Here is a 121,896-nt window from a genome sequence, read left to right as displayed (position 1 = left end):
AACATTAAGGGGCCCAATTTTTGAACTGCTCTCCTGACTAAAATATGGGGTTCATGTTTCGTCAAAAAATGTAGGTTCATTAAGAGAAAGTACGTTTTTGTACTTTCGTTTGATTGATTTCGTAGCTTAAAATATCATTTGAATAAATTAATTAGAATATTTGAAGTCATCCCCTCAAAGCCCTAGAACGTGAAGATCCGATTATTAGATCGAAAATTGTTCAGGTTGGTCCGATTTTTATTTTGAGCAAGAAAACAAAACCCATTCTAAAGTCTGAAACAAATTTTATTTACTGTCACAAAAGCTATTCAAGCATTCATTTAATATATATATTTTTTTTATACAGTATAGATTATTCAGTTTGTAATTATTTATACGATGAGAATTTAACGTTTAAAAATTCGTAATAGAAATGTTTTAGCTCTGACATGAAGCTTCTGACAAAGATGAAGAAGGATACCAATCACTGTATCGAAAAAATCGCACAAAGCGATTAAAGATATTCCAAGCCATATTCCTATGTAGCCTCCTATGTTACTCCATAACTCCACACTCTAAAAAATACATAGAAATATATACTTTTCATACGCTGAGTCTTTTAGGTAGAACTGGTCTAAAACTTACGTGTTTACCTTTTGACAGAGAATTTTTTCTCACACCAAATGACCGAATTGGCTTTTATGTTTGGAATTTTATAGTTTTTTTAAAACACAATAGTAATAAAGAAAAATAAATACTCATCATTTTAAGACACCAGAATTTATATTTTGAAATAAATGGTAAAATTTCATTCTATACCATTTTAGTAAGTTTTATATTTTATTAGACATAATTTTAAATAATGTAAGCTTTATACGAAATTTGAGTTTATTTTAGTATATAATTAAGTTTAGTACAAAATTTAATACAATACAAAATGTGAGAGAAATTAATCGAATAGTTCTTTAGAATACGAATTTCAAAATGACGATTTTTTTGAAATTTCATTTCTTTGGATCCAGTTGACTAATTTAGCTCAAATTTTGTATTTTGCCGTATAAATTTGCTTTCTTTAAACTGATGTAAATACTTTTATATCTTACAGTACAAAAATGCTTCTACTGTTATTGAATATAATAATAAAAAATAATAAATGATTATTTAAAATTAATCTTGTGTCGAATTAACTATAGATAAATGAATTTCATAAATCTGTGCAAAACTGCTTCAATTTGCTGGAAATTTTTCGAGATGTGGCGAAATTGCCTAAAAGTAGATTTCAGCAGCAAAGTATCAACCGCTCCTATAACGACACTATCGGGACTATATTTCCCAGATGGAAGATAACCCCTAAAGTTTAGAAGCAAGAAATCCGTATCTGCTGAGAAAAAGGTTTTGTTTATCTTTTGACAGATAATTTAATTTTTTCTTGCACCAAATGACCATATTGGCTTTGAACCTTGCAATGCTATAGTTTTTTTTAAACACAATGGTAATCGAAAATAATAACTCAGCATTTTAAGAAATATCTCAGCATTTTAAGACACCAGAATTTAAATTTTGAAATAAAGGGTAAAATTTTATTCCATACCATTTTAGTATGTTTCATATTTTATTATACATAATTTTTAAGAATGTAAGTTTTATACAAAATTTGAGTTTATTTTGGTACACAATTAAGTTTATTACATAATTTAACGCAATATAAAGTATGAGTGAAATTAAGAGAAATTAAATATATATATACGAGGGTCACCCAGAAAGTAAGTTTCCCGATTTTTTTAAAAAAAAGATCTCACACTTTCAGGAACATATTTATTGGCAGCAAGTAGAATAATGTTTCAGCTATTTTTCAACATGGTCACCACCAGAATTGAGACACTTGTCGAATCGTGGGATCAACTTTTGTATCCCTATGTCGTAGTACTCTGCTGCCTGTGAATGGAACCAACGTGTGGCAGACGTCTACCGTTACTGTGAAACATTGTGGAAATTATGACGTGCCATTCAAAACAAGAGTCGTGGAATGTTTACTGAAGGTGTTGTGCTCCTCCATGACAATGCTTGTCCACATACGGCACGACACACAGCAGCTGTTTTGACGGATTTGACTGGGAGTTGTTTGATCATTCACCCTACAGCCCTGATATTGCCCCCTGCGATTTTCATGTTTTCTTGCACCTCAAGAAATTCTTGTCCTCCGGTAAACATTTTGGCAACGACGAAAAGCTGAAGACGTCTGTTACACGTTGGTTCCATTCACAGGTGGCAGAGGGATACAAAAGTTGATCCCACGTTACGACAAGTTTCTCAATTCTGGTGGTGACTATGTTGAAAAATAGTTGAAACATTGCTGTACTTGTTGCTAACAAATATGTTCCTGAAAGTGCGAGTTCTTTTTTTTTATAAATTAAGGAAACTTACTTTCTGGATGCGCCTCATATATATATTAGTAAAATATTAGTTAGTGTTATCAATAAAAATATTTACCTCAAATTTCGGTCTATAAGAATATGTTGTAGTCGGCATATCATTCAAATTAATAATCACAGTTATATTATGACTGAAAAAAAAGACTCATTAGTTTTTTGTAAAAAAAATATAAAGTTAAACAATATGAGAAAAAAATTGAGGTCGATGGGTTAGAAAACATTAAGTTATTTTGGACGCAAACCACTTTTAATGTTAACTACAAAAAGAAAACTCACAATTATAATAATTTTAGATTAAAAAATGTAATATTTAACATTATGTGTAAAAAATGTCATGTCAAGAAATGTTGTTTTTGGGTTATAAATTTTTTTTAAACCATTTTTGATTTAAAAAAAAAACTGCTTTTTTATTTTTTTTAATAACCGAAAACGAAAGCGTAGCAAAACATTAAAAAAGCGTGACTCTTAATATTTTAAGGAAATAAAAGTAAAGCAGAAATTCCCTGTAAAAGTTGATAATAAAGTAAAAGCAAATATTTCTCTGTAAGAAATCATAAAACTTTGCAAAAATAATTCTTCAAATCCTTTCTTTCTAAAAAATAAAAATAATTGGGTCATAAATGAAAATGATGTCAACATTCTTAACACTCTTATGAATATGAGTTTCATATGAGGATATAAACATTTTTTTTCTTCATTAGCGTAATTCTTCTTAGCACATCGACTGTAAATTGCAGGTAGACTCAAAAAAGATTTCCAAAGTTTAAAGACTCCAAAAAGTTCTTGGATACCAATAAAAAGTAGAATTTCCTTACACCTTAGATTTGTAAAATAACACAACGATTTGAAAATTCCTTCCTTTTAATCATAAAAAATTAATTAATTTTAATCATAAATAATTTAATCATAAATTAAAATCATAAATCTATTGTAATAAATTGAAAAATTTGTTAAGTAACATAAACTGTTGGTTTGAATAATTATTATAATAATATAATAATGCTTTTAAATCATGCTTAGATAATACTAAATAATTTAAAATCAACGATATTTGAAACAAAACAAAGAACCTTATACTAAAAGGCAAAACTGATGGAAAAAACGTACTTATTCAAAGGGAAACTAGAAAAAAAAATTCTTACTTTAACGATGCCAATAATGATTAATTAAGTTTGGAAATAAACTCGAATTACAATTAAAATAAAGGTTGCACTAAATATGAAAATTAACGCATCAAGAGTAATTACTATTTATTTAGGGGTAAAAAATCACCAAATTATTATTGGCGCTAACAATGCTTAATTAATTTTGATAATATGTTCTAATTAAAAAGAAGCTGTGCACTAAGCAGTATCATCCATGGAGAAATGTTACCAATTCGTTTAGGGGAAACAAGATATAGTTATACTATTTTTGACCATAATAATAATTAATATATTTCTGTAATAGGTACTTATTGAATTGAAAGAAATAAACTGTATACTGCGTAGAAAATGTAATAGAAAGGTGATACTAATTCCTTTAGGTGAAATGTAAAAAATATCACCACACCATTATTTTCGCCAATGATACTTAATTTTGGTAATATTCAGCTGTAGTAATTTGGTAATTGGTACATTTTAAATAGGTGTCAAATATACTAGTATAGGTACTACTTCATTTGGTATCTACTGAAATGAAACCAAAACTGTATTGTGCGGTCATAATATGGATAGCGTGAAAAGATATGTTTCCTCAAATTCAAGAGGAAGAAGAAAAAAGGAAAGGAGAATACTCCTGATTGTGGTAAGTATTGGCTATAATGAGTTTCTCCTCAAGAAACATGACAAATGATACCGTATCCATTATTTAGATGAACTATTAAAAACTTGTCTCACTTAAGAATAATTTGGTCAATAAGCACGAAAGAATTTATTTTAGCTTTATTAATTGTGTCGGTATGAGTCGTATGCACAATTGTTGCTTTTCTGTTGAAATTTTTTTCGTAAACTTCGTATTGTTCAGGGATGATTGTATTCCGGAGGTAGTGGAGAGTCGGGTAGCCCTGCGTACTTAAGGAGTATTGCTAATATTTCTGTATAATATTGAGTAATAATCAATATTTTTGTATGTTTCTATTGTTTTATCATCTAATTAAATAATGCAAAAGGAATAAACCAAAAAAAAAAAAGAATAGTTTAACTTAAAAAAATAGAAATTTAAAAAAGCATGTTTTTCAGCTCTTTTGAAAATGTGTCGGGTAGCCCCTCCCAGTTACAAAAATTATGTTTTTTAACTGTTTTTTTCAGGTGTAAATAAAAATGACCAATGTATTCACTATAAATAAACCTCATTTATCCTTTTTATCACAAATTTATTTTATTTATTACATATTTATATACTTTTAGTGAATTCTCTCATTTAATAACAACAATATTTGTTGTTAAAAATGCATATAACATTCAAATTTGAAGCAATAAAATAATAATTTTTGCAACCGTACATTTATCGACGAAATAAAATTGGGCGGCGATACCCGACATTCATGTGAGCGGGGCTACCCGAAATCCAATTTTTTTGTAAATTTGTAATTACTCGAACAATTTTTCACACATAAACTTCTTTCTTTGTGCAAATTAAACTTAAGACTACATACTTTAATGCTGCATAAATGGAAAAAATTATTTTTTTAATATTAAAATGAAGTTTAATCGAAACATTCAACCAATTTTTCTTAATTTCATGACTACTGAATTCAACATATTTTCAAAACTATTGTTCACCATGTTACCAGCTGCATAAATAGTTGAAGTCCCCCGCAGTGGATTGATCGTTAAGACACGGTTCCCAGCAGATCACCGAAGTCAAGCATCACTGGCTGCGGTCAGTGTGCGGGTGGGTGACCACTTAGATCAGTCTGCGTAGGGAACGAGGGTGTGCGGTATTGGTCCTCGTTAAACTGTGCTACCGTAAAGTGCTCGACTTCGCGCGCAGGTCGTCGGGCTACCGAAGCGGGGGTGCCATCCCCTCCGCAGAGGATCAAAATTGTAATGGCATGTCTTCGGATCATTCTCCGGGATGTTTCCCAAACCGTCGCCAATAGCCCATTGTGCAGCTCTAGTGCGACGTAAATTAACAACAACAACAACAATAAATACTTGAAACTTTGAAAATAATATTCTTTTAATATAACAATTAATGTCCGATGGCCCATTGGCTTGAAGAAATATTCTATACATATGAAATTGACAGTAGGAGGGGGTACCCGACACTCCCCTACCTCTAAACTCCGGGTTTCTCGTATCTTTCTCCTGGGTCTGAAAACTAGAAGTGGGGCATGCGATTTTTGCGCGAATATCGTAAAATTCCGCGTATTTCAAGACGATTGGTACGCGTATGAAAAACTTATAATCCGACAAAATTTTGAAGCTTTCTTTAAATCGAATTTATTTTTTCTTATAATCGAATTTAAACCGTTGACGAGACGTTTACTTACATTCTTATTTGAAGAATTGCGTATTTTGTGATTCTTCCGCCAATTTGATTCTTTTGGTTTGGCGGATTTAAGCTATTTTGAATTGTTTGGAATTGCTCCGGAATCTCATAATATTGCGATTCTTATTCACACGATTTAAAAATCGTACATTGCAAGTCATACTCACGTGGTTTAAAAGTCCAATATCGTGATTTATATTTACACGTTTTTAAAACCTAATATCACAATCCACATTCACGCAAGTTCAAAACCCAATGCAGTGATTCGTATTCACGCGTTTTTAAAATTTAATATTTCTATTCGCATTTACGCGTTTTAAAAATTCGATATCGCAAATTTTTTTTCGCGTTTTTAAAATCCAATATCACGCTATTTGAAAGAAGTAAGTTTTTTCTTGAATTAGTTATTCTGAAGGTGTATTCAGCATTAGTATCAAATTTAATTATAAATGTTAGTTTAAAAAGTTAGGTTAAATATGCATATATATCAACTGAGATCGATTTTTTTACATAAAAGTTCTTTCTATCGTTTTTCACTTTGTGCTTCAAACAGCGATTGATAAACAACGATATATTAATTATTAACCTTTTTAACCAACTTCGAAAAGCTGGTATTTAGTTAGTATATAATAAAAAGATGTAATATATCATAAACAATGACTACGTCATCCGAATTAATAAAATGCGGATTTCAAGAATGTTCTGGTTGGAGATTGAAAAAAGAAAAATCATCATTTTTTATAAGTTTGTCTTCAACGACATTATTCACGTTTTTAAGTGCTATTAATAGTTTTAAACTATTTATATATTCGGGGAAATTATTCTTTAGGAAATTATTCATTTTAAGATCCTGTGGTTTTTTAAATTCTTCGAATGAAAGTGTCACGTAAGCATAGTGACTCAATTCTGAATCAAATTCTGTTATCAAATATCGGCAGTTTGTGATGAAGTCATGGTTAGAAAATGTACCAGTTGGCGAATATCCACCCGACCATAAGAAAACTTTTTAATACAACTATTAAATATTCCTGAAAAAAATCTCTCTACTCAATCTTTCCTTTGTAGTCAGGTCCTAGAAAAATTCCCAAAACATGACAATTTTCTTAATTTTAAACACTAAATATTACATTTCTGATCTGTCTTACATTAAGTTTGATTTGTTGTTCTTCTGCTTGTTATCTTTCGAATGTTTATTACATTGGCCCTGAAAAAAAAAATATATAAATGAATTACCATCAATAAAAATTCCATTAAAAAGTTGAAAGTCAGAAAAAATTAATAAAATTTGGATAAATATAAAAAGAGTTTAATGCTTCTGAGCATTGTAAACTATTCTGCTACACTCACTCTGACCTCAGTAAACTATTCTCAATGCTTACGATGTCATTAGAAAGCGCTAAATTATATTATCATACAAATTGTTTGCTGAATTGAACCAGATTGTCGTATTTTTTTTGACGTGAGTACACAATATCATGATTCAACTAGGGTAGAATTATGGTTCAGTTCAATATCTTATTAAAACTGCAGCAACTTTTTTTAGGTTCGAGGCAGAACCGCTATTTCTGAATGTGATGTTGAAACATACATTTTAACTGTGTACTGCTTAATATATAGAATTCAAAAATAAAGAATTTAAAAAAATCATATAATAGCTTAAACTGTGCATAGAGCAAACCCTCAGACTTTGGATTTTGAGAGTACGTATATATATGTATATGTATACTTTGTACGTATATATGTATATATATAGTTTAAGGAATAAAATTTTGTACCAGATTTTGAAACTTAAATTATCCTCTTCCTAACAAATAAGATTGTAAAATCGGCAAAGAAAAAAAGATATTACCCTAAATAACTTTCGCTCTAATGATCGGATTTTCACGAACTAAGTGTCAATCTTAATGGTTTCTGGGGGTGACCTTAAATACGCTAATCAATTAGTGCTAACTATTAATTAAGTTATGAAATTAGACACAAAAACGTGCTTTCTCTGAATAAACATAGATATTTTTTTAAATATCTGGAATCCTGAACCTTGTAATTGGGGGAGGATAGACAAAATTTCGAAAAAAAAAACTGGTCGTAAATTGGGTTGCAGATTTATATATTTGGTGATTTGGTGATAGCCAACAGAAGTTGGCTCCGCAAATGAATATTTTAAAATTACGCATAAACTAATTCAAATGAGGAATACTTAATTTTACACCGTTGCGAAGCCAAGTTCTGATTGTAAAAAAAAATTGAAATAATGTTCTGTGATTGCTTGAAGAGGTTTAATTAATTATAGTTAATACAAAATATCTTGAAGTTTCTAGGCAATAGAAAACTTTTAAGCTGATTTCTGTACAAAAAGCAAGGATTTATTTTCTTTTTTTATCACCTTTGAAAAGAAAATTTGAATAGATGTATAAATTATTTATGATTTTCTAAGCTCCTAGAATTTGAATACATGAACTTTTAATCTGACATTATTTGGGTTTTTTATGTTGCTTTTACTTTATTTATACTAGGATTTCACATTGAAATCAAATTTGCATAATTTCTTATAACTAAATACAAAATTTTAGGGATAATCACTTTTACTGTTTTAATCAAATCTTCTAGGCAAGAAAGTTTGAGGAAACGAAAAAAAGTACCTGAAAAATAAAATGTAGATTATATAGTAATTCTAATGCACATTTACAAGGTTTTATATAATTTACGATATTTCGTTTTTCTATAACCGAAGGAATTGTTGAATGTCAAGTGGCATTTTAAAAACAGTGAAATATGCTACGTTTAAGAATAACATATTGAAATAATATGTTGCATATTGTATGAGTCATTGTTTAAAATATCACTTCATTCTGCCGGATATTTAGGTTACATGGCTTTCTAAGGATAAAGATGATTTGCAAATAGCATCCTGATATTTCGATACATTTTAAAACTTATTTTCGAAAATTCATCATAAACTGTCGCACAACATGCTCTTCAATTACGATAAGCTTCATTCATTACCAAATACCGCTTCTATGATTTCTTTGTTTTCTCATAAATATGTTTGATATGATGATACTCTCTTTTTAAACTGAATTCGTAAGATTCTTAAGATACTGAAATGGAGGCACAAAAACTTAAAAGATAAAATATTCAATTTCTGTAACTCAAAATATCTGATCGCAAAATTTCAATTTTAAAGTTAAAGATAACTTTTATAGTTACAATATGGATGCTTACGGCTCTCTTGCATTTTTAAAGATCACATGAATCCTGTTAAAATATTAAAATGCATATGCTTATTTTAACGAGCGTAAAATCCTTATCAAAGCAATGATCAAGACCCAATTGTAAAACAGTTAAATTGATGAAAAAAATTTCACTAGTTTCAAAATATATGAAGAGGGAAATAAAAGTTGACATGTTTCAAGCGTTCAAATGTAAGCACCCATTCTCAAGACTCGTCAGGTGTGAATGACTTGTGACTTTAGTTATTCGATTCTCAAAACATGTCTATTTTTACTATCATCAAATAATATTTATATCAATGAAGTTTTTATCTTTTTGATTCAGTTTCTTAGCGAAAACTTATCAATTTCTTACAGCGAGTAACAATTTATAGAAAACCTCTAAGTACCAATAAAAATGAAACAAAATAGTTTAGTATATTATCAGGTTGTAGCATCTAGGTGGTAGCATAAAGAAAAAGTAAAAAATATGAAGAAATAATTAGTTGGATAGTTCAATGAATCACAAACGGCCAGGTAATTAAAAATTTTATTTCACAATTAAGATGTTAGGACGACATTTAAAAAAACTGAGATATTTTAACACGCTTAAAAATTTTGGCTACATATTCGATAACTTTTTTTGTTCGGTGTATTTATACTATTTGTAGTAACACATAAAACATCAACACTATTTTAGATAGTCTATGTTGACGTCACTAGAAAAAAAAATCAACAATTTATCTCTATTTTTCGAAAAAATAGTATACTTGGTAAATAGTCAGCTGTTTTGCATCAAATAAATTCAAACAGCAGAATGTTTTTAATTTATTAACAAGATTTATTCCAGGCAAGTTTTCTTTTAATCAAAACTTGACAATAATTTAAAAGGGAATTTTAATTTAAATGAAAACCTAAATTAAAGTATTAAAAAAAATTATTAGTACATTAATGAAAAATTAATATGCGTGATATCGTAAAGAATATGATTTTTAAAAATGATAAAATTTAATTAAATAGTTGGTAAAACAGTTACGCGAAACACGCGCAGGTGATTAAAAATTTATTTTAAGATTAAGACGATATATAAGATGTTGAAAAATTTTAAGATGCTTAAAAATGTGAACTACGTATTCGTATCAATAATCATAAAGTGTATATTGAAGAAATTGATGAAGATATTATTCTAAATCTATGCATACGTATGTATATAATTGAAATTGCATCAATTATTGAAAAAAGAGGCTGAAAAATTAAATATAATCACATAAAAATGTAAGCAAAATTCTTATGTATAAGCATATTCTATCAGAAGCGTGCTTTTATAAAACTCGTCATTCGTTGAATAAAATGTTTTATTCAAATTTCTTTACTAAATTACCACTTAAATTTTAGACGACTAAAAAAGAGACATCATCGCATTTTAGAATAAAAAAAATAAATAAAAAAAAGAGGATTAGCAATTGGTTACTAGCGAAAAAAATATGAATGAAATTTTATGCTACCCGCCCGTAAGTCAAGTTCCTTGTAAGTTAACCACATTTTAGTATTAATTGCCCAATTTAAATATTTCTTCATTGTCACCAAATTATTTTTTTAAAAATAATTAATTTTAAATTTCTCAGCTTCTACTGAATTAAAAAAAGTTGAAACTTTAGATTTTTCAATAGAAAAATACGTAGATTAATATGGTATAAAAAAATTCATACCTCAGAATCCAAATTTTTTTCATCTCCAATTAAACTACATGATAGAAAATGATAAATAATAGTTAAAAATTATTTTTATACGAAATTATCTCAGGGTAAATGAGTTTTATAAGTGGGTGCAATTTTTTTTGAATTGCTTAATTAGTTTTGAAAATATGACTGAAAACGCAAAAAGTGAAATTAACAATAAGGGATCCGAACTTCGGGTCGCTCTCCTGACCAAACTTTCCCAGATTGTGGCTATCCCCTATATTTTGAAGGTTAAAAATCCAAATATGTATATATATATATATATATATATATATATATATATATATATATATATATATATATATATATATATATATATATATATATATATATATATATATATATATATATATATACATATATATATATATATATATATATATATATATATATATATATATATATATATATATATATATATATATATATATATATATATATATATATATATATATATATATATATATATATATATATATATATATATAATTATTCAGAGAAAGTACGTTTTTGTGTCCGATTTCGTAAATTAATTATTAGTTAGCACTAATTAATTAGCATATTTGAGGTCACCCCCAGGAACCATTAAGATTGACACTTAGTTCGTGAAAATCCGATCATTAGAACGAAAGTTATTCAGGGTGATTCCTTTTTTTAAGGACTGTACACCTTGAAAAATGTATAAAAAGAAAATTCCTAATATTATTATTTTTATTTTATAAAATCCTACATTTGTAATTCTGTTCTAATTAATATGGAAAACAATTACTGTAACTAGCAACAGTTACTGCAATTTAAAAAAAAACCTAATTACTCATTTTATTACATTAATGTTTATCAAACTATTTAAAACACTGCAGTAGTTGGTTTAAGATAAAATCAAATTTTGTAATAAAAACTCAAACTTGCCTCGTTTTGCACATCATCAACATCTTTAATTACTTGGTAGGATTCTTCGCTGAAAAGGAAACAAACGAAATTATATAATTTACAAACTCCAAGAATCTACCAAAAAATAAATAAAAATAAATAAATTTAAAATGAAATTACTATAATTTAATTTAAAAAAAAATATTTTTCGAATGTTTAGTCTGCTACATTTTTGACTGCTACCCAGAAAAAGTATATAACGAGAAAAAAATACTTAAATAATTAACTTCTAAAACTGTTCCAGTGGTCAATCACAGTAAGCAAAACAAATAAATGAAAAAAAGGTAACAACCTGATTAACTTTTTTCTAGGGTGGGGTGCATCCAGAATATGTAATATTCAGTAAAAATTCTTCAGTCAAAATAAGCAGTCGATTATTTTAGTCATTAAAAGTTAATTTCACTTTTTGCGTGTCATGTTATATCTTCAGAACAAATGAAACGAATTAAAAACTTTTTGAACACATTTATAAAACTCTTTTTTCCAGAGAAAATTCGATGTAATTTTTTTTAAAATTCATAATTATTTATTACTTTTTCACTATCTAATTCACTACAGTTAGTTCAGCTGAAGATGAATCTACACCCAAGTCAAAATTCTTGATGGACCCATCAAAATATTTTGATGGTTTATGCTGATTAAAATGCGATTCATGATGGTCGTCATCATTTGATGGTCACCATCATTCAAAATATTCCAGTATGAGTTCACGGATTTTATATGCCAACAAACTTCCATCATTCCATGATGGAAAATGTTACTTTAAAACTATGATTGTTAACCATCAAGAGAAGTTTAATTCTCATGGACCAACAATCCATGATGGTTCCAACTATATATTTCCAACATGTTTTAGTCAGAATTATTGTTAGTTCAGCAGGAATATCCATCAAAACAATTTTTTGTAAAGTTGGCCCATCAAAAATCAGTCCGAAATCTTACATTGGGGTGATGGTGGTTCATGATCTTTCCAACATTTGGTTTCTAAGAAACTATGATGGATATTTCTGATGGTTAAACATGAAGAAACAATCAAAACAAGTTGCTATTCTAATGTTGGACCATCATAAATCAGTCCAAATTCCTACGTTAGGGTGTTGGTTACTTATGTTGGTTACCATCAAAAAAATTTAATGGTTCATGATGGTTATCATCCAGCTTATGTTATTCCATCAATGGAAAACCATCAAAAATTTTGACTTGGGCAGTGACTTGCTTGATTTTGAAATATCTTTTCTGGCGTACATCCTGACTAATTGGTAGTGAGTCACGGTTTGGGATAAAAAGTGGCTCTATTGGAGCAACCAAAATGCTGAGAGTGGCTTATATTTTCTCTTTTATTTTTCTAGATTACGAAATGACAGCAAATTAGAAGGACTTGGTTTTGCTTGCTTCTGTGGAAACCATCTTTTAAACTGCAAGCGAAGAGAGGGGGGGGACTGTTACTAAGTAAATTTTTGGATTATTTTGTACTAATATCTGACTAGATGTGATCTATAGTTTTTGTGGAACAAACTGGCTGGCTGGAGAGGCAAGAAAATTAATGGTGATGATAATTGCTTGCATCCCTGATACGATCGAGGTCTTATCAAGTTTCGAGTGAATTGATCTAATTATGTAGCGTAATACAAATAATAGAAAGTGCATAATTTTTTTGTAAAGTGAATAAAAATAATTTTGTGAGTAAGATCTTTGTTTGAATTTATATATATATATATATATATATATATATATATATATATATATATATATATATATATATATATATATATATATATATATATATATATATATATATATATATATATATATATATATATATATATATATATATATATATATATATATATATATATATATATATATATATATATATATATATATATATATATATATACTCCAAACACTCGTTCACTCGATGAAAAGACGCTGTGAAGATGTCTTAAAAAATAAAGGTTATCCTACTAAGTATTGATTGTGTAAGTATCACTTTAAAAAAATGCAAATCTGAGATAGATCTTACTATTAGTTGCATAACTTTTTTTATAATACAGATATTGTATTACTGTATTTGTTATTAAATTCTACATTAAATTACCTTCAATTTGATATATAAACGTTTGTATTTAAGTGAAAATTAATATATTCTACAAGCACACAAAGTTGAAAAACATGAAACTTTCAAAAAATGTCCACACTTTTGGCCACTACTATTTAAACAAGGAAGCACTAACATTTCTTAATATAATTAATTAAAAAGAAAAAAACAGTTTATTAAAATTTTTGCAATTCTTCAAATGGATTTGAACACATTTGTGGTTTGTCCGATTAGTTGCAATTAGGTGTCATGGCAGATTCGGTGCCACAAATTTAAAATAAGTGAAGAAAAATCTGCGAATTCTAAATGAAAAAAATTCTTGAATTTGCTGTTGAGTTGATATTAAATGTTTGGAAAATTTAACTAATAAAACTTACTAACAAGCAGGTCCACAATTCTTTTTCGCACACTCTTCAATTTTTTGATTGAATTCGGTCGAATAAAATGCTTGATCTTTCTCTGTTTCAGCTGAGTTTAGCTGAGTTGAATAAAATGTTTGATTTTCCTCCTCTTCATCTGGGGGCGAATAAAAGGCATCAGAGTCCTCATCAACTGAGAAGACATAAACATCAGTGTAAGGCGACGATTCGTAATAGTTTTATCAGCAAAAAAATGTTTAAAAAAATATAATCTCTTATCATTGCTGCAGTTGAGCGTAGTTCACATCCTTCAAAAATAACTCCAACCTTCATTTTAAGAGCTTAGTGGAAGAACCGGCTAAGTGACACTTTAGTTAATTTGAGTAAATGAGCGCTAAAGTTTATACTTTACTCCTTTTTGATTTTTCATTCAATCTTTATGTTTTCAGTATGTTTTTTAAAGATATAACTTACAAAAATTTTTAGTGGTATAATTGTTTGATTCTAACTCTTTGTTAAGTAAATCAGGCATTCAGCTTTCTTTTTAAATTTAATTTTCAACTTCTTACCCTTGAATCCAGAAAACGAGAGAACATCTGTTCAAAGGAAAGAGTCACATTGACTTTCAAGACGAATTCTTTTAAGTGAAACTTATTAACATCTGCGGAAAATGTAGGTAAGAACAACGAAACCCTCTGATGGTTCACCCGATAACGATGCAGTTCTGATATGTTTCCAAATAAGTATAATTTGCATGAGCACAGCAATGACCGCTAACAGGGAGCAAAATAAAGTTCAACTACCTAACGCTGTCTTTCGTTCATATGTAGACTTAATCTGCCCCCGATGGGCCATGCCGATTTTCGTGTAAAAGTTGCGATTAGTTTTAGCATATTTATATATATATATATATATATATATATATATATATATATATATATATATATATATATATATATATATATATATATATATATATATATATATATATATATATATATATATATATATATATATATATATATATATATATATATATATATATATATATATATATATATATATATATATATATAATGTAGGGTAAACCAACCAGTGAAGGAACATTTCATATATATTGATTAAAAATAAGAATTTGAAAGTTTTTCTTTAGATTGATTGGTAACAATAACTTACTGCCAAACAATAGGAGGTCATCTAACAATATTTTGGATTACCTGGTCAAATAGACTTCTCTGGAAAATTTTTTGAATTTGTTATTATCTCTGCAACACCTTGTTTCGTTGAAAAAATTATAAGGTGAGTGTTTGTATTTATATGTTTGAAGTGGAATTAATTGCATGTAGTAGTTTTATTTTTCTCACTGTGAAAAAGAGAATTCAAAATATAGTTATTAAAGTTACGTTTTATTTTTTTTAAAGCACCATAGCATAATCAAGTACTGAAATAAAGGGGTGTTTATTCACTGGATCACCAAACGATGAAAAACCAGTGAAGGAACAAGTGTTCCTTTACTGGGTTTTTCTCCCAGTTAATGAAAATAAAAGAAATTTTTTAATTTTCTTGTACTTTTAGTCATATTATACATCAAAATTCTGCTTAAAAGACAAAAAACAACTTCTAACCAGTGAAGAAACAGGCATATTCCTTCAATGGGAATACTTCCAGTGAATGAACAGTAATGTGTGATGTATGATTTTACATGACTCTAGGATAAGTAATTCTGTTATATAGAGGACAACCGAAATTTTGCTAAAAATTGTATGAATAATTCCTGAAATAATTTCAGTTCAAAATGTTAATTTAATAGCTTAATTTATGAAAAAATAATAATTTATAATTATTAATGGGCTGTGTAGTTACATCAAATGTTAGGCAACTTAATAAACTATGTTTGCAAATCGAAAACTAATTAAATATAATCACAAAAATTTGAATAGAACATTTTTTCGCTGGCTTTTGCACCAAGAACTCCTAATAAGCTATCATTATAGGATAGCAACGTGATTATATTATTTATAAAAACTACTTTACAATGTTAGAATTTAGAAGCAAGCTCCTCAACAAAAAACAGAGTTAAACAGAAACGATACTCAATTTCTTCAGAAGCTTGAGAGGGAAATCCCTCAAGATATGTTGAAAATTTTTAACGCAGCATTGACTGAAGAGTCTAATATCGAAAATGTCCAAGAGCCTGTACTTTTTTCAATATGGAAGAAGTACGTATTAGAAGAAGACCACCTAGTTAAGTCAAACTTAGGAACTGAAGCTAGTATTGATAATGAATGCATCTTAGATATCGAATTTGAGACGAGTCCTCATGCTGATCCTCTCTTAGTAGAAAAAAGAAATGATTCTATAAGTAAAATCAGTACTTCTAAAGATCCTCTAGATATAAGTCAACAAGAGATGGATTTGTCTCAAACTTCAAGACACCTTTCCCCCGTTTTGAGAAAGGCATTCTAGAAATGTTGCTGAAAAATCAGAAGAAGTTTGGAAGATTCATTTACATTGGCCAAATATTGATGATAAAAAGAAAGGTCAAATAAGAAGAAAAACGAATAAATTACCTTTTGCACTAACTTCAGAGAAATGGCAAAAATTTCAAGAGGCTGAAAGATCTAAAAAATGTTAAAACAAGAGAACATGGAAAAGAAAAAGAAAGAAAAAATACTTAACAAAGAAAAAAAGCTTCAGGAAATAAGAGGAAAAAGAGTAAACAAAAAGGTGATAAAATAATAATGATAATAAACAGCATCGGATGACACAATGATTTAGATCTGACTGTCAAATTATAAGAAAGAATGATATTTTTTTTATTTATTTTGTATTTAACATCACTTTAATTTCTAGTTCATAATTTACAGAAGAAAGTTAGCATTTTACAAGTACTTGTATGTTATAATTCACAAATAGTCTTCTTTTTATATATTTGTATAGCTAAAAAATTCATAAAGAGCATTAAAAAATAACCAAAATTAAGTGTTCCTTCACTGGGCAATTTTGTGTTCCTTCACTGGTAAGAGCTGTTCCTTCACTGGGTCTTCTTACTACTTGTTATTTGAACCTCCAAAACTTTAAAACAATATTATGTAAGTTCTCTAAAATTTTCTTGCGTAGTTTGCAATTAGTAACAAATATGTTGACACTGTCATTTAACTGAAATTACGAATTTTGAAATTAATATGATTTTTTAGAAGGCAAGCGAGGCTTAAGTGTTCCTTCACTGGTTAGTTTACCCTATATATAGTAAAACCTTTTTTTGTGCGGTGGATAGGGACCGTATAAAAGAAATCGTACAAAAAAAATATTCGAAAATTTTATAAATTCTTACATATAATAACAACTCTGTACGATATACAACCTAAAATTTTTTTTATGCGATGGATAGGGACCGCATAAAAAAAGTCGGACTCAGAAAATACATCAATGATTCATGAAATAGATGAGAGAATGCTTTCAATTAAATTAAATAATTAAATTAGACCTAAAGAAATTTAAAAAATATTTAATTCTTCATTGTACATATACATGGAGAAGTTTTTAAATTATACATTAAATAGTTTGTTGCTATTCGTCGTAATCCAAAACGCGCATCTTCTTGTGATGAACTGAAAATCGCTTTCATCGCTTGAAGATAGGATTTCAATTGACTTATTTTTTGGTACCATAATGTCAGTGATCAGTTTTTGTGGAGACGGTCGACTGGTCAATTGCTTGTAAACGTCATGATAGTGAGACATGCATGATCTCAGCTCTTTTTGGAATTTTAAGCGTCTTTCCGCATTGGTATCTATTTTACGAAAATACGTTTCCAATTTTTTCGAAATATGGATCTCTGCATATATTTTATCTGCTGTAATAGATTCCGGTACTTCTTGTCCATTTAAGGGAGTACTTATGATTAAAAAATTAAATAAAAATCATAAAAACTACATATAAATATAAACAAAAGTAATTAATTTATTTACCTTTAATCTCACTACAAAATGAATCCTTAATCACATGAATCGTGTATAAAACTCTGAATACGAAGCGTATAGTATTTGAGATACGCGCAGACGCGAATTTACGAAATAAAAATAATGGTTTAATTTTAAAATACAAAGTATTTTAACACTGCAGACGATTTTTTACTGACTTACTTCAACTTGTTTAGCGTAGAATAAATTTTAAACCGAAGAGAAAATGGAGTTGATAATAAATGAACTAATGAAAATAAATAAACAGAGCATCGCGAAGTCCAGATACATCGTTGTCAAGGAGACTACGCAATTAGAGTTTGTCCACAACATGTATATGCACATTGATAGGAAACATTAAACTGGTGCTAACGCCGCTAAGATTCATATACCGCATAAAAATAAATCGCAAAAAAAAATCGCACAAAAATAAACTTGTACAAAACCAATCGCACAAAAACAAAATCGCATAAAAAAGGATCGCACAAAAACAGGTTTCACTGTATATATTATCTGCTTCCTCTCTATTATCTGCTGATAATAGAGAGGACCTTCGTCAGAAATAAGGTGAAAAAAGTATTTTTGTATTCCTAATTTAAAAGTATTTCCCTGTAATATTAGGTGGACAGGAAAGTAATGTTATTTCGGTGAATTTGATATTTCTTTTCAAGATTTTAATTTCATTTAAACTAAAATAATGATTGTTTCTTTATTATAACGTAATTCTATAATACTACCATATTGCGCTACAGTTTCTGGTAAATGTATTTGATTCGGAATCTTAATATGCTAACCGTTTTAGAATTTGTATTTCTTATATAAATTACAACGCCCGTGGGCTGAGTGGTAGCGCTTCGAGCTCCTGCGTCACAGGTTCGAAAATTGAGTACCAAGCATGCTTGGGAACTAAACAATGAGGGTTCCGCGTTCAGTAGATCACCTGACCGAAACATATGCTCCTGCACCCCAGAGCCCAAGGTCAAGAAAGCTGAGATGGGCACAGTAGGCCTTGGCCCTCTATGGGCTGTCACGCCACTGAGTTTAGTTTATATAAATTACATTAATATGCTGTGATAAATTACCGTCAAAAAGATTCGTTAAATGATTTAGGACTGACTGAGATCAGCTTCATGAACAATGCGAGCTGTGTTTATTATATGAACTTGTTTGATAAGCAAAAATATTAAATAGCTATAATGAACTCACCAAATTTGTTATCGCAATAAGCCTTTAATTTAAAAAAAAAACTATAACAAAGCAAATTTTTTTTGTTGACATTTCAATAGAGCTAGGAAAAAGATAAAGAAAAGACCAACTGTTACCATGGTTATCAAGGTAACTGGCCTCCGGGTTTTAATCTTATTTGTGGAAGTGAAAACAACTAAAATATGTTAATCAATAATCTTTTCATTTTTTCATTGGATACTTACAATTGAGCAAAGTAACAAGTTAATGATATGAAATGGTTCCAAGTTAAAGATACTAATTCTTAGTTATCAAAAATAAAACAACTGTATTCAAAAAATAATAAAAAATAGCTTAAATTCAAATTTTTTACGTACAGGTAGAAACATGCGGGCAGATAGCGCTTTCCATTGAATATCGTCTCATCTTATCATGAAGGCAACCAAATTCTTTTAAGCTAATATTTAATTGGCATTCGTTATAGCATTCCTAAAACACAAAAAGCTTGAATGAAATTCATTAAATTTAGAGAGAGATATTCTATCTGCATATTTGCTTAATAAAAGGATCTAAAAACTAGCTTATTAAATGCCATTAAATTAAAGATAGATATCATTACGCATTTCAGTTTACAATTTCTAAGCCTTTTCTGACGCAATCCTATGTCATAAAAAAGCAGGCATTCCAGATCAGATATTGTTAAATCTCCTAATGAGTGCATATTGTTTAATGAAAAAAATAGCTGAATACCCATTTTTTGTGAGGAAGGAACTAAAAAAAAATCAATTACACAGTAGTCAATAACACTACGAAATCATTTGCAAAACTTAAAGGCCTATAACGACACAGTTAATAAAGCAAATATATTATTTGCCTATTTGTTATTATTTGCTGTCCTTCCCTCTGGTTGTATTGTTTTCAAATGAAACAAAAAACGTTTTTTTTGTAGTTCATTTCATCACAATAACAATTAACCGTATTGAGAACTTAGTGTCACGATAACTAATGTTTATTGTTTTACTGCTTCACAACAATACACAAAATTAAATTAAATTATATCGCTGATTTATTCTACTAACGTCAAACTGTTTCTCTTGATTATTCAAAAAAAAAGAAGATATTTTTACTTGAAAAAAACACAAACTTTTATATAACATACCAACCAAAGCAAGATAATATTACGGCAAATGCTAAATAATGTTACTTTATATAGAATCTAACCTTATATAATGCAGAGTGTTAAATGTCATGCATCAAAATGTGTTATGTCGCCATGATAGTTCGCCAATTGGCGAGCGCTTCTTAATGTTTGTGTTTTTTTTAATTGCTTCGTTCGTTTCGTAGAGGATGCGCTATAGTGAGCATCCTCCTCAATAAATAATTTCGATATTAAAAATATATCGTTATTTCAAATTGTTTCGTTTGTTCTATGGTGAACGCACTTTATTAAAACCAATCGTTAAATTTACAGTCCATTTATATCGTCATAACATTTCTGGTCCGACTCACCGGAAACTTTGTATAATTTCGATGTCGTATCTTGGATTATTTTTAAACTACTTGACTGAGTAAGAACAAAATTTTGATTTCGTAATTATGGAAAAACTTAATAATAAAAAAGGGAGCATCAAAGCTCAACTAACTCGTCTTGAAACTTTGTTGAATAAACCAGATGATGAATATAATGAAATTGACTTGGACACAAAACTAAATAATATTGAAAAAATTAAATCATCCGTTTGCATATTACGTGACAACTACTGTGACACTGTAGAAAATGAAGCTGCAATGGATAAAGTCGAAGAAGATTTGTTGGATATCGATTCCAGAATAGAAACATTAGAGGTAAGAATTAAAAACCTCATTAAAATTTTTAAAACAACTTTTGCTATAAATAATACTAAAAATGATAAACAATCCTCTATGTCAAATTGCAGTAATTATCGTATTCCTGAAGTGCCTATTCCAACATTTTCAGGAAATTATTTAGAATTCGCAACATTCAAAAATCAATTTAATTGTGTAATTGGAAACAACAATAATTTATCAGATAGTGAAAAATTACATTATCTTCGTGCTTCGCTAAAAGGAGAAGCAAAACTTTTGGAAACAGAAGATGATACATTTCTATCTTTATTCCAAGCATTGGAAGAGAGATATGAAAATAAACGAATTATTGTTGATAACCATATTCAATCAATTCTTGAAATCGAAAAACTGTATAATGAATCGCCTAAAGATTTAAGAAAAATTGTTGATAACGTAAATAGAAATTTGAGAGCTTTAAAAAATCTAAAGTTTGAAAAAAACAATTTGTCTGATATTATTATTTTAAATGTTGTTTTGAAAAAACTAGATCGTGAAAGTCAGAGACAATTTGAGCTTTCCTTAGAAAATACCGAAGTACCAGAATTAGACAATTTATTAACTTTTGTTGAAAAAAGAAGTCAGGTTCTGGAAAACATTCACAGAAATAGTTTAATGAAAACAAAACAACCCCCTATTCAAGTTCGAAACAAAAGCTTCGTGTTAAATACGAAAAATAAAAAGTGTATTTTGTGTAATTTATCGCATCCAATATATTTTTGTGATTTGTTTAAAAAACTCCCTCCTAAAGAAAGGTATGATGTAGCTAAAAAGCATAATTTGTGTATTAATTGCTTAATGTCAGGTCATCATATAAGCAAATGCTCATCGAAATATTTATGCAATCAGTGTGGGAAAAAGCATAATAGTTTGTTGCATATTTCAAGGGAAATAAACACATCTGGCGCCTTGGCTAAACAGAATGTTATGTCTAGTCAATCATTGCAGGAGCCCCTCCCTAGTAAGATTTTCGATTCAACTGTTCATGGCACATTGCCAAACGAATGTGAAAGTGAAAACTACAATAAAGAAAAAGAATTATTGGCTTCGAATTCAAATTGTTTTTTAATGAAAGGCAAAACAATTTTATTAGCAACTGCAAATGTTTATGTTGAATCTATAAGTGGGGAAAGATTATATTTGAGAGCGATTCTTGACCTTGGAAGTCAATCAAGCTATTGCTCTACTTATTGTGCAAATGTATTAGGATTAAAGAAAGAAAAAATAAATCTTGCGGTTTCTGGAATTAATGGATTAGAAATGACCGTTAAGTCTAAATTAAAAACTACTATTTCAAATCATAGTTTTAGTTTTTTGAGATCTTTAGAACTTCTTATTGTTCCAAAAATTACTGATGTCACCCCGTCCAATTATATCGATGTTACCCATATTAATTGGCCTCAAAACATAAATTTAGCAGATCAATCATTTAATAGACCTGGAAAAATTGACCTATTGTTGGGTGCGGAAGTATTTTTCGAGATTTTGAAACCTAATAGAATACATCTTTCCGAACAAAAAATAATATTGCAGGACTCGGAATTCGGATACATAATTAGTGGGGCAATTGAAATGCCAAAAACTGAGAATCGAATTTATTGTGGGCTTTTAAAAGAAACCGAAAATCTTAATAAAACATTAGAAAAATTTTGGAAAATTGAAACAGTTGATGAGGGAATTGCTATCCAAGGAGACGAAGAAAAAATATGTGAGGAACATTTTGTCAAAAATCATACGAGAACGGATACAGGCCGTTATAAGGTTAAAATGCCAATGAGGGAAAAAAGTAATTCTCAACTAGGCAATTCGAAAAATAACGCTCTGAGGAGATTAAACTGGTTGTATAAACGTTTAGTGAAGGAACCAACTATGTTAGAACTCTATAAAAATTTTATGAACGAATATCAAAGCTTAGGTCACATGGAAGAAGTGATCGAATCTGAAGAGCCAAAAATGACCTACTACATTCCCCATCAAGGAGTGTACCGACCTGAGAAAAGCTCAACTCCTCTCCGAGTTGTGTTTGATGCCTCGTCGGCTACTTCAACTGGATATTCTTTGAACTCTCAACTTTTGAACGGCGGAATTGTCCAAGAAGAATTATTTTCCATTTTATGTCGTTTTCGAACTTATCGATTCGCATTTATAGCAGATATTAAGAAAATGTATCGACAAATTTTAGTGGATGGATCACAGCAAGATCTTTTGAGGATTTTATGGAAAAATAGTGCAGATGATCTTGTTAAAGTTTACAAACTGAAAACAGTCACATATGGGACAAGTTGTGCTCCGTTCCTGGCAACACGAACTTTGACGCAACTGGTCATTGACGAAGGTGAAAAATTCCCAATAGCAGCACCTGTCGTCATGTCCTGCTTCTACATGGATGATTGTTTGTCTGGATCAGAAACTTTGGATACTACGAGAGAATTACAAGCCCAACTTTCTCAAATGCTTGCTCGTTGTGGTATGGAGTTGCACAAATGGTGCTCCAATGATCCCCAACTTTTAGGTTATAACTCTGTGAATAGTGACTATTTGTTCGATCCTTCAAAAGAAGTAAAAGCTCTGGGACTTGTATGGAAACCTGAGGTTGATTGCTTTGCCTTCAAAATGACTGTCAACAATCCTGCTAAATATACGAAGAGAACTATTTTATCAGTTATTGCCAAAATTTTCGATCCCCTTGGACTCCTTGGACCTTTGATTACAAGGGCAAAGATCTTCATGCAAGCTCTTTGGCTTCTAAAGATTGATTGGAATGATTCACTTCCAATAAAGGAAGTTCGAGAATGGAACCAGTTTCTAGACTCACTGCGTAAAGTGAATTACTTAAACATCAACAGATTTGTACTAATGGAAAAAGTGAAAGTTGTAGAGCTTCATGGATTTGCCGATGCAAGTGAAAAAGCATACGGAGCAGCTATCTATGTAAGGTGCTTCGCATCGAATGGAGAAATTGCATCTAATCTCCTTTGTAGTAAATCCAGAGTTTCTCCCTTGAAGACAATTACAATTCCTAAATTGGAACTAAATGCTGCTGTGCTGTTGTCTAAACTCGTAACAAAGGTTGTCAAATGTTTAAAACTTGACATATCAGCTATTCACTTGTGGTCAGATTCTAGCATCGTATTGGCTTGGATACAACAGTCACCACACCTACTCAAGATGTTTGTTGCAAATCGAGTGAGCAAAATTCAAGAACTGACAAGTGACTTTCAATGGCATCATGTGTCTTCTGAAGATAATCCTGCTGATTTGGTGTCACGTGGTCTGGAACCTCAAAAACTTCAATCGGAAGTTCTCTGGTGGAATGGTCCATCCTTTTTGCAACAAGATTTAAATTTGACCATATGCAAAGAGACAATTTCTAATAACTCAAGTGAATATTTATCTGAACTAAAACCACAGCCGGACACTTCATTAGTGATAACTGATAATGAAAATTGTATTTCTAACCTAATTGAAAATTGCTCTAAGTATCTTAAATTAATTAGAATTTTCAGTTTCGTTCGCAGGTTCTTATTTAATTGCAGAAATCCAAGGGACAAATTGATTGGGTCCTTGTCGTCAGCAGAAATAAAAGGAGCAGAAAATCAAATCATAGGTTTTGTTCAAAAAGGTGAGTTTCGAGAAGAAATTAAATCGCTAGGTAAGGGACTTTCCGTATCTCCAAAAAGTAAGTTAAAGTTTTTAAATCCCTTTCTTGATAAAGATATTATTCGCGTAGGTGGTCGATTGGAACAATCGAATTTGAATTATGATTCCAAATTTCCTATAGTATTACCAGCAAAGCATAAATTGACTAGTTTGATTATGCAACATTATCATTTGAAATTTTTGCATGCAGGGCCACAAGCCTTATTGAATTTTGTTAGAGAAAAGTTTTGGCCTTTACAAGGTAGAAATTTAGCTAGAAAGATTTTTCATAGTTGTGTTGTTTGTTTTAAACAAAAACCTATAGTTGCTAATCAAATAATGGGAAATCTGCCCCCAGAACGAGTTAACCCTGGTGCAGTATTTAATAAAACAGGGATCGATTTCACGGGACCATTTTTAATTAAATATAAAAATCAACGCAAAGGAATCTATCACAAAATTTACATCGCGATATTTGTTTGCTTGGCCACTAAGGCTGTCCACTTAGAAATGGTAGATGATTTAACTTCAGATGCGCTAATAGCTTGTTTAAAAAGATTTTTCTCGCGTCGTGGAAAGTGTAGTGTTTTGATTAGTGACAACGCTACAAATATGGTAGGTGCTAATTTAGAACTAAAAAGGTTGTATAACTTAGTGGAAAAATCGAAAGATAAGTTAAATGACTATTGTTCAACGGAAGAAATAATTTGGAAGTTTATTCCGCCTAGAGCACCTAATTTTGGAGGTATCTGGGAAGCAGGTGTTAAATCTTTTAAATTTTATTTTAAAAGAGTAGTAGGAACAACCAAATTAACGTATGAGGAATTTTTAACTGTTAGTAATCAAATTGAATCAATATTGAACTCGCGACCACTCACTCCTTTATCAGCTGACCCTAGCGATCTTAATGTTCTAACTCCGGCACATTTTTTAATCGGTCGATCGATGACTGCCATAGCAGAGCCTGAAATAAATGTACCTTTAAATCGATTAAGTAGGTGGAAATTATTAACTAAGTTTGTTCAAGCAATTTGGAAGAACTGGAAGCGTGATTATTTAAATCATCTTCAACAGAGATACAAATGGAACTTTAAGAAAATTAATATTGTCCCAGGTAGCATGGCTATTTTAAAAGAAGACAATACACCTGTGTGTAATTGGCCTTTATGTCGGATAATAAGAGTTATTAAAGGTAGAGATAATAATGTACGTGTAGCTATAATTCGCACTTCAACAGGTACATATAAACGTGCGATATCTAAATTGTGTTTGCTGCCAATTGAATAATTTGATTTTGTTAATTGTTTGATTTATATATTTAAAAAAAAAAAAAAAAAAGAAATTTGTAATTATTTGTTATATTGTTGCGTATACTTGTATATTGTGAACTCGCATTGAATAATAATAATAATGTTTTAATTTTAAAAATATCAATTTGATTGAAATTCTAATTTCCTTTTGGATTTTGTTACTTGATGATCAATTGAATAACATAATTATTCAATGCGGGGGGAAATGTTAAATGTCATGTATCAAAATGTGTTATGTCGCCATGATAGTTCGCCAATTGGCGAGCGCTTCTTAATGTTTGTGTTTTTTTTAATTGCTTCGTTCGTTTCGTAGAGGATGCGCTATAGTGAGCATCCTCCTCAATAAATAATTTCGATATTAAAAATATATCGTTATTTCAAATTGTTTCGTTTGTTCTATGGTGAACGCACTTTATTAAAACCAATCGTTAAATTTACAGTCCATTTATATCGTCATAACACAGAGAAAACGACGATTTTTTGTATTTTTCTTATATTCGAAATGTACGCAAAATAACAATAGATTTTCCTAGTTTTCTGATGGTCGGAACAAAATAAATGCCTGATTTTACATAACTTTAGAAATATTACTTCGGCCTATGCTACCACGTTTTCGTTAATCATCGAGTTTTATCTTAGATAACTAATAAAAAAAATCATTTAATATGTGAAACACACTACTGTTTTGGTTCTAACTTATGTTCAAAAGTTAAGGATAATGGCAGCAAATAAAAGTTCAGAAACAAAACAAACGTAACTTATTCATAAAGCCCAGTAAACAAAAACAAAAGTAATAAAAAGATTAAAAAATAATCGAAAGAGATGGTGTATATATGATATCATTCATTAAAACTACGATTTTTGCATCTAAGGTTAATTTAAAAAAATATCTTCTTTAGAAAAGTTTAATTACATAATTGGTATGGTTAGTACATTGCATATCTCCCATGCAGTAAACTACAGTCCGTACAACGATTAGTCATGCTAAGTATTAAAATATAGGGCTTATTTATTCATGCTCTCCGAATTCTGGCACACATGAAGAAAGTGACAAACGGACTTCTGCTAAGCTCGTTGTTTCAGAATGACGCTTCGAAAATTTTGGCTCATCATGGTTCCGATTTTAAAATGCAGTTCTTTAGCTAAGCATAATTCCACCCCAAACGATCAATCCTGTACCACAGTAACGGTTACGCTTGGTGGTGGTGATGGGTAATCCATGTAAAATTCCAACGTGAATCAGACTACAAGGTAATCCTGGATTCCTCGGAAAACAAATCATTATAACCACCTCCAGACTGATTGCTGTGAACAATGAGTTGCCGAGAGTGAAACAGATATCATACAGTGTACATTCCATTCCAATATTTCTCTAACGTTTGAACACGGTTTGCCTTGATGTTGTGGTACCCGTGGTTGCTTGGATGCGGTGCTCTCATTTAGCTATAAATTTGACATTGACACTCAGTGGTGGCATGTGCTGTAACGTCTGCTGACATTTTCATCTTAATGAAACGCCAAGCCTAGAGATGAAATGCTGGGTAATTCCACGGACGCAATAACCGTCCACCGTGTCGTAACTATTTGGTTATGACACTGAATGCCTTACAGATAACTTGCGAACAAATTTACTTATTTGCAGCCTTTTCTTATAAACCTCTCTCTTACACTTTCGTCATTGTGACGTACTATCGATGTCATCTGGTGGTTCCCTGAAATTTGCCTAGTACTTTTGATGATCTGCGTGATAAATCTACTGAGGAAATTTTTACCTTTATATTCACTCTTCGAGAGATTCAAAATTATCCTAAATTATTGGTCAGGAATATAATCCAACCAAATTATATACCAAAGAATTTCCAAATGGCAGGAAAGTTGATGGTCTGGTAATGAAAGCCTCAGAAGTGAAAAAACTCTGCTTATAAATACGTTTAGCTTCTGCCCAATACGTTTAGCTTCTGCTTTGTGGTTTTTAATGCCCCCCTTTCCAACCAGCAAACCTGCTTGGTAAAACCAAGCCTGTGGTTTTACCAAGCAGGAACTGAGCAAGCAGGAACAGCAAAAACTGTGACCACGGCTTGGTAAAACCAAGCCGTGGTCACAGCCCGTTTTCAGAGCTGACTCATTCATAAATCTATTCCACAGATCGTACTTTCGTCCCGAACCTCCAATTCATAACCTCCAGATCTATTGATGTGCTATGGGAACATGGAAGACTTTTTGACAAGACAAATTTAACGTACACCAGTTACCATTTACCACACAAGCGAGGCTAGCGAGTCCATGGCTAGAGAGTATGGCCTATCAAGTTATCCCAGCCGTTTTAATAATTCTTTGTCTTAGTGAAAATTGTACAAATTCCTACGAATTACGATGATCATATATTATTTAAACAATCTTGTAGTTAGACACAGTATAGATGTTTTGTTGTACAATCTTAATATTTTTTGATGTAGTATCCTTGCTTCTTTAGAAAAACTGATACGTCTGCTGTTTGTTTCAATTGAAAATTTAGAATTTCTCTTGTAAACATGATCCATGTTTCGATAATTTGCTGTGAAAGAAGTCTTTTCAGGCCACAGTTGAAGGACATTCTAAACCTTATCCTTCTTTATGTGCCAGCTAATATACCATGGCAGTATAAAGAGGGAAATTGAAAAAATTACGTTATCTGTGTTTTTCTAGTGCACTTAAAAATTATAAAATTTTTTTTATTTTTATTTTCTTTTTTTTTATATCCTTAAAATAAACATCAGAAACTATAGCAAGCGGATAGCACAGTTGTAAGTGGATGTGGTGGTTCATTAGTCGCAAAAGTAAATGGCGATTACTTTGAAAAAAATTATACAATTCCTGTTTTTCAGGCTCATTGAGAAAACTGTAATTAGAAATCATAGAATTAATAATGATACTTTAATGTATTTCACTTTTTTAAACTATAAAATAATCATTATAAGCTATAGTATGACGATTGCACAGTTTTAAGTGACAGTGAAAAGCTTTTGAAAATGTTCACATTTATCAGTTCTATATATATATATATATATATATATACACCCAGTAAGCACACACCTCACGGCAAACGTAAGGCCATAAGCTGGCATTCTAGGTAGGATAACGGCAAAAGGCAAGTACAATAGGGTCCTTTATCGTTTGTTTTGAGGCATTTCAGGAAGAGGCGGAATAACTCCTCACTTATACAGGCCCGAAAAATAAAACCGCTGTTTGGCCTCTTACACTTAATTAGTTACAGGACCTTTACTGTATACCGTTAATTAAATGTAATGTTACAATTGATTAATAATGAATAGATGCAGAGTTGGTAAAAAATGTGCTTTTAACTCAAAACTTTGAAAAAAATCAGGAGAGAAAGGAAAAAAATTCATAAAACATTAACCGTATTTTTTGAGAGGAAAAAAAACAGTTTTTATTATTCTTTGAAAACTGCTAATTTTTTAAATAGAATATTAAAAACTAGAATTTTATTATTTTATTATAATCTAAATATACTTTCTGTGGCATTACCTATTATATTTTTTAAAAAAGTAATTTTAATAAAAAAATAATCATTTTAAATTTGATTACAATTTTTAAATAAATATATATAATTATTTTTTTTAAATTTTTTCTTTTTGAAATCATTTTCTGAAGTATAATTTTTAACTCGAAATATAATATATTTGTTACTTTCAAGAAAAATTGAATACATATTCCCTTAAAAATAAGAATAAATATTAATACTTATAACTAGAACAATGAAATTAACCAAATGAAATTAACATGAATTTTTTTCAGACTATGATTCTTTTTTTAAACATTCTTTAAAACAAAAATGAATTGGTAAGTTCAAAATTCATGTAAATAAAAAAATCCATTTATAGAAAATAAATAGAAAAAAATATTGTAAATTGCTTATATCCTCCTTGAAATTATAAATATCTTGAATTTAGAGCAAGGATTTTTAATGAAATATGCTTTTTTATTACATTAATTTACTAACTTTTATTACAATTTAAGTATTTTGTAATAATGAATGTATACCATTTAAAAAAGTAAACTTTTCATTTATATAAACTGCTTTTTATTTTTTTTATTTTAATGTTCATTTTAAACTTAATATCTTAGTTTAATCACTTACTTCTTAAAAACTGGATTCAAAATAGTTTAAATGGTCTTAGGAATTTTGAATTTTAAAAAAATCGTGTTTAAATTTTCTGATTGGTTATAGCAAACGTCTAGTCCAATAAAGTAAGTAACTTTTTTTTCTGTAAACTTTTAAGCAATACTTGAAGGTAATAATTGCTTAGGAAATTTTATTCTTCAAAATATGTTTTTAAATAATAAAAATACATTTGGATATTTTTATTAATTAAACTTCAAAATATTAAGCAAATAATTTTTTCTCTAAGCTGATAATACAGAATATAGATAAAAATAAAAATTATACTTTCAAAATGTTAATTATATTTATTTTTTATTCGCATAACAAAAATATTTTTTCATGCAGTATTATATTTATTTTTAAAATAGTTTATATACATTAAGGAAAAAAAACTGTTTTAAATGCAATACACAGATGGCGCTGTTTTTTTATTTTTTACTTTAGACGTGTTTTCGATTCCTGCCGATAGATGGCAGAAAATATAAAGTGTCGGGTCTTGTAGGGTTGCCTTTCTTTTAACTTTGATAGAATTTCGCCAATTTACACAAAATGACAGTCGGTACGGCTTCTGTCCTGGCTGAGGCATAACCCCCCGCGGACTCTGCGGAAACCATATCCCTCCCCCACCCAAGGACAACCCTCCAACAAAAGTTTCTGCTTACTAAAAAAAAGCAAATCTATCATTCATGTGTGGCAAGGGTCTGCACTATTTATTCTAGCATAAAATGTGACATAAATAAAAAAAATGTTCTACTGCATATTGCCTTTACCAATTAAATAGCGGAATAGTTATTTAAAACCAGAATTGCGTTATTGAGTTTTATTTTAAAACTCAATTCTTTTAATAGCAAATTAGACAAAATTAAACATTAAATTTCTCTGTTTCAATCTTTCTTTACACTTACATTCATCACATACTTCAATTCAAGTGTTAATCAAAATAGCATCGTATTTAAAGCTGGAAAAAATACAAAAGTTATAGCATGATTTAAAAAAAGTTACCGATTTTTTATTCTATGAAGTCGATATAAGATTTAAATAAAAATGCATTGTGTGAAAAATTACTCATTCTCCAATAATGTTCCCTAGTTGTAGAAAAATGAAAGAAACATGACAATACAAAATAATAAACGCACATTTATCCATTTTCAAACGTCATTTACAAAATGTTTCCTATACATGAGTTAAAAACATTGTTTTTTCTCACAAGGGGTTTTGGGATTAACAAATTTTAAAATTGTGCTGTGTTTTAAATCTTAGGAAACAATGGCTGAAATATGAAAATAACGGTAAGAGAACCGACATTTTATTTGTTTGCCCAATTAAACTGTTGGTATAATTTTAAATTTACGGTCAATTTGCAAATCAATATTTTAGAAAAGGCATAACTATTTAGACAAAATTGAATGATTATGTAATTAGAACTAAGTGGAGCTCTTTTAACTTTTAACCATAAACTGGCGAAAAATGAAATAGTATTTCATGCTGCCGAATCGACTTGGCAATTTTCATAGTACAAAACGAATCCAATTTTCATACCTATTTTTTAAAGAGTGCAGTTCTTTTAGAATTAATTTATTAAAATCCGGTTAAAGTTTGAGGTTAATTTAAAAAAAAATCAAAAACAGATCATAGTTCGTAAACATGAAAATATTTAAATATATTAAATGTTTCTCAGATTGTGACGATAATTTATACCTTGACTGCAGCAGATAAATTTTTATCAATTGATCAGCTTCTACAGTCCCTTTTTAGAGGCGATTTTAAATATTAATCATACGCTTACTGATAATAGTTGTTCGACACAATTTATTTTTATGTATCCTTGTTTTCTACATGGAGGCACCGTCACCTGTTCGCTACGCTCGATAATCCCTGTAGTTGATTCTCGTTCATCAAGTTTGAAATAATTGAAGATCAAGTACAAATCGTTTTCTTCTACTTTTTTAAATAAAAATTACGATTGGATTGCCAGCAGTTGTATTTTAAGGATTACTAAGTTTTGACAAATGAAAAATAAGGAAAAACGGTCTCGCCGAGAGTTATTACGCATTGAAGATGTTCTATGAAAAAAGCAGTTTATGCCCACGCGCAAAATCGTTTTTTTCTCTCTCAGAAGAGGCATTGGGTACAAACCTTTCTCAAGAATGTTCTTAAGTTTTTTTTTCCTGAAAAGTCGATTAAAATTTATTTGTTTAATATAAAATTATTATACTTTTATTTAAGTTCATTATATTAACTTGTTAATTTTAACAAAATAAAAAAGATAGCTGGATTTGAATAATAAATAACTGTGCTTAAAAATATTGCATTTAGAAAGGCAGAATGCGAGACACAATAAGAATTAATAAATTAGAAGTAATTTTTTCTTGTTAACAGATCATATAGGAAACAATTCTTATTTCTCTTTATTCTACATATATTTTCAAATATCGGTATGAAATGTCAAAGTTCTATATTTGGCAACACCTAATCTTTTTCTATATATATTTTTTTCTTTATTTTTATTATTTTTAATAAAGTCAAGAGGGATATTATGAAAATCGCGTAAATGAAAAATTTTTCCACAACAATCGATAAATATTTATTAGTTAAAGAAAAAATTAAAAAGAACCTTTTAAATTGTTATAACTTTCAAACAAATAAGAGTTTCTAAGAGGAAATAAAGACTATGTTACGGTTATAAACTAAATTTGGCTCTTTCAGCATACCAAATTTAACTTCTGCAACTGAATGCTTGCGGCCATAGAGCGGCCCACGTGTTATTTTTCTAACAAGTTTAAGAATAAAAATAATCTTGACTTAATTTTAGAATTATTTTTTAATTCCATTGAAATTTGCGTTCACATTACGCAGATATGTAGGAGATTGAAGTTTCTAAATCTAACAGTGTCTGATAAAGTGTAACGTTAAGTTGAAAACCCCAAAACAGTGGCGGTGTCAGGGACCTTTTCAGTCTTCTGACAGAGAAGGAAATTTATTAATATCTGCTCGTTTTACGTTAATTTAGCAATGCAGTTTATTTTTCCAACTTCATATAAAAAGAAAGTTTTAGGAATGATCAATGTTAATGTTATTATTCTAGGTTCTCATGCGTTCGCACTTCTCGATTAGACCAATTTAATCGAAAACTTCAACACTATTATCTTAAGTAAAGAATTCTAAGAGTCATGAAAAAAATCATGATAGCGTCTCGAAAATCAAAAAGCATCTCGAAATGTAATAATAAAAAATAAAGAAGACAATTTTTGAAATTCTTAGAATTCATTGTTTTACAGACTGATTTTTTTCTTTTTATTTTCACCAGAGCGTATTTTTAATAGTGTTATATTAAATTACTTTAAAGCATTTTATAATCTTTTTATAGTTAACTTATACACAACTATTGTTCTCCTTTTAGGCAGCAATTATTATATAAATATTAATACTGAAGAAAGAAAAGAATTTTGTATTGTTCTACGAAACGTATATTGGCTGGAATTAATTATCAATTTGGCCCATTGACTGACAAAAGGATAAAAATTAATTTAGACACCTTTTGTAATTTATGACGACCTTATAAAAGATCTATCCAAGAAAAAAAATGATCAATGGGTATCCAGTGATTGGAATAGTGCATTTACAATTCTCTCATGTTATTAAACTAATAGTATTCTTTGACTTTCATTAATCATTTTATTAACAAAATTGTAATTGTAAAGTATATTTTTTCTCTCTTAATAACACATACTTTTTTTAATTTTTTATTTTAATAATCTTTTTAATTTGGATTAATTCGGTTTTTAGAAAACAGTTCAAACCAATCTTTCAATAAAATTTTGTATCAATAATATCTGATATCTAGTAACTTATTCTTAGTTTATTTGCAGTTAAATATAATAAATTTCGCAATTATAGTAGGAATAACGAAGTTTACCTAATACGACATAGTTAAATTAAATTTTTACTCTTTATTTTGTAAAAAAAAATTTTTTTTTTGATATTCATATTTTTTGTAGAATATTTATTTTAAGGAACTTGTAATTCAACGTTGAGTAATTTACGCTGAGTAATTTTTTTGCCGTATTGACTTATTCATTCTTTATTTGACTTAGCTCAAATAAATATAATATCTCCCGAAATTGGTTATATGGGGTTTATATCAAATAAACCCCATATAATCAATTTCGAACAGTGCAGTAAACATATCTTAATAGAAAATTAAAGGATTTAAGTTTCCAACTCAGAATTTTAACACCTTAATCTTTACACTACTATAACAAACCTTAAATGAAAATATTGTTTCGAATTATTTTCGTTAAAACAAAAACAAAGTTTACTCACTGTCCCTTCCTTACACAGGGGGGTTGCTCTCCCAGGAGCGACACATCATAATAATTAATTATCGAATTAGTGCTGCTTTAAATAGTTTTCGATAAAATTATAATAATTTGAATTATTATTATTAATGATTGCACTAAAATTAGTAGTTTGTAATACAAGCACTTTTGTACGTTGTAAGAACTAGCGCTTTTTTTTTCTGCATATATTAAATGTAAAGTCAATATCAAAAAGAGAATCATAAGAATTTTAATGATCAATTTTATGCAATAGAATTTCAGGAATAAAAAGGAGTTTGTAAGTGTATTTGTGTGCCCTTCATGATATTAAAATATTTGTTAGTAAAAGAAGTAAAGACCTTTATTTTAGAATTAAGAAGTTAAAGTTTACTTTGAGGGGGGTGATGGAATGTAGCTGTTTGAAAAAGAGATCCTTTTCCTCTCTTTGTTAGTGTATGGTAACTTGAGAAGTTAACGATGTCCGGTTATGCGTTTCTCACATCCCACCCTGTTGGGGGTCAGAGTTCTTGAGGAACTTCAGACTTTTCCAATATTTTGTTATTTTTTTATGTTTTGAATCGATCTCCCCTATCATCAATTTCAGTTTTAATTTCTTTCCTTATATTGCTGATGATTATTATTATTTAACATTTTCATAAGACCACTATTATGTTCAATTGTTCGTAATAAGTTTTTCATTGAACTGTTTATTTTTTTCCTAAAAAAATAAATAAGCAAAAATATAGCAGAAAAACGCAAAATTCTCATATTTCGTAGATTGCGAAAAGCAATACACCGTAAAAGTCATTTACAGATCAAAATTGTGTTTCTAAAATGTATCTAACAAAAATCTTTCAACCATTTGTGGGAAATTAGAAAAGTAAATGAAAAATAAATATATAAATGAACTCTAATTTTTAAAAAAAATATTTTTTGATTTAATATCAAGGTCTTATTTGATTAGTAATATAACTTGTTAAAAATGGAGAGGGTCTCGCTTTTTATGCTTTATAAGTACAACAAAGCATCATAATTCTTTGCACTTTTTTGGATTTTTAAACTCCTTGTATCTGAACAGTCCAGAGCTTGTAAATGATTCAAATAAATCAAATTCATTCTCATTCATGTGTTTTAAAATTAACATTATTCAAATTAAAATTAACATTAAAATATTATAAAGCGAGAAATCAGTTACAACCTGTCATAATTCTAACAATTGATATAATAAATCGGTAACTTACTTAATTAACTATATTTCGTGGTTCGTGCAATAATGAAGAAAGCTAAAATATAAAAAGAAAACTGTAAAAGAAAAATTAACGGTAATTAAATTGTTAAATCTTCTTATTTCGCATCTTCATAAATTATTAAAATTCAATTCTCTCATCTGGACACAAATGCATTTAAAATTAGATCTTTTGAAATTCATGCATTTAAATTTTTTACTGTCTTAATATTTATGAGTTAACTCAGAAACTTCTAACCGTATTTCATTTCTTAAATTAGCAAAAAAGTTCAGAAGGAAAAAATAATTAATGTACTCTGTTTTTATTTAATTTTGAACCAATACAGAAAAATTTAAAATTAAAAATTCGTTAGGGCGTAGCCAACGGAGTTAAATTATTGCCGTATGCGCCATTGATAACTTCAATCTACGTTTTATTATCTGTATTTTATTTGTAGAGCAAAAACTGCAAGATTTAGAAAAATCAAATTACAATGGACTGTAGAGAAGTGTACAGGGATTACGATGGAATGAAGAAAATGTATGATCGATAATTTGTTTGAGAATTATTAACTCCTACACTCAGTGCCCAAGACAAAATTTATGATGGTACCATCAAAGGATTTTGATGGTTTATGTTGGTTTCAACAAGATTCTTGATGGTCCAACATGTGTTGATGGCCACCATCATACAACAATTTCCATCATGGTTTGTTGGTTTTTGATGGACCAACAAATTCCAACATAGCAAGATGGAAAATGTTGCTGTATTGCTATGATGGTAAACCATCAAGTAATGTTGGATTTTTCATGGACCAACAGTAACCATCATATTATGATGGATTATGTTGTATTCCCTTTATGATGGTCAACCAACATGGTATGTTTACTATTGATGGACCAACAACAGTCATCAAAATATGATGGAAATTGTTGGTTTACATTTATGATGGTCTACCAACAAGTTATGTATATTAATGTTGGCCCAACAATAACCATCATATTATGATGGAATATGTTGTATTCCCTTTATGATGGTCAACCAACATGGTATGTTTACTATTGATGAACCAACAACACCATCAAAATATGATGGAAATTGTTGGTTTATATTTATGATGGTCAACCAACATGTTATGTATGTTAATGTTGGCCCAACAATAACCATCATATTATAATGGAATGTGTTGTATTCCCTTTATGATGGTCAACCAACATGTAACGTTTATTATTGATGGACCAACAAAAGCCATCAAAATATGATGGAAATTGTTGGTTTATATTTATGATGGTCAACCAACATGTTATGTATGTTAATGTTGGCCCAACAATAACCATCATACTATGATGGAATATGTTGTATTCCCTTTATGATGGTCAACCAACATGTTATGTATGTTAATGTTGGCCCCACAACAACCATCATAGTATGATGGAATATGTTGTATTCCCTTTATGATGGTCAACCAACATGTTACGTTTATTATTGATGGACCAACAAGAGCCATCAAAATATGATGGAAATTGTTGGTTTATATTTATGATGGTCAACCAACAAGTTATGTATATTAATGTTGGCCCTACAATAACCATCATATTATGATGGAATATGTTGTATTTCCCTTATGATGGTAAACCAGCATGGTATGTTTACTAATGATGAACCAACAACAGCCATCGAAATATGATGGAAATGGTTGGTAAAAAATAGTTATTGCAAATAATAGCAATAAAACTGTTTATTACGATTTTAAAAAAATTAAGAAAGGTTCATTTATTTAAGTACCCAAATGCTCGATTAAAGAAGATAAAATTCTTATGCATATGTACACTACGCTCGAGCTTTTAATTAATAAACATAAAGTGAAATTACAAAGAAGGGAGAAAAAAAATGTATTGTAAATATTTTCATTAAGGTGAATTTGAGAAATATAGAACAATTAGGCCTTATATCAGGACTAATAAAGTTAAGAAATATTCATTCATAAAATTTTTATGTGCACGTGAACTGCTTGAGCTTTGTGTGTGACATTTTACTGAAAGGTTTAAAGTTGTTATTTAAATGACTAAATATGTGGTGAAAGTATTATTATGAAAGTTAAAAAATAAATGGTTATTGCTATTTAGAAACACAAAACAATGAGGCACACGTCGGGTTTAACTAAATTAAGAAAAATTTAAATAAGATAAAATTTTTATTCGCGTGAGTGATAGTCGAATATAGTCTTGTGATATTTTGCAATATGGTAGGAATTTGTGGTTTTAATTGCAAAAAATGTAGTAATATGTTGTTAAAGGTTAAAAATTAATAGTAACTGCAATTGATAACATTAATTTGAATTTTAATTTCAGAAAATAATAAGGCTTCATATCAATATTGATTGGATTAAAAAAGATTCATTCATATGGGTACACGACTGAGAAATTATGAGCACGTGTAGTATTTGAGCATCGTCTCGCGGCATTTCATTGAATGCTTAAAGGTTGTGGTTTAAATTATGAAACATGTGGTGAAATTATAACGAAGGGTTTAAAATAAATGGTTATTGCAATTCATAACATTATGGAGAATATTAGAAACACCAAACAAGAAGGCTACATATCAGGATTAATTAAATTAACAGAGATTCAAAGAAGATAAAGTTTTTATTCACACGTGCGGTATAGTCGAACGTATTTTTATGAAACTTCACGATAGGGTTGAAAGTTGTAATTTTAATAGCAAAAATCATAGTAATATATTGTTAAGGGTTTAAAATTTATATTAACTGCAATTAATATCTATAAGGTAAATTTAAATTCAGAAAAACAATAAGGATACATATTAGTAATAATATGATCAAAAAAGATTTATTCAGATGGGTATACGACTGCGAGATTAAATTATGAGCATGGTTTAAAATAAATGGTAATTGCAATTCAAAACATTATGGTGAATTTTAGAAACATTTTTAGAGACAGACAGTGAATTTTAGAAACAGATAATTTATAGGGGATATTTCCGTATAGTGATCTGTCGTGCCAACTGCAATTGCCAAGGTACCAAGTAGATTTTAAACTTGTTAATGTTTTTAAAAATAACACGTAGATGTTTGCCCGGGGATGGCTATGAGTTATACCTTTCGAGTTGGTCCCTTTCAGTAATGTTTTTTTTTGTTTCTCTCGGGACACTGCCCGGAAATTTCAAGACTTGGCGATTATACTTCCACAGATCATGGTACGGAAATCTCCATTTATTTTTATTCTTTACCTTCTTGTGTAAAAGTGCAATGTGAACTCGAAAAGTGAACTCGAGCTATAAATTGGCTGGGGACAAATCATGAATTCTATTATTATTTCATCTACCATCAGTATTCTCCCTAATCGTTTTTTGAAGGCTCTGCCTGAACTTTGATACCAATAAATCAACCCCTTTTTATAAAAAATAAACCGATATCTATTCAGATTCTATCTAACCGTTATCTATTCCCTAATTTATTCAGATTCAATTTTGATAACAATTAATTCTCTGTTTAAAATAATTAATAATTAAACATTGATAAAATTATCTGTCTTCAGAGGTCTGTCCAAGCCAAATTTATTACCGTTTAGCGGTACCTTCAACAATTCAACTTAAAGAAAAACGGTAGTTTCACACAATACTTTTTCTTAAAATTTTATTTTTGTGTCTCATACGAAATGATAAATCCATATTTTTATGTTGATTTTTTAATATAATTTTTTATTTTCACAAATTATGTCTAAATTTTCACGAAACAGGTACCTTTCAGAAAAATCTAGACAGTCCCTTGGTCTTTAACATAAACAGTGGGAATTAAAATAAATAAATAAATTTTTTATTGATGTTATCTAAAAGATATTTATAACATAGAAAATGATGGATAAAATAATTGTGATTAATGCTGTTGAAAGTCTTTTGAATTTAGTCTCTGGTGTAAGATCGTCATTCAGAAGCGAATACAATTGTCGTACGCAAACACTCGGTGCATATGGCAAAGTTCCAAAATCCTGAACCTCCGTCGCATGGAAAGACATATGTTTATGCGTCTGACTGAATCTCACGAGATAATCTCTTCTGAGATTGAGATTCGAAAGGGGTTTAGGTAGCCCAAAGTGTTGCAATAAGGCTTTGTGTCCCGAATCTTAGAATTAAGTCACTGAGCATGTAACTTTTGAGACTAAATTTTAAGACTGGTATCCTACAACACTAGTGATGCTCTAAACATTAATAAGCAATTTTGTTTTTCTCTCTCATTTTATTGTTATGATCTTCTGTTTTCCCAATCTTTCTTGATAGTTTGATGTGAGCTTTTTTGTTATCCACAATGCACACATCTATATTATGTAAAGCAGTTAAGGATAAAGTATCTAACAATTAAACTACTTTAATTAAACTACTATAAAACTACTTTAAATTCACTCCTGCTATTTTATCAATTGTATGAACGACAAATGTTCTGATAGCGATACCCATATTCACATTTTTGTTTATATTCTGTAAAGTAACTGAAAATTTACTACAATTTTAAGATTGTTTATTACCATTTTATTATCCTTATACAAGCATAATTTGCTGAAAATTGTTGTAAACATAAATATTTCTTTTAAAATGTTCATTCCATTCTAAACAAGGTATTTCCTATTTAGGGCAACAAAATGCAATTTATTTTTTTCTATTAATTGACTTTCTTTTCAGTTCATTACTTTGGATGAGTTAAAAGGAACATTTGAACGTAGAATCTGTTGATCATTAGGATTTAGTTTCCATTCATCTGTTTGAGAGGATGGGTAAGTTTTGTTAGTGCAAAAAACAATCATTTTCATTTTAAAATTTAGAATTAAGAAGTTTTTTTAAATTTTTCTTCAATTAAATGTGTAAATTTCTTTTTATAATGTCTAACTTTTATTTCATAATCTGGAGTGATTTCTGTATATCTAAAAATATCAAACTCGAAACTTTCTAAAATATACAAGATCCTGGAAAGCACTTTGTTTACAAAAATTTAAAAAAACCTGAAGTAATTAAGGTTTAAAAATAAGGTTTCCAATTTACTTGTCGCCATCGTACTTGTGAAACAAAATTTCGATATCTGACATAAGTATTAATTTGAGTTTTTGCATAGCATTAAGAGTTGTTATTTGGAAAATTTTCAAAAAATTGCAAATCACAGTCACATAGTGGTATGGGCCAGAGCTGTAGCATTACTAAAGCCTCATTTCATTTCTAATAATTTATAATGTTTTTGTTTCTCAGTATTCGAAATGATTTTTAAAATAAGATTTTTAAAAAATGTTGTGCGTTTTTTGTAGCATTAGAAACAAAAAGAAAATTCTGTTAAAGAAATTATAAGCTGAGTCAAACGCTTGACATTTCTTTTGGAAATAAATATTTTTAATGTGTCCTATTTTTTCTTACTGTTGTCACTACCATTGCTTTTAGTTTTTTTAAACTTATTTTGTCTTTTAAAATTTTCTTGAAAAAGTCGAATGAAGTGACAATTTTGTCACCAGATAATTAGTTGAATATTTTATATTTAGTTAACTGATCGTTTGCTTTTTTGTTAAAGTCTTCGTTTAGGACAACCTTATTATTTTATTACTAATAATTTTTGGAGCATTGAAGTCATTTTTCCGGCTTACTGTTCTGAACTTAAGAATTTGTATATCTTATTTCTAAGACTTCATAGTTTGTTTGCAAAAATTAACGAAATTAGTAAGAATTGCATCTCACATAATGGACATAATTATACAATGAAAACCTCTCAGGAGAGACCACTCTCTGATTCTCGGTAAAATGGACTTGGGAATGGAGGTTGGTTGTTCTTAGAGTTGTTACCTTCATCGACTCAAAGTTACGTGATTTTTCGCAAACAATTTTAATTATAGACTGTCATTCTCTTGGTATTGAAATGTTCCTTGTGTTGATGTCGTGAAAACTGGATGGGTGAATAAAATTTTATGTTAATAGAAATTATCCCTTCTAATATAATTATGTGTGAAACAAAATGTACCAACTATGTATGGTATAGTTATTTTAAATAAATAAGAAATTATGTTTTTAAGTTAGCATTTAATTTTTTTTCTTCATAAAAATCAGCTGTAAAAGATGAGAAGGGATTTGTTTGTTTGAGATTCTGAGTTTTTTCTAATTAACTTTTTTTATATACTTAAAATAGCTAAAAGTAATCCAACAAAAATTACTGATTAATCAAAAATAAATCATTCAACTCTGATTACTAAATTATAGTATTTAGTGCAATTTGACTACAACATGAGGTTGCAGATATCTGAGAGAACATCAGAAATAATTCTTTAAATAAAAACCAAGCAAATATTTAGAATACATTTTAAACTACTTTTTTGTTTTGATATTTTATTGTGTTTCCTTATTTGACCTTTTCCTCATCTTGTGCAGAGATTTCGCCCAATTGCTGGGAGAGGTTTTTATGGTCTCTGCTAAAGTCCATGGAAAAAATACCTTGCCTCCCTAAAGTGGTTGTAAATAGAGATCTCAACGTAGAGGTGATCTTTCCTGGAGGTTTCACTGTATATTGCATTTTAATGCAGGGCAACAGTTTTATTAAACAGATGTAGAATTGTAATTTATTAATGTTTAATCTTTAACTTTCTTCCAAGCAATAGCAATAATTATACCTATTATTTTCATATATTCAACAACTTTTAAGAAATGGGTTAAAGATTATATTTCGTCTGTTAAATTTCTATCTTATTTAAAATAGGAAAATTGACTTCAAATTTTTATATTATTAATTTTTTATTCTTTAAAACACATTCCAATAAACTGTAATAAGGTACTACATTTAAATTCTTCATTATTTAGCTTATTTTTATTATAGTTTTCAATTGCTTACAAGTATAAAATATTTAAAAGTTTACACAGTTGTAAAAGCTTAAATATTATATAACAAAGCAAATATTTGGTTGAGCCAAAATTAGATGTCTTTTTTTTCTCTTATTAATCAATGAAATATTTTATTTTTATCCATCAAAAATAATTTTTCCTAATTGCTAATATTTATTGAAGAATAGTTAATGTATAATTTATTTTACAGTAATTTTATTTATTTATTTTTGAATAAGAGAGAAATCATATTTTTACTGCTGTTAAGCTTCTAATTGTTTTGTTTACTGATTACTTCTTTTCCTTAAAACAATTTTCCCTTATAAATTTAACACTAGAAAGACAAAAGAAGCCAAATTAACCCCTTTCATATTTTTTTGGTTTCTCTATAATTACAGTCTTTTATTTTTATAATTTAATTCTTCATGCATTCAGAATTCATTGAAACTCCCAAAACACATTTTATTACTTTACTTGTACCATTTGTAAAGTTTCTTTTAAGCAAAAAACATGTACTTTCCGTAAACATAATTTTACTATACCACACTTGTCCATCTGCCATTAATTTACAATAGCTGTGCTATGAAACCCAATACATTCTAGCTTTCATTTGATTTTTTGTGATTAAATCCTACTATTTCACATGGTCAATAACTAACTGTATTATAAATTTTGCCCTAATGTAGCTGAATGAAAACGTGGGTTTGATATAATGTATTTTTATAATGTTAAAATTCAATGGTACCCACTGAAACATTGTTAATAGTTGACAAAAGTTTCTAGTTCTGAATATTTAAGATTTTTTAGTTCAGTAAAAAGGTGTTAGAATGGTATGATGTAAGTGATATCAAAACTAAAATAGCCTTAGCAGATGGAGGCAGCACATGTGGCCTCATAACGAATCAGGAATCGTTTTTGATTACTTACAGAGGCCTTTTTTGAGTTTAAATGTTTAATAACTAAATAAGTAAACATTTGGCAAAAGAAAACAATTTTACTTTTGGTTTTAGGAGAGAATTTCCAATAAGTTAGGATTGAAAAAAAATTAAAGAGATGCTGTACTTGTTCATTCAAACACTAACTTACTGAAAGTGCTGAGTATTTCTGACCTTCCATAAATTGTTCCAATTTAAGTGCTTATTTAATCATTCATGCCTTAGCAATATAGAAACATGTTAAAAATACAGTGTTTAGTTTAATCAAATATATTCATTAACTAATTAGAATGAAATACCACAGAATTTCAATGATCAAGCCTATAATATATTTTTATTAAATAATTATATTAAGATTTTGGATGTGTAATCACTAACCCCCTCAGTCTTTTTAAGGTATACAGCAATGTTCAGTTTTTCTAGTGTTAAAAATTATGCAATATTTTCTCCCAGAACTATATTTATTTTATATGTTTTCATTATTATTACAGGACTGTCAACTTTCTACGCTTTTTTTCAAATATTTATTCTAGTGCTACATAAGTTTATGTTTTAGGATATTATTTTCTATTTATTTTAGCCAATTTTCCATGCCAGTACTCATAAATTCGTTCATATGCAATGCGATTTTGTTCTAGGTCTTTTGTTTTAAGGCTGTTGGCAAATTTAACAAAAATTTTTAAAGCTTTGATTTTTAAATGTCCACCACTTTATAAAATATTTTTTAAAATGCTTATAAGCTGGCAGACCTGTTATTATTTTCAGCATAAAAATAAGCAAACAGCTACTGTCATTTGTTTATCTTATGTGTTTTAATTTGATTTTTTTATTTTGCAGTTATAATTCGAGAATTTATGGGAACGAAGTTCATCAATATTGTATATTGAAATTCAACATTTATGTATGTCAAATACTTTTGTAAATTATATGTGTAAAAAAAAATTATTAAAAGTATAAATGTATTAAATGTATTTAAATAAATTTTTTCAATTTACATGTTTGTCTTTATTTATCAAAATTCTATTTTTTGAAATCTATTATATATTTTTTGTAAATTGTACTTATAAACTATAGGAAATTTTTTTTCTCTTCAATCTTAATGTTAAATTAAAAATAAATTATGGAATGCTATCTTGTTTTAAATGTAGGAAAAAAAACTTTCTGTAAGTTAGGGTCCGCCAAATGATTAGAGTATCAAGCTTTAACTTTGCTTAATTTAATTTCAATATTATAATGAAACTTCTACATAATCATAGCCGATATTGACATAGTATTCCATACAATAAAACTTAATATATTATTTTCAAATGTAAATTGGACTAACGTAAGGATGTTCCAATCATGCTTATTAAAAAATACATGGATTGTGAAAAGTTATAGTTGTAACCAGCCAATTTTTTTTTACGATGTACTTAGTGGTGCACCATAATGAAAACAGCAATATATATTGGTTTTTTATGTACCAACAAACAAACTGAAATATGGGTAAAGGCTAGTCTTAACGGTATAATCAAGAATTAGTATGATTGTTGTTGAAATTCGTTCATTTGTGTTTTGTTAAACTATGGAGCAAAGTTGGATTAGCTCATATTTGTTCAACATAGGTTGTTCCAAATTCTAATATGAAGTGATGGTACCAAAGAATAAAATGGTTTTTTTGTGACATTAAGTTGGAAACCATCAACACACGTAGGTTTTCTAACATGGGGTGATGGTCAGTCTTGATGGTGGCAGCAGAAATTAAGCTGGTTTTTGATGGAATGTAAGTTGGTAACCAACAAAATAAGTTGGTTCCTGATTATTTTTTGTGTTGGACCATCAAAAAATACCATCAAACCACATTGGTTTTTGATGGATTTTTTTTGTTGGGTTATTGAAAAGTACCATCAAAAAATACCATCAAACCATGTTGGCTTTTGATGGATTTTTTTTTGTTGGACCATTGAAAAATACCATCAAAATATGTTGGTTCCTGATAAATTTTTTTGTTGGACCATCAAAAAATACCATCAAACCATGTTGGTTTTTGATGGATTTTTTTTTTGTTGGACCATTGAAAAAAATACCATCAAAATAAGTTGGTTCCTGATAAATTTTTTTGTTGGACCATCAAAATATACCATCAAGCCATGTTGGTTTTTGATGGATTTTTTTTTGTTGGACCATTGAAAAATACCATCAAAATATGTTGGTTCCTGATAAATTTTTTTGTTGGACCATCAAAAAATACCATCAAACTATGTTGGTTCTTAATGGATTTTTTGTTGGACCATTGAAAAACACCATCAAACTATGTTGGTTTTGTCTATGTTGGCCCAACAAAAATTTGTTCCAATTCCTAATATGAGGTGATGGTCAGTCTTGTAGGTACCATCAGGAATTAAGATGGTTTTTGATGGAATATAAGTTGAGACCAACAACATATGTTGGTTCCTGATTAATTTTTTTGTTGGGCTATCGAAAACTACCATCAAACCATGTTGGTTCTTGATGGATTTATTTGTTGGACTATCGGAAAATACCATCATACCATGGTGGTTTTGTTCATGTTGGTCCAACATAAATTTGTTCCAATTCCTAATATGAGGTGATGGTCAGTCTTGTTGGTACCATCATAAAATATGATGGTTTTTGATGGAAATTCATGATGGTTACCATCATATTCATGTTGGTCCATCAAAGAAAAACCATCATAAAATTTGTCTTGGGTGATAAAAAATATCGTATGAGCCGCTCTGCTGGACACAAAAATTCCTCTACAGAATTGAAATTTTGTTTTTCTGAGCAAAAACAACAAGATTTTAAAATTTGAAATTACTATGGTTTATAGAAAGAAATACAGAGAAAATTTAACATTCGATAATAAGTATTATTAACTCTTATACTTGTAAAAAAAATACTATATATGGATGATCTGTAAGATGAGAAAATGTATGATCAAAACTACCAAAATATTGCTAAGTTTACCATAATTCTAGCTCTATGGAAACACCAAAAAACTCGATAATTTTTACCAAAGTGTTTGGGTAATGTTTTAGGTTGACAATAAGATGAAATTTTATAATGTTTGTTAAATTTTGGTAAAATATGGTAAATAATCATGTTAGCTAAGAGCATTTTCTTCTTATAAGCCTTTATTCAATAAAATTAACTGTTCTGTTTTGTATTTTCTACTAAATGTGTGGTAATAAGAACTATATTTGTGAAAACCAGAATTTCTGTTAAACCCTTACAATTTGAATAGAAAATTTATCAAATAAATGGTTTAAATGCAGGATATATTTTAATTTTATTACCCAAGTTATTTTTTTTTTTTTTTAAACCAGAAATGTCAATACAGTTCCGTAATTTTACCGAATTGTTTTCTTCGTATTTTCCACTTAAATGTAATTATGCAGTTAAAATTCGATGAGCTAAAAAATAATTTTTATATGTAAACCTAAAACGAATTTTCTTTCGAATTCCAATTTATTTGAAAGTCATTTCTAATTTAAGTGTTCATTCGTGATTTTTTTCAGGTATGTTTTAAATATTGACTGTTTATTCATTTTTGCAGAAAATTCATTTTTTCGTCAGGAGATCTTTGTCTTTTTTTTAATTTTGTAAGCTCGGACTGAATTGTGAATTAAGAGTAGCGAAAGAGAGAGAGAGGGATTTGCATGTTGCAGGATATAAATCTTAACAGTTAAATTGACTTTTTTAAAAATAAATAAACCTAACAATAAAAAGTATTCTCAGTTTAAACTGTTAAAATACTCGTCAACAAATAAAATAATTTCTCAGCAATTTTTCTTGTTTTATTATTGTAATACACAATCTGTATTCCTTAGGTCAAATCTTCTTTAAAGTGCAGATGATAATTTTCAAGTTGAGGTAGTCCTCGAAGTCGTTACGATTAGCATTTTAACAAAACATTCTTACATAACGCTACTTCACTTGTACATTTTAAAAGCAAAATATTCAGCGTTTCAGTTTAAAATATTGGTTTTTAAGGGAAGAAAATAAAACAAGGATTTAAGGGAAACAATTACGCGGATAGGTGATCGGAAACGGGGGGAGTCAGAGACTCCCTGTTTTTCTTTTTTTAATTTTCGCATGGAACAATTCCTTAACAGAAAGAGTTAATAATATTTATTAATAATACATATTAATCTTATAGAGAAACAGGATTTTATTTTTCTGCACAGGAAGTCAAAACATTCATGTAAGCATTATTTCCAAGTGTAGAAGTATAAAAGTTTTTCTGAAAAAAAAAGCATACAAATAAGTTTTGACATAATGCAATTATTTAATTTCGTGAGTTCATTTATCGTTGGTAATTAACTAAATGTTTTTGTTATTTAATTTATTTTTCCTTTATATCACCAGAAATTGTTTTTAATAATTTAAAAATAAATATTGATCTTAATTTGAGGACATCTTACTGTCTGAAATCACAGGACACGTATTTTTAAAAAGAATCATTTAAGTGACCTTGTTTCCAATCCTTCAAGTTAAGGGAAAAAGAGAGGGGAAAGCGAACGCTAAGCACTTTAAACCCCCTTCCCCGATTCTAAGAAATAATCTCTTCAACCAGGTGGTCCACTTACCCCAGACGCCAAAAGATTCAATGGTCGCCAAAAAATTTGGAAAAAAAAGGAGATAAATAATGGAAATGGTCAACTTCAAAAGAGGTCTCCTTTCTGTTTTATTGCAGGAATGCGATACTCAACAGCCTAAGAAGGACAAGTAAGTAAACTTTTATTCTTTAGCTCATGTTATATTTTCAGTACACTATTATTTATTAATTTTTCACAAATAATTTGTTTTTATTTTCTTTATTTAGTTTTTAGTAATTATATTTTTTAATCGTTATATTCCCCCGTTTCCGATCACCTATCCGCGTAATTGTTTCCCTTAAATCCTTGTTTTATTTTCTTCCCTTAAAAACCAATATAGTGTAAGTTACCATTTTAGTTTTAAAATGAATTATAAGTTCCATTAATCCTAACAATAGAAAAATGATTTTATATAGCTATTTAAATCAAATGCTTCTTTATTTTTTTAAAAAGTTTTTAATTTAATAATTATTTAAATTAATTTACTTACTTAGTTTAATTACCTTATTTAATTTATTAAAAAAATCGGTAGTCATTTTTTGCCAGGACCATGTATTGACAGCGCGTTTCACCTTTTGTTTCAAATAAAACTTCTGATCAGACCTAAAGGGTTTTCTTCAAATATGTTTCCGACCACTAAAAAAAAAAAAAAAAAAAAAAAAAAGAAATGGTATTAACATTTTCTAATTTTTTATTAGTTTATCGTATAATTTAAATTTAATAATTTTTTGATAAGAGTTTTTTAAATTAGAAACGTTTAACAATCTAAAACTCGTTAACTGGGAAAACTCTTTCTAAGTTTGCTTTTGTTGCTTTGTAATTGCTTTTTATTAATGTTATTTATTTAATTTTTTTTTTTGCACCGATGGAAATACTGTAAGAAAAATCTTTTGGAAGAAAAAATCTTTTGGAAGAAAGGTCAAGATAAAAGGTAAGAACATCTCAAATCTTTATATTAAGGGTAAAATTTAGGATTAAATTTTTAATAATATTAGGAAATAACTTTACTGTTATTGAAGTATGTTTTTTAAAACATTTTTAAATTTTTTAAATAAATAACGCATAATTTAATCTGCAAAAGCATTTTCTTAAAATGTCTTTTAAAATTTTTTTCATATTTTTGAAAAACTTTATATTTATAACGAACGTTACATTTATAATGAATGGTAAAAAAAATTGTTTTGGCCCATATCTTTGTGTACAAAAGGGACAGGAAATTTGATTTTAAGTAAACAGAAATGCTGGAACTGTCAGGAACGATGTAATTTTCGGCCAAAACATGAAAAAAATCTTGCAATAAACGTGAAATATAATTCACTCTAAAATTCACGTTAACACTATGTAGCCAATGAGGTTAAAAGTAATTAAGATAAACATATACTTTATTATCCCATAAAAGAAATCTACTGCAACATATTTGCATTTTTTAAAATTATTTAAAATAAGAATATTTTTTGTAGAAATAAATTCAAAGTTCTTTTTAAGTATAGAAATATTTGCAGCATAATATTTTTTCTTTCTTCATAGAATTAAGTTTTCTGTTTCTAGCTCTTTTTCCAGTTCTTGTGCAAATTTTACTATTTATCTAATCTTATTTGTCTTTTTCTTAATTCATTCTCTATCTTAAGATTTATAGGGTTGTTTATTTTAAATCTCTTCCTGTTGAACTTTCACCTATTGAAATTTTATTTTTAAAAAAGCATTATGCTTGACATATTTTCCGTAAAAAAAAAGTGATTTTAATTGACTGTTGAATATATATATATTTCTGATGATTACTATGTAGTGCAAAAAATTAATCTAAATATTTTTTGAAATTATAATGGAAGAGGCAAGGAATTTTATTTCTAAAATTAAGGGTAACCCGGACAAAAGTAATATATTGGACTATTTTAGTATCTATAATTTGAATAGACTTCTATATCTGTTATGCCGGATTTTTTTTCCTTTCATATCTTATTCCTTTTCTAAATTTGAATTAGAGAACAAAATTTAAAAAAGAAAATTTTTCACTTTAATACTACGTCATGTTATAAAAGAACTATAAATTACTATTTTCTTAATGATTGTCATTTATAATATTTGATTGATTTGATAATGTAATTTTATTATAAATATTAGGCAGAATTTATCTAAACACACATTTTACCCCATTTTTGAAAAAGATGCATAATAAGTTAGGACTTTAAATTCGATTTTTTATTTTAGATATAAACTTGTCCTCTAAATTTACCCTTTCAATTCTGAACTATATTTTATAGCATTTGCCTAGTGTAATTATTTTAAAGGCAAGATCATCAGTAGTTAATACTAGTTTGCGATAAGCATTGAGCATATAAAAAATAGATGGTAAACATTAAACTTATTGTCAGATATATTGTATTGTAAATAGTTAGAAGCAGTTTTTTTTTCTCAATTCATTGTTCTTACTTTGTTGATTTTTTGCTGTTTTTTCTATGGTTATATTCTTATTGTTTTCTTTTTCTTTCATGAAAAGTCTGGAGAGACTGAAAATGGCAGTCAACAGAAAAGAAGGTAAGAACATGTTAAAACTACATTTTAACTTAGTGGCATCCATTTTATATTCTATAATTTGTGGTATTCTTTGTATTATTGAAATACTTTATGATTATTAGTAAATAATTGTTTATAATTTTAAAGAAAATATTTTTTTGAATCCTTAACATTTTTTAATCAAAATACTTATTTCTGATTAGCAAAAGTACTTTCCTAAAAAATTTTCAAGTTTATTTTTGACTTTTGTAAATGTTGACCACATACTAGACTAACAAACATACCATACACATGTTAGACTAAAATTGAAAATTTTAAATATACTAGAATTTTTTTTGAGGTGGGAAACATTTTTTTCGTCAAATGATTTAATTTTATCATAACTTATCTAATTTTACCTAATTCTAAAAAAAATAATCTAAATTTCGCATTTCAATTTTGAACTATATTCTATAGTATTTGCCAATGGTAATTATTTTATAAGAAATATCTTCAGTAGTTAATAATAATTTCCGATAAGCATTGTGCATGTACAAGATAGCTGGTAAACATAAACTTATTGTCTAGAAATGAGTTCTAAGCAGTTTTTTTTTTTAATTTAATGTTTTTATTTTGTTGATTTATAACAGTTTTTTCCACGCTCATATTCTAATTATTTTTCTTTCTTTCATGAAAAGTCCAGAAATTCTGAGAATGTGAATGAAATAGAATGGATGAGTACTAGAATTAGAATGAACGAGAATCAACAGAAAAGGTAAGAACTTGATAAAACTACATTTTAACTCAGTAGCACCGATTTTATATTCTATAATTTGTGGAATCTATTTTACAAGTTCATAGCAAAATTAGAAAATCTACTTTATATTCTATATGTAGAACTGCAATTTTAATAATTTCTTCGACTGTAATTTGTATTAAAATATTTTCAGATTATCAATAAATAATTTTTTATGATTTTAAAGGAAAAATTTTATAAGGAAATATTTTTTTTTTAAATCGAAATTTTTTAATCAAAATACCTGTTCTTGATTTTCAAAAGTACTTTCCTAAACTCTTAGCTTTTTAGCCGCCTAAATTTATTACTTTTTTAAAAAAGTTTCAGCTCGTTTTTTTAAAAATTATGCCTATACTAGAATTACTTGTATTTGTTGAGAGAAATTTCTTTTTTAGTCAAATGATTTGATTTTATCATAGCTTACATGTCATCTTAAAGTAAATTTCTTTTCATAATTTTTAAATATTAAAAATTTAAAAGTAAAAATTTATTATAAAATAAATCTTAAAATTATTGCATAGCTGTTATTAAGTGCTATGTACTGTTATGATGTTTAATATATATATATATATATATATATATATATATATATATTTCACTGGTTTTCAACTGGTTCTTTTCAAATTAAAATTTTTTATGTATAAAAAAAATTTAAATATTTTAAAAAACCGTTTAGTTTAAACCAACCTATCTTGATGGCATAAAATTTATATTCTTTAGTTAGTTTGTAAATTCATTACAAATTCAGAAAATCATTCCTCTTTATCGCATATCTTAATAACTTCTTCTATAATAATTGGTATATCATTTTTAAGTAATTAATACTTAATGGAGTATAATTTTGAACGATCATATATTCTTTTAATTGTTAGAAATTTTAATCAAATAACATATTTTCAGATTTTAAACGTACTATTTTAAAAAATTTTACATTATTATTTTTTGCATTTTTAAAAACCTTTAGTTTGTTTATTTCCTTGAGGTTAAAATTTATTTTAATTAAATAATTTAATTTTATATAAACTTAAAATATTTTCACATATTAATTTAAAGTAAAAAATTCGTTCATAGTTCTTAATCGTAAAAAAGTTAAATTTTGTTTAAATATTAACATTACATCACATATTAATAGCTACAAACTATTTTGGTGAGAATGTATTCTTTCTAAATTAAAAAATATTAAAGCTTTGCTATCAAATTCTTTATTTAAAATGCATTTTTATGTTCAATTATTCAATAGATTGATCTGTAGTTACAAAATGCAATATATAAGCATTGTTAAGCGATATGTACCGCTTCAATTAGTCTTCTAACTTATGGAAGCATTTTAAAAGTTAACAGTTTATAACAGATGAGTTTAAAGTAATGAAGTTTGGTCACCACTTTTAACTTTTTTAAAGTCAATCATTGTTTTCTCTATATATAAACTAATTAATTGTTTCATAATACTGTAAAGAGAAGTTTTATTCAGGTTGTTTCGTTAATTCATAGGATATTATTCATAGTTCTTTTAATATTTGATGCTGCAATTTTTTTCCATCCAAATGAATCCGCTATTTTACACATTTTTTTTTAATTGCGAGCTGGAATATTCATTTTGTGCTATTATTACCTTTTGTTACAATCAGCTTAAATTTATTTTTGTGACAATCAATACTCGCTTGTAAGTAAAAAAAAAAAAAAAAACAGGTGGTTTGAGCAACTTTATTAAATTCTATAGCGTACTATATTTATAAGAGAAAAACAAAATTTTTGAAAATTATTGAATAGAATTTTTCTTCGAATATTTCCCTGTGATCAATAAAAGTATTTTGAATAGTTAGAATTAATTGATATTATAACTTAACCCAGAATTAAAATTCGTCAAAAATTAATTAGATATTTTGTTTCTGTACGTATTATTTAATAAATCTGTTGTAAAATAAATTGGTTACTTTTTTGCAGGAAAACTAGATTCATTGTGAAAGAGAATGCTTATAAAGAAGTTATTGTACAGTTATGTACTTGTTTGTATTTTGATTTGTTATATTGAAATAAAATAATATTCTTTTCTTAAGGTCATGTTTTATTTTAAATTTTATGCATTTTATTTTTATTAAAATTCCAGCTTTATTTATTTAAAATCACAGAAACTGATGTGTTATTTACAGGTGCCCAGTATATATATATTTTTAAAAATATTTATAATGTGTCTTATTTATCTAATATTGAATATGAATAATATTGAAAGAAAGTTATCCAATATTAAATATGAATAATATTGAAAACAAAAATAATAACTGGATTGTGGCTTTGTTTCTATCAAAAAAAGCTAATTGTAGGTTTAATATATATAATTATTTTCATTTTTTTTATAACTTAAATAACTTATACATTAATATATATAATTATTTTAATTTTTTTTCATAACTTAAATAACTTATACATTAATATATATAATTATTTTAATTTTTTTTCATAACTTAAATAACTTATACATTAAGTCGCAATATGTTTTTATCTTAGAATAAAATTTTTATTTAATTTTACCTCATAATGTGTAAAAGAATGTGAACACTCAATTAAACACACAATGTTTTTATATGATTCTACTTTTAACTTATTGCATTTATAATTGATTAAAATTAAATAAAAAAGAAATCTATTATATTATGTAAGAAGATTCATTGGATGATAATTTACCATAAATTAAGCAATTTTTTCCAACATTTTGCTTTTTATATTAGCATAAGTTTTTTGCATGTAATGGCAGTTATTGCTTTATTACAATATAAAAAGTTAAAATGCAATAAATTACTATAGCTGATATCAGCAGAGTAAGAGAAAACAATTTATGTTCCTTAAATAAGAATTGTTATCAACAACATGCAGCAAAAAGTCTTTGAAATTTAAGGAGAACTCTAATAAATAAGTAAGTGACAAAAAAAAAAAAAAAATTGCCGATATACCTAACATAAAGGTGTGATACCGGCAAGGACGGCATTAAAACTTTCTATTAAACTGAGTTTGAGGTGAGTTAAGGGTGGTACGCCGGCAAATAAGGCAAAGAAGTTCGCCTAAGCACCTGAAATAAAGGTGCGATACGGGCGAAAACGGCATAGACGTTTTCTAATCAGCCAACAGTTAAGGTGCCTTAACGGCAAGTGAGGCAACGACGTGTGCCAGTGAACATATTCAGCTTTTGATAAAAAGGCAAAAAAGACATCATAAAGGTACAATAAAAGCCTTTACGGCAATTTTCTCTTTATTCTGTGAAAAAAATTTTTTTTCCGGTATTTAACAGGCAAAAATGGCAAAGTAATCCAGAGGCAACAAACTAGTTCCGGTCCTTTAACGATTGCCGTCGCTTTGCCTGAAATGCCATGCACTGGCCCTCATTCTGGCCCAGATTTCACTTTATTAACGGAACCGATACGGCAATGAAAAGCCCGCCGTAATGGCATTTTAGGTGAGCCGACATTGTCCCTTCACTAGCCCTAAAGTCGTGTGCTTGTTGGGTATATATATATATATATATATATATATATATATATATATATATATATATATATATATATATATATATATATATATATATATATATATATATATATATATATATATATATATATATATATATATATATATATACAGTGGCGCTCACGTTCTTAAGGACAGTGTTTTCAAAATAAATGCGTCATTATATTTGATCATTATATTATGTTTCCATCAAGATATCTATAATGACGAATTCTACCTTAGTTGAACTTCAATCCTCATATAATTCATTCATGTTCACAAGTGTTTCATAAAAGTTAATTAAAAAAAAATATTTTGTTAAGTTTCTTATACTTAAGGACAGTTTGTCTAATCATGAGTTATTGAATGATTACAATCAATTTATCGATCAATGTAAGTGTAATTTACTACATTATCTTTGTTTGAGGCTTTAAAACATTATATTAATATTTTTTTAAAATTTTTTAGTACAAAATTCAACATTATTATGAGTAAAGGTAAAAATGTTAGCAATGAACAGAGATGTCGAATAGATATTCTGAGAAAAAAAGGTTTAAGCATTATAGAAATTGGTAGGCGGTTAAAATTATCAAAAACAGCAGTTTTCCAAGCATTGAAATCTATTCTAGTGACCAAAAGTATTGAAAAAGCAACCCAAAAATCACGTCCACGCAAAACTACCGAACGAGAAGATCGAATTATTCATCGAATTTCGGAAGCTGATCGTCAAAAAACCGCCCCGGACATCAGAAAAGAATTCGCTGAATTAACAGGCAAGCACGTAAGCAATAATACCATCAAACGGCGTTTAAATCAGTTTCGGCTTATAGGTTGCCTATGTAGGAAAAAACCGTTGATGTCAAAGAAGAATATAGCAGCTCGATTAGCTTTTGCAAAAAGACACCGAAACTGGATATCGGCTGACTGGAATCGAGTTATATTTACAGACGAATAGAAGTTCAACAGAATGGGCTCAGATGGCAAAAGTTATGTGAGGCGTCGAGTCGGTGAAGAATTTAATATACGGTGTACAAAATCAATTGTAAAAGGTCGATTAGCTCGGTGATGTTGTGGGGTGCCATGACACATTCAGGATGTGGTCCAATTCACAAAATCGAAGGCCTCATGGATCAGCATGTGTATGTGGACACTATCAAGACTGTTTTTCTGCCTTATTACAGGAAACTTCCCTCAAGAAAACCAATCATGCAAGCCGATAATGATCCAAAGCACTCGAGCAAAACTGCGAAGGCCTTCTTGTCAAGCAAGAAAATTGTGGTTTTGCAGTGGCCTTCCCAATCACCAGATCTCAACCCGATCAAGATGCTGTGGATAAATATGTGAAACAGCGAAAACCAAAAAAATTTAGGTGATTTATGGAAATGTGTCCAAGAAGGCTGGGCAGCTATACCTCCTGAGCCATGTTAAAGATTAGTAGATTCGATGCCTCGTAGATGTGAAGCAGTAATTGCCCCAAAAGGCTTACCGACTAAATACTAGCTCCAAATCTTTATTTTTTGTTACATGTTTTACTTTGTTATTAATTTTACTAACGGTTAAGAAACATTTATTTTGTTGTCCTTAAGTATGCGGAATGCATATTTTTTCTAAAATGTTACATAATTTAAGTATAACAGTTAGATAAATGATTTTCATTGTGAAAATATATTAAAAATAAGTTATTTGCTCCAATACATAATTATCAATTCAATAAACTTATGCGTGAACATTAAGTTTTGGATTTTACTTTTCATAAAGACATGTCCTTAAATACGTGAGCGCCACTGTGTATATATATATATATATATATATATATATTTCTCTTACACGGCACCAAAAAAAAGCCTCATTACAACTCCCCGAATGGCAACGTTAGAAAATCCACCAATGATTGCTGCTAAAAATGTCACATGGCGAATGTCACATGAGGTGGCTCAACATATAGCGCTTTTAAAAACGGAAACAATAACCAGAGTGAGCATTATCAGGTTGTTCAATTCAGATTCCTGCCCTAAAAACATGATAATATTTAATTTAAACTGGCTCTGAAAAATATAAATGCTGTTGCCAGCCATAGAATTTTTTGAAAGTTAACTTAGCAACATAAAACAAAATGACATAGAAGCGCAACTAGATCAAAATTATGATACCTGAGCCCTTGACGTAACAAATCCTTCAATTCTATAAGTGTTGTATCGCCAAATGCCCAGATTAACAATTGTGTTTTTAAAGAAAATTTACAACTTCTTACATTTTACAACTTCATATTAAACTTCTGTTGTGTGTCTGAATACTGACATTTAGAACAAAATTAAGGTTTAGAATTGCCTCGGAGAAATTTGAATTGTTAACAATGACTTAAACAAAAAGTTTTATTTTAACTTACAAATACTATATTATAATTTTAACTTTTTCTATGACTATACTCATTTTCTTACTCTTTTCTTTGTTTTTTATACATTTTATATTTTTGTGATAAAATAAAAAACTTATAGTTGTTCTGCTTCTGAACACTGATGAAAACACAAAATGATGGGCTTCATCAACAATCAAAAATATATACAATTATTTTACAAATTCCATATTATTAGGGTGACGCCCTTCAGAGAATTAAAAATACAAAATTATCTTCATCGAAGCCGATGCTTTACATCCGGCGTCCAGTGGCAGACTACTATTTCATATTGTTTTACAACACATGGCTTTAGCCCTCTGGTGGGAAAGACTTTAAAACAAAACTTACAATAATTACTTTTCTCAACAACTGAAATTTAGAATAGTGTGATTATGAAAAATATGTAAACTGTTTGCAATTTCAAATTAATATTGAAATGTACAGGTTTTGAATTTTCGACAGTGAAAAGTTTTCGGAACTTCAGTATTCAAAAAAGTATACAAAAGCTAGACGTTAAGAACGTATCCAATGAGCGAGCAAAGCGAGCATTGGATTGCAAAGCAATCCGAAAAGAACTGGGAAAGCAGTTCCGGGGGTTGACGAGCGCCAGCGAGCAGGGGGCGAAGCCTCCTAGTATATATATATATATAGCTAGATGAAAAGAGAGAAGAAACTTATTATCTTTACTTACTACATTATTCATTGGTCCCCTGCCTCCTCTTTCTTTCCATCTGGACACGTAATCAATGCAATTCGTGTCATATGGATGTGGAAGAAGTTTCTTCACCACCTGTAAATAGAGTAAGAAAAATTAAAACCATTCGATGAATGTGGAATTTGTATCTCTGGCCTCACCTTTGTCTTTCGCTATTTGTGCAAAATTGGTGAAACATTTGTACACACAATCATAGGTGCAGCATCCTATTGATAGTGCAGCATATTGGAGAATGCTACAATTGACTTGCAATCACAGTTGGATTCTAGAACCTGCCTAGTTGCAATTTTTCTTTTTTTTTCTTTTCAATTCTATCTATTGCTCGTTGGTATACGGACAAGACTTCTTCAAAGCACTCTGGTCAACTTCCAAGACAGATAAAAACTTCACGTTGTTTCATGGCAGTTAACGCATTTGATCTTCACCTTGCAGGCCTGGGCGTGATATTCGATCTGGTTACAATAGAAGCAGTAGGTTTCATTGCAACTCGTCATTCTGACAGTCTTTCGCCATGTGCCAGTGATTATATCGATAACAGCTCAGTGATCTTAGGTACTCTTTGACGCTGTGGCTTCTTCAGCCAAGGTTTAGTTTTACACCTTTAATCATTATCTTAAAACACTTGGCTCAGGCCCTTTAACTAGTTGGAGAAATTTTTTCTTTTTGATTGGGAAAGAAATCTCGAATTTTTTTTCTTCTTCCAAGATCTTTATTACTGTATGCCTAGAATTAATCAAGGTTATCTTTTGTTACGACCTATTCTACTTACAATAATGGAAGCAACACTTACAGTTTTTGACATTTTTAAAATTTTTCAAGAAATACACATATTATTTTTTATTACTTAAGAAGTGTTTAGATCATGCTTTTTCTCTTACTTATCAATAAATTTTAAATTTTGAATTCAAAAGTTTGAGAGGCTGATTATAAATCACGAAAGAAATTTAGTATTTTTGAGCACCCTGTGGCTGAAAATATAACAATAAGCAGGTAATTTAGATCGATTCCTTTGATAGTCATTTGAAATAATTGTAAAAAGAAATCTTAAACTTAGTTTAGTTTATTATATTTATAAACTCAGTTCAGTTTATTGCACTATATCGTAGCATAGAAAAATACCGATTAAAAGTTTGATTATTTTCACCTAATGCGTAGAACATATATTCAGCTAGTTAATGGCATAAAGGTATGAGTTTTAAAATATAAATAGAGTTACCTTCTTTAAATGAAAAGTATGCTGTTGTGCTTTCAAAGATAAAGTGAAGCCTTCAATGTGAGGATTGACAATGCGGTACGGATTGTGAATGGATATTAGCCCTTCTGGAGGATGATAAAGATATATATATTCCCTTTCATCGATGGATATATTGAGAACTATAGCTGAAATAATTGAATGAAATATAATAAATAGCAAACGAATAGTATTACCGTAAACCGGGGCGAGTCTACCCATCCAGGGGCGAGTCTACCCATTTTAGTTTTATTTAATTTTCACTATTTTAAATTGCAAATAAAAATTTTTTTACCGACGGAGGACTTAGTTCAGACTCTAAGGAAGATGGCGCTGTAGTAGTAGATCCGTTTTTATTTATTTGGTGTCTTTTTAACCGACCTGTTCAAACGTCTTTTGAGAGATTTGTATTGAAAATCAGCAAACTTTTAGTTGGTGCTCCTTAAGTATATTATTATTAATACTATTTTCACTTTGGTTAAGTGATAAACTTATCTAAGACTAAGATTACATTAATTTTATATGAAAAAACCCATAAAGAATGTAAGTTTTGCTGTTGTAAACAAAAAGCCAGAATTCGTGGGGCGAGTCTACCCATTCGTATTTAGTTTTAATAAAGCATAATAATATAATTTAGAACTTTCTTTATATTAAAATTAAGTCATTTTAAATGAATTTGAGTATATTATTTTAATTCTGCATTGATAAATTTATCATTAATAAGAAAATTTATAGTTTAAATATAAATGTAAATATAAAATATGTTTATTTTACCTATTTTTTCAATTTTTATATTACAAAATTAACTTTTTTTATTTAATATTATATTTCAACGAGAAAACATTGTAAGAAAAATCACACCTCCCAAAAGAATGGGAAAAGGATTTTTCATGATTCCCAATGTTTGAATTTCGATTTTGTTAATAATCTTTAATTATTATTATTTATTAATTATTTAATTGTAAATTTATATTAATTTTAATTTATTTTTATCAACAATAATCAGAAAAAATGTTATTTTATAATGTTAATGATTATAAAAACAAAACTGTGATCAAAATGTGATAATCGATCAAATACTCAATTTGTGTTATTTTATGAATAAAAAAAATGGAATATATAATAAAGTTATGAATTTTACTTCATAAATATCCTATATAGTAACTAAAATAACAATTTAATAGTAAAATTTGATTATTTACAATGTTAACATTCATTTTAGTAGAATGGGTAGACTCGCCCCATACGAGAGATTTGTCAACAGTTCTATAAAAATATACAGTAACAGCGTAACTGTAAATATTTTCTAAAATCGATTTCACAGCCTTAAAGAGGGATAAATAGCGATTCCGAAACACCTCTTAAAAGCCTTTTTTCTTTAATATTTACAAAAGTTTGACCACTTGAAAGTTGACAAACTGAAAAAATGGGTAGACTCGCCCCGGTTTACGGTATGCTTATTTAATTTTTAAAACATAACTTATCGAACTAGGTGAAAGACAAGACAGAAAGCATAATGTAATTTCTTACTTTTAAATGATATTATTTATCTTTCATTTTCTTTTTGTTCATGTATTATTTTTTTTCGTTTGAAAACCATTAGATACTTTAAGTATTCTCATATATTGATTAGAAACTTGGGACTACAATAAACATTTTTAAATATATAGGTTGTTCTCTAATTTTCCATTCTGTTATACATTCTTAAGATTCGTGTGAGAACGAAGGAAATTTATGCCCATTAGGATTTGTTTGTTAATACAAATATGAGTAGGTTTCAGTATTTTTTGCAGTAATTTTGGAAACTTTTGAGTGTTACCGAATGTTTGATGTAAAAATCCTCACAATATTACATGATATAGCCTAACCTGAATTTTGTTAGGAAATTTGTTAGGAAGGGACCTTTAGACTGCTTAGTGTAAAAATACTTCTCTTTTAATTTTCTTATTTTTTCAAATAAGAAAAATTAAAAGAGAAGTTTAATTTTTCTTAATCTTCTTATTTAGTTTTCCTAAAGTTTAATTTTTCTTACAGCTCTATATTTTTCTAATCTGGATGCTCATTCATTTTGACACGATAACAGATCTACAAAATATGTTTACCTGAAATTATAATTATTATATATTTAATAAACAAAGTAATCTTTGCCTTTTGAAGAATATCAAGTTTAAGTACAATCGATTAATATTAAACAATTTTGGACTTATCATCCATAAAAAGAAAATTTTAATAAATCAAGGAGTTTTACTTCAAAATAATGCCTATTCAGATCACTTAAGAAGTCAATAGTCAAATCAGCAATCATTTGATGAAATTTACCATTAAAATTGAACATCATTGATGGGTAGTGCTGACATTGTTGGACAATGCTGATGCTGGCCATGTTATCAATAGTGTGCATTTTATAGATTTTTTTATGCAATTCACGTTCGAAGAAGTAATAAGTGTTTAACTTTCTTAGAGGTTATTATTACTCGTAATTGCATGAAATTCTAACTTCTGTTCATCGGAAACCATTTGTGGTTTCAGTTGCCACTCATAACCTAAACATCACCTTAAGCAATAGATAGCTGCCTTAAGCTCACTTGTTTACCGTACTTCTTAAATTTGTTCAAATAGTTATCTCCTCAATGAGGAGCTCTTTTACCTAAAATTTATCGCTACAAACCGTGGTTTTATTTCTAATATGATTGATTTTATCTTCAGAATATCGCAATATATGAAACTCTCTAATTCGACAAAATTGACTATTTTTCTTTACTATCCTAATACTATTTCCCGAATTACTAAGATTTTGACTTAACTTATGCTTAAAAACGCAGTTTCTGTGCCTGTAAACAAACTAAATTTGCTAACTTAGAAGACTCTATTGCAGATATTAATAACTGGCGAATTCATCAAATTTCGTGTTAATGTATGCATTGTGCATTTGATCAACTAAGCGCACCCTGAAACTTCGACTTCAACACAAAAGAAATATCCAAAATCATGCTATTAATTGATTTTTCTCTCCACCTTATAGTTGGAAGTCTGATCACGAGTTAAAGTTTTCATCCGCCAAAACCATTCAACATTGCTCTTTATAAGCTGAACTTGATTCCTGAGAATCATTCCGTGTTCTGAAAAATTCTAATAATTCAGTTAATGATTCATTTAATGTACCACAGTTTCCCAACATTTAGAAATCAATTCCAGCTCAATCTCCTGCATACTGGTGGGGATCCCGGCCAACCTTCAGTCTTATTTTCTATCTTTTATTATCTTCTTCATATCTGTAACTCTGTCTCTATTGATTAAACCACCCTGCACGTGTTGTTTCTTTACTGTCCAGCAGTGAACTGATTGTAAAGACACGGTTCTCAGTGGAACAGCAAAGTCAAGCACCACTGGCTGCGGTCAGTAAGCGGGTGGATGACCACTTTGATCAGCCTGAGTAGGGACCAAGGTTACATGGTATTGGTCTTCGTTAAATTGTTCTACCGTATTTGACTTCGGGTGCTGGTCATCAGGCTACCAAATCAGGGGCTCATCCCCTCTGCAGAGGATCAAAATTGTGATGGCATGTCTTCAGATCATCCTCAGGGATGTTTCCCAGACCGTCGGATATAGCTCTTTGTGCAACTCTAAAGCGACGTAAATAATATACCTACCAACCTTTTTTTCTCTACTATCATTTGGGGTTTTGGCACTGAGGAAGGTTCTAGGTTATAGAACGGAAACTATTATATGATTATGACTATTATTGTTCTTTCAATTGTGCTTTGCTTATTTTTTTTAAAAATTTAATTATTTACTTTTTTATTTTAAGTTCACAATATACAATGGCTACTCTATCCTTTATAGAAATTATTAATCGTTTTACTGTTATGCCCGAAGCCGTGAACGGGACCTTTTTGATTGGCCAGTGCACCGCTAGGGCAGTGTATTATTTTTTTACAAAACCCCACTGATTCGCACGACATTTGACGTTTTTTAGTTTGTCTAATAGGGGTCTTAAGCAATCATGGAAATATTGGGCTGCTTTCAAGGACATCGCTTTTCATTCAGGCAAGAAATTTATGAATATACCCGATTTCATAATGACATAAAAGCGAGATGGTGGACTGACTCATTACGGAAAATAATTCATTCTATGTTTAAAATTATTGCGTACCGATGCTAAACTTCGGAAAAAGATGTAAGTATTCAAAGAATCCTGGAGAAGAATTTTCTTTCTTCTCTAGGGAAATGTTCTTTACCGTTCCATAACTTTCTTTAGAAAAACTTTGAATAAAAATACTTTATTTTTGCTGTAATTTAAAAATTAATGCCAATCATACTCTTAACAGTTCTGAATTTATGTAGTTTATAAGAATACAAAACTACTTGAAAAAATAATTTTGTATTCTTAGCTGAAACAACAAACTATTTTCGGGCACATTATTTGAAGAAAATGAAACAGTTTAGTGTTCTTTAAAAATAAGTCAATAACTATAAAACCCTTTTTGCATGGCATTGGATAAACGGATTTTATAATTGTGTCAAATTTCATATTTGCTTAAAGAGTTTTCGGGGCATGTAAAAATATGCTAATAGGAAAATTAATATGAAGGAGTCTTTCTAGACTAAATCATTAGGATTCAAGATTGCGAGTCATATTTTGAAAGCCAGAATACCAAATCACTCAGTTTTTTATTCAGGGGATTCGTGACTTAACCACTACGGCGAATAGTATATGCATTTTCAGGGTGGAGACAACCAGGCTATAAAAGCTAAAACTATTTTGTCATTTGTTTATTTGTCAACAAAGTGATAATAGTTTGATTTATTTATATCATTATTGATTTATTTATGTGAGAATAAAAATTAAATCATTACAATTTGAACTAACATTGATTACGTAAGTTAGGAATAAAGCAATAATAAGTCTGGCAAATTATACCACATTTAAACAACCAGTTTTAAAGTTTTTTTTTCCCATTTTGATTCTGTAGGCAACTCATGCAATGCATTTATGACTCAGGTATCAATTCAATGCAATTATGACTCAAGACAGAAGTTAAAATATTGTCTTCTCCAATTGATATTTAAGGTGAGGTTCTCGAATCATTAAGATAGAGTTTTAATATTGTATCAAATATCAGTATTTATTATACATTATTCGATGATATAGTCAAAATTAAATTATTTTGATTATGAGATCAAAAGTTTTTAAAAGGGTACAAAAAATTTTTGGTCCATGGTAAACTTTTTCAAAATCCGAGCCTCTTGATGTGAGCTACTTTTTCCCGACAGCTACATTTCCATAAACTTTTCCCTAGATAGAATCAGCAGAATTCTAGAAGATAGATATTATTTCGTCGAATTTTTTTCAACGATGTTTATTTAAAAATTATAGGCTTAAAAGAACTAGTTATTTTACAGTCATTATAAAGAGTTTACATTTTCTTCAATTTTTTTCTCTTACATTTTCTTCTTACTCCAGAAGAACTAAAATTTTTCTTTAAATAATTACCTAGAAAAGTAAAAATTTACTTTGAAGACATTTAAACTACAACTTCAAAACAACTAGTTTAGTTTATGTCTTTTAAAAAAAACTACAGTTTTCGTGTATAAAAGTCTTTTAATTGTCATTTTTAAAGCTTTTCTGAAGAATATTTTGGCAATACTGGCTGGTATAATTTCATAACATTCTATTTAAAAAACATTTTCTCTAACATGAATTAATATTATTTAATTTAGAATGATCCATTTCCATTTATTAACTAAGTTAATTTTCACCTTAAAAAAGGCAATTTGCAATTCATTGTTAAAACCTTTTGTTATGCCTCGTGGGAAATAGCTTTAAAATGTTCAGTGAACGAAATTTCATGATATGAGGAAACAAAAATTTATATCTTACTCCCACTCGAAGTCACTACACTTGGCTTTGCATTTGGTCTTCCAAAAACAGTATTCAAAGTCCAACAGCCACTCAAAAAACCATACACACTTGATGTGGAAACACTTGACTTTTTGAAATATGACAGACTGGAAAGAAAAAATAAATCCGTTGAAAAATAGAAATGCTTATAACGCATTGCATTTTAATATGCATTGAAATGCATATAATAAATTGCATAATTCCAAAATATATATTCCATTGAAATGTATTAAATTATGGAATTTTTTCTTGAAATTGACTTATCCAAATATGACGCATATGACCAATATGACTCAGACAGTAAAGAAAATGAATATTCTAGCGGAGGAAGTGCTACGCAGATATTTCAATGAAGGGCCCCTCATCAAAGCATTTGTTTAATTTAAATAGGTACAACTATGAGAATTTAGTCTTATTCTATTCTTATGGTTGTAGTTGATTCTAGATTCCTGTTAATAAACGACAACATTCGCCGACGATTCTCTGGAAAATAAGTTATGGATTCACCGGTCTGATCTCCTAATTTTTCGCTTTAGCTTTGGGAGAACAATTGCAACACTTTATTCCTGTTTGAGAGCCATTTCGAGGTGAAAGAGTAACTTGATGTAAAAATTGGATAGGCTTTCACCATAACCACTCAAGTACTTCTTGTTTAGAATAACATCACGCTTTGAGAGAACTGTAATCCAAGCTAGACTCACTATACATTATAGTCACGTAAGTACAAATGCAATTCTTCCTCCCTCTTTGATAATCATTTCGAAGCTGGGGTGTAACTTCCTCCAAAAATGGGATACAGTACTCAAGTACTTCGTGTTTAAAATGCCCCATCATGCTGAGAATCATACATCAAATAAAACTCATTATTATTATGGTATCAAAAAGTAGATTTTTGGTCAAATCTGTACATTGAGATTTACTGATTGTCAACCACGACTTCTGAATGATAATAACAGTACAGTATGGAAAAAAAGTGAACATTTTTATTGAGTTGTGCATACCATGCATAAGTTTATGAGATCAGACACAAAAGCATATTTTATCCAATTTAAACATCCTCCTTGAACTTCGATTTTTGACTATCAAAATATCGGTACATCCGCAAATCTGAAAAATAGGATACAAGACATCTATGCATAATAGAGGTTGAGACAGCCTTGGAGATGGTATCACAAGTTAAAATTTAAATTGACATTAAAAATACAATCACCTGTATTTTTAGCTTTTCTCATAGTCTAGAGTATTATACGTTATATTATTAAATTTGGCATCTTTTTTGAGTTGAGTTATTGTTGTTGAGCATGATATTGACATAATCTCTTGTGCGAGGGGAGGAATATTTGTTAGTACTTGAAGTGCTGCCATGGGGGGTAGAATAATAGGCCTGTTTAAAAGAAATTTTCTTTGAATAGATAGTAGAGTGCGATAAATGCGTGAAGAGATATTCGTTGCCCATAGGCTGCAACCATGAGCTAATGAGGGAATTATTACTGTATTGGATTATAAATTTCTCGCTTTTTGGTTGATACCCAACGATTTTTGGTTAATTTTTTGAAGCGAATTTAATAATGTATTAGATTTTGTTTTTAAAAATATTAATGTGAGAGCCCCAGTTTAATTTTTTATCAATGACCACTCCTACATGCTCCACTAGAGAGAGATTTAGAGCATTTTGAATAAGTCATGTATGAATTTCATTAAGGGAATTATTTCTAATCTCTTCCAAATTTCTCCTTGAGTTGGCAAAAGTCAGTATAATCAGATCGTCTGCAAAAGTTTGAATCATAAAATTTTCGGAATGTATGTTAAGCAAACTATTAATAGTATGATTCCATGCTGTAGGACCAATACATGACCTCTGGGACAACCTTTTGAAATGTTTTTAGTTGCGTAACCTTGATCAGTTGAAAGAATTGCTTGTCTATTTGTGTTTATACTTTCTATGAAAAGGCAAAGATTAGAGGAAATATGATATTTTAATAACTCATAATTAATTATACTACATTGAATGTTGCCAAAAGCACTTTTAATATCTAACGATACAGCTGCAACGTGTTTGTAAATATTTTTTAGGTGTGTTAAATTATCTTTAAAATTATCCAAAGCTAATTTGACTGACTTGCCGAATCTGAAACCGTATTGAAGATCTGAAAGGGTGTTTATATTTTTTAAATGAAAATTTAGTCTTTTAATGATAAGTTTGTCCAAAAATTTACCCAAGCAAGGTAGAAGGATGATTAGGAGATAAGATGTTAAATGTTTTGGATTTTTGCCTTTTTTTAAAAAGTAAAACCTGACCTTTTTTTAAATGATGTGGAAAATAATTTAAAATAAGACATTTGTCGAAAAATTTAAGAATTAAAGTACTGAGAAATGAGAATAAAATTTTAACTACAATGTAATCTGTTCCATCCATGCCAGGTGCTTTTTGTTGTTAAGAGTTTTAATTAGTCGTTGTAACTCATTGTGTGTAAATGGGTCGTCCGGTATGTTATTTTTGTAAATTAGCCGATGTGAAGGAATAATATCGTCGGGATAAGGATTTTTAAGAATGCTGTTTGTTTCGTCTAGTTGAGAATTATTGTTGTATATACACTCTATAACAAAAAAATCGACGCACCAAGAAGCAATCATCCGATTGCTTTGAAATTTCGTATGCATGAATGTTTTGAACAGATATGGCTGGAATGATGCCGACTTGGGACGTATAGTCTTTAGCGAGGAATCCCGCTTCCAACTGTGTCCTGATGATCATCTAAGACGTGTTTGGAGACGCACAGGGCAAAAGGGGGATCCTGCCTTCACTATTGCACGCCACACCGGCCCTCAACAAGGCATTATGGTCTGGGGTACCATTTCCTTTGACAGTCGGACCCCTTTGGTCGTCATTAGAGGTACACTTACTACACAGCGGTACGTCGACGACATCCTAAGACCTGTTTTGCTACCGTTCCTTTTGCAGCATCCTGGGCTGGTTTTTCAGCAGGACAATGCCAGACCACATACGGCACGTGTTGCTATGAATTGTCTGCAAGCTTGTCAAACTCTTCCTTGGCCTGCCAGATCACCAGATCTCTCTCCCATCGAGCATGTCTGGGATGTGATGGGAAGGCGATTGCATCTGCCACGGAATGTTGATGACCTCGTTCGACAATTGGATCTAATTTGGCAGGAAATACTGCAAGAGACCATCCGGGAGCTTTATCGGTCTATGCCACGCCGCGTGGCAGCTTGTATCCAGGCTAGAGGCGGGTCAACACCTTATTGAACTTGTTTTTGCAACTCTTCAATAAATTATTCAATTGTTCTGAAATTGTAATCATTTACTATTCTGTACATTGTCTCCCTATTCACCAATTTTCGCTTCAATCGGACAACTCCTTCTTGGTGCGTCGATTTTTTTGTTATGGAGTGTAGAATACTTGAAACAAGGGTGAAGATGTTATAAATCTGTTCTTAATTACAAAGTATATTTCCAAACGCTTGCCTGGTTTGCTCGCTGGTTGACAAAAGTTAAAAAGTTTATTGTAGGCTTGTCCCGTTTCTTTCTTTATTTTTTTAAAAAGTGTTTTAATAGTGTTTCTATTGTTGGTTATTTTTAGATTGACGTCTCAATTCGTTTAATTCATACTGGTGCGTTGGACAATCTGAACAGAATGCTTTATGATGTACCTACGTTGAATTTCGATGTATATTTCTCATTGGAATATAAACAATTTTTGCAAGCTGTGGTTGAGCTGGTGCAGTGAGAAGAATCATGTTGCGATCCACAATGTTCACATGCTATTCTGTTCTTTCAGTTGTTTTGGGGGTGACCTAAAATTTGGCAATGTCTACACCGTAACAGTAGTATTCTTTTACTTAATTATGCATTGAAAACATAGCATGAAAACATAATAAATTTTTAGCAGTTGAATTGCCGATTGGAAGTTGACTCTTATTATGCCAAGTCTTTTATAAATGTCATTTTTGTGCAGAATTGACTTGGTGATTGTTATAGTGTCTGTGTCATCTTTGAAATCGCAATTGGCTTTAGGAGTTTCTATTGCCTCTTCATCACTGTAGGATGCCGGAACAATCAGAAGAGGCAGGGATAGTTGCCGTTTTAGTTTTTCTTTATAGGAAATACCAGCGTTCTCCATACTTGCCTTTATATTCTCAATTTGTTTGTTATTGCGGTATTTTATTTCCTCAATTTTGTCATTTACAAAGAATTTTTTAATTGACGGGTTTAATGATTGTTGTTTCTATTTTCTTGGGAATATTCCTTGTGTTGCTATCTTATGTGACTGGAAGGACTAAAGAAGTAGGTGGGGCTGGGTTTTTTAAGACATCGCTATAAGTTGGTGTCTGTTTTCTTGTTCTCTTGATGTGATTAGAAATGACGTTTATTTGTTCTTGAATACTTTGTAAATGTGCCGTTAGAGTTGACTCCACAATTTCTTTTGTAATGTCTGATAGACCTGTGTTCAAATTTTCTGTGGATACCGATTTGTTCAGTTTCAATGGAGATTGATGTTTGTTGTGTTCTATGAGGTCTTTTATCTTGTGAAGAGTATCCCTGCACTCATTACCTGGTATAATTTGGAGACTGTACTTTCCATTATACTTGTGTTCAATATTATTGATTAATGTCAATAATAATACGTCAAGTTCATTTGAAGTATCAAGAGTAAGCTAGTTTATTTCCACTGATGCCTCTACTGGTGAAGATTCTAACGAGGAGCCTCTATGACTAGGACTTTTCTGGATATCTATGAGTATCTAGGAGTTGAACTTTGCTGAATATCTAAAGGTTCAGATTTATTCATTGGTTTTCTAATTCTTCCTGATGAAGATGGTGTTGATCTAACTGATCGTCTGGTTGATATTTCAACGAGGAAAATTATTTAAACGATTATGCAATATGAAGTAGTATATAATATGAGCAATTACTGAAAAAGTATTTAATAGCGTTTAAGAGTCCCGTCTGATCCCCGATGAAGCCATAGAAAAATAACGTGAAGGCGAAATGACGATGCTCCATTGATTAACGGTTTTAACACCAAAAACCATTATTCTTGACATAGATAAGATTTCAATGACTGACAATAAAAAAAGAATGAAGAATTTCCTCATAAATGAGCTATTATATATAATAACGTTAGTTATAAAAGGACTATCTATGAAAAAAGGAAAGAAAACCCTAACATATGTGGGAAATTGTTATTTACTATAACATATTATTTATTATAACACCATTACTTATTATAAATAATGCGTTGGACAACACTATTACCCAACACATTATTCAACACTATTACCCAACACTAAGGTATGTGTAATAAACAAAAATGATTACCATTGTGTACGTAGACTTCTATGTTGATTGAGGACAACAAGTAAAAGATATTAAGTAAAAGTAATACAAGTAAAAGGTATCAAAAGAAATATAACAATGCAATAATGTAATAATAAAAATAATTGGTTGGAAAATTCATTATGTAAAATTGAATAGTTAATATAACTAAATTTTTCGATAGATAGTTTAATTTTGATTTTCAAATGGAGAGAATCGACAAAAAATTTTGAAAAATGATGTATTTGTAAAAAATTATATGAAATCAATGAGATAAAAATAAGACAGTTATATTTATCAATCAGAAAAGGATAAAATAAAGGCATAACACAAGAAATCAGAGAATTAAAGTGTAGTAATCATATTAAAACAAGAATCAAAATCAACGTACACAAAATGGCGAAAGTTAACATAGCGAAAACCTATAACATTGATATCTCAATAATAAAATTAATGTCTATATATAAATAGCCATAAGATCTGAAAATTGTGAAATTGAAAAAAAAATGCATGTACAAAAGAAAATAAATAATGAATGAGTTATTAAAATTGAAGAAAGGAAAATTAAAATTAGCGATAAGAATAAATGCAAAAATAGCCGGATACCATAAGCCTAAATCAATGGAACATCAGAAATTAATCACTTAAATTAGAAAAAAATAGCCCCATCAGAGGCCGAAAAGATTCTTTATCAATCCGAGATCTATTTTTGCGTTTTCTGAAATCAAAGTAGCACTTCGTAATTATAACTCCATGTTTTTTTCTAATTTAATTTAATAATTTTCTTCTTTTCGTCGATTATAATTTATGAATTTAGCATTGCTCTCGCAAAATTTTCTTCATAAGTAGGATTTACAACAATTACTGTTTTCAATACATGTAATCTTAAGATTCTCAACACCTAATTCAGCGGCAATAAATTGCAAGTCCTCTTTCCTTACTTTTAGCATGGTGAGCCATTTTTTTACAATAATATGAAAACAGTCCCAAAAAGGGTTACTCACATGATTTTTCTTAGGACTTCAGTTCGTTTCTTGGCACATGCTGCTCCAAAATGATGAGTATTACAGTATTCGAAACAGATATCTTAATTAACATTTAAAAAACAATATTTCAAGTAATCAGGAAAATGAAAGGGCACTCAGCTGCATAATACATACACACACAGATATATATATATATATATATATATATATATATATATATATATATATATATATATATATATATATATATATATATATATATATATATATATATATATATATATATATATATATATATATATATATATATATATATATATATATATATATATATATATATATATATATATATATATATATATATATATATATATATGGTCTGGTTGGTAATTTATTTTACCAGATTTTGAAGCCAGAGAAATAATAAAAGCATGAAGTTTGAACCAAAAGTGTCGTTTCAACCATCAATGGCCTGTCTGAAAGAGGCATTTCGAAGTGCTCTGTTTTAAAAAAAGCGATGTTTCTTATTTTATAAAAAAAATAATAATAATATCTGAAAAAATAAAATATTTAAATTTAATTTTTTCTATACTATATGCAAACTAAATGCTGCTGGAAAGTGATGATTGCTCAGAAAAATATCCCATGAAAATTTAAAAATTGCAGAAAGAAGCGAAATTTGAATTGATGCCTTTCTCAAGATTTTAAAGTACAAACGTTCCTGTACACAGACAAACTTTAAGTTTTATATATGAAGATATGTAAAGCGAATCAAAGGGGCTTTTATTAATAACCACTCAGTATTTATCAAACAAAATTTAAACTTCAATGTCTAGAACTAGCTTCGTGTTTTCTTGTTACATCACAACATAAAAACTTACTCACAATCTTCGGTATGTTTACCATGAACAACGAAGGAACAGCCACGTATTACATCATTTAAATCTTGAATATACTCTAGACGTTCATTGGGTGGAAATGTAGCTATGTCATTATATCTAGAAAGAGGTAGAACCTGTATAAAATAAATGATTTTCAGTATATATCGAAATCACTCAGTATATATATATATATATATATATATATATATATATATATATATATATATATATATATATATATATATATATATATATATATATATATATATATATATATATATATATATATATATATATATATATATATATATATATATATATATATATATATATATATATATATATATATATATATATATATATATATTATATATATATATATATATATATATATATATATATATATATATATATACACTTATGTATAGTTAAATATCATAGTAAAATTATTATTCAAAAAAATGTTTTAGAACATACAGTTATTGTTCCAACATATACTTTCAACACTCAAATTATTAAATATCATACGTAAATGTTCTGAGCTATACACGTAAAATTAGCTGAGCATTGTCATCACCTGGCCAGGATATTTTTAATTTTTCTGAAATTAGAGAGAAGAGCAAACTTACATTATTTCAGATTCCAACATTATCCAGAATATTCCACTCTCAGTACAAGAGATTTTCAAGAAAATGTTTTGATTATTAATTTAATTATTTTTTAATCACATGTTACACATACTATAAGAATTATATTTATTTTAATTGTATTTCCTCGTTGAAATCGCACCATACCTTACAGTCTTAAGGAGAAAAAATGTTTATGATATTAATTTGTAAAAATAAAAACTTTTGAGTTTAGAAATGTATTTCAAACAGGTTTTAAGTTAATAATTACGAGAAAGTTTTTCATTTAAAATAATGATTTAAGCATGTGTTTGTAGGAAATTAGTGGTATTGTGTAAACCATACAATCTCTGAACAATGTGGATGCTAATGGAAGTATTTCCTGGTTTTGCACCTCAAGCAGGAAGTGGAAAATTGCTAATTGTAATCCCACTCTTAATTTTTTTAATGGCATTTGTTTTTTGGTCACAATTTTAGTTTGATGATTCGAATCATACTTTTGAAGAGATTTAAAAACTTAATAAAAACTTTGGAAATTATTAAACAAATAGCAGAAACAATTTGAAAAAAAAAACGATCCTTTTTAGAGGATTTTATTTAAAAATTCTTTATACCCCTAAATAACTTTCCTTGCTTTTAAGGTTTAAAACAATTCTCATCTTTAATAAAATATTTACTGTTTAAACAATGCACTATCTCTCCTAAATCAAATAAATTGCCATTTTATTATTGAAAATCACAATGACAAATTGATGAAATGAAAGACCCGAAGTCGGAAGAGAAATTAACTGCAATGATTTCATGCAATCCTGCTGAAGAATTCAATCGAGAACAGAGTTTATAATTACTAACCATTTTATCTAGAAAAGTGCCATTTTCGCAATTACGCTCTGCTAAGCAATCACATTGAGCTGAATCTTGATATTCTTCCCACAATGACTTGCACCAATCTGGTTTAATCTCCTCACATATTTTCGATATATTTGATCTGCAAAATTGAATGACAGAAAGAATCTTTAATTTCTCACTAATTTATTTAAAAATGAAATTATTGGGGCAAATATCATTGCTGAAATGTAAATAAAATTACTGAGATTAATTCTAAATGGAAATTTTTCCGTTATTTTGCTTCAAAAAACATACTTTGCTCGCTCTATTACTTTTCAGAAATTCTGTGTTTTCGATATATTTGTTAACAAATTGTATTGCAAACAAAATATATTGCATACTGCACGGTACTATAATCAAATATAAAAATCGAAATTTGTGTTGAGAAATTATATGAAGCTTGATTTTATTTTACATAAAAATAACTGCGGGAAATATTGTAAGCCTAGCTTAAATATTCGTAGAAGTAAAGAAATTTTTAGAAATTTTTTTTTTCTTTTTACTAGCGCTTTCGTACTATAACTTCAGAAATATTAAATGAAATTAAACAAAATTTTTGTAGTAATTTATAATTAATAATAAAAAATATCATTTCAAAACTTGAAAAAATTCGTTGAGTTTGAGAATTAATATGAAGATAGACCTTAATTTAAATAAAAAAATGTTGAGAATTCCTCTCAATAAAAATCCCGCTCTAAAAAATTTGACTGAGAAGCTCCAGGAGTGATGAAAAACAACGATTGATATTAAAGATTAACAAACTACAAAGAGATTTATTTTATTAATTATTATGCGTCATCATTCGACAGACTAGAATGACGTAAAAAGGAATATCGGATGCACACGCAGATATCTCCAAAGTGTGTATATAAGTGCATATTTTTATATCGTAGAATATTCCCTTTAGAATATCCCGACTCATTCCCGTTTTATGTATCTCCTCTAGATTCAGAGAGAGCTTGCATACGTTTTTCGAGATAATCATATAATTTTTATCTTCTTGATGTCTTTTATCTCTCCCCCTGAATTTATCAGTTATTAGAATCCAGAGTGTTGTATAATTGAGTAGAATTGAGGTGAATTTTATTGAAAACTTTTTCCTGAAACATTTTTCTTCTACACTTATCAGTTATATTGAAAATTATACGATACTAGGGGCCCCCTGTTCGCTACCGCTCACCAACCCAGATGACTGCTTCGCAATAATTGTTTTTTCTTGCCAGAAAACAGTTTTTCTACCATAGTTAAACACATTCACTTAACATCTATGTACTAAAAGTAGTTCTGTTTGCTTGCGCTTTTGCGCCTCTACTTCCCACTTCCAAATATTACTATCTATTAGTATTATAAGCATTTAGATCTCTTGGTGAACAAAATTGATTTTTTAATCATCATTTTTTTTAAATAACATTTATATTCTTAATACATTATATTCTTCAAACAAATTTGATGAGTTCACAACCATAATTTAAAATTTTTCCTCATAATTGACTATTGAGTATAGTAAAGTGCGGCAAGCTCTCTGCTTATAACTTATTTCATTCATAATAGCAGTACTGAAAATAAACTTTTAATTGGGTATACTATAGCCTACGTCACAGGTTGTGTTGTTCCTACTAAATTTAACCCATGAACGGTATTTTCTGCGAGCCTAACTTCAAGCCACAAATAAACAAACGAAGTGCTCGATCGTTTAAATAGCTGCTCGCCAGATTTTATTGCATTATAAAGAAAAGTTATTGAAACTAAATACAACTAAATAAACAACAACAACTAAAACAAATAACAACAACTACTAATAACAATAACTAAATAAACAACAACTAAATTCCATTCGTTTAGCATTGCGTCATATGTTGTTCTTATTAAATCGAAGTAGTTGTGTTTTTTTTATATTATACCCAATTAGGGATGCAATAATATTTAAAGGAAAACAACGACTTTTGTTAATTTTATGCTGATGACAACCTAAACAATATGGAAATGAATGGGGGAAAACTGGATCCGACTACGTGATTTTCCGACCAATAAAAATGCGCCGATAACAATGGAAAACGGTATCAGACCATTATGATTTTATGTTATACTAGGAGGCTCCGCCCCCTGCTCGCTAACGTTTGCCAACCCCCTAAAATTTCTACGCAATCCTATGCGGTTCACTCCGTGAACCATGGCTCGCTGCGCTCGCTCGCCAATGAACACAATGTTCTAGCAAAAACATAGTATATTATCATCAGAGACATAATATTTTATCATCAAAGACATAGTATTGTACTTATGTAGAAGAATTCTATCGATGTTCTTATTGGCTTCTAAAAAAGTATATTAGCTATTTAGATTGTACAGTCAGCAAAAAAAAAAAAAGATATCACCCTGAATAACTTTCGTTCTAATGATCGGATTTTCACGAACTAAGTGTTAATCTTAATGGTTCTTGGGGGTGACCTCAAATATGCTAATTAATTAGTGCTAACTATTAATTAAGTTACGAAATCAGACACAAAAACGTACTTTCTCTGAATAAACATATATTTTTTCTTACATATTTCGATTCTTAACCTTCAAAATATAGGGGGTAGTCGCAACCTGGAAATATGGTCCCCATAGTTTGGTCAGGAGAGCGATCCAAAGTTCGTACCCCTTAATGTTAATTTCACTTTTTACGTTTTTAGTCATATTTTAAAAACTAATAAAGCAATTCGAAGAAAATTTCACCCAGTCATAAAACTCATTTACCCAAAGATAATTTCACGAAAAAAATAATTTTTAATAATTGTTAATAATTTTTTATTATTTAATTAAATAAAGGATGAAAAATTTTTGAATTACAAGGTATGAATTTTTTTATACCATATTAATCTACATATTTTTCAATTGAAAAATCTAAAGTTTCAACTGTTTTTATTTATTAGAAACTGAGAAAAATTAAAATCAATTATTTATAAAAAAATAATTTGGCGACAATGAAGAAATGATTAAATGGGGCGATTAATATTAAAATGTGATAAACTTGCGAGGAACTTGACTTCGCGCGCTTAGCATAAAATTTCATTCATATTTTTTTCGCTAATAATCGTTTGCTTATCTTTTCATTTTTATTTTTTTAAGCTATAAAATACGATGTTTCTTTTTTAGTCGTCTAAAATTATATTTGCAATTTAGTAAAGAAATTTGAATAAAACATTTTATTCAGAGAATGTGGAGTTTTATAAAAGCATGCTTCTGATAGAATATGATTATACAACAGATTGTGCTTCTTTAATGTGATTATATTTTATTTTTTAGTTTTTTTTTCTCAATAACTGATAAAATTTCAATAATATACATACGAATGAATAAATTTGGAATAAAATATTCATCAATTTCTTGAATATATATTTTATAAATATTAATAAAAATACGTAGTCAACATTTTTAAGCATCTCTCACAACATCGCAAATTTCTCAAAATCTTATAGGCTAAACTAACCAGTGATGGAATACTTAAGCTTAGCTTGTCTTTAAAAAAAATCATAAAAATTTCAAAATTTGTAATTTTAGCTAAATGACGTATTTGTTATTAAATGCATATCGACATATTTGTTAATAAATTCAAATTATGTAAAAAAAATTTAGATAACTTACATAATATTGTTTTAATCTTTTGGTGGTTTAAATAATAAGTAGTAAGATAACCAAGTGAAGGAACAGTTCTTAAATTGAATAAACACTAAATTTCCCAGTGAATGAGCACTTAATTTTGAGAATGTTTGATGCTCGTTAGGAATCCTTAGGCCACACAGATATCTGTCGCCCTGTAGATGCCTGAATTGACGGATGTTAACACAGGCGGGCATTAGGAAAAAAAAATCTTTTAAGTTTTCGTGCCCCCATTTCAGTATCTTAAGGGCCTTACGAGCTCTGTTTAAAAAGAGAGTATCATATCAGATATATATATATATATATATATATATATATATATATATATATATATATATATATATATATATATATATATATATATATATATATATATATATATATATATATATATATATATATATATATATATATATATATATATATATATATATATATATATATATATATATATATATATATATGTATATAGATATATATATGTATATATATACATAAGAAAACAAAAATAATCATAGTAGCAGTATTTGGTGGTAAATGTAGCTTATCGTAATTGAAGAATATGCTGTGCGAGATTTTATGGTGAATTTGCGAACGTAAGTTTCAGAATGTATCGAAACATGTGGATGCTATTTTTGCTAATCATCTTTATCCAAAGAAAACCATGTAACGTAAATATCTAGCAGAATGAAGCAATTTTTTAAACAATGAATCATACAATATGCAACATATTATTTCAATATCTTATTCTTAAACATAAAATATTTCAATGTTTTTAAAATGTCACTAAACATTCAGCAATTCATTGAGTTATAGAAAAAAGAAATATCGTAAATTATAGAAAACCTTGTGAATGTGCATTAGAATTACTATACAATCTACATTTTATTTTTCAAGCACTTTTTTTTTCTTCAAACTTTCATGCCTAGAAGACTCGATTAAAGCTGTAAAAATCATTATCCCTAAAATTTTGTATATAGCTAATTTTGTATATAGCTAAAATTTTGTATAAGTTATGTTAATTTGATTTCAGTATGAAATCCTCAAATAAACATAGCAAAAATAGCATAATCTAAATAATATCAGATAAAAAGTTCATGTATTTAAATTCCAAAAACTTATAAATCGATTCAAATTTTCTTTTCAAAGGAGAATAAAATAATTTTTTTTTTCTTTTTGAGCATAAATGAACTTAAAAATTGTCTATTGCCCAGAAACTTCGAGATGTTTTCTATTAACTATTAATTAAACCTTTTAGAGCAATCACAAAACATTATTTCAATTTTTTTACAGTCAGAAATAGGTTGCCTAGCAACCTAGTAAAATTAAGCGTTTCTCTTTTGAATCAGTCAATGGGTTATCTTAAAATATTTATTTGCGCAGGCGACTTTTTTTGGCGGTTTTCTGGACTATCGCCAAATAAATAAACCTTTATTGCAACCCAATTTACGACCCAATTGTTTTAAAATTTTGTCTACCCCCCCTAATTCAAGTGTCTAGATTCCAAATATGTAAAAAAAAATATATGTTTATTCAGAGAAAGTACGTTTTTGTGTCCGATTTCGTAACTTAATTAATAGTTAGCACTAATTAATTAGCATATTTGAGGTCACCCCCAGGAACCATTAAGATTGACACTTAGTTCGTGAAAATCGGATCATTAGAACGAAAGTTATTCAGGGTGATATCTTTTTTTTTTTGCGGACTGTACATGGTGAAAAAATCAAAACATAAGCTAAATGAGAAATATATTAGCAAAATAAATTATCAAATACTGCAGTTACTCACCTAAATTCAACTATATGTGTATAATAAATTAGTTAATGCTAGAAATTCGGAAAGTTTTAGAAAATTTTTTTATTATTTAAAAATATAAAATTTTTTTTTGTGAGGTAATAACCCTCAAAAAGTCTTTCATTTTCAAGAACACAAAAATTTGTTTTATCGCCAAATGAAATACTTTTTGGTGATCAGCATTATTGAAATCAATTTCTATATTAATTAACATTTGTGATAAAGTACATAACATTTTAGAACAAAATAAGGATGTTTTACATACAATAAATTAAAATGTATGGCTGTTAGCATTACCCGAGAAAGGAGGTCGACATGCTGCATTTCTAATCGGGGAGCTTTGATTTTGGCAGTTCCCCTTGCCTACTGCCAATAGAAGTTTCAATTAAATTTTTTCCAAATTTTTTTTTTCTGAAAATCTCTAACAAATTAACATTAAACATTTAGAATTTCTTTGAAAACACAATATAGATTATAGATTTGGCATCTTGGAGCAATTACTGAAAGGCTGTCAAATGACTTAACTCTTGACAGGCCAACATAAAGTTGTCCATGACTAAAAACTTGTTCAGTCAATACTAAACTGATTTTCTCAAAAGTCTGACCTTGTGACTTATTTATAGTCATGGAGGAGGCCAGCCTAATTAATTCCTAATTGAGTTTAAATTAAATATTATCATGTTTTTAGGGCATGAATCTGAATTGAACAACCTGATAATGCTCACTCTGGTTATTGTTTCCGTTTTTTAAAGCGCTATATGTTGAGCCAGTTTAAATTAAATACTATCATGCTTTTAGGGCATGAATCTGAATTGAACAGCCTGATAATGCTCACTCTGGTTATTGTTTCCGTTTTTAAAAGCGCTATATGTTAAGCCACCTGAGCTAGATTTGGCATGTGACATTTTTAGCAGCAATCATTGGTCGATTTTCTAACCTTGCCATTCGGGAAGTTGTAATGAGGTTTTTTTTTGGTGCCGTGTAAGAGAAATATATATATAGATAGAGAAACAAATATGATTTGGTAATGAAAGAGTTTTAAAATACTTACCCATCATAATTACAAATAGTGATTGAAGGTAATTCGGTCATTTTACTGTTAGTTATTTGTATATCAACAACAGTTTCATACTTCCAAAACAGTTTCAGGAATTCAGAAGATTGATAAGTATATCCCGCTAAACAAGACAGAAAGACCAATAAAAGAGCGTATTTCTTGATTTTACTCTCAGCCATAAGAATCTGTGGAACGCCACTCAGCATCGAATCCCGAAAAGCCTTCGTCAAATAATCTGACCAAGATTTGTTTTCTCCTTTTTTAACATTCCTAAAAGAAAATGGAGTCAAAAAATATATGATTGTTAACAACAAAAAGGTTTTAAGATCAAAAATATAATGAAGACAGAATTTTTTATAACAAAAAAATAATAATAAATGCTTTGTATTGCGAGAGTATGTGATATAAAGTCTCTGACAGTTAAATGTTTTTTTATGTACATTATATATCTATGTATTCTTTCTCTTATTGACGTTAAGAGTGTTTCTTAATGAACATGTAAATGCATGGGTTTAGAATTATTAAAAAAAAAAACAAGTATTATATGTACGTTAGATTGATTGAATGTAGCGCTTAATAGCACAAAGTCCAAATAAGGACAGGCTGCATACGCACGTTATAAAGTTTAAATTGATGAGTAAAGACAGAGAAAAAACAATTGCTTTTCGAAAACTGCAAACAAATATCAAAAAGATCAAAAAACACCGTATCAGTTTCATAACTACTGTTCTTCAGTTTCATCATCAAGTAAACTGGTTTTAGATAATTTAAATATTTGACTTGCTTTCAATGGTCTCATCAGTGGCTACTGCAAACATGAAGCGATTTTGTTTTATTTCTTAAAAAATACATTATTTAGTGACTCATTATGTGCATACTTTAGCTGAGTTCGCACTTGATAGAATGTTCGGAAAGATATATTAAGGATTCCATTGCAGAATATCAGATGGGAAGATTGTTACTGATCTGCTGGACTGTTAGCACTGTGCTTTGTATATTAGTAGCTAGTAGGAATAATCATGAGCATTAATCTTAACAGGGATTATTTTGATATGCTGGCTGCCAATATAAAAACTCTTTGAGAATTGTCAAGTTTGGTAGTTTAACATAAATGGGATTTATTTCTTTGTTCTCAAAGTAATTTTTTTCCAGTTGAAGCAAGTAAAACTAAATTTTATCATTTGCGGAAAGAATTTCTTTTTTATAATTGTTACTTTTTTAATTATTTTATGTCTTAGAAAGGATAAGGAGGATTTCTCTTTCTTTCTCTTAGTAATGATATCAAAAAATAATATTTAAGAGAAATAGAACATAAAACGTTTGAACATGTTGATCAATACCTTTTGGTGGTATAAGATTTAATGCTTAAAAGAGTTCCAATAGTTACACTTTTATATTGCAATGCATTTTTACATTGCACAACACATGCTTTCAAATTATAACTAACCGATAACTTTCTGTTCCTTTCTATTTAATGAATTCCTGTAATAAAGGTTTTTACAATGTTGACCGATTCCTCTTAGTGTAGTACAAGATACTGCTTAAAATATTTATCTAACCCTATAGTCTACCTGATTTTCATGAAAATGTTTGTATAGAAGTCTTTAACAAACAATTTTGCAACTTTTGATGTCAATTTGTCAGAGGAATCGTTATTTTCGAAACACTAATCACCATATATCCGATACTAATGAATTGAACAATTTTTTAACTGTTTATCCAAAGGTAATATTTCTCGTAAAAATATTTTTATAACTACTTGTTTTCAGTTATTTAATTTTCCAATACTTAAAACATTTTAAATTGCAGGGAATATAAAGTTTTTAATTATTTTAACGCACGAACTTTTTGAATGACAGAATCTAAAATTTGATCGAAATCGGCTGATTAGTTCTTAAGAAGTATAAATTTAAACATACGACCTTCAAAGATGATAAAATACGCAAAAAATTAAATTTTCCCCACTGAAATACTAACATTTCGAGGGTTCCAGCTCGAATCCGTACTATTAAGTACTCAAAATTTTCTTTAATCACAAAACCCTAGGAAAAACAACCAAACCAGTTTTAAGTGTTTTTAATGCTAAATTTTAAGTGCTAGTGTTAAGAGTTTAGTGCTAACATTTTAAGTGCTGCACGCTTATAGAGTATGAGTAAATTCTCCAGTACGCGAGTGCATTTTTGTTCCATGCTGTCAAAGTCTGTTATTTAGCTTCAAATGTTTTAAAAGCAATTCTTTCGGAAAGCATACTTCTCTTTTTACGGTAATCAAAACATCGTACTGCAGTAATTTATGAGAATGTGATTGTAAAAAGATTAATAGTGTAGCAAAAAAAAAAATGAATAAAGCACAGACAAAGTATATAAACTGACATACTGTAGTTTCAGTTCCATAAAAAATAACCTTCATCAGCGTCTAGGAATCCGGAAGGTGGAGATGTAGAGACAAACATGTGTAAAGTGTTTTAACCAATGGGAACAAAAGAGCATGTTTGAAGAAGGTAATAATGCAGGGATAAGAAATAGGTGTGAGGGGATTAGGTGAGAACTGCAGGGTGCAACAGATTAAATTATAATGAACTTCCAAACATTGGGAAAAGGTTAGATACTCGAAAAATCCTTAACTAAATTATTAGAGTTCTTTAAAATATTCTAAAAAATTAAATTCGGAAGGTTAAGAACAGTGTTGAATGTTTTTTGTAGAAGAAAACTTTAATCTATAATTTGAATTCCAACTGTGATTTGATGAATTCCCTTGCAATCAATAGGATCAATAAATATCTTTTTATTTACACTGGAACGTATACTTTTCACTAATTTTATTTTTCTGCTATTGTCTGGGCTTCTTAAAACTCCCAAAAATTAATAGTAATTCAATTAGAATAAACACTTTCTGTAGAGAAAGTTTTAAACTATTGAAGTTTTTTTAAAACTTAAAACGGTTATTGACAAATAAAACTTTTTGAAAATGTATAATTATTGCTTCTGAGATTTATCAGTATAATTTTGTGGAGAATTCAAGTTTCAAGTCTGTAAATGAAACAAAATTCATTAAAAAACAAGCTTTCAACTTGATGGTTTGTTCATTGATTTTGTGAATGTTGCCTATTCGCCCCATTTTATTCCTTCAATAAAAAATAATTTTTTTTAAACATGGAACTTTTCGTGCATCTTAATAAGTGTAATGTAATCATATATCATAAATCATTTGATAAAAATTTATATGATTGGCCTAAAAAGGGTTAAGATAAGTGAGTTTATCAGCAGGGGAGAAAATGATTTCCAATGTATTCAAAATCTTAGCTATTCAGGAACTGGTATCCGGTTAATAAGGTAAAACAATCAAAATGTTTAAGCTCAATTCGGAGGGCTTGGTAGATTGCGAGATTATAGGTGAAATCAAAAATATTAAAAAGACAGTCTGCAGCGTTATTTTAAGGTAAAGCATTTTATTTGACTCTGAGGAAGGTTCCTGTTTAGTGGACACATAAGTATCAATTTATGTGCATTTATTCACAATGCACAAATTATTATCCTCTCCTTTTTTTGAATTTAATAGCTTTTTAAAATCTTTGATTTTTATTAACTTAAAAGACTTACTTGTTCCTATTTTTATGATTTATACTGAGTACTCTGGTCTTTTTTATAGTAAAGTTTCGAAAAGGAAATTTCAGCAAAGCAAACGTCGTACTCAAGAAATCGAAAACTGCAACTAATGATATACCCAGCCACATTCCGACGTAGCCTCCAATGTTACCAAAATGTTCAACGCTCTAAAATAAAACACAACTATTGATAATTATACCTTTATAACAGATTAATACTTAAATCGTTACTTATAAAGAAATGCAGATAGCACTAAATAATATTCTGATGATAAACATGAAAAATAGTAATTTTGAAAATTTGTCAGATAGAAAGCTATAAGGGCAAATTGGAGACCAGTGATTCAGCATAGAAATACAGTGAATTCGCGATAACTCGAATCTGATAGGACTGACGAAAAACTTCGACATATCGGAAGTTCGACTTACCGTTAGTTTCGGTTTTGGACTTTCAAAATATTGTCGGATTATTTAATTAATGCTTATTAATCATTTTTCTGACAAGCCATTTACGATAAGACTGTTTGAAGCACTTTATGATACCCTGGTCCATCGGCTGCAACTTTGCTGTTGTGTTTGGCGGGAGAAACTGCAAATTTACTGCTTTCAAATTAGGTAAATCACTATGTGTTGTGCATTTATCTATAAAGAGTATCACTTTTTTTTTAGCGAAGAATTTCCGATCCAATTTTCTTACATAGTCTTCAAATAAAACTGATGTCATCCAAAACTTTTTGCTAGGCTTGTAATCCAAAGGATACGTTATTACATTCCTGAAACATCGGGGATTTCGGTTTTTTCCGATAAACAAGTAAGGGCAATTTCTCTGTCCCAGACGCATTTCCTCCAACTAGGACAGTCAAACGTTCCTTGCTCATTTTACCCCCTGAGCAGTTTTCATCCTTAAACATCATAGTCTTATTCGGAAGACATTTAAAAAATAAACCCATTTCATCAATATTGAAAACATTATTTTAACTGTATCCTTGAAGTAAATTTGGTAACGTTTCATTTAACCACTGCACATTCTTCAAGAGGGACAGCTTTTACTTCTCCATGAAGAGTGCGAAAGACATTGTGTGTGTGCTGCAAGGGGCAAGATATCAGCTCCTAGGTTTTTTTTCTTGCTTTAAAACATCAACAAAAAAAAATCGAGTTAGAGGGAGTAAAATTCGAGTAATCGAGAATAATTAACATGAAATTGAAGCTAAAAGGGTCGGGAGCTCATAAAAAAATCGAGTTATAGTAATATTCGAGTTATCGTACTTCGAGTTATAGCGAATTGACTGTATATACTTTCCACATCAAAATTAACAATACGAGGGTTGCTATTTATATTTCCGGCCTTGGCAACAGTAAGTGTTGCTAGGCGACCGCAGACGATTTTAATCTAAAGTTTGATATTTTTAAACATAAATTATGCAGACGATTTACCATTATAGCTTCATTTGTGTTGTTGACAGTAAATTGAAAAGTTCTTCTCTTTCAAAAAATGGAATTGAATCGTGAACATTTTCGTGCCATTATTTTTCATAACTTTCGACGTGGATTGTCAAGACAAGAGTGCTTCCATGAACTTAACTCTTTATTCAGCGATAAAGCGCCATCCTACAGCACTGTAAAAAATTGGTATAACGAATTTAATCGTGGTCGATGCTCGATCCAGGACGAATCCCGTGCAGGTCGTCCAAAATTCGTTGTTGTGCCAGAAAAGATCGATGCTGTGCGTGAACTGATAAAGCAAGATCGTCATGTGACATAACGTGAGATAGAGGCGTCTTTGGACATTAGTATGACTAGCATCAATAAAATATTGCATGAACATTTGAGCGTAAAAAAAATTTGTTCGCGTTGGATCCCGCATAATCTGACAAACGCTCAAAAAAAGGCTCGTGTCGATTGGTGCAAGGAAATGTTGGAAAAATACGTTCAAGGTACATCAAAGGCTATGTATAACATCTACACAGGTGACGAATCATGGATCTATGCATATGAGCCGGAAACAAAACAGCAATCAACTGTATGGGTCTTCCAAGACGAGGCAAAACCAACAAAAGTTGTTCGAGGATGAAGCACATCGAAGCAAATGATTGCCTGTTTCTGCGGTATTAACGGTCATGTGGCAACAGTGGCGTTAGAGCAACGCAGGACGGTCAATTCTGAATGGTACACGACCATTTGTTTGCCAGAAGTCATCGGAGAAATTCGAAAAAAGCAGAAGAATAGGCGAATCATTCTTCATCATGACAACGCGAGCTCTCACACATCGACTCAAACAAAGGCATTTCTGACGGAACGAAAGAGCGAACTGATGGGTCATCCGCCGTACAGCCCTGATTTGGCACCCAATGACTTCTACTTATTCCCACACATCAAAAATAAATTTCGTGGACAACGATTTCCGGCCCCCGAAGAAGCGGTTGATTCATTCAAAACGCATGTTTTGGAGTTACCTCAATCGGACTGGAGAGAGCGCTTTGAAAATTGGTTCAAACGCATGCAAAAGTGCATTGATCATCATGGAGAATATTTTGAAAAACGATAAAACCAATTTCGATCTTACATGTTTGTTTTTTGATTATTAGGCCAGAAATATAAATAGCAACCCTCGTATAACATTTTTGATTATATTTAAAATTAGAAATTTTCATTAACGTTATTAAATTTTTTTCAAGAAAGTGACCAAAAATGATATAGCACATCGAGAACGCAATATTCTCCGATTTCGAAATAAAATTTCCTAAAAATTAAAAATGATTATGAAATATTCATGTAAAAACTCACTTCAAATTCAGGACTAGAGTTATATGTAGTTATTTCCAAGTTGCTCAGGTCAATAGAAATATCAATCCATAGTGAAAGTCTTAAAAATAAAAAAATTAATAAAACTCAAGATAGTTAAATATAAGAATCTATTATTTAATCTTCTTAAGTAATATACATTTTAAAAAAAATTCGAGTAAGAAATTAATCTTTTATTAATAAAGGCACTTTAGAACTCTAGCCAATTGCTATTAATATCTATCTATCTATATATATAAAAATGAATGTTTGTGTGTATGTCCTTATTAGTATGTCGTATACCATGCAACCGAAAGCTATGAAACTTGGCATGCAGATAGTTCAAAGCACGAGGAAGATCACTGTCGACATTAGAACATTCTACGACAAATCGTTCTAGCAGGATGATGGTAAAACTAAGTGGAGTTTTTTAATTGGTTAAGCGTTAGCCATTGCTTTAAATTTAACGAATCAATTTTCACATATTTTAAAGATACACCAGTGATAATTGCTAGCTTATAGCTCTGTTTGAACAAAAATAGTTTATTGCACGTATTAAATATTTAATTAGTTTATATTCGTTATGTCAGACAAATTTATTGAACATTAAGTGGTAACTCGCGTGGTTTACGTCATCAAATTTTTACTTTGTCTGATACCACGAGCTCTTATTTTATTCGTATTAGTTCTTTTAAAAGTGTTTTTAAGAATTACTTATTTAAAAGCAACGGTAATGGAATAGAAAAAAATACTTATTTATTCAAAAGCAAAAATTAATGGGAAAGTGGTACTAATTTATTTTTTCCCCATGTAACGCAAATGTGGGTTTGTTACATCAAAATGTCTTCCACGAACGCAAATTTCTCTCAATACTTGATCCAGAAGATCCTTTGTCTTTTGGATTGGGTTCAAAATTACAACAATAAACATTGGTAGTCGTAAACCCAAAATGGAGACGGTTATAAAATTAAATATAATTGAACTGGAGCAGTGGGGGCTCAGGAGATAGCGCGTTCGTTTTCCTAATGAGGTGAACCAGGTTTTAACCCCACCGATGACTGGCCGATACTAATTCAGCACACTGACCACAGTGCTGATGTAAAATATCATCAGTGGTAGATGGATCATGGGTTAGAGACTCTTTGCCATCAGGCTAACCGTGGGTGGTTTGCGCGGTTTCCCGCTCCATGTAACGTAAATGCGGGTAAGTTCCTTCAAAAAGTACTCTAATAAGGTAAATATTTTCAAAAAGTGTTCCAATAAGGAATTTGTTTCAATCCGTAATTTAAAGTCAAGGAGCCTTTAATAAAAAGAAAGTAATAAGATTACATTAAGAAAAACAAATTAGAATAAAAAAAGTGGAAATTATTTTAAGGTTTTTATAAGTTTGGTAAATGTTTTTTCGTTTTGCACACAATCGTTTAGTGCTTATTAAATATATTCATCCCAGTTACATGATTTTATTTATACCGTACAAGGAATGGTAAGAACGGTAATAACGGGAAAGGAAAAGTTTTATTATGAAATTTGATCCAGGTAAAAGGACGCCATGTACCAGTCACCGTTAAAACGTAAATTACGCTTTTTAAAAGAAAATAAACTCTATTGATTTTAAATTATCGATTTTATACAGAATGTTTCTTAATCACTGGTATTTTTAAATATTATCTTTAGATTTCACGTCAGAAGTAAAGTTTAAAAAATATATACAATGGTGTTTTCAAAAATATATAAAAATCATGAAATATATCAAAATATATTTGGTTGTTGGGTAATTTATCATAATAGGAAACTACGTCTGAATTTCAGCATTTATGTAATATAGTGGTGATTACGAATTAACTTATAATATTAAAAACATATAAGATCCCTAAATAAGAAATAATATGAAAAAAAAGTCTGTCCTCTTACTCATTAATTTCTTCTTCATCACTACATCTCCCCTAAAAAAATGAAAGCAAAAATTATAAGCAGGAAATATTTTAAAGTGGTTTCAAGAAAATTAAAAGAATAAACATAAAATGTAATCTTGTACATAAAAAAGACAAAGTTTTCACTCCTACTTCTCTTGTAGTTAGAAAGCTAAATATAGTCCTCACTCTTAATTATTGTTGTTGTTACTAATGTGACTTGTCAATATCAGCACACCTGATATGAAGAACCAAGCGAATTTAAAGGTAGGGGGGGGGGAGGTCTTTTCTTCAGTGGTGTTATTTATGTCAAAAAATACGACTTCATCAACAGACACAGCCCGTTTCACAGGATAGGCCAATTCATTCATAAACCGATAATAATCTTGACATTAGCTAACGAACGATCGATCTCAAATTTCCTTGGTGCCCTTTTAGAGGTATTTATTTGTTGCGAAAACTTAGAGGATTTTGTGACTCCGACAGATTTAACATGTACCAGTCACTATTTAATACAAGGGAATGCTTCGGAAGGAGGCATTCGAACATGCGATCTCATGAACGCGAGCCTCAAACAGGCTTCCTCGACCTAACAGGTGGATAGTTTTTTAACTTTGGATATTGTTTCTCTTTTATTTTTCTAATCATGTGCATAAAATTTGCCACAAAGTAAGTGTTTCTTATGTCCGTAGGCATCGGCTAGGGTATAAAATTTTACCCCTTCATCATGCCGCATAGAGGCTACTGGCTATCAAAAGAAGGCAAGAACCCATTTATTGTCATTTGTAGTGAGATTTGTTGGAGCAAGTCACTTTCTCCTGCAAGACAATGCATCAATTCTCATTGAGAAATCTTCAAAGTGAAGGTTTTTTGTATAATACGATGTTTGTCATGAATATCATGCCTACACCTGAATCTCAGTTCCCCAAAGAAACCTATTCTCCCGAAGTCGAAATTTTTGATGGTTTTCCATTCATAGACCAACATAATCTTGCTGGCAACCATCAATAATTCCATCATGAACCATTACATGTTTGATGGTAACTAACATAAGTAACCATCACGCCAATATAGAAATTCCGACAGATTTGTGATGGTCCAACATAAGAATACCGACTTGTTTTGATGGTTTGTCATGTTAAACAATCAGAAATTTCCAACATAGTTTCTTGCAAATCAAATGTTGGAACGAACATGAACAACCATCATGCCAATGTAGGAATTCGGACGGATTTATGGTAGGTCAGTATACAAAAAAATTGTTTCAATGGTATATTCTCGAGAACCAACAAGAATTCGCATTAAACCATCATGGAAATGTATAGCTGGAACCATCCTGGAGCATCATGGATCATCGAGGATTGTTGGTCCATGAAGATCAAATTTCTCCTGATGGTTAACCATCATAGTATTAAAGTACAATTTTCTGTCATGGAATGATGGAAGTTTGCTGGCATATCAGAAACCATGAACACGCAATAAAAATTGTCGAATGATGGTGACCATCAAATGATATTGGACCATCACGAGTAATATTGAAAGTGACATAAACCATCATATTGATTATGCAGTACCACCAAGAATCTTGACTTGCTTGATCAAGAATTTTGAAACTTAACCAAATATCCAAAAAGAGCAGTGAAAGGAAGTCAGTCCTTGGACAACTTGAGATGATATTAATTTTTCTCTTGAAGGCTTAGAAAATGTTTCGCAACATTGTTTGTTTCAGGTCGTGCATGGTCGATATATTGGCATAAGTGATTTTATTACGACATTAGACACTTTCCCCTCTCTTTATTACTCATGCTATTTTTTTTCTTGGCAAGGACACGCAGGAGATGAGTTACTGTAAATGTTTGTTTCGATATAGACTCTCTTAATATTGATGTTTGTTTCTTATTGATTTTCTTCACGTCCAGATATGGCACAAAATCAAAATTGCTTTTCTTTCATGGCACATTAGTAATCAGTGACCCTACAAACTTATTAAAAGCTTTATAGTATCAAAACTCTTAGACTTTTATTCAGTTTTTTTATTCAGACTATTGTCCAGTTGTCTCCAGCAACAATAAGTTTTATCAAAATATGATTTCAAATAACATAATATTTTAGAGTACTTTTAAGAAAAATGTTTGTTCATACTTACTTCACGAATTTCAGAAATATCCCTAGAAACTTCGTAGAAGACGTCACTACAATAATTTAAAAAAATAATACATATTTATTTCTTTGTTGAATAATCCTTTAAATGTAAGTTACATTATTATCGCTCTTTTTTTATCTATATGTACAGTGAACAAATAAAAAAGATATCACTCTGAACAATTTTCATTCTAATGATCGTATTTTCACATACTAAAGTTCAATCTTCTGGTTTCTGTGGGCTAAACGTAAAAGTGCGGATAAACGTAGCTTCAATATTGTAACTATAAAGTTATTTTTTACTTTAAAAATAAAAATTTTGAACGAGATATTTTGAGTTAAGGAAATTGAATATCTTTTCTTATAAGGTTTGTAACCACAATTTCAGTATTTTAAAGACCTTACGAACTCTGTTTAGAAAGAGAGTATCGAGTCCAGGAGCGTACGCAAGGGGGGGGATGTTTAGGGGTTTAAACACCCCCCTTGAGCTCAGACAAAGTGAATTTACAAAATAATACAGACAGATATAGAAATTTCAATAGAAATTATGCTGGCTATTATTTTTTAAGACTATATATTTTTATTTGCCTTATGCCTACTTTTTTTCTCACGGTATTTCTCAGAATACTGAAAAAACATTTACTATAATAGGGTTGTACTTTTGAAATCAAATTAACGTGATACTGTTACGGGCGAACTCCGATTGCTGGTTCCTGTCTGTCCTGCCAGTGCCTGATAGTGGAATGCCAGCCAGTCGCGAGACTGGCTGGCATTCTCGAGGTCTGGAATCCTAGACGTTCTGTTGTCTTTGAGACAATTCGAGAATTTTGTAGATGCGGTAAAAAATATATGAAGGAGGGAACGGAGTACAGTGGTGTTAGTTAGTCAGACTAAGAGTTATCTCTGCCACTTGTCTTTCGGAGCTTGTTTCTAAATCTGTTTTGTTTTGGAGACACTGTGCCCGTTGAAGTTATTCATTCCAGCTCGAAACTTTGAGTTCGTAGCATAGCGGATATTTCTGTGCCAATATATATGTATATATTTTTGCTGTTCTTGGATCTTTATGATGTCAAAACGCAAGAATTTAACAATTTTAAATTACTTTGAGAAAAAATCCCGACCTGAAATTAGTGAGGTGACAGCATCTAGTACCAATGTAAGTTTTTCTGTTCAACAGAAATGTGATACTTCCGTTGAAGAAAACGTTTCTAGCATAACAGAATCTGATGAATGTGAAAGCGGCCCTCAAACAAAGTGTTACTTCCCACCCATATGACATTGGACTTTTTTCAGAAGATAAAACATGCGAGGATAAAAAACTAGATATACTTATAAATGCTTGGGAACCCAATCCAGCATTTGTTTTTCCTGAAAAAGGAAAAAGAAAATTGAAATTTCAGTACAAATGGCTTTATCTCTGGAAATGGCTTGCATATTCAGAGGTTAAGGGTGGTGCTTTTTGCAAATTTTGTGTACTTTTCGCCCCAAGTGGTGCTGGTTCTGGAAAGCAACCTTTAGGCCAACTGTGCTATGTAAAATTTGACAACTGGAAAAATGCTGTAGAGCGATTTTATGAACACGAGAAATGTCTTTATCACAAAAAATCAATCAAAACTGCTGGGACATTAAACGATATTTTACTTGGAAAGATAAAACCTGTGGATGAACAAGTTGAACGTGCAGCAAGCAGAACAAAATTAGAAAATAGAAAAAAACATTACTCCAATCATTGAGACCATCCTATTTTGTGGAAATCAAGGTCTCGCTCTAAGACGACATAAGGATTCGGGAATAATTGCTGAACAACTAGGTGAAGAGAACGACGGAAATTTTCGGGCATTGCTTCGTTTTCGGAGTAAGAACGATTCGACTCTTAAGAACATTTTAGAGTCAAGCAGAAAAAATGCTCAGTATACCAGCCCTCGATTTCAGAATGAAGTTATGGAGGTTTGCAATATTTTAATCTTACAAAAACTAGTCAGCAAGATTAATGATGCAACTTGCTTTTCCATTCTTGCAGATGAAGCAACTGATATTGCAGGTATAGAGCAATTATCGTTATGCGTTCGATATGTCGATAAAGAAAATTTTAACATCACCGGACAGTTTTTGCCATTCATTCCGGTGCATGACTTAACCGGAAAAGCAATAGCAACAACAATATTAGACCAATTACAGTCTATGAAGGTTGATATAAAAAAGTTACGTGGACAGGGGTACGATGGTGCTGCATCAATGAGTGGAAAAATTAATGGAGTACAAGCCCACGTAAGAAGTATTGTCCCATCAGCACTCTATGTACATTGCTCTGCTCATAGCCTTAATTTGGCTGTATCAAATGCATGCGAAATAACTGGCATTAGAAATTGCTTAGGGACAATTAAAACATTATACGACTTTTTAAATACGCCAAAAAGACAGTATGTCCTATCTTCAGCAATAGAGGAGATGGAAACCAGTTCTAAGAGGGAGAAAATTAAACAGCTATGTGCAACCCGTTGGATGGAAAGATCAGTAACCGCAGTGGTGGAACTTTTCGAGTCTATTGCCGAAACACTACAAAAAATATCAGAATGGAAGGCTACCCAGGCTAATTCTTTACTGTGCACAGTATCTAATTCGTAATATCTCTTTTGGGCATTTACAAAGTTTTCACCATAACAATCCATCTCTGTAGATACCTACAAAAAACAAACATAGATTTGATAAAGGCAGTGAGTCTTGCAGAAGATGTCATTAAAGATCTAAAATTAATGTGTGAAAATGCCACTGAAACATCCTTTGAAATATTTAACTGTTCTTCTCTTATGCTAACAAGCATTGGATCTTCCACTTCCATGTAAATCTCTAGAATAAATATTACTGTATAAATCAATAAATTTTTAGCGTGTTTGTATACTGGTTTAATTCCCTATTTGTTGGTAAGTTATTTTTTGGTTAAATTCATTGGTTTTATATGGATTATTCCCATTTATACGGTTATTATTTAGGTAGCTGTTACAGTATGTGTAGTTTTTTCTCGCTTGATTTATTCCTACTTTTTAATAAAAATTAAATATTTTACCTCTTATTTTTAAAAAAAATATATTCTTAAACTTAAAAAATAAAAACAAAATTTAACTAAACAATGCTGTCTAAATAAAAAGTCAAAATTGTCTAGCTGTCTAAATTAGGGAAATAATAGTGCTTTATTACATACTCGAATTTCTTTTAGTAATTTCTGAAAATTATGAACCCCCGCTTGAAAACATTCTGCGTACGCCACTGATCGAATCAGATGTATGTAGAAAATAAATATGACAAAAGTAACTGATAGTAATTGAATAGTATGTAGAGTGCCCTTTTATGGTATTAAATAAGTTTCCGTATGTATCGAAGTATCAGAATGCTATTTGCAAATCATCTTTATCTAAAAAAAACCAAGTAACCTAAATATTTGGCAGATTGAGGCAATTTTTTGAAAAAAGAATTCTACTATAGACAACATATTAATTCAGCATATTTTTTAAACATTACATAGCTCCATGTTTTTTAAATGCTACTTAACATTCAGCAATTCTATCAGTTCTAGAAAAAGAAATTTTGCAAATTATATGAAACCTTGTGAATGTGCACTAGAATTATTATACAATCTATAATTCTTTAGGTACTTTATTTTTTGTTTCTCTAAATTTTCTTACCTAGAAGACTTGGAAAACTATAAAAGATGTAAAAATGATTTGATTAAAAATGATCCCTAAAATTTTGTATATAGTTAAAATGAATTAAAAATGGTGTATCAGGAAGGAATGGAAATGGCGGAATGATATTTTTTGGGCACATGCATTATAGCACAAGTGACTAAATTTTCAGATATTTGAATGTATAGATTTTGAGAAATCAGTACTCAAATCATCCTCTGGCAGCAATAACAGTAGTTATTCTGCTAGAAATCGAGTCTGACAGAGATTGCATAGCATGGACGGGTACAACATTTCATACAGCTTCAACATTGTGCCACAATTCATCAACCGTAGTGACTGACGAGTTGTGGCGTGCCAGTACTTCGGCAACCATTGACCAGACGTTTTCAATTGGTGAGAGATCAGGGGAACGTGCTGGCCGGGGCAACAGGCGAACATGTTTTGTGTCAAGGAAGATCAGTGCAGGGCGGGCAACATGTGGTCGGGCACTTTCCTGCTTTAACGTAGCGTTATGGAAGCCTCGAAGATTAGGCATAGCAACTGGCCTTAACATATCAGAAATGTAACGGCTGCTGTTCAAAGTGCCGTCAGTGCGAGCAAGAGGTGAACGAGATGTGCATCCCATGGCCCCTCATACCATTATTCTAGATCAGTGTTTCTTAACCTTTTTGGTATAATGGACCCTTTTTCAAATTTTTTAAGAAGTCACAGACCACCCCCTGTAAAAAAAATTAGTGCAAAAACCATCAATTATTTTTATTTTACTTTATTTTTAATTGAAATAAAATTCGAAGGCTGCTTTGTGTTTTTAAAAATGTTAAACTTTTATATGGTTTGTGAATGTGGCTCCTCATATTGTGGAGGATATCTGGCATATCTAAGAGAAAAGAGCAAAGGGACGGTTTATAAAAAATGAGGGGTTGATAGAGGATTATAAAAATAGCAAATCGGATGTAATCAGGGGATTGCCCCGGAGGGTTCAAACGGAAAGCCGGTTGGTGCAGAATGTTAAAAATATAACAGGGATATTAGAGGGTCCGCACTGAATTTGGGGTATCTCAATCACCTAGTCTCAAATATGTATGTATTTTCATCTTTTAGAAAAAAAAGATCAGTGTTATTTAAATATTATTAATCCCATCGTCTTAAAAGTAGTCGGCGTACCCCCAAAATATGACTCATGGACCCCTAAGGGGTCCATGAACCACAGGCTAAGAAACCCTGCTCTAGATGATGGGACAGTATGACGATGTCGAACGCAAGCTGCCAATGGGCGTTCTCCTCGATGTCGCCAAACACTTTTGCGGCCATCATTATGCTGTATGCAGAACCTGGATTCCTCTGAAAAGACGACGTCATGCCATTCCTGCGTCCAGATTCGTTGTTGATCATATCATTGGAGGAGAAACTGTCTGTGATGCAGCTTCAAAGGCAGCCGAAGACATGATTGCCGTGCTGATAGTTCATGCTGTTGCAAACGTCGCCGAACTGTTCGTGCAGACACTTATTGTCTTGCAAATGACCCAATTTGTTGATTCAGGGTTCGTGACGTAGCTGCATGATCCTTTAAGGCTATGTGGATAACGTGTCTGTCTTCTCGATTGTTAGTGATGGGGAGCCACTGAGATCTTGCACGGTGTTCCCTATGACCGTCATGAACCCATCTATTCCACATTTTGCTAACAGTCATAGGATTTTGAGCAACGCGAGCAGTAATACTTCGGTATGATAAACCGCAATCCCGGTAGGTCACCATTCGACCTCGATCAAACTCAGACACGTGCTCAGACACATTTCTTCTTCTTACAAGAGGCACAGCAAAAACTTTTTTACCTAAGAATAACACTCAAATTCAATTTCTGTATGAGAAACTTACTGTCAAATCTTTTCTTTTATATACATTGTAGGGCACATCGCAAACGCCGTCTGCTTTGCATGTATGCGCTGATAAGCTAATAATTTGCATGCCACAACATGCTTTATCCATCCTGCAAATTTCATGAACATGGTGTGTAGGCTTCCTGGTGTAGCAAGTTTAATGGCCAGTAGTCTTAGTTATGTAAGTTTGATTTTGGTTGAAATCCTCGTATAAATGAAGTAAAACAACGTAAAAAACCCTAATAGTATCTGAAAATTTTTTTTTATTCAAATTTTAAAAATTTAGCAAATCATCAATAATTTATATATTAATTCAAATTTCCTTTTCAAAGGAGAGTAAGAAAAATCTTTGCTTTTTAAGAATTTTTTTTTATTATCTAGAAACCTTGAGATACTTTTCCTTTAACTATTAATAAATATACATCTCCGAGCAATTACGGAACACTTTCATTTTTTTTTATTCTCTGAACTTAGCAACGATATAAAATCAGGTATTGCTCTTTTGAATTAGCCTATAGGTTATCTGAAATTATTCATTTACAGTTCAGACAGTTATGGGAATATCGAGAATATTAGCTTCTTAGCCCCCCAATTAATGATCCTATCTTTTTAAAATTTTGCTTAACCCCCTCTGTTTTGAAGGTCAGGAATCCATATATATATATATATATATATATATATATATATATATATATATATATATATATATATATATATATATATATATATATATATACACCGAAGAGCCATTACACTATGGCCACCCTGCTAATAATCCTCCCCCGCAGGAAAAACTGTTGCCATGAATTGGTGAACCTGGTCTGCAACTATGTTTAAGTAGCTTACAGACGTCAGGGATTATTCTATGAGGATTATGGATCCTAATGTGCCCCATGAAAACAGTGATCCTGGGTAAGAAACCATTGAAAACCTGGGCGAACCCATTCTTATAGATGGAGGGTGGTCATAATGTAATAGCTCTTCGGTATATATATATATATATATATATATATATATATATATATATATATATATATATATATATATATATATATATATATATATATATATATATATATATATATATATATATATATATATATATATATATATATATATATATATATATATATATATACATATATATTGTTTATTCAGAAAAAGTACGTTTTGTGTCTGATTTTGTAACTTAATTAATAGTTAGCACTAATTAATTCGCATATTTAAAGTCACCCCAAGGAACTATTAGGATAGGTATTTAGTCCGTAAAAATTCGATCATTAAAACGAAAGTTATTCAGGATGATATCTTATTTATTTAGTGCACTGTACAAATTATGTCCTGATTCTTTAAAGACAGCAGAAAGCTGACTTACAATAAAGCTTTTATTTTGTGAATAATATACTATTTTCATGACTGCTAGGTGTTTCAACAATTGTTTATGACTTTTAAGCCTATTTCAAGCCAATGTTATCTTTTCAAACTCTCTATCACAGAAGCGTACACTATCTCCAAACCTTTATTTTATATATTATTAATGTGAAGAGATAAACGTCTTATAGAAAGAAAGAAATATTCAACTATGAATCTTTTAATCCAAATGGGATCAGAATGGGATCAATTTCTAGCTGCGTGAAATGATAATTTTATCAATATCAATTTGTGCTGTTGTAATTTCTGTAAAAGACATGAATATAACTTATTATCAGTATCATATAGTTTTTCCGTTGCTATCTAAACCTTTCAACTTGCATTCATGAAAATTATTTTAATGAATTAAAATTATTAACTGCTTGGAGACATTTGCTATACAAAAACATAGCTATTTTTTGAGTTCACAACTTTCAATAAATACTTTTCACTCACTTAAACCATCAGAAGCTAGTAAATGATTAAAAAATTGTGCTGGTCAGAGATTTTTGTGAGTCCTAGAAAAATATCCTTGTTTTTAACTACATACACACAAATTAAACATACTTTCTTTCATATGAAAAATTTTTTTAGTTGAAAAATTATCTTTCGAATTTAAAACTTACAAGCACGCCGGTCCACAATTTTTAATCTGACATTCAGAAATTTCTTTTGACATTTCTGGTGTTATCGTCTCTGAAATGAACATAAATACTCTTTCATTATGTCCAACAATTGCATTTTAATTTAATCAAAAATGACTTTTAACAGTAATCATTGGCACTGATAAGAAATTATAGTTTAAAAATGAAATATATATATATATATATATATATATATATATATATATATATATATATATATATATATATATATATATATATATATATATATATATATATATGTACACTTTTTGAAAGTTTCATGTTTATCAACTTTGTGTGCTTGTAGAATATATTAATTTTCACTTAAATACAAACGTTTATTTATAAATTGAAGGTAATTTAATGTGGAATTTAATAATAAATGCAGTATTACAATATCTGTATTACAAAAAAAAGTTATGCAATTAATAGTAAGATCTATCTTAGATTTGCATTTTTTTAAAGTGATACTTACACAATCAATACTTAGTAGGATAACCCTTAATTTTTAAGACAGCTTCACAGCGTCTTTTCATCGAGTGAACGAGTGTTTGGAGTTCATCTTTCGTAATCAGGGATCTCCATCAGGGATCTTTTCCCATCAACGAACCATTTATTTTTCAGCAGGATTCAGCTCCATGCCTTCAGCAGGATACAGCAAAAGTATGCAAAGCATGCTTTCAAAATAAAGGCATAGATATATTACCATGGCCAGGAAACAGCCCTGATCTCAATCCAATTGAAAATTTGTGGCGACGTTTGAAAATTCTTGTACGAAGAAAACGTCCATCCAATAAAAGACAACTAAGTGAAGCTATAATTGATTCTTGGCACCATGTGATTACGAAAGATGAACTCCAAACACTCGTTCACTCGATGAAAAGACGCTGTGAAGCTGTCTTAAAAATTAAGGGTTATCCTACTAAGTATTGATTGTGTAAGTATCACTTTAAAAAAATGCAAATCTAAGATAGATCTTACTATTAATTACCTAACTTTTTTTGTAATACAGATATTGTAATACTGCATTTATTATTAAATTCCACATTAAATTACCTTCAATTTTATATATAAACGTTTGTATTTAAGTGAAAATTAATATATTCTACAAGCACACGAAATTGAAAAACATGAAACTTTCAAAAAATGTCCACACTTTTGGCCACCACTATTTAAACAAGGAAAACAAGGAAACACTGACATTTCTTAATATAATTAATTAAAAAGAAAAAAAACAGTGTATTAAAATTTTTGCAATTCTTCAAATGGATTTGAACATATTTGTCGTTTGTCCGATTAGTTACAATTTCAAAAAGTGTCCACACTTTTGGCCACCACTGTATATATACATATATATATATATATATATATATATATATATATATATATATATATATATATATATATATATATATATATATATATATATATATATATATATATATATATATATATATATATATATATATATATATATATATATATATATATATATATATATATATATATATATATATATATATATATATATATATATATTCCACATAATTCCAAATTCAATCTCATTAGCATGAAAGTTTAAAGTCGTAGACTTGTATTATCTTTTTGAATCGCTCTAGAAAAAAGCTCAAAAAATTGATCAAAATACAAAACTTCCATGTTTTTCTTTCTTTTGTTGCTTTTAGAAATTGCACTATGGCGCACAATTTTTGCTCCACATCACATTGTAAAAGACTTAATTCATATGTGTGGTTTATTTTCGTAAGTAAAACATACTCACGTTTAATGTTGAATCCTTTTTTGCTTTGTGACAGTCCATAGGCAGTCAAAGTAATATTTGTATAACATTCCTGAATGCACTCCTAAAGTTTAATTTAAAATAAAAAGATTACTTTCTAAAGAACCTGAGCAAAATTTTTTAGGTAACATAAAGAATGCGAAGCACCAACTTTTTTGTTTTATTTTCTCACCCATCCCTTCTATTTAGAACATTATTGGTTGAAATAGAAAATAAGAGATAATTCAGTGTCGGAAACAATTAGCCGTTAAAATGGACGATAACACTCATGAAAGTTAACACAATTATTTCATTTACTAGTTTTTTTCTAATATTTTTACTTCATTTTATGTGTCGTAATGAGATTAGGTATATAAAGTTCAAAAAATTATTGTTGTTGTTACTTATGTCACTTTATAACCGTCGTTAAACAGCCGACCCAATTTTCTGTTTACTTCTGCTAATGTCCAACTCCTTAGCCTTGCAATTTTGAATCCCATCAAGGAGACAAAGAAACTCTTGGATTAAGTATTGGGAGAAATTTTACCTCCGTTTCGGACGTTTTGATGAAACTAAATCACATTGCGTTCCATGGAGAGGAAAAGCTCACATGGTCAGCTGGACGGTCAGAGAATTGTCACCCATTTTCTGCCCAAAACAGAGGATATTTTACTTTAGCATTGTGGATGGCGCGAGACGGTTGCAGAATTCATATCAACCAACCATGGCTAGGATTTGGACCCAGTTCAAATCATTAACGCTTTTGTTGCTTATGCCACTAACGTATGAAACTTTTCATTTCATTTTATAACCGTCATTGAACAGCCGACTCAATTTTGGGTCAACGACTACTAATGTTCTGTAGTATGTATATAGCCTTGCAATTTTGAACAAATCTAAATGACAAGGAAACTCCTCGCTCAATACCCCCAGAGGTATGATTTGCTATGGAAACGTGGCTGACTTTGTGACTCGACAGATTTAATTTGGATCAGTCACCTTATACTACATGGGGAGAATCTACTACTGGCGAGAATCTATCCCACGACCTCTTGAAAATGGGCCTAGTGCCCTACGACGGTAAGTCTGATGGTAAAGGGACTCCAACCCATGATTCGTCTACCACTGACGACATTTCGCGTCAGTACTGTGTTCGGTACAAGCCGGAAGCGGAATCTACCAGCCATCGTTGGGATTCAAACCCGGTTCTCCTCATTGGAAGGCGAACGCTCCACTCCCTGAACCATCGTGACTCTACTTATGTAACTTTTCTTCTGTAACTGCCGGTGAACAGCCGATCCAATTTTGCAGCAAGTTTGCTTGAAATCAAGTGAATTTTTAAGGCAGAGAGTGCGTTTCTTGTTTTTGCAGCGGTACCATCTATGGCCAAGAAAACACACATAACAGCTAGTTTTACAAAGAAGATTCAATCACACTATATTTATTTATCTACAGATCGTATTTTTGATTTGAAGCAGAGAATGATCAATCTCCAGGTCTATATCCTCTATGTATTGATTTGTTATTGGAACTTGGAGGCAGATTTAAAGAGCACCAGTTACCACTTAATAGACGGGGATTCTTTAGGGGGAGGGATTAAAAATCGCGTTCTCATACTAACCAGGCTTTTTCGTCCACAAAAAAGTAATGAATAGTGATAAGGGTGAAAACCAATTCGAATCTTAATAGCGAAACTTTCTAGAATACCAAACCTGTTCCCTTACATCTTAAACATATGCACCAGTAATTTTTAAAGATTCGTTAAAGAGAAAGAAAGCTTATTGTTTACAATTGGTTATCCATAATTGGTTATTCAAAATAATAAAAATATAGCATTATTGAATAGGAAGTAAAGAAGAGATTCTTACTCTTTCATTTGTAGGTCCGTGACCTCCTCTTGCTTTCCATTTTTGTAAATAATCAATGCAGTTTGTGTCGTATGGATAAGGAAGCAGATTCTTTTCGATCTAAATATTTGTTAATTAGTCTCAACAGTGCAGTATAAAAAACGTATAACAATTGTGAACTTTGTGATTAAAGCACATTTTTACTGCTATTATTACATGATTTTAAGGTATTGTGTCTTTTTATTATGGGGACAGTTTAAAGGGGTATGTTTAGTTTGGCAATTATTTTATACTGAATCGAATAAAACGAGTCCCGAACCGTTATAGCTAAGAAGAAATCGAGATTTTATTTGTGGACATTGTAAATTTTTTCGTATACAGATTTATGCGTTTGATATTGTTCCGCAGGCAAGTGATGTTATTTATCCTATGTATTTTCAATACTAAACCTAATAAGACCAAAATAAATTCTAAATGCAAGTTAGTTTAAACATCTTTGAAAGTTTTTCGTGTACCCTTTCTAAATTTTTCGTACCGCTGTGTACCACTAATAAAAAAATGAATGTATTTTCTACTATAAAAAAATTGCACAAAAGATAAAAATCACAACTGGCTGTTGACACCACTAATTATTAACTGTTAACTCTGCAAAAAATAATCAATAGAAAAGTACATAATCGTAAATTTCCATGGCTAGCTTTGTTTTTTAATAAAATTATTTGAAATATTCGTTTGTTGCAAGATATTTCGCATAAGAACTCGTACCCCCGTTAAACTGTTCCCGTACCCCTGGGGGTACGTGTACCACACTTTGGGAAACACTGATATAGAGTGATGAGGAGCTGGTTTCTTGGTATTTCTTTATGCTGATTTAAAAAAGTCGAAAATTAAAACGATCTTTAATTTAAATTACCTTAAAGATTATATTATTAAAAAAACAATGAAATTATTTCTTTGGCGTTGGCAACAAAGTACTGAAACGGAAATAACATGTGAGGGCATTCATAGGCATCATCTCTAAAAAAATACAGTTTTACGAATTTTTTAATGATTTTTTAGCATGACCAATGAATTTTGTAACAAACTAAGCTAAATTTTCAGTAGAAATAAAAGTTTGAAAGCTAACTATTCATAATTTTTGATGTTCAAAACAATGATGATGAAAACAATAGGTGTTCAACCTTGTTTATATAAATCCGAGTCAGAAGAAATGATGGATTTTTCATTAAATCTTTAAGCAAAAAACCTTTGATTTCGGACTAGTGTTGACCATTTTTTATTCGTGACCGAAACTTTCTCGCTGATCTCTTATAGCTCGAGTTGGTGATCAGAAAAGTAAATACATGATTTCAAATCATAAATTCAAACTACAAATTCCTATGCGTTAATATAAATTTATTTTATCTGAAATATAGAATCAGAAATAAAATAATAAATTATAGATAAACAAGTAATAAACTCTCAATGAAGCACTTTCTTGATCAAACTGCTATCCAACAAACATGATTGACGTTATTTTTCAAATGTTTAAAGAAACAAAATCGCTTCAATTTAGTTAACATTAATAAACTGCTTCACATAAAAAAAAATCGTTTTTCCAACCACTCTTCAATGATTAAATGAAATCTTGAATGATTTTGAGATCAGGGCTGAAATTTTTATTTGAACCCACTTTCCAAATTTTAGAATTTTAGTACAGAAGATTTTGGAGTTATACGAGAAATATGTACACACTTGCAAATTGTTTCTTTAATCAATAGTGACAGTATTTCTAATTGTATACTACATTTAGAAGCTGAGGTTGAAAAACATGATTTAACAAGTCCTTTATCAGAATAAAAGTAAATAAATCGAAAAAGATTATACCTTTTTCAGGTTTCTTTGAGTAAATACTTTCTCGAAACTTCGAATTACGATTTACATACTTTTTAGTGTATAACAATAACTTCTCGTGGTTTCTCAATTGCACTACAGAAGTCGTTCCGTATACTCCTTTGTAAAACTGTAAAGTTTATCCCATTTGTCTGCGGTGTGAAGAGTTGATTATTATTATTATTATTGCTTGTTTGAAAATTAAACATAAAATTAATTATATCTACTCAGTTTTATGCAAAGATAATGAAATTTATTTTAATTACTTTTTTCAAGCGAAAAGTATACTTTTTTCCCATCTCCATTGAAAATCCTTGCTCGTAGGGATCTATTAACTGTCGAGAATTGTGAAATGAGATTTGTGCTTTAGTTTTATTGATAAATGGTGGATGTCTTGCTGGGTCAAGGTTCATTGTAAAGGCAAAATCTGAAAATTTACGAAACTTTTATTGCAACACCAACAAATAAATTTAAAAATTTATATATTCAAATGTTACAATTAATTTCTAAATTAATTATGACATATGAATATTAGTCTTTTTTTTAAGTAATACTATATAATTTTTTTTTCTATTTTGTTACAAAATTTTGAACATTAAGTTGGTTAAGTTTACAGTTTAAAAAAATAATCGTAGCAAAATTGCTCAGTTTGCCATAACGAATAACAGTTGGAAGAATCCCTTTAAAGATACTTCTCCAAAACCTCTTTGAAAAGAGAAGTCATTCGCACGAAATAATACATAAAAAAAGAGGATATGGATGAACTTTCTGGAAACGAAATATTACGTCCAAAGCAACACCTACAAAATACCATCTAGCGTGATATTTCGTCAAAAACAGATAACGAAATAAAATCGCACTGTGTCAAAATATCGATTTAGAAAGATTTCTGGTTGGCGTTCTAATTCGCTATGAAAGAGTAACTTTTCAAAATACTTGTAAATTTCAGACTTATATAAAGATTTTTGGAATTTAATAGGTAAAAATAATTTTAATTCCAGTATTAATTCTAATCCTACATCTCTAATCTAATCTACATTTCCAATCTACATTTTTTACGTGCATGAGCAGTATAAAATAGCTAAGTTTAATTTCTTACATATTGCACTGTTTTCAACGTATTCTTTTCAAATTTTAAGGCAAAAATTACTTAATTTTAAATTGCTTTAAGAATGTTGTTAAATTTTGTTGAATATTTTGAATGTTATAACAATAAAAGTAAGAATTTCTTTTTTTTATGAAAATCTCCATATCTCCATAAAAATCTAAGCTAGGCGTAAAAATTTTTTTACAATTATAGCATAAATTAACCAGAATAATTTTTAAAAGTTACAAAAAATTTAATACCACAATTTATGGCCCAGGTGATTAAAAACACTATTTTGAGCTTGTAATTTATTGTCGGTCCCTCTAACCTTTGAAAGTTAAAAACATCATTGATAAGTATGAGAAAGGGCATGATTTAAACATTTCTAAAGTTATGAAATGATTCTTGAATTATTTCGTGAAAAATATGAAAAAATATATTAGTGCTGAAATATTTCCATTATTTTGTCTCACCTTTTTATATGTACTATTCTACCAAAAGCGTGTAAATTAAATCCTTTTTTCTTTTAAAAAAGAAAGGGAAACTCTATTTAAAGACCTTGTGATAGTTTTTTAGTTATCATTAGATATTTTTGTCATATCCTTGAGATATTCCTTGAGATATTCCAATATTTTTGAGAGAAAAGAATGAAAAAGTAAAAAAACGCATTTCTAAAGAAAACATATTATTACTGCAATTTTATGTAAAAACATTGACACGTTAATCGCAGGATAGCATATGTTGTTTATATATTAATCGTATGAGATGAATTTGACATATATCACTACAGAAATTTTTTTTCTTTTTAGCTATTGCATAATATATTTCATTACCGATTTCAAAACTGTAATTGGCTTCTCTCAACAAGCTACTGTTATTTTATGTAAAATTTTTTGTCTATTTTTTAATGAAATGTACAAGTTTAAAAACATTCGATATAACAAAGGGTTGCATAAATGTTGCGACAAGTGTCTAGGGTAGTTAATGCATATCATCAGGAATAAAATTGTTTAATAACCTATGCCCTGCAAATTGTCGTACGTGGCTAGGACTGCTTCCTTATTATAAGCTAATTCTTTGTGTGTTTTTGAACAGTTTATAATAAGCCTAGCCACGCACAATGACATTTCGGGGCAAGAATTCTTCGAATAAAAAAGTTGATTAGCAAAGATATGTTTTTTTCCCTCAAAAACGTCTTTGGTAGAAGCTATATTTATAAAAAACACTATGCGCTGATTCCAGAAAATTGATAAAATTACTTACAAGCCCCGGCAGGTGCAGTTTCTGAGCTGGTGTTAGGCTTTCCAATCATAGAATTGAAAGTAAAACAGGAACTGACAATTGGGAACTCAGTTTTTGGACTAAACACCGAACGTGTAAAATGGCGCCTAAAAAGCAATATGATCATGTATGTAAAATTTAATTTTCAAATTTAGCGTTCAAGTACTATTACTTACGATTATCATACCTAAGTCACTTAAATATAAAGACTACTTTAATAAATAAACACAAATTACATTAGAAACAATTTTTTTAAAAAAAGGAAAGCATTCTCACTTTAGCCCGTTGTAAGTCAAGGGGTAATGGATGTTGAGGTTCCACAATTTCATGAGCAACGGCGTGACTATGACAAATTTGGTCCTGAAGCCTATACTTTCCAGACAAGATGGTACACATTGTTTTGAAGCTAGATGGGCTTTAAGCCTCCACTGGATCAAATCCCAATACCTTTGGATTTGCCTATTTTCATATGCCTTATAGATGTGTGTAAAAAATCCGAATTTAATCCATAAATTTAAAAAAAAAATTGAAATGTTAATGATTAACATTTAAGTGTTCTATCGGAAATTAATTAGTGAAAATAAAAGAACTGAAAAGTAATTCTATTAATCGCAATAACAAAATGAAATTATAAGTAATAATAATCAGTTATACTGATGGGTCTTGCGAGAATATTGTTAAAAAAATAGTGCAAATCTAATACAATTAACAATCTTTAATATGATCTTCAGTCCTTTTCATATAACGACTGACAGTTCATGTAAAACTGTTTAACAATGGGGTTATTTTGACCTTTTCTTGAATATGCACGTGAGCTTCGAAGCTTATTTTTTTATTTCTAGGTATACTACTTCAAAATTTCCTGCATTTCAGATGATTAGAGAACAAAATTACAGATATACCTAACTTGCTTCTAGATAAACTACTTTAAAATTTTACACATTTTTTCCGATTAGCAAAAATATTAATAATAATAATTATGGATATACCTGAAACAGCTAAAGGGGGTAAATTTGATTACTATAAAAAAAACGTTAATTTTTGAAGTTCAGTGCCTGTTTTTAACTTTGCCGAACTACAAACATTGTGAAGATAACGTGCAGAACAGAATTAAGTGTCCATGGAGTAGCAAAATTTGCCACGTGCAGCAGATTTTGGGAAAATATATGGTAGTTTCCATTTGATTACCGAAGTACACCTTAGTTGAGTTTCTATTTAATTATAATTTCGTTATTGCGTCTGAAGGAAACCCAAGATTATTAACAGCTATATTCGTTATTATTCTGGACCAGAATAAGAAGAAGTCATTGGGTGCCAAATCAGGGCAGTACGGCGGATGACCCATTAGTTCGATCTTTCGCTCCGTCAGAAATGCCTTTGTTTGAGTCGATGTGTGAGAGCTCGCATTGTCATGATGAAGAATGATTCGCCAGTTCTGCTTTTTTCGAATTTCTCCGATGACTTCTGGCAAACAAATGGTCGTGTACCATTCAGAATTGACCGTTCTGCGTTGCTCTAACGCCACTGTTGCCACATGATCGTTAATGCCGAAGAAACAGGCAATCATTTGTTTCCATGTGCCTCTTACTCGAACAACTTTTGTTGGTTTTGTCTCGTCTTGGAAGACCCATACAGTTGATTGCTGCTTTGTTTCCGGCTCATATGCATAGATCCATGATTCGTCACCTGTGTAGATGTTATACACAGCCTTTGATGTACCTTGAACGTATTTTTCCAACATTTCCTTGCACCAATCGACACGAGCCTTTTTTTGAGCGTTTGTCAGATTATGCGGGATCCAACGCGAACAATTTTTTTTGACGCTAATGTGTTCATGCAATATTTTATTGATGCTAGTCATACTAATGTCCAAAGACGCCTCTATCTCACGGTATGTCACATGACGTCTTGCATTATCAGTTCACGCACAGCATCGATCTTTTCTGGCACAACAACGGATTTCGGACGACCTGCACGGGATTCGTCCTGGATCGAGCATCGACCACGATTAAATTCGTTATACCAATTTTTTACAGTGCTGTAGGATGACGCTTTATCGCTGAATAAAGAGTTAAGTTCATGGAAGCACTCTTGTCTTGACAATCCACGTCGAAAGTTATGAAAAATAATGGCACGAAAATGTTCACGATTCAATTCCATTTTTTGAAAGAGAAGAACTTTTCAATTTACTATAAACAACACAAATGAAGCTATAATGGTAAATCGTCTACTGAATTTATGTTTAAAAATTTCAAACTTTCGATTAAAATTGTTTGCGGTCGCCTAGCAACACTTACTGTTGCCAAGGCCAGAAATATAAATAGCAACCCTCATATTACGTTCGAGTGACGTAACTATGGTTTCAACCGATACAAAATTCAAAGAAAAAAATGTTTTATGAATCGCAATCTCTATTTGTGCAATTTGAAAAAAAGGCAAATGATTTACAACCTAGAAAATGTGTTGTGCTTGAATCATGGAACAACACCTGAACTCCAGGCATTGTCATTCGTCTAAGTAAAACTTGCAAATGAATTTTCTCTTTGCAAAATATATAAAAAAAAATTCAAAAACCAAAGAAAAAATTGTTTGCTTCCTTTTATCATAGCGAATACATTCTTGTGTTTGTTGAAGGACTACAAATTAGAAAATTCAGTTCACAAAGTATAAAAAATGTGCCTTTCAGCATCACAAGGCACAGAATAAAAGGAATACTAGCTATGAGTATTTGTCGATATTTTGCCTATAAATAATGTGTCGATATTTTATAAATACTTTACCTTATTTAAAATTCGCAAGGACACCAAACTGTTTATTTTTACCCGTTCATAACATAACCTCGTCTTTCATCTCCACCGATTTTATCGCGTTGCCGCTTTGTATGTAGAGTGTGTTTGTATAGCATGTCTACTGTAAGAACTCCTCCTGCCACAAAGTCTGAGGCCAAGTTTTGCTATGGAAATTACAATAGCGCATTTCAGGGTAGGTAGCTTCTCTTCACTTTAGGGCTAACACAATAGACCCAAGAAGAAGATTTCTCTTTTCTCGCCGACCCAAACCTGCCACTAAAATCTGTTCTAAACAGAGACCTACATCCCACCCCTACTTAGAATAGTTATAGATAATCTAATCGTTACCATAGTCACCGCCACGGGTTCAAACTAATGACAAAGTTAGTTCTTACCTCAGACAAATTATACGTGGGAAGCATGTTGATTGCATTTTATTATTTCTAACAAACATTGCACTCCTTGTAAATAAAATAGGTTTGTCATGTTTTATGAGAATCCCCTTTCAGGACAGTTATTTTTCCCTCTCCGTTTCCATGATTTTGTTAAATCTAATTTTTTTTTGCCCTACGCTATTTCATTCTATTTATCTAAGGAAATGTACTGTCTTGGAAATAAAGCAAGACTTTGATAAACCATAGCACAGAAGAGGGGATAAGTATGGAATTATGGAGAGTAAGAAAATTGCATAGACATTTTTTCTATTAAGAAAGAGTATATAGGTTTTTATAGATCTCGTAGGCTTTTATTAATATTAGCCCTTCCAGCTTTTAAGTGCATTTTGTCCCAGAAAAGAGAATATTTACAGTTAATGTCTGATGCGATGGCTATCAGTAGTCTAATCAGAATTTAGGATTTAAAAATATCAGAATTTATGTACCGGCAGTCATCATCTTCACGAATATCATTCCCTGTTAATCCCAAAGTACAGCCAACGAACAAATCATTTGTCGTTTGAAGAAAAATGGTGTAGTTTTCAAAATCCATGGAATACAGCTCTTCATAAATTGACCTTGTGGGAAGCTTAAAAAAAGAAAGAAAAGTAGGAATTAGGACAAGAGAAAATTAAAAATGCTTTAGATAAATACCTTTAATAGTTTGTCGGTCTGTTTTTTAAAAAAAAATGCATTTGTAACACTCATTTGAAATATCAAATGAAAAAATTTCCTTAAATTAGGAAATTTTTTTTTGTAAAGTGAACAATACTTAAATAACAGAAACGTCAAAGCTGATGTCACTACTCTTATTAGTCCACTGAATTTATTTATTTTTATATTTTTTCTGGTGGTGCTGCACACGAATCCACTTCTTGAGATTGAAATATTTTTTTTGTGAAACACATTTTCCTCTAAGGAAAACCTGGAAAAATCTAGTTTTTTCGTTATACAGTTTTTTTGGTCTTTAATATATAAGCTTCTGCTAACAGTTTTGAAAGTTAGAGGAAATTTCCTGCCACAACTATACCTACAATGCATCCGTAGGGCCAATCAACGTAGAAAGAATAGAATATTGTTGCAATCACTGGTTACCCATTGGTCATAATGTTTTGCCAAAGATTGGTTTTCAATTCCTGTCTGATATATGTTTCTCAAGACGTCATAAAATTCTTTTCCTTCTTCAGTATTCATATTCATATTAAAGTCGCCACCAAAACAGTAATTATGAATAAGTTAATCGACAAAAAGACAAAAGATTCTTAAAAATATTATATAAAAACATTAAAAATGCTCGCTGGTAAAAAAAAAAGAAGTTCCAAAATGCTCGTCTGTTTTTTTTATTAATGATTATGTTATTGCCTTTTAAATTGCCACGAGCTCTGCATCATAAATGCTAGAGTTATTGGTGAGTCTGATGGAGGCCACCTCAATAGTCTCACCATCCAGTTTCACAATCATGCCAGAGCTGGTAGTTGCATAAGCTTTAGTTATGAGTATTAGCGAAGACCTTAGGATGGAATTTAATTTATCATTGATCCTATTAGTATTACGATACCAGACATTGGCGGCATATAAAATAATGCGTTCTGTGGACCGCAGGTAGATGGTTTTTAAGTATTTTTGGCTGAAGTCCCCAGGTCGCCCTGGCCACCCTTTTAATAAGATTATTAAAGTTTCCTACTCTCTCCTTGACCTGGTTAAGATGAGGTTTCCAGGTCAAGCCTTGGTCAAGTAAAATACCCAGGTATTTAAGAGTTTGGACCTGTTTAATTGAATATGTATGATTATTGCTCATTTTAATATTCGGTGGTCTTCCGATTTTCTTTCTACTCTTGGGAAATGTGATGCAATACGTCTTATTGTCACCAAATTTGAGTTTATAAGCATTAGCCCATTCCGAGAGTTCGGTAAGACAGCGGGTGGCTAGTTGGTCAAATCGATATAAAATTGGGTGTCTCAACAACATAACAAGATCATCCGCGAAAGCTATTAAGCGGCAATCATTAAAATCAACATCGATGAAATCATTAAAATTAATATGGTTAAAATGATGGAAAACAGTGTTGATATAAATAAGCCACAACACCGGCAGAGATTATATATATGTAGTCTAAAATCATTGCACTGCTTCAAGTGTCTTGTAGTGTCATTGCATAGTACACTCAAACTGTGGCTTTTTTATTTTCCTTGGTGACAAAGCTTCGAAAAACAGTGTCGCTAAACCACGGGCGGAAGAAAGTTTTCAAGTCAAATCCTTACCTCGATTTTTATATTTAAAATTTAAAGAAAGATGAGTTTTGAAAAACCTAGAGCAAACCATTTGTTTTTTAAGTGCCGAATAAAAAGTTTTCAAAATAAATATAATCACTTAACAAATTATTGCAGGATTAATTTTCCACTGCCTAGCTGCAATAACATATTTGCATTTAGATATTTTGAAAACTATTTTCCTCATCATTTAAAACGAAAAGGTTTAAATTACTTTACGCGAACTCGTTTTTTACAATGCTTTAAATACTATTTAACTTCCGTAGGTTTAAGACAATTTACTTCTAAGGTTTTTATTTTTTTCCCTTTTTCCGTCTAGGCAGACATGTTTATATAACTGCTTAAATATTTATTTGAATGTTATAGTAGTCACTCAGTCCTAAAAATAAAATTAGATAAAGAAATAAACTCATTTTTGCAAACTAATGATTTTTTGTAGCGTACTTGCATCCAGTTTCATCAAACCTTGCATCTATCCTATATATAAATATTTCAGATTACGTGATGCTCAAACCAAACTGTTCACTAAATCTGTGTTGTTCTCAGATAATATAATGGTAGACAAGCAGCACGTGAGAGAGATTAAATGAAAAGGAAAACGCCTGTGATATTCCTTTATAATTTCCAGACATAATTTATTTAAATTATAAACTTAATAAAGGGAAACTTATTTCGGTTCTCTTATACTTTGAATTTAAAAACAGTATATCTGCGACAAACATAGTATATACATGTTATATTTTTACTTTAATAAAAACCATTTAAATTTTAATATAAAGTGTTCCAGAAGTCTCTTAAAATTTTAAAGGAAGTATATTCTTAGTATCTTTTAATATTTCAAGTGTCCCAGTTTTTTTTTAGAAAACTTTTTTATTTCCAAATAAAATAAAACAAGAGTTATGTATATCAATTTTTAGATAAAATCATCTTTAACAAAAAGTTTTACGGAAAGTGGACTTCAAGTTTTTATTGAAATAAAGCCAAATTGAAATAAAATTAAAAGAAATGTCATTTATGCTTGCTAAATATACCGTGTATGCCAGCACAATTAATTAATTTTTTGATATGGAATTTTTTGGAACTTACTTCCTGAGAATTAGGGTCATATATTTCACCCCTGGAACAATATCTTTTATGAAAGCATTCACATAAATTCCGGTATTCCTTAAATTGAGATGGGCGTAGACATCTTTCATGAAATCTCGGATCTGAACAAATGGCGCGTGATTTAAATCTGAAAACCAAACAGTTATAATTTATTAGTCTCATTAAAAATGTATTTATTTATTGAATTCATGAAAGTGTGAAATTATGGAAATAACACCTGTTCCTCTAAGCAATCATCGTGACTGTAAGAAAATAATCAAATATTATCTCCGAAAAATGGATTTTTTTTAATCCATTAAAGCAAAGGCTCTCAAATTGTGGATCTATTTAATTAAGTTAACCAGCAAAATGTAAAAAATATTTATTATCAACTAACAACAGATCGAGTTCTTACTATACTGTGTTTCGCAGAGGAAAATTTATGGTGAACAATAAACACAGGAAGGCGGGTCAGCATAAAGTATCAAATAATGACTTTAAATAGCATGAAAATTAATAAAGCATTGCTAATCTTATCCCGTAATAAGACTTAACATATTTTTCAATTTTTACTTTAATTGTTTCCTATTAATTTATGTCAAAGAAAGAGTAATACAGTATATTTAGCATTTTAATAATTTATGGTTACTAAATACCAGCGTGAAACAGCGGTGTGTTTTTCAGCATCCTCAAAACACGCCTCACTTCTAAACAATAATTCGTGAAATTCACACTTATTTGCAATTACTTAGATCTATTAGGGAAACAGGTATTTATCAATAGTAGTATATATATGCGGGTCCTGGGCCACTTTCTCACACTTTCTCGCGCACGTTTAATAAAATCGTATAATTCAAAGAAAATTGATTAAAAAGGATTGAAAAACTTAATTTTTTATTAAATATATATAAAATTATAAAAACACCTTTTTCTTCTATTTTGGTCCTAGCACTTCATCACGCACACCTTGGCGCACGCTCGCGCACGTTTAATAAAATTGTATAATTCAAAGAAAAGTGATTAAAAAAGTAAATTTTTATATACTGCATTATAATATTTTAATTAAATATATATAAAATGATAAAAACACTTTTTTATAGAAAAAGTTCATTTTCCTAATAGATTGTGCCTGGCCCACGCTTTGGCGCACGAGTCTACTTGTTGATTTAATTGTTTTTATATTAAAGTATATATGTATTTTCCATCAATTAATCCTTCATAATAAAATACATAACCACCTTCATTTATTTCTTGAATTGCTTTGTCCGAAAGTTCTCCATGTTTCTTTTTCAGAAAATATTCTTTCACTTCATTTAGTTCCACAGTTATTTTCACAACTACACTATCACCATACTTTGTTTTTATTTTTCTTAATGATATCAGTTTATATTTCCCCGGTTTTAAATCTTTCAATTTGAATATCGGGCTGTCGCTTCTGAGACTATTGAATTCTCCCATTTATTAAGAAACATTTTCATAATGTCCTAATGCTCTTGTGTGAATTCCATCTTCTAATATGTATCTCTTATCATCTGATGCTGATAGAGATTTTTTATTTACTTGAACCGAAAATATGTTATGTTTAGTACTTCTAATTAAATTCATTGTTCGAAAATGATCGCTTTTATTAAATAAGCATTCTTTATAATCTTCGAAGGAGATTCTATTTTTAACCACACATTTTTTCACACCTTTAAATTTTTTAATTACTTTTTCTGATACTTTTAAGGCATACATTTTTGCTCTTAGTCCAATAAACTCAGTCATTATTTTACCAGAGTTTTCATCTTTCATTTTACCCAATACCTTCTTATTTATTCTTTCAAGGCCATATATATTATTTTCTTTATAATCTGATGTATCAAAATAATTAATCATACCTTTCATGTCATTATAAAAATCTGAAGTCCTGATATCATAAATATAGCTGTCTGTATCTTGATATAATAATGTAATATTTTCATTATATTTAGGTTTCATAACATCATAATGAAAGTCGTACATTAGATATTTAGATAAATCTAAAATACTCATTCCAACATAAATAGGTTTATCAAAGAGGACTTTGTTTTTGTTCATATGAATAGCAACTAAATTCTCTTCAAAAATGGTTCTTCCTTTAAAATTTGGTTTAGCAATGAGTTTTTGAGCCTTCTTTGCATTACAACACAGTTTTATATCTACTCTTTTTCTAATATTTTCCATAGTTTTTCCAAATACAGAATTATTCATCAGCTTATAGAAATCTTTTTCAAATTCATTAGTTGCTTTAGTCCTCATTTCAGTATTTTTATCTATATATTTCTTTAACCAATCAGATTGATTAAATTTTAATACTCTATGCACTTTTTTAAGTTTTAATTCCATTTTCAAACATTGTTTTAAATTTCTATAATGAATTACATAATTCTCTTTATCATATAAAGTTGTTAATAATTTACTTTGTTTTGAACCATCAGGTATTCTATTCTCAGGTGCTAAAGGTAAGTCAGAATGTTTATCATGTAATTCTTTAGGATATTCTAAATCGACTTCTAGTATGTAACCTTTTTCAGATATGTCAGAGGTTTCTAAAATAGCTTCTATATTATTTAGCTTTATCCATTCAAATCCATCGTATGGCAGATATTGACTCATGGCCCACCCGTATAAATTATTTGCATCTAGATACATTAAATAATTTGAATCTTTATTTGTATCGTAATCTTCCATATATTTATTATTTGCTTTTGCATATCTGTTGCAGCATTGAGATATTCCACCTCTAGTACCTTTCTCAAGCATTAGGATCATATCATAATCATTCAATAATTGTAGTTTTACTTTAGTTACTTTTAGCATTGAATCCCATGATAAGCCAGGAGATGTAAAATACCAAGCTGGATCTAATTTATAGATTTTTAAACAGACATCTCTAAAATTTTCAAATATATCTGAAAGTATCAAAACATCTGTTTTCACATAAAGGTCTGAATACTCACCCATATTTTTAATATTAAAAGTTTTCCAAACATTTTGGGCATGTTTATAATCTTCATCTGATATATCACATTCATTCAGTTTGTTATAAAATTCTTCTTTCGGTGGTAATTTATTTATTTTACATTTCACCCATGAATCCATATAGTCATAAGGATATACACCTTTTCTAACAACTAGATCAAATAATTCATTTTTAAAAAATTTAGACGTTTCTCTGTATTGCTCTTTCGATAAATTTTTGGACAAGCTATCTATGCTACTAGCCATAAATCTAAACGAGTCTACAAATCTTAATTTCAAAAATCCAATTTTTTTGCTAAATGATATGTATTTTTCTTCAGTATTTGGAATTAAATCAATATTTTTTTCATCATAACCAAGTCCTTTAACGAATAAATGAGCATCATATCCTGTTAAATTATGAATAAAAACTGGTACAAAGTTTGGATTTTTATAGTTTAAATTACATGATTCATGAGCTGGACCTCTATATTTACCGGTTAAATGATCATGATCTCTTACCTTTACTTTATCTATTATCTCACTTTTGCATATATGACATTTATTATTTTTTTCAAAATGTCTTTCCTCATCTTCACTCATTTGAATTGGTTTGATGTTCTTATAAATTTTTTCAATTTCTTCTGTTTCTTCTTTTAACATTTTACAAAATATATTTGCAGCATCTGGTCCCCTATAAATAACTGTATCTTTATAATACTGATGTTCATATTTTATATAATAACAAAAACTCATCGGTTCATACTTTTGATATTTCATAGTGTAAGAGTTTTCTTTATTTGGTTGGCAGTTATCAATTTTTCTTGTCAAACATTCAAAATCTGCATAAATTACGAATGGTATTCTCAATGAATGATTATATTTTGAAAATTCAATTAATTTATTTTTATCAGGCATCTGAATCTTTACAGCTTTATTATTTTTACAATCAACCATATGAGTTTCAAGTTTTTTTGTTGAATAAAAATAGGTTAAACACCTATCACACAAATAGATTTTACCTTTATGGTTATTTTGTTGGGAAACAACCAATTTACTTAAATTTTTAACCCAGCAATAATGATTTTCGAAATAAAAGAGATTGATATGTTTCTCTAACTTATTTTTTGTTATTTGTAATGTATAAACTGAACTATCATAACTGTAAACATTGATCGATACATTATTTAATTTTTCAAATTTTTGAATATCGCTCAGAGCCACTGGAAATTCGATTCCTTTAAAATTTAGTTCCTTTTCAAATTGTGTATATTTTGTAACTCTTTCCCCATGTTCCTCAACAGGATGCAAGGCAGATAATACAGCCCACATAAAACATTTATTGTCTTTATTTTGAACATTTATTATAGCTTTTTTATTCTTTATTTTCACTGGCAATTCTACGTATGATGAACCTCTAAGAGGATTATATTTATTAATTCTAAGTTCTAGTTTATAAATTTCAGATATGTGCCAGCCAGATCCTTTAGCCTCGAACTCTTCCATTTCTCTCAATAATTTATCAATTACTTCATCATAATATTGATTTAAATCAGTTGATTTCAATATTATCTCATTAACAGTTTTAAACGAAAATTCTTGAAACTCACATTCATTTCTTACAAATTGACAAAATAATTTGAAATTTACTTTCAGCTCTTGTACAATAACCAATTCTTTTAATTTATCAATAATCACACTTCGTAAAAATTTTAAAAATTCTGAAGCGTTTTTAAAACCAGGTTTATTTTCCAAAGAATACGTCTTTAATCTACCTTCATAAGCTGTTTCAATCTCTTTGATACCCTTTTGATAAAATTCATTTATATGACTTTCATTATGGTCTTCAAGATGAGTTTCTTTATAATAATGACCGCAAATATCACATTTAATTTGTTTTTCTCTTGGTTCCCTCGGTTGAGTAAATATATCATCATCAAAGGAAGTGAAAAGTTTTTTAAATCTACTTGAAAACTTATTATCAATTATAAAATTAATAAGATCTGATTTTTTTAGTTTATAATAGTTATGATAATTGTGTGATTTACAATATTCTCTCAACTCCTTAACTGTCGTCAATTTTAATTCTTGCTCCATTTATTAAGAAACATTTTTTTAAATATTTTTTCTTCATGAAAATAAATCCTTGTGGAACGGAAACAAAGCTAAAAATGAGTGTTTCATATGATAACTGCTTTCTAAATGTCTTTGTGAGAAAAAGTAAACTCTTTTCCACATTCACACATAATTTTTTTATACTTTCTCATAGAATCGCAACTTTTACAATAACTTTGAAGATAAAATTTATTTATTTTTTTAGATTTATAAAACTCATCAACTGATTTCGTAACTAAACAATTTCTACATTTCTTTTCAAGCTCCATTTATAAGGTAATATTTTTTTAAATAGTCTTTAAGAAACGAATTCCAAATTTCATCATAAATGTTTTGTTTTTTAGGACTACCTAACTTAATATTGTTCGAAATATTATAATATTCACATATCTTTTTCATAAAATATTTATAATTTAAACTCTTTTTAAAATACATATAATCTAAAAATTTTAAAAACATTTCATCTGCTTCAACTGTAAAAATCAAGTTCAATTTTCTTTTTAACTTTTTAAAAAAACTAATTCTGGAATTGTATCTCTGTTTTAAAAAAATATCAAACCTTTCGTATCGTAAAAATATACATCTTCTTCTGAATCGTAACTTATTTTTTTATTCTTAATTTGTTTAAATATCTCTGTATAAACATTTTCCATTTATTTAAAAAAATATTTAAATATGTGTTCTTTCTTTCTATTGCGCAATCACAGCCACCGAGATGGCTTTTATTGCTCAATTTCTATGAGAGCCATATAGATAGCTCTCTTACGTCACAGACCTTATTACGCAATCATTACTTCCCTTTGAAAAGCCACTGCGGTAGCTTCTGAACAGGAAGTTATCTTATGACATCATTTCCTTTTGAAAAGCCGCCGAAGTGGCTTTCAAACAGGAAATAAGGGTATACATATATTTATATATCCATTCTTAATTAGTATGAATTTTAATAATTTAAAAAGTACAATAATATATTAAATTTTATATATAATTATGAAATTTTAGGTGTAGAAGTATTTACTCATTAAAATTTTACACAACTAAAGAAAAATTATAAGAAATTTTTAATTGATAATAATATTGATTTCAAAATTATAGAATATAATAATTATGATTTTAAAATTATAGAATATATTTTATGTGAAATAATAAAGAATGGATATATACAATGTATAAAAAATACCTTCACTAAATGGCTAACACATCTTTATTTATCTCATTCCATCCAATCTTTCTTTTTATGAGGAAACATTTCGCAAGACATCAGCTTTTCCGAATCTTTTTTAAAACAATTAAGACTAAAGGAATTTTTCAAAAGTTAATTCAACAGATAGGAAGATCGAAGCTTTAAATTAATAAACTTAGAAAATAAAGTCTTATTATTTTTAGTTATCTAAAATAATAATAATAAATAAAGTAAAGTCTAAAATAATAATAAAAAATAAATAATAATAATAAATAAAATAATAATAATAAATAAATAATAATAATAATAATATAATTTTTTACTTTAAATAAGTCAGAAACTTTACGTTAAATAAGAAAATTTAAAATAAGAATAATTAGTATAAGAAAATTTAAAATAAGAAATATTTAAGTAATTCGTTTAATAAAACTATAAGTAATTCATTTTCAGAATAATAAAATACAATAAGAATTAAAAAACATGTAGGAAAAATACTTTGAAAATACAAAAAAAAAAAAAAAAAGAAAAGAATAATTTAATATAATAATCTTAAATATAATAACCTACTCCCTCGACGATTTGAACTCAAATGAACGAACACGGAAGTAAAATGATATCGAAACGCGTAGAAACTTCTAGAAGGAAACGACGTCATTTCGATGAATCATTTGTTGCTCGACTGATTTGAAATAAAAGCATTTATAGAAATGTTTGTTATGAGCAAATTAAAGATAGTTATTATTATGGATTGTTTGGAGATTTTAAATTAATAATAAAAAGTGGTTAGAAAATAAAGAATCTAAAGAGTTAATTTTATATTCATTATTTTATGAAATTAAAGGTAGAAGAATTAAAATATAATGGGATTTCTAAGGATTTAATTACAATGTTGGATTTCACCTGAATTTTCTAAAAAAGTAAACGATGTAGTAATTAATTATTATGCTAATAAATTTAATGATAATGATAAACTTCAAAAGAAATTAGATATAATAAAAATTAAAATGAATGACTTAAAAATAAAAAATGAAAAACACCTAAAACATCTCAACCTCATGTTTACAATAATAGAAAAGAATAAAAATGATTCTGATTATCATTATTATGTTATTAGAGGTTTATATAATAAAACTATACGAGATTTAAAATTTAGATAAAAATAGCTCATGAAATTCAATATAATCCGAATGCTATTAATTTATTTAACAGAATAAAAGAAAATATTATACTAAATTTAATCATTTAAAATTAAAAGATTATGATATGGAAAGATTTAAAAATGATATAATTCAATTGATTCCTAAATTAGAATAATATTTTTTTCATCTATCCAACTATTAAATTCTTCAGGGTAACCAACCCATTTCACTAATAATTTATTTCCTTTCCTTCTTATTATTTTTTCAATCTTATATGTTTCATTTTTCTTATTATATTTTACTAATTCTTTTTCATAATAAGTTCCTTTAATTTCTTCACCATTTAAATCTTTCACTCTATAAGTTATAGGATCTGTTTTCAATATTTCAGATATTATAAAAATTTCTTCTGTAAATGTAGGGGATGATAACCTCTGGTAAATGTTTCTTTATATTTTGAAATTCTAACTTTATCGCCTATTTTAAACTTTGGTTTCTTTATTTCTTTTTTAGAAAATAAATTATTGTATACGATACTTTCATTTTCTGTCCGACTGGCTTGTGAGGGCGTCATTTTAATAGATCGATGATAAGAATTATTATAATTATAAACTAATTTATCTATTACTTCTAAGTATTTATTTGTATTATTTGCTGCCATATATTTTCTTATTTTTCCATTAATTGTTCGATTAAATCTTTCAACAATAGAACATTTTATTTCAACATTTTCAGTAGTAAACCAGTGAATATTATTATCTTTGAATAATTTTTGAGTATCTTTATTTATAAATTCCGTACCTTTATCCGTTTGTAGTTTCTCTGGAATTCGTTCTTTAAATATTAACTTGAAAGCATTTGATACTTCTTCGCTTGTTTTTCTTTTTATTGGAATAACCCAAGCATATTTACTAAACATATCAATAACTGTTAAAATATAATTAACTCCACTATTATATTTACTAAATGGTTTTATAAATAATAAATCGGCTTGCCATTGATCATCAATATGTGAAACGTAACATCTCCTTCTTCTAAATTTACGAATAATTGGTTTATGTCTAGTATAAACATCTTGTTCATGTAAAAAATCTGTAATTTGTTTTTGAGATAAAACTGTTTTTCTTTTTAATTCATTGATACCACAATAACCTTTTTCGGGATCATAATATACTGTTTCTATGACCCCGTTTTCTTTAAAAAAGTACTTTTTTTAGATCCACAAACTTCACATATACCTTTCCTCGTCAATCTTCCATTTTTAGAAGTTTCTTCATAAACATCTTTAGTATTAGTAAAATTTTTACATTTTAAACAATAAATCATACCCATACCAAATGTTCTTTTGGCTTTGATAATAGGTTTAACAATTCCTCTTTCTATTCTTTCCCTGATTGTAGGATTTGGAATTGTATTTAACTCTTCTATCATATTTTTATCACATACATCATTTCTAGTTTTA

The 121,896-nt window shown here is 29.4% G+C and overlaps 1 protein-coding gene and 2 long non-coding RNA genes across 6 annotated transcripts; 2 read left to right on the top strand and 1 right to left on the bottom strand.

The window, feature by feature from the left end:
- Positions 1-266: 266 nt before the first annotated feature.
- On the bottom strand, positions 267-120,008 carry LOC107438537 (uncharacterized). Its single transcript, XM_087153486.1, has 24 exons — positions 119,859-120,008; positions 113,019-113,166; positions 110,108-110,250; positions 106,421-106,545; positions 104,337-104,497; positions 102,220-102,318; positions 100,355-100,436; positions 98,557-98,626; positions 90,964-91,009; positions 88,819-88,850; positions 86,911-86,989; positions 84,122-84,294; positions 80,517-80,792; positions 73,997-74,132; positions 72,519-72,652; positions 65,293-65,420; positions 59,397-59,560; positions 58,157-58,255; positions 19,745-19,856; positions 14,239-14,413; positions 11,743-11,791; positions 7,031-7,089; positions 2,470-2,542; positions 267-554 (listed from the first exon to the last, which is right to left on the bottom strand). The coding sequence occupies exons 1-24, from the start codon at positions 119,948-119,950 to the stop codon at positions 387-389; spliced, it is 2,823 nt and encodes a 940-aa protein (XP_087009612.1). The 5' UTR covers positions 119,951-120,008; the 3' UTR covers positions 267-386.
- Positions 38,883-44,679, top strand: LOC147802214 (uncharacterized). 3 transcript variants are annotated; one of them, XR_015429804.1, is made up of 3 exons: positions 38,883-38,927; positions 40,585-40,676; positions 44,523-44,679. It is a non-coding gene; the product is annotated as an uncharacterized LOC147802214 (long non-coding RNA). The 3 variants fall into 3 exon arrangements; XR_015429803.1 differs by lacking the exon at positions 38,883-38,927 and adding an exon at positions 38,965-39,105; XR_015429805.1 differs by lacking the exon at positions 38,883-38,927 and adding an exon at positions 39,489-39,513.
- On the top strand, positions 47,447-53,628 carry LOC147802213 (uncharacterized). 2 transcript variants are annotated; one of them, XR_015429641.1, is made up of 5 exons: positions 47,447-48,413; positions 49,149-49,214; positions 50,781-50,818; positions 51,480-51,551; positions 53,517-53,628. It is a non-coding gene; the product is annotated as an uncharacterized LOC147802213 (long non-coding RNA). The 2 variants fall into 2 exon arrangements; XR_015429642.1 differs by having other exon boundaries at positions 51,475-51,551.
- Positions 120,009-121,896: the final 1,888 nt, after the last annotated feature.

Source organism: Parasteatoda tepidariorum, chromosome 10, assembly GCF_982258835.1.
Source record: "Parasteatoda tepidariorum strain Cologne lab strain chromosome 10, Ptep-v5.0, whole genome shotgun sequence".
NCBI lineage: Eukaryota > Metazoa > Arthropoda > Arachnida > Araneae > Theridiidae > Parasteatoda > Parasteatoda tepidariorum.
The sequence above is the reverse complement of the archived record's forward strand: the minus strand, read 5'-3'. Positions and strand labels throughout refer to the sequence as shown.

Excerpts from the sequence above, each read along its gene's own strand:
- LOC107438537 (XM_087153486.1), bottom strand. The coding sequence starts at position 119,950 with ATGACGTCGTTTCCTTCTAGAAGTTTCTACGCGTTTCGATATCATTTT. Across the intron at positions 106,546-110,107 it reads CGTGAAGATGATGACTGCCG|GCGCCATTTTACACGTTCGG; the intron begins GTACATAAATTC and ends ATTGCTTTTTAG. Across the intron at positions 102,319-104,336 it reads ATACTTTTCGCTTGAAAAAA|ATCGAAAAGAATCTGCTTCC; the intron begins GTAATTAAAATA and ends ACAAATATTTAG.